The sequence below is a fragment of the Poecile atricapillus genome, chromosome 6 (assembly GCF_030490865.1).
Source record: "Poecile atricapillus isolate bPoeAtr1 chromosome 6, bPoeAtr1.hap1, whole genome shotgun sequence".
Lineage (NCBI taxonomy): Eukaryota > Metazoa > Chordata > Aves > Passeriformes > Paridae > Poecile > Poecile atricapillus.
The window spans coordinates 11,998,429-12,142,607 of NC_081254.1; the positions used below are offsets into that span (position 1 = coordinate 11,998,429).

The 144,179-nt window shown below is 42.1% G+C and overlaps 4 protein-coding genes and 1 long non-coding RNA gene across 5 annotated transcripts; 3 read left to right on the forward strand and 2 right to left on the reverse strand.

Annotated features, from left to right (window-relative positions):
- The first annotated feature begins 7,434 nt into the window (after positions 1 to 7,434).
- On the forward strand, positions 7,435 to 17,423 carry LRIT1 (leucine rich repeat, Ig-like and transmembrane domains 1). Its single transcript, XM_058841910.1, has 4 exons — positions 7,435 to 7,556; positions 10,066 to 10,532; positions 13,819 to 14,124; positions 16,438 to 17,423. Exons 1-4 carry the CDS (start codon positions 7,435 to 7,437, stop codon positions 17,421 to 17,423), a joined length of 1,881 nt encoding a protein of 626 aa, XP_058697893.1.
- Positions 17,424 to 23,815: 6,392 nt separating this feature from the next.
- On the forward strand, positions 23,816 to 27,265 carry LRIT2 (leucine rich repeat, Ig-like and transmembrane domains 2). The gene is made up of 3 exons (XM_058841911.1): positions 23,816 to 23,850; positions 24,238 to 25,019; positions 26,454 to 27,265. Exons 2-3 carry the CDS (start codon positions 24,251 to 24,253, stop codon positions 27,263 to 27,265), a joined length of 1,581 nt encoding a protein of 526 aa, XP_058697894.1. The 5' UTR covers positions 23,816 to 23,850; positions 24,238 to 24,250.
- Positions 27,266 to 29,335: 2,070 nt separating this feature from the next.
- Positions 29,336 to 74,207, reverse strand: CDHR1 (cadherin related family member 1). The gene is made up of 17 exons (XM_058842018.1): positions 74,101 to 74,207; positions 73,234 to 73,329; positions 64,959 to 65,104; positions 64,068 to 64,118; positions 63,185 to 63,274; positions 62,606 to 62,692; positions 60,799 to 60,915; positions 59,058 to 59,201; positions 56,594 to 56,672; positions 53,653 to 53,753; positions 51,703 to 51,906; positions 48,521 to 48,673; positions 44,272 to 44,436; positions 42,157 to 42,224; positions 39,441 to 39,669; positions 38,297 to 38,551; positions 29,336 to 32,056 (listed from the first exon to the last, which is right to left on the reverse strand). The coding sequence occupies exons 1-17, from the start codon at positions 74,159 to 74,161 to the stop codon at positions 31,505 to 31,507; spliced, it is 2,598 nt and encodes an 865-aa protein (XP_058698001.1). The 5' UTR covers positions 74,162 to 74,207; the 3' UTR covers positions 29,336 to 31,504.
- Positions 74,208 to 102,028: 27,821 nt separating this feature from the next.
- Positions 102,029 to 112,212, reverse strand: GHITM (growth hormone inducible transmembrane protein). Its single transcript, XM_058841180.1, has 9 exons — positions 112,076 to 112,212; positions 110,575 to 110,734; positions 108,949 to 109,048; positions 108,601 to 108,712; positions 107,251 to 107,392; positions 106,109 to 106,217; positions 104,824 to 105,012; positions 104,088 to 104,259; positions 102,029 to 103,269 (listed from the first exon to the last, which is right to left on the reverse strand). The coding sequence occupies exons 2-9, from the start codon at positions 110,701 to 110,703 to the stop codon at positions 103,182 to 103,184; spliced, it is 1,041 nt and encodes a 346-aa protein (XP_058697163.1). The 5' UTR covers positions 110,704 to 110,734; positions 112,076 to 112,212; the 3' UTR covers positions 102,029 to 103,181.
- Positions 112,213 to 112,735: 523 nt separating this feature from the next.
- LOC131580548 (uncharacterized) lies at positions 112,736 to 118,389 on the forward strand. The gene is made up of 3 exons (XR_009277888.1): positions 112,736 to 112,973; positions 114,123 to 114,238; positions 115,177 to 118,389. It is a non-coding gene; the product is annotated as an uncharacterized LOC131580548 (long non-coding RNA).
- Positions 118,390 to 144,179: the final 25,790 nt, after the last annotated feature.

A 144,179-nucleotide genomic window follows, 5' to 3' on the forward strand; every position in this document is an offset into this window, starting at 1 on the left:
AGCAGGATGGGAATGCAGTCACCCAGAACTGCAGTTTGGTATCACTGAAATGAGTGGTAATCTTGGCCCTCATGGGAAATGCTTCTTGCCAAGGAAAGGAAACAGAAAGTGTATTGTCTGGAGTCCTTCTAGTTGTGGTTGTGTAAATTTGTTTCAGTTTGGTAGAAGTGATAGGGAACATGATCCAGATTGTAAATAGGCACCTGGTTTTTGCCACAGGAGGGATGATGCAGGGAAAAAATCATCACACCAGTGTGTGGACAGGTGTCAGCCCTTTGGAAATGCCTGCAGCCACATAATAACCCTTGTCCTCAGCAGTCTGGCAATGTAACACCCTTCTCAATCTGATTTTCTCTGCACTTGTCTCAGAGCTGTTGGAGGAAGATGTAGTGCTGAAAACCAAGGAAGCTGGGGGCAGGCAGGAGCCAGTGGCTGTGCTTTGGGGAGTGAGCGTGGCAGCCCCAGGTGTGGTGGGGATGGTGTGAGGGACCCAGAGCAGGATGGGGGCCAGGGGAGGGAGGTGCTGTGTGTGCAGAGAAAGGTAGATAAAGGCTTCACTTGCAACTACAGAGAGAGCATCAAGGTCAGGGATAATATCTGGGGAAAGATGCTGAGCAAAAATGAAGGAGCTGTAAACTCGGTGGGAAGTAAGAAAGCCAGGAGGGGCAATTTCAGTCAGAGCCAGAGCAGTGCTGTATGAAAGTCTCTCCAAAAAAGCACACAGATCCATCACCTGCTCCCCAAATATCACACATTAGCCCTGTGATTGGCTCCATGAGGATGCAATGCCTGGGACCAGACAGAGCTGGGACTGGCTTTCCCTCCTGCTGCTGCACCTCAGTCTTTAGAGTCAGAATTTCCTGTAGAGCTGGGAATCATTGCCTCTACTGTTTGAGTTACCTCTCCAGAGGCAGGTAGCTTAATTCACTGAAAACTGGATATGTAATTCATAAATATATGGATATCCACCTAGGCTAGAAAATTAATAACGTTTCTAGAACATTTATTGCATCCTAGACTTAGTCTTTGCTGGATGTACCAATCATGATTTTTATAAAATATGTATAATTGTTGCCCTGATCTGTTACTTGTCCCTCAAAATGCATTTTAGGCACCTATAAATGTGTTTTTCTTTCAGTTAAACTATTAGTTTTAGAGTCATATACATATTCACAGTATAATGAAATATGCTGTCTCCCTCTGCTGAAGAGTGACATGTTTCAGGACTCTGAAGGACAAGGCAGTCCTGCAGAATACACAGTGTACCTGACACTGTTAGTGCATTTCCCCCTTGGCACTGAGACTTCCCACAGCAGGAGAGTAACTCCTCAAGGGATTATGGTTCAAAGACCAGTACCCAGTCATCAAAAAACCTTCTGCTTTCAAGAGGGGCTTTAGTTGTATTAAGAGAGGATTTGCACACCAGCTCTCCTATTATTGCTCTTGTAAAGAAGTGACGTGATCCTCCCTGAACCATTCCTCATGAGTCTATGCTACTGACCAAGAACTTCTAGACCACATACAACATAAACACATCTTTTTTCCTATCACTCTAGTATTACATATCTTGTTTGTCTCAACAGTCTTCTACCAGTGTCTGTGTGTTGGGAATTCCCCAAACTTCCTGCTGATATTTCCCTCACAGGCATTACTTTAGCCTGAATTCTGCATAGCTTTCCTCAGCTTCAATGTAAGACCTGTGTTTACTTTTAGAGGGATTAATCACATCTAAATTTTTTCTTATATAAAACCCAAAGGTGTTAATTACCTAAGCTAAGCTTTGTTTTTACTGTTACTGGATGGAATGGGCAGAGAATAATAACGTTAAAAAATAAAAAATACACAAGATAAAAGGTTTCCTTTTCTTATTCCTTGTACCTTTTTTATTTTTTTGTTTTGTTCTGTTTTGTTTTCCCCAAAATTTTCTTGGTCTCTAGTACTTGCAGCTTCCAAGAAGTTTACTCGAACTTCCACAAATGTGGAATGTATGTACTCAGCCTGCAAAACCTTGGGGCTGTATTCAGGTAAATCAGAATAGGAAAGCCGGTGATGTCAGACAGGCAAGAGGGCAGACGGCTGCTGTGTATAAACACTGTGCTCCATCTGCATTCAGGAGACAGATAAACAATGCTGGAAGTTCTTCTTGCATGCCTGAAGAAGCAAAATAAAACATCCACTGCTTCCTAAGCAGAGGTGACTCTGCAGGGCTTAGACTAATACTATTAAGGTCCAAATCAGAAAAGGTGGTTGCAGTCAGCAATATTACTGTATGACCCCCTCTGTCATGCAGCTGGGGATGCTAACCCCAAAGTTAACTGATTTTGTTGAAAGGAGGGAACTGTGCTGGATTTTAGGCAATAAAGGTACAATAGAGATATGGGGCCAGGAATATAAACCTAAGAAAGCTTCACTCATTTAAAATACATCAAATATGACCATGGTATGTCCAGTCATTAAATTGGATTATTGTGGACGTGTATGTGGCTGAGGCATTTCAGAGAATAGTACTATTTTCAATGAGAATGATGCTGCTGGACAGACATTTATGCTCCTCTAGGTGTACGTTTTAGTAACTCCCTGATAATCAGTTCCTCTGCTGCTTTCCCTCTGTAGAGTTCACAAAGGGTTTGTCCAGAGAATTTCACTCTGGGGCCCTGAATGTCCAATCCTTGGTAGAGTTTGCCTGTGGCTGTGGGGCCTTTGTAGAAGAAGAGTAGAAGAGTTATGGCCACGGTGGCTGGCCCACTCCTCCCCTAAGGTGAGGCAAGAGTTTGTGTCCAGTTTACCTTACTGGTTGCTGAGGGGCTCATTCTCCATCGGACCTGGAGGCCGTGTCATGGACGCCCAGCACTCCACATTTGCCTCAGTCAGGGTGAGGCCTCTCGGTGCCTGAGCCCAGAGGGAGCAGGCAGGGACTGGCTGGGTTGCTTTACACCTCCATCCTCTGCCAGGCTTTGCCTTGCTGGGCACTGCTGACCACAGCGGGGCCTTGTGGGGCGGCTTCTGCTGCATGGACAGAAATGGTTTGTGAGGGAGCTGTGAGGTGACCTCCGCCATGAGGTCTGCCCTCACCTCTGCTCTTCTGCACTGGCTGTAACAACCAAGGCAAATAAGCACAAAAAAATTGCCACTGACAGACTTGTAATGGCGCCATGCCAAAAGCCGTGTGCGTTTGTTTTATTTCTTCAGCATGTCCAGAGCTCTGTTAATGACTTTGGTCCCATAGGTCTGGAGGAGCTGCCTTCACCAGCATTAAGTGCAAGATCCAATTTAGAGTGACGTAATGCATTAACGTGCTCTCAGCTTGCATCAGTGGGAAGGATTTTTCACTTTACAAGTCCCTTGCCAGAAGCTTCTTGGAGGTGCATTTACCTAATGAAATTGATTTAGTGTCTGGCCTGTGTTGCCTGCTAATAAAATCTTTCATACAAAATCATGATAATAAGGTATTTTATGGCTTTCATTTATGCTAATATATGCTGTTTGATTTGCTTTATGCCATATTATTTTTAAGTATATAGGGAAAAGAAATATAAATAAATTCCGTCCAATTGCCTTAGTAAAAATGAGCAACTTAGTGGAATATGCTGCGTTTGTCACACAGGTTTAGCTTTAGAGTTTGTGAAGAGAATCTTCTAAAACATTTCTGTGTTTTTTGGGGAAAAAAGGAAACTATGATGTCAAATGATTAACTTAATCTTATTAAATACAAAGCAAAATTTTTTTCTCTGAATTATAACCCCGCCTAAGAAAGATAAGAAAGATTGCCATGTGCTGAAGTTTGCTGACAGTAGGCTTTGACCCCATTTTGCTTTGCATTTATTTACACCAAAAATATAAATGAGAGATTTTATTCTTCTCAGAGAATGCATAACAAATTCTTACACTTCAAATGAATGACACTTTCTGACTGCTTCTTTGTATGTTTTTTTCTACAACAGATATTTTTAGTTTGGTGCAGAGAAGAAACTGTTTACCTTCCTTCCTAAGTAAACAGCAAGGAGCACAATTTTTATGATCTGGAGTGCAGAACTGTAAGTGAAGAGCCTAACTCCCACAAGTTTCATTATGGAATGGAATTGTCTGTCATGAAAAAATATGTTTTTACTCTGCACTGCAAAATGTGGTATTGATTTTAAAGTCTCAAATAAATATCACCTGCACTTACAAGGAAATTATCTAATGAGCGTTCATGTTACATTAGATAGCATAATAAGTGAATAACAGTTCAGTAGCTGGGAGGAGGTAATACACTTAAGGCTTAAAAACACCATGAAAATCTAGAAAGATGATGTACTGCAAACAGTGCTTCAGGATAAACCAGAATTTTGTGTAGAAGTGAATTCATAGTCTGTTGAACAGAGCAATCAGATTTTGCTTCCAGTTTTATTTCTTCCATCTCCCTGAATTAGGGAGGGAGCTTGAATATAAGCAGCATCTTCTTGCAGCCCACTCATCAGTGCTGCCTCATACAGTCCTTGAAGTGCAGGTACTGGCATCTACTCTCACAGTTTTAAGGATCTCATTTCATTGTCTTTGTTTCACTGATTCTCTCTGTTCTCTTCTGCCTTCTCCATTCTGAGACTTTACCTTGAGTACTGCATCCAGTTCAGGGACTTCCACAAAAGAAGGACCTGGACCTGCTGGAACAAATCCAGAGGGGGGTCATGAAGATGATCAGAGGCTGGAGCATCTCTCCCATGAAGGAAAAAAATTGGTGTTGTTCAGCCTGGAGAACAGAAGGTTCTAGGGTGGCCTTGGAGCAGCTTTCCAGTACCTAAAGGGAGCCTACAAGAAAGCTGGAGAGACTTTTTGCAAAAGAGCATGCAGTGACAAGAGGGAATCACTTTAAATTGGCAGAGCACAGGTTTAGATTATATATTAGGAAGAAATTCTTTACTGCTTTTTAAGCAGTGAAGCACTGGAACAGAATGGCCACAGAAGGTGTGGATGCCCCATCACTGGAAGTGTTCAAGGCCAGGTTGGATGGGTCTTGAGCAACCAGTTCTAGTGGAAGTTGTCCCAGCAAGTTTGGAATTTGGTGACTTTAAGGTCCCTCCCAAACCAAATCAAACCACTGTGTGATTCCATGATCTATGAAGCTTGTGAACCAGGGGAATATATCTGCTCCCTGTGCACCAAGGCCCTCCTTCTCCAGTCCCTTATGTCTAAAGCCTAACTGAGCTGGTTTCCACACCTCCTGATGAACCTCTGGTTGAGTTTCTGCAAGCTGAGGGCAGACCCAAGGATGATGGCAAGACTCTCTTGACCATTCAAATCATGCCTAACATGGGTGTATCTCTCTCTTGATGATTAACCCATCATTTGCATCATTTGGTGGTGATGTATCGATGGAGGATTATAATATATTACAGTCAACAGGGAGGGAAAAGTCCAACAAGTAAGTGCTGATAAAACATAACTAGGTTATTAGCTGACTGGTCCTTTTCCCTCTCTTTTCCTCTTTCCAGGGACACATTTGTGAATACACTCCAAGATGGGAAACCTGTTGATGATGCATCTTTTATTTATCTGGTTTTAATAATCTCTCAGCCTACCTCCAGGTCTTTCTCTTGTTCAGAAGCGACTCTGTCATGTTAAGTAAATAGCAGCTTTCTTGACAAAATGCAGAGCATTAGCTGCTGCTAAGGCATGCTTTATTGATTGCTGTTGATTTTTACAAATTAAGTTTACTTCTACTGCTCCTGACATTTAGTGGTAACTTAAATGTTTCATTAGTGAGGCAAAATTTTGGTTCATGAAAGCAAACTTACAATACAGTTCTACAAGTTCATTATCCAAGAGCTCCAGTGGGGGGCAGCTACTTTATCAGATGTATTGAAGAAAAAACAAATGCAAGAGGTTAATTACATTGCATTGCCTTTTCAAGTAGAATTTAACTTCAGATGTTTCAGTCAATGTTGTGAGTATTGAGCTGAAGCAGAGTCTGGGCAGCAAGGCAAATTGACCAATGACTACACTAAAAAAAAACCAATAAGCTTGGTCTTAGCTTGGAGATCATTAAGGGAACTGAGAAATCATTAGATCTAGAAATGGGACCTAATGGAAGTCAATGAGAGAACAACTATGGATAGTTAACGAGCAGCACTGCATTATGTTTCATCTCTTCAGAAATAAATAATGGGATACTTGAATTTCTCTTGGAACAACAGTAAATGTAGAATGTGAAAATGGCAAGGGAAAAAGTAATCCTTTGGGCCATCCTCTCAATAAATGATTTCTGCAAGCCTTAATTAATTATCGGAGTAGCTTGTGAAACAAGTTCATAGGAAACAAGCTTATGTGAAACTATGGCACCATAAAACATCTTTATTAGTTAGCCCCAAACCCCATCTAGATTACTTTGAAAATTTGAAAGTTCATTACCCAGAATTATTGAAAATTATCAGCATAATTTCATTGTGAAACACGCACAATAAACTCTGCATGAGAAGAGCTCCACTCCAGAAATCCTGGTGAGCAATCTTTGTTAGGAACAACATTGATGTAAACATAGTCATTAAACTTCAGGTAGTTTGTACTGTTATTGCTGCACTTCTGAGTGGTAACTTCTCATTATGTATTTCAAAAGGAAAAGCAGTATCAACAGGTCCATAATAGGGAGGAATGCTGGAAAAGTGCGATGAGTCTTTGGCTGAACTTAAGACAGAGCTGAGCTTTTCTTAGCATTCCTGAATTCCTGCCACACAGCCTTACATCTGGTGGCACTCCCCAGAAAGGTCCCTTACCTGAGCTTAGCTGTGTCAGCAAGTCAGAGCACAGTGGCCAGTCCTGCAGGTGTGTGCTAGCTCTGGCAGAAACTGAAATATGTACCTATTTGCTGGGTTATTAACTGTTTATCAGTATCAGGCTTGTTGCCAACAGTTCAATAATTTCTTTATCAAACTAGGAGCCTTTGAAAGAAAATAAAGCCTTTTAATAGCATCACTATATATATATATGTATATGTGTATATATATATTAGTGTTCTGAGATAGAAAGCTTACATTTCATTAGCAGAAACAACTGTTTTAAATCTTCCCAGCACCTCTGCGAGGAAGTAAATTATTATGAACTCAAGGTCAGATAACAGTTATCTTGCCTGTGATGTAGGTCCCACAAAAATATATTTGTTTTTTTCTTGCATGAGAGCCCCAGACTGCCAGAGGAGGGTGTTTTGAAGGAGCTGCTGAAGGAAGAAACGCCGTTAGTATGGTTCCAGGAAGCAATAAGCACCTTCATGAAAATAACTCAAGTCCCCATCCTTAATCCCTGCCTATCCTTTTTTATCTGATGGACTCAGCGAGGGCTGGAAGATCACAGCGCGGCTGAAAACAAAAGGGAGTTAACAAGATGTGACCGGCCGATGGATAAAACAATAGGCGAAGCCCTCCACGCTGCCTAGAGCCAGGTGTGCTCCATGCCCAGGTGGCCATGTGGCTGGCGGTGACGGTGCTGTGCTGCTCGGCGCTGCTGGGGCTGCCCCGGGCGGGGGGCTCCTGCCCCTCGCAGTGCAGCTGTGCCTTCCACAGCCTCAGCGAGGGCACCAAGGCCAGGTACGCGGGGCGAGGCGCGGGGGGTCGGGGGGTTCTCCTGCTCCTGCTCCTCCGGAAGGATGCTCGCAGGAGAAAATATTGTGTCGGGACTTTGTGGCCATTATTTTTCCAGTTGCTCCGTGCTCTAGCTATATTTGTGGAGGATTAGCTTCTGAAAACACAGTAAGCTGATTTCAGAGAAAGCGTTTGGGCATCTCCTCTGTGAGAACAGAAGCGACATAATTATTGCTAGTGTAATGGCAAAAAGGGAATAAAATTTAAACAACATTTTATTTTTTTTTACCTTTATGTTGAAAATTTTGGTTCTGTAAGGCTTCATTCTGCTCTGCTGGTTTGTTGCTAAACTGTGACCAGATTTGATTCATGTTGTGGTACCAAACCCAGCAATTTACTTAAAAAATCCTTCAGCTGGAGATTTTAGGCATAGCAATGGACTTTAGACAAGAATAAACCAAAAAACCAGATAGTAACAAAAAAGAAAATAAATAAAAGAAGTTCATTCTCAGACTGGAAACTTTCTGTTAAAAAAGAAGACAAGACCAGAAGGACATCCATCTTTGAATGCAAAGCCATTGTACATACATTTCTCTGGAGGACTGTTACAAAAGAGTCCTTCTGAAGGGTAAGCACAAAGTATCTGACTTAAAGAGAATAGAGGCCATATTTTCACAAGGTGTGGTTCACAGCAGAGGAGGTTTTGTGACAGATACAGGATTTGCAAAATCTTTTGTAATAAACTTTTTCTAGACTGAAATATTTTTTCACTACTGAAATGAGATATTTTGGAACCCCATGAAATAGCTCTACTTTCTTATCTCTTTTATGGTACTATAGATTTAATACTAGAAACTTTCCCAGTAAGAAGCAGCATGGTAGAGACACGAGTAGCCTGCAATTGTTAAAAGGGGGTGCAACAGTGTGAGAGCCAATTATTGCTCCATAAATGCCACAGTTCCCAGGGGAATTTCCTCTCAGTGACTGGAAAAAGCTGTTGTGCATTTTAGTAAGACACATAATAAAGCAAATATCCATTAGTCCCTTAAGGAGCATAATGCCACATTTTTTCTGCATTATGATTCATATTTCCCACTAGAAGGAGATTATCCCATAGATTAAATGTTTAGTGCTCACTGACATAATTTAGGGACACTGTGAGAACCATTCTGCTTTACTGCCATGGTCTTTGTGAGTAAACATTTTGTGACATGACTACACAAAGAAAAAATGTTTTATTGTAAGTGGGTTTCTGGATTTTTCTTTTGTGATAGATTCTTATCTTCCTCAAAATCTCAACTTTCAGTAGGGGGTGGGCAGGATTTAATGCCACAATAAAAGTGTTGGGTGAGAGTAATGTACTGTGTTTTGATCATAAATTAACAATTTAACTATAGGCTCAAATAGCATTTAAATCTGTGAGGTCTGCCTGAGCAGTTCAGCAATGTTATATGTTTTTTGTTGATAGTAGAGAAATAATTGCTTTCAGCCAAAACCAGTCTGGTTTTGACAGCTTTGTAATATTCTGTTTATAGAGGTGGTGTGATAGGAAAACATTACTTGCCTGATCACATCACATTTCTTGTGGTGTCTTGTTCAGCAAGTGGAATGGAACACACCCATCTGACCTATTACCTTTTGCAGGTAGCTTGGTATTTTGTTAGGAACCGGCCTTCCCCTACTTGCTGATAGGCAAATTAAAATTCAGTTTGAGAGACCTGTTTTGTCTCCTTTCATTTCTCATGGCTCTCTACAATCCCAAGCCACAATTTTTTGTACGAAGGCTGCAAAAATGCAGCCCAAGCTTTTCATGCTTTGACCTTTAGAGATTAGAAATGGGGGAGGAATGTTTAAAACACATAAATCTGCCTTTCTTTCAGTATAACATTTTCCAAAGAGTTAATTTTCTGTGCGTTCACTCTCATGAGTATATGTACCTGCGGTGTAGTGACTGCTATCATCTTTACACACCCTCCATAGTAAAGCAGAGCTTACTCCAGAGCATTTCCAAGGAGCTGTTAGCTGGCTTTCTCATCCTCATTTCTCAAACCAGAGTTCCTGTGTCATATTTAATCTATAGAACTTCTTGCCCTCCCACATGTCAATAAGGCTTCTTTTTGTAGGGCTTTTATAGTTCAATTTATGGATCCTTTTGTTTTAACTTGCACTAGACTCCTCTGCTGTGCATGGATGTTGTCACTGCTGTCTATCATATATACTCTAAAAAAAATGATGGCAAAACCCAACAGGAACAATAAATGGGCCAGATTGAGACTCACACCACTCCAGGAGAGGCACAACACTGTGATCTCTGCAGTCAGAAGGCACATATGAATTACTGCAAGTTGATGTATTTTTGGTGATGGTGCAGAGATCAGCAGCAAGAAAGAAATGACAAGAAGAACGCTTGTGAAAAAAGAAAGGCAGACCAAAATCTTGCATTAAAATAAGGTTTCAAATATTTTCAAAATAAAAGAAAGTCACATCTTTTCTTGTCCTTGTTTTTCCCCACCAGGACAGTGCTGTGTAATGACCCAGAGATGACTCTCCCTCCTGTGAACATCCCTGTCGATACAACCAAGCTTCGGATAGAAAAGACAGCCATCCGCAGGGTGCCGGGAGAGGCTTTCCACCTGCTCCACAACCTGGAGTACCTCTGGATGCCCTACAACTCCCTGGCCAGCCTCAGTGGGATCACCTTCAAGGGTCTTCGTCGTCTGCAGGAGCTGAGGCTGGATGGGAACAACTTAATATCATTCCCCTGGGAAAGCCTGGCTGGCATGCCACAGCTGAGGCTTCTGGATTTACACAACAACGAACTCACTTCAATCCCTCCAGATGCTGCTCGTTATGTCAAGAATATCACATACCTGGATCTGTCTAGCAATAAGCTGATGACTCTTCCTCAGGCTCTCATTGCCACCTGGGCCAACCTCCAGGCTGTTCCCTACTTCCCCAATGATAACTCCAAGATCATCCTAGGTAAGACAAGTGCTTGCCATTTTGCAGGGGGCAAAAATGTCAAGAGTTTCTCATCTTCTTGCAGCACTTTCACCCACTGTGGTTACCATAGCAAGTACACTGCTACTATATGTATACAATTTAATACCCCAAATAATGTGTGTAAACTCATCTGCATATTAACAAACTCACCTCAGGCTCATCACACCCATCTATGATTACTTTGATTAGATCAAAAAATAAATTTGATTATGTGCTTGGACCTTTGTAGCACAAAATTGGTGACTCTTGCTCAAGGATTTTTTAGTTATTGCCACTGCCATGGATAGAAATACAAATATGTTCACAGCTCTTCGTCATTTGTGTGCTCTTTTCTAATAGCACTGTGTTTGGAATTGACCCATTTTAAGCAGAACTAAATAAAAGGATGGGTAATTTATTATGCCTAAATTATAGAGGAATAATGCCATGACCGAGCATAAAATCTGGGTCAGAGCTTCCAATTTGTCTCTTCCCAGAGCCTTGTTTATCTGTTCACACAGAATTAAACCCAAACACACACAGATAGTGCTGCCCTGAAGGGCAGCTATGAAGCTCCAAGAATACCCTCTTTGGTGGCAGCTCTAGGCCCCTCAAAGGTACAGCTTTGAGGCAATTGTCCATTTTTGTGTCAGGGTATCTCACAGCTGACTCTCAGTTGCAGGGTGCCCAGGTGAGGCTTTGAGCACATTTCCTAGCTCATGGGATTATTACATGATCTTTTAGCCGTTGTTCACTGTTCAAATCCACAGCAGGCTGATGATGGCTCAGAGCTGTTGCCATCTGCTGTCTTCACTTGCTGTATGCACACCAAGCCCCACTGACTGTGTTTGGTCACCGAGCTGTGGGCATCTGCATGCATGGGCTCTGCAGGCAGGGGTGTGAGTTCAGGCACTTGCTGATAATCTCAGCAGAGGCACTCACCAAGTTTCCTCTCACTCTGGCAAGTACCTGCTTCTCTTTGTTCCCTTGATAAATTTAGGAAGGTGAGGTTTTTAAAACTGGATTGGAGTGAAAAGAGATACAAGACTTTAAAAAGTACAACCTACACCTATAAAGCTTTTAGTGTCCTTAGCAGATGTTGCTGAAGGTTTCACTAGCGTCAGGAGAGGAGCAGGTGTTCCATTATCCTGCTTTGCCAGATGCAGTAACAAGATCTTTAAGCTAAAACTGGAAGTTTGGGGTTGCCCATTTCATTCTTAGCAAGACTCCCTAGATCGCAGTTCTCCCTTTTTATTTTTAGAGTCAATTTACATGTAAAAATGTTATTCCATTCAATATAGATTAGGAGAGTGAACAGACCATGCCTTGATGCACGTGGCCAAATTGAGTAGTATCCAGCTGTGCACACGTTGCTTGTGCCAGGATCCTAAAAAATTCATGTAACCATATGAGTATAATGCTAAAATTAATGCAGTTATGGGCAGACACTCCAGCTTCTAGGTCCTATCCTGTGGACACCCACAGGAACCAGGTAGATAAAATTCATGTCCCTCACCGGAGCAGGCTGGGAAAACACAGCTGCATGTTTCTGTTTTACTCTGCTCATGACTGTTTCTCATGGAGGCATAAAAAAATCATGAATAATAAAAAGAAACAGCCCAATCCGGTCCTTGCCTGCAGTGCATCACTGTGACTCCAGAGCCACCCCTTGCAGACTCCTTCAAGAAGAAGTAACTCCTCTGCTAAGTTGCTGGCTAATAGTCTGTGCCAAGGGTGCAAGCTTTCCCACGTGAGCCCATGGAACTGTGATGTGCAGGGCAGCAAAGGCCTCACTGGGCTTCGTGGTTGCTGCTGCTTCAGCTGGAGCTGGGGAACCTGCCAGGGAATCTGGGATCAATTGTTATCTAGTGCATGAACTAGAAACTGCTAGTAAAAACGCCATAGAACAACAAAGCCAAGCTGAATGTTCATTATTTACTTAGTCTCCTTTACTTTAACATATTAGTTTACAAGAACTGACTTCCTGCCAAAACCCATCACTTCCACATCCTCTGCTAAGCCCAGGAAAGAAAATATGGAAGAATCAGAAGAATTTTTTCAGCAGCATCTTTAAAATAGTTTGAGGGAATATCAGTACTCTTCCCTTTCAGGCAGGTGCCAGCCCCCAGGCATATCCTTGGGCTGGGCATGGAAAAGAGGAGGCACAGCCCCCTTGGAGGGAGCAGAGCTCACTGCTGCAGCAGGCAGGAGGCCTAGGAGCCATGATCCTGGCTAGACTTCAAATGCATGCCTGGGGTTAGATGGCATTAATATCCCAAGTGCCAATTCTGCTAGCTAAAATCATTAGAGACCACAACCTGTCCACAGAACAGCTGGATGTGAACATTTGTAAGTAGGATGGCACAGATTTAATCAGAATACAGCAACTTCTCTTCATGGATATGCATTGCTCTAGTTCCAAATTTGCTTTTTCAGAACTATCTTCACAGGTCTATTTTTAATAATGTATCGTTTTTTCAGCATTGGAATTCAACAGGTGCAAACTGGGAGAGCAGAATAAAGAAGAAGAGAAACATTCCAAGAGTCTGAAACAAGAGTGTGTTTTTCAACATATCTCCTTCTGTGTGTTTAGCCTTTATACAGTTATGGTCTATCTATGTTTCTTATATACCATAACAGGCATACCCTTCAATTTAATCCTTAAAAGAGTTCTTTCATCTCATTCAATATAAATTAGCATTTCAGGAAAAGTAACTGATTACCAAAATAATGAAAATAACTTAGAATAATAGGGCTGGAAGAGAACTATGACAGGCAAGTAGGATCAGCTACAGCTATTGCAGGTGTGAAAAGTGGCATGACAATCTGGCTAATATTTTAAGAATGTCCAGTGAGAAGAATTTTCTGGCCTGTCTGAGACCTCAGTCTCCTCATGCCAAAAGAATCCACAGTCCTCCTCCCATGAGTAGTTTTTTTTTTTCATCCTGGAATGAAATGTGGTTATAGTAAATTCTTGTTTTGCTTCTTTATGTGCATGAATCACAATGTTTCCGTGATATGAACAATCCTGCTTTGAATTTAAAGAATATGATTTCAGATCCAGATCTGGAGATACTTTAGCAAGATGTATTTATTCCATTCTGGAAACTGTGGGATCCATCAGGCTCAGCCAACAGCTGAGGGGGGACACATCCCCCACCCCACAGACTCCTGCACAGGCAGTTCTTGTAGAGCAGATTGGGAGCCTATCACATTTTCTCCTGCTGAAAAATAGAAACAAAAGGCGCTTTTGGAGTGACTTAGTGCCCTGATTTCTTTTTGACAGGCTTGCAAGACAATCCTTGGGTGTGTGACTGCAGTCTGTATGAAATGGTCCATTTCCTAAATTTCCAGTCTCCTAACATAGCCTTCATTGAGCCCAGGCTGAAATGCTTCACCCCCCGGAGCCTTGCAGGAGTCTTCTTCAGCCAGGTGGAGCTGAGGAAGTGTCAGAGCCCCGTGGTGCACACATCTGTAGCCAAGGTGAAGACTATCCTGGGCAGCACGGTGCTGCTGCGGTGTGGCACCACGGGCGTGCCCATCCCCGAGCTCAGCTGGAGGAGAGCTGATGGGGCTCAGCTGAATGGCACAGGTGGGTTTGGTTTAAACTTTTCTGCACACGTGGAATAAGTGAGGCAGACCTGTACTAGGTGCTATTCGCCCTTGCATTGTGATTTTCTATAGACTATAAAATTACTTACATCTTGATCTAAATATTATCAGATAAATGTGTGTTATCATGTGTAGGTAGTTGGTTTTGCTTTGTTTCATAGCAATTGTGGTGGTGAGACAAGTCGAGGGATTTTATGCAAATCTGTCAGAGCTAATGAAATGAAACTAGCAATAAGCTGTTTTCAGTTAGTTACTTAGTTATTCAGTCACTGAAAAGACTTCCCCCTGAATTATTCTATTATTCTATATTCTATTCACCTATTCTATTGCTAATCCATTAGCAAACATCTCTGGCAGAGAGATGTCTGATGTGAATTCAACTGGGATTCAGATCAGTTGTAGAAAAAGAAAATGTTGCAAACATATAGCATTACTGATATATTAAAAGACAAAAAAGCCACTAAATTCTGAAGAATACAATACTTCAGTGGGAATGTCTCCAAGGAATCATTTCCTCTGACAGATTGACAAGCTCTCCTGGAGAAAAAGGCCTCTGGAAGAAACCTGGTCTGAGCACCTCTTCTGTGCTCACCCCTCTCCTGGGGGAAGCCTTCAGACAGACACTGGTTCTGTGACTGATCATGATTTAATTTCCATTCGCAAGAAAGTCTGGAGCTGTAATTGTAACACTGGTCCTTTAATTTGTGAGGAATTTAGGGAAGAAACCTTTGCTCTGCTGAAGACAGTTGTCTTTAGCTTTTTGTCCTATAAGTTTTCAGTCAGAACCTGAACCTTCTTGCCTCCAATTTGCCCTGAATACTCCTGTATCAGTCCTGCCCTGATTTTCAAAGAGGATCTAAACTCAGCAGATAAATTGCTAAGTGTTGGGCCTGATCCTCAAAGGGTTATAGGGCTCCTTGGTGCATAGAACAGGGAAAAGAGCAATTTTCTTTCACAGCAGTAGAACCATTTGTAGCAAGTATCATTTTCTGGGATGTGCACAAGTCATTGCTCTGTTGTGCAGGATGTGCAGAATGTAGCAGAGCTGCTCCTCATAATGATAATGTGTACCCATCACACTGCAATCATCCCTCCTACACTTGAAAAAGAGCCACCACAAAAAAATAAAACGGGATGATTTCCTGAAAGCCTATGTTGAGTTTACTTTGAGCTACAACTGAGAATGATGTACTTTGTGCCCCATTAAATCAGATGCTAGCACCTTTCAATACAAAGGTGGGTGGAAAGATAGGTTATTCCTCAGCAATGGCAGCTTCTGTGCCAATGCTATAATGTGGCTATTTGAAATGCTGGTGTTCTGAGCAGAAAGGAATGAGAAACAATCCACAGTCTGTATTAAAATTGCCATAGGTAGATCCATAGCTTTATGTATTTTAATATACTCATTCAGCAAATAGTTAAACTGAAAAAGTAACTTCTGTTACCTTGTATTTTGCTGCCATTGCAAGGGGCCCCGGTTGCCAAGGCTGGATTCTGACCCCAAGAGGGCTTGGGAGAAGTTTGCATCCTCTTACCTTTGCCTTTCAGACACTTCCCTGGTTTACCTTTCAGCAGGAAAGGGCTGAGACAGCACATGCCCATCCTAAGTAGGCTGATTAAATAATCAAGAGGGTGCTTTACCCTTCCACAAGATCCCAACTATTTTTTTTTTCTGCACTGACAGAAAAAGAAAAAAAAATCTAGTTTTAGCCTGCAAATAAATCATGTGAGCAAATCAACACTCATCTATGTACATATAATCTGGTGGTGATTACACCTGTGTAAGGATAAACACCTGCAATAATTAAGCACTAGAAGGGATATTATCTTTCAACTATTTTTCCATACACTCCAGGCTAGTCAGCGTGAGTTCATTACAATAAATTCTCCACTGTTTGTATTTTCTTTGCCTCCATGGTCTGCATCTAATGGTTGAATAGATCAGTTGCTGTCTGCTCCTTCCACTCTTTTAAATACTGTATCTACATAAGAATTTTCAAGCTTTTATCTTTAATGGAAGAACATTTCCTGTTACATCATCAATTTGGAGGAAATAGCATCAAAATTTCCATGTATATTTATTTTGAAGTAGTTTAAATCCTGACATAATCTAATTATAGTCCTTTTCTTAGATTTACTGAGATTTTGTAATGTTCTTGGTAGCAAGCAGAAATGATGATTCCTTATCATATACTTTATTGAGCAGGTATTTGATGACAGTCAATATTTTACAAACATGAAATTAATTCCATTTATTATTGCCTGTTTATTTAACATTTTTCCTCCCCTGCAGTTCACCAAGAGATTTCCAGTGATGGGATGAGCTGGTCTATCCTGGGCCTGCCTGTAGTTTCTTACCTTGACTCTGGGGAGTACATCTGTAAAGCAAAGAATTTCCTGGGGGCAACAGAGGCGTTCATCTCGCTCATCATCACGGACTCAGAAAGCACGGACGACCCAAACTCCAGTGCCAAAGGCACATGGAATGGGAAGGCGAGCGGGATGGAGGCAGCTGCCTACAATGACAAACTGGTGGCAAGGTATGTTATCACCACCTCCACTGTGCCCACCCTGGGGGCTGGGGCGGGCACCGGAGACAGCCTCCTCCTCCCGGACGCGGCACAAGATGGCAACCCCCAGAACCTGCTGGTGAGCCCCACCACGGGCCAGCAGGAGCCAGAGAGGATGGTGAGGTCTGTCAGGGTCATAGGGGATACAGACCAGAGCATCACCCTGGCCTGGAAGGCGCCCATGGCAAAGAACACCACAGTGTTCAGTGTCCTTTATGCTGTCTTTGGGGAGAGGGACATGCGGCGGATCAACGTGGAGCCAGGGAAGACCAAGGTCACTCTCTACGGGCTGCTGCCAAAGACCAAGTACATCGTGTGTGTCTGTGTGAAAGGGCTGATCCCCAGGAAGGAGCAGTGCATCATATTTTCCACAGATGAAGTTGTCAGCGCAGGAGGGACGCAGAAGCTCATCAATGTGGTTGTCATCAGCGTGGCCTGTGTCATTGCTGTTCCTCTGACGCTGGTGGTCTGCTGCGGAGCACTGAAACGGCGCTGCAAAAAATGCTTTGTGCGAAAACCCAAGGACGTTCAGGAATCGTACGTCACCTTCGAAAGCCTGTCTCCTGGGGCCAAGGCCAAAGGTGTGGAAGGAGAATACCTGACTAGGCACACCCCTGACGAGTCCAACAGGCTGCTGTCTGCCCGCTCCAGCGTGGACTCGGAAGCCATACCAAAGATAGAGGGACAGCCTAACGAATACTTCTGCTGACAGCACCTGGGCTGACTGTCAGCTCGCACACTGGGAAGCGTGTGGCTTTATCTGAGACTCTGCTCCAGCACTGCAGGCCAGCCTGGCCACGCTTCTGTCTCTCACATGTTCTGGAAGAGCATGCAGGAGGGTAGACTGTGCCCAAGCTTTACAGGACATGTTGCTCACACCACTTGGGGTTGGCTGCTTTATACCCAGTCAAAAGCTTCTGTGATAATGGCCTCGTTTTCCTGGACCACTTTTTTTTTTCTCCTGTCAAATGAAGTGTGCACACTAAGTGTGAAGACATTAAGCAACATTTCTGAGTGTGTTCTGCTTGGTGTTGTTTAGGACCTGCTCTACAATATGCTATGTATTTTGTTCTCAGCTCTTTTAATGTTCTTTTGGTTGATAAGCCAGAGGAGTGTTTAGTAATTTTAATAAAAATACTTATGAAGGTGAAGATTTAGAGTCTCACCTTTGACATCCCCCATGTTTGCATGAAACGTGCAGCTTGATGCTTAATAGATCACTCAATACAGATGTACAGCAACCCTTTCTAATATGTTCAACATAATCACAACTCCATGCTCTGAATTCAGAGAAATGTGCAAAGGAGATAGAAATTAAGAGACAAAACCCATTCCTAAGAATGCGTAACAGAGAGCATTTGCTGACTGCATTTCAGCCCTAAACTCTGTTCTAAAGATATGGAACAACAGCAAAGGTCTTTCAGTATCAGTCCTAGCTGGCATTTTGTATCTGTATTGTAATTAGTAGAGTATGTTTTATACCAGCTGTGCTAGATAAAAATCATACAATAGGCTACTTTGCACATTGTGTGTGGTGGTGTAATGCTTTGTAATCATACTGGAAAACTTCCATTAGACAGTTTTGCAAAAATCTCTCAAACCAGCCCTGTCACTGCTGCCTGTGCTCCTGGAAAAACTGGTGAAGGCCCACATGATCAGCCAGGCACTTGTGACTTGGTCATGGTTGCTCTGTGCAGAGCAGGAGAAAGTGATGTGGTGTCAGACCACTGGCAACGCACACATCAGCCATTCCTGACTATGGTCTCAGTGGTGGCAGAGGCTCAGTGCAGTCTTTTGGGTTTCAAACATTTCACAGGTTCAAGGACCCTGAAAAATACCTGTTTAATATTAATCTAAATGTACTTTCATAGTCAGGGTGAACTGATCAGTCATTTAAGCTCTGCAGCTTCACTGGAATTTGAATCCGAGTGCTGATGACAAAGTAATTCCCAGATGTATTATTTTCTACTCAAGTCCCTCAGGTAGTAACACTGTATGTAACATTTTTCTCTTTGTAATAAATATTATTCATGAAGAAAATTATATATGTTCTGCCAAATGTTGAATGGGAAAGATCCAGCCAAGTTGAAATGCTAACGGATAAAGCCTGCTGAATTGTTCTGAAATGTGTTTGTAAATTTATTGGAAGGACTTCCAGTCACATTCTGGATATATATGTACAGTGTGGCTTAACAAAATTCACTGGTTGGAATGGAGCCCTGTATGGATTTTGCAAGACCCCCTTGTACAGAAGGGTTTCACTTATGTCAGATTACTTGGCCTGATGGAAAAAGCAAGTCATTTGATCTCAACATAAATACCAGCAACAGGGTACATCACAAGAGTTTCTGATGGGGCTCCCTGTATTCCTTGCATTAACGATAAGGAACTTCTCTTGTATTGGGAGAATTTGTCAATCCCTGTATGAAATAATTCATGCTACTTTTATCACTGGACTGTGTAGATTTTTAGGTTTACAAGTAAAGTTTAGTAAAATTACATATTTTAATGCAACAAATTAACTGATAAAACATGGTATGTACTAGATCTAATCCTTAAAGTTCATTTGTCCCAGCCTGATTATTAAGAGTCAGGAAAAAACTGTCTTTCCAGCAGCAGTTTTTGTGCTGAGTTGCAAGGATTGCTGTATATAAGCTTGGGTCCTGCCCCCATAGGCAGCAGGAGCACTGGGCTGTGCAGAACTCAGCTTACCATGGCCCTGGATGGGTAAGCTCCTGAAGAACCACAGCTGTCCCAAAGTTTTCCTGTGCTGAATGGAGTGCACCTACTGCCCACGGACTTTCCTGTAAGTCAGGTCTGCAGGAGCTGACTGGGAAGCAGAAGTATTCACTTCTCAGCTAACCGGAGGTGTGAGCTGGGCCATTTGCTGCACCCAGCCCTGGTGAGGAGCAGTCTCACCTGCTGTGAGCCTCAGTCTGTGAACTGGCTGAGGAGAAGGCACCAGCTGGGCCAGCACTGGCACTCTTTGCTTCTGCTCCATCCAGGGATCATCCTGGGACATTCACTGTGGATGTGTTCAATTTTACAGACTCTACTGGATATTTTTTGTACTTTGAATAAATAGTGATCCCAAACAGAATAAACATGACTTTTCTCATTCCTGTGCCCACTCTCACTGTCTCATAGCTGAGGCACTGCAGTTTATCATCTCAGCTGCTGCTGTTCAAGACAAGCCTTTCTCTATGCACTGGTGGTTCACACACAATAAGCAATAGGTATGAACTTGTACAAGTTCTGTCTTGTTTGGCATTCATCAGAGGAGAAACCCTGTACCTGCCGAATTATGAGTGAAATTTTGAACCATTAAGGATGTGATTTCAAGGCTCTGGGTCAGATTTTCAGTGTTATCAGACATGGAAAGATAAACACTTTTCTGGATTTTCTGTTTTGTTGTCATGGAAGAGCTGTTAGGCACCTAGTTTCAGCACGCTAAGGAGCAAACCATTTATTTCTTGATTAAAGTCAGCGCTCAAGATATGCTGTTAGAACCAAAGCGAACATCTGCTCTTGCACTCCCTTTTAACAAGCTTGGACTGGATATTATCATGCTCACTAAACCATATTACGTCAACTCATTTTTTAAACACTTTCACTGTCTGAAACGCCCAACTGCAGCCTTCAATTCTTATGTCCTGCCCAGCAGTGATTTCTAACACTGAAGGCCAAGGTAGAGGGACTAATTGAAAAGCATCAGCCCAGACTTGCTTTCTTACAAGAAGAAATGTCATTTCAAGATGGAGTTTGACTCCCTGGGCATAGCTGGCAGCACACAATGGGTAATCTCTTGGCATTTGCTTTGGCAATCAGCACAATCTCTTAAACTCCACTTCCCATAGACTAGCAGGAACCGTCTCTGTGGAGATTTATTTTGACAGCTTGAGTTTTAGACAGCTTGTTCTGCTTTTTGGCTTCAGCCAGGATGCCACATGATGTTAAAGAGCAGCTAAACTGAGTGGACATCTGCTGTCACAATTGTGACCATTAAATTTACAAGCAGGCATAAACTGGGCTGAACTAAAAAGGCACCAAAATCCCAGTTCAGTAGGGAACATAAGCACAATGACTGTGCCTAACACTGGAGGATTTATTTCCCTTACCTCCCCCTCCCCTCTTTCTCCTCCCCCTTTTCTCTACCCTAATTCATCCGACTGGGGTAAGTGATTCACCACTGGACTCTCAGGTTAATACTGAACCTTCTGAGTACACTCGGAGTTTGGATATATTTAGATAAGTAGCCTCTCAAGCAGCAAATAAATATCAGCCTGAAAACAGCCAGAGCATTGCCCATGGCACTGACTAACACCACTCTTTGAAAGGCCATTTGTCAGCCCTGTAGAAGATAGGTGGAACTAGCAGGAATTCTCATGTGGAAAAAGAACTGCTATTTTTTTTAATTGCTTTTTTCTGTTAAGAAAATTATTTATTTTAAATAAGGTATTTCTAACAGAGAACCCTGGATATAATTCTGCTTCCTTCATCCCAGGACATTGGGCATTGTGCACCTGTTCTGTGCCTGAAGATGTACATGGTGGGAAACTCCAGTAGTTTATAAACCTGTAAATAAATAACACTTTACTTTTCATGAAAGATTTTTTTGAAGATGTGACTTAGCTGCCACATACGTTAAGACCCTCCCCATGGGCCATGCAGGAGGGGTAGGAAGGTGGCAAAGAAGGGCCCTTCCTTTCAAGCAAAGGAGGTTTTGGGCCTTAAAAGCGGTGAATCCCTCTGGCTGTCCCTCCTGCTACCATTGGCACAGCCAAAGCATCCCAATCCAGACCCTCCCTGGTGCCATGTTGTGCTTTTTTTCTATCCCACCTGCCTTGAATCCCAGGCACTGATGGGTGTCTCCATCCCTCGTGGTTCCCACCTGTCCAGTATCACTGAACGTGCCAGAGACCTGGGGCCACTGATCCCATCACAGGGACGTGTCCCATCCTCTCTAGAGCTGAACATATCAAGGCATTGATTTTCCTCTGCCTCTGCTAAAAGCCTTCTGTTCCCAGGCCCTGCAGTTCATACATGGGCAAACTTCAGGAGCTGCCACTGACACACAGGGGTTTTCTAACTAACTGCACCATGAATAGTTTGTTTCTGTTATTGCCTGTTGTAAAGAGTAAAATAATATTATTTTATTATAGTAAAATTATATTATTATGGTATCATTATATATTATACTATTATATGGAAATATATTTATTATTATATATTATTTAATATTTTTCATTATTTTATTACTGCAAAATTATTATTTTAATTATTGTAAAGTGTAAAAATAGAAAATTACTATTATTAAAAAAGAATATAATTGTTTTATTAGGGAATATTTTCATGGCAGACCACAGAAAGAGAGCAAAGACACTGGTGACTGTGGCATTTGCTGGGTGGGAGTGGAGGTCCCCGAGTCACTCTGCTTCAGTGGCTGATGGATGTTGGGGAAGGACACACCCTCTGATGGCAGCTGCCACTGATGCTCCTACAACACCCTCAGTTTAGCCAGCCAGCCCTGCTGATGGGTGTTCCCTCTATTGCTTTGGTTACATGCAAGGGGCACAAGGAGTGTGTCTCTCAGGTGACAGGGGCTGCACCGGTGCCACTCCCACTGCAACAGCAGCAGCTTCACTGAGAAACTCCTCGGCAGCCACCACCCCCCCAGTGGAGCATTTATAGCTGCTGCATCTGCTGTGCTACAGACCAGCAGCCTTCCCCCTTCACTCCCGGCTCACTGATGTGTTTGACTACAGAGCAGTTGTTGAAAAATCAAATACTGCACCACGGACAAACAAGGAATGTTTCAGCTAAAAAAACCCAATCCATAAAAATCCCATGTGCCTGAGGCTAGATGTGAGGCACTGCCAGCAACAGCATCCCCACAGGCCCATTCCTTGTGGCCTGCTCCCTGTACATGGGGGAGAGAAATAGAGCACTCTACCAGTCCCCAGAAGTTTCCCCACCATTCCATTTTGCTGGTTTGCCATGAAAGAAAAGCTCCTGTTGATTTAAACACTGCAGAATCAAGCCTGTGTCTTCCGTAGGCGGAAAGCAGCACAACCCTGAGAGCCACATATAGCTCTAAGCTGCCACACTTAAAATACTTTTCTATCCTGGTCCCATAGGTTAGAGGTTAAGCAGGTTCAGGCTAATCTTGCTTTGTGACCCAGCATCACCCACACGGGCAGTGAGGTGCAGCCCTTTTCCCAGGCGTGCTCCTGTGCAGGCTGTAGTGAAACCCATCCACACTAGATGGCCCCAGGAGAACGCAGAACTCCTTGGGAAGCACAACTGAAACCTGCTATTTTGGATTAAAAGAGATCAATAAATTTGGTTACTCAAAATCCCTTCTCAGAATGGCTTAGTTTTTCAAGATGACTGAAAGAGAATAGTGCTGAGATTTTTGTATTTATACAAAAGAGATTGACTTCCAAGATACTCTTGTCAGAGAAACCCATGGACTGGCCACAGCCATGTTGCTATTTTCACTACCAACGTGTAAGAACGGAGCTACTGTGGGGAGAAGGAGTTGTTTCAGAGGAAAATGGTGCCAGGCAGGGTTTAGGGGAGGATGGACTGTGCAGTGGGGCACTATGGCAAATTACAGCTGTGAGGTCTGGCCCTTACCGTGGCTTTCTGCCTTGATAAAAGCCATTAAAATATAGAAGAGACAGACCCCATGGAATTAAAAAAAAAAAAAAAAAAAAAAAAAATTGGCCTGGTTAGTTTCTTGCAAGGGCAAAAGAAGTGGCTTTGGCTCCATCTTCATATTCCCAACCAAATATATGTCTGTCAGAATCCCCTCAGCTGGAGGAGAAATGCCAAGACTGGTCCTGGAGGTGGTTTTTAGTACTTGGACACAGACAGAACCACACTACATGTCTTCCTTAGGGTTGGGTCCCCAGCAGGATTTATTTCTGCGTCAAGGAAGATTACAGCTGATAGGATTTGCTTCTTGGAGGCTGTTGGCGTGTTTGGTGCAAAGCCCTGCACAGTGCTTTCTTAAAGGAGAATATGGACCCTGTCTGTCATATTTTTCTTCTTCTTCTGGCCTTCCACAAGATAAATCCCTCTGTTTCATCTTGCATCTCAGGATGCTCTTGTTCTCAGGACAGCTTTGGAAGGTAAGAACACTATTACCCCTGTTGTAGCACCAGTGAAGTGGCTCAGACAGCCCCAGTAGCAACTTTGCCGATGATGTGAGCACCAAAACCAAGCAGACTGATGCAAGGTGTGCCACATCTAATACTTGAATTGTGCTGTCTTGAGCGTAGAATGAGATTTCTCTTATTTCCCTGAGATACATAGTTACATACATAGCCATTCTTATGACTTAGTTGCATTGTTTATGGCAAAATTGATGTAAACCCTGGGGATGGATAGATGGCTTATGCATGCCCTATATACAATACTTTATAATTATTCAAGTGCTTGTAGACCTGCATAGGGAACTAGTTTATTGGCCTCAAACATGGTGTGTGACCTGGAAAATTTTCTGGTTTCCTCCCTAGGAGTTTGCTCTGTATGTCTGCACTGCTGAGGCAGATCCCTGCAAACATCCCTCAGGACATCCGGAAAATTAGAATAGAAAATTCTCACCTAACAGAATTGCCTCGTGGGTCTTTTGAGAACGTTAGTGCCTTGGAGTATCTGTGGCTCAATTTTAACAACATCACAGTGATGCACATCAAGAGTCTGGAGTATCTGCCAGCTCTGAAGGAGCTGCGCTTGCAAGGGAACAAATTAAGTTCGGTGCCATGGACAGCATTTCAAGACACCCCGACTCTGAAAATCCTGGATCTGAAGCACAACCGGCTGGATGTCCTTCCAGAACACGCACTCCGCTATCTGCCCAACCTGACCTATTTAGATCTATCCTCAAATCAGCTTACCATCATATCCAGGGATGTCTTCTACAACTGGCCTGTCTACCAGAGAAGCCAGAGGATGGAGGGACCGCTGGAAGCTATTTCCAATGCTGTCCTGGCCCTCCATGACAACCCCTGGATTTGCGACTGTCGCCTGCGGGGATTTGTCCAGTTTATAAAGTCCGTGGGCCCACCTATTATTCTGATGAATTCCTATTTAACTTGCTCAGGCCCAAAATTCAGGACAGGGAAGTTTTTTCATGAAGTGGAGCTTAACAGCTGCACGAAGCCCCTGACCTCAGCCCTTGACACCAACCTGACAGTCCCAGCAGGATTAAACATCACCCTGACCTGCTTTGTGCAAGCCAGCCCCTCCCCAGCTGTCTGGTGGACCTATGCACTCAAACTTTTAAGGGCATTTAATGGTAAGCAAAGCTTTTTTTTCCTTCTTTTTTTTTTTTTTTTTTTTTCCCATTAAAAATTGATGCTGTACTATCCTACTTACATAGGTCTGCAGCCCATCACAGTCACCACAGCAACCCAGCCCCTTTACAGAGCACCACAGTTATTGTGGTGGCAGTAATCCAAATGATCTTAATCATCCTGTGCATCTAAGCACATCTGACCAGCATAAGAAGAGCTGCTTCATGCAGGACATCAGTCAATGATGAAAGGAGCGTGGCCTCATTTTTATACAATTATCCTGTGGATTTTAAGAAGCAGCTCTTTCCTCATGATACATAATGTAGGAGTTACTAATCCTATATTAGTTGTATATATTTAATAAATAGTTATCTAAATATGCATGTATATTTACTATATATTATATACTACATACTTTTTTTGGTCATATACTACATATATATATGCACACACTGTATAATTATATGTGCATGTAGATGTGTTTGTAAGAGTGCACACACATATACAGACTTGTATGCTCCTATATTATCCCCACATATTCCCTCAAGAAATACTACACCAACCACAAAACTGTCTGTGTCCATTCACATTGTGAATGAACTGAAACAAAGATTGTGTTTTCCTGAACTCTTGCTTATTTACATTCTTTAGCAAAGGTGTTGTAATATGAGACCTTTTTCTTTTCATCCCAATCCATCCTCCCTCACATTTATTTTTACTAAGAGCCTTCAATAGGACAAGTTGCTATTTTCAACGGGTAAGGTAATAAGACATACAGGCAGCCAGCACACAGGTTCTGTGTGTCCTTAATAAGCCAGCTTACTAAATAGGATAGCATTAGCCCCTAATCCTGGGCTGATATTTGCTTCAACTGCAGCGCTGTAGCAGCACTTGTGTGTCTTTCCACAAGCACATGCTGATTAATTATATACAGTTTTTTCTCAAGCACAGTCACACACCTCTGTTTGGGTAGATGACAGGGTTTCACACCGTTCTTAACACTGCATTTCACTTCCAGCCCAATACTTACTGGCTTCATACACCTATTTTGGTCTGATCCTCCTGAGACTGACATTTTTAATCCTGACAGAGGATGGAGCATGTGTCCAAAATGTAGGTGTGCCTCCTCAGCGCCTCTCCTGGTCTGCGCTGAATGCTGATGGCAGACGGGCAGCTCGGCCTGTGCCCACAGCAGCTTCTCCAGCAGCTTGTCTTGGTTCAGGGGTCGGACACACTCCATGTTTCCCATGCCTGGGTGTCCCAACGCGTTAACGCCTTTCAGACAAACACTTTGCTCTCAGCTCTGCGCACATTCCCGCGCACCTCTTCCTTTCTCCCTGGGCAGGGCGGGTCCTGAGTGGGCCCCGTCCTACAGCGGCCTTGCGGCTGCCCGAGGCCACGGTGGCTCCCTGCTGACCCCTCACCTCTGCCCGCAGTGTCCACGGAGCCCATCAGCGACGACACCGTCCGCTCGGAGCTGCTGATCCCGGCGGCACGGCCAGCAGACGCCGGCAACTACACCTGCACGGCGGCAAACTTCCTGGGCAACACCTCGGTGGCCATCAACCTGCGCGTGGTGGCCCCGTGGGCGTCCACCACGCCCCGCGGCTGGGCGGCCGCGGCCCCCGCGGAGCCGGGCGCTCACGTGGAGGTGCGCATCGCCAAGCAGACGGTCTACGGCATCACCCTGGAGTGGTTCGCGGCGGCGGCGGCGGCGGCCGAGCCGGGGGAGACTTGGTACACTCTCCTGGTGGGCCGCTACGACGCCGCGCAGAAGGACACCATCTACATCGGGCCCGGGGTGAACACCTACTCGGTGACCGACCTGCTGCCCGCCACCAAGTACGAGGTGTGCGTGGCCGTGCGCAACCAGGCCCCCCGCAAGGGCCAGTGCGTCGTCTTCGTCACGGGCAGCGACGTCAGCCAGATGGAGCAGCGCGAGAAGCTCATCCACATCGTGGTCATCGTGTGCGCCATGGTGCTGGCCGTGCCGGCCGGCATGTACGCCTGCACGGCCGAGGCGCTGCCCGGCTGCCTGGCCCGCTGCCCCAGCGCCTGCCCGCGCCGCCGCCGCGGGGGCCCGGCGCAGGCCGCGGGCAGCAAGGAGAGCACGCTGGACAGCCTGCCCGCCGGCAGCGAGGACGGGCTCTGCCGCCCCGACGGCGGCCGCGGCGCACGGCGGTCCCCGGAGCGCCAGGAGCCCGGCAAGGCCCGGCCGCCCCACAGGAACAGCGCCGACCTCTACTAGCCCGGCCCTGCCCGCCCTGAGGGCGCGGCCCTGCGGCACCTTCCACACGCCACCTCGGGCCGGGGCTGGCGCTCCGGAGGACGGCGCCGGGGCGGCTCTGAGCTGCGAGGACTCGGGCACGGCGGGCGCACCGCCGGGGTTTGCGGCGGGCTTGGGGAGCCCTGGGAATGGAGGTGCCCGGGCTGTCCGGCCACTGGTGTGAGTGGAGCTGCGCCTCCGTAGCCCCGGGCTGTCTCTGCGGCACAGTCACGGAGCAAGGCACGCTGACACACCAAGAAAACCAACACTAACAAAAAATCAGCCCCCGAACCAATAGTAATGCTTGTGGCCAAAGGCCAGAAGTGTCCCCTCACTCACCCACACAGGTGCCAGCTCCTGGGAACGGACGGGGAGCTGGGCACGGCTGTGGTCACAGCCCAGCAACAACAAATGGTGGGGAGAATCGGGCCCACATGATGAAGAGATTTTATTTTAGTTGGTGAAAAAATTATTTTGACCGGAAATGTTGGTTTTGGGGGTGGTTTGTGTTTTGTTTTTGGTTTTTTTTCTTACTCCTCCTTAAGGTTTACGCAGCCCTAAGAGATTCACAGCTTTGGTTGTACCACAAACAGGAAAGGTCCAAGTGCTTGAAGCAGGCTGGGGGGACAAGTGGACAGGGGCAGAGAACATAGAGCAGGGGGCTGGGAGCTGAAGATGCAAGCCAGGCACATTCCCTATATGCAGACTGGTGCCTCCCCATCCTGCTACTTTGAAATCGAAGCTTGCCTCTTTGCTAGAGGCAAAAAAAGCCCAAAGATTCATGTAAAAGTGAGTGCCTCCTGCTTGTGGAGCAGCTCAGTGCTGTGATTTTCAGGGGTCTGAGGACATGTGACTTATTTTTCTTTTTTGACCTCATGCTTTCCAGCACAACCAAAGCATGCGGCCCATAGACCCACAGCCCTTGTTATATGTGTTATAGATCATCTCAAAAAGAAAAACGTATAGTAGACACCCCAGCTGTTGTGAGCTTCATGCTGTGGTAGCTTGCCTTTCTAATTGTATTTTGGTTTTTGGTGTGTGTTTTCCATGCTCTCTCCTCAAGCCCTATGATTCCTCCCCCAGCACCTCCTTCTGCTGTACTGTATTGCACAGCTTTTGAACAGAGCTCTGTTTTGTCACTGCTGACTCTTGCTGTTAATACTTCACAAGACTTCCTAGTCTTGTCAGTCTTTTAGTGTCAAAGCAATAAACACGGCAGGTTTTCAGAATACACAGAGGTCCTCTGCTTCATCTCTGGCCTTTCACAGTTAAAAATTGGAAAGAAACCTGGATTCCAAGGAGCTCCGGGGTTTGGCTGCAGGGATGGAGGAGGCCAGGCAGCTTCAGTACAAGTCACAGGGGTCTGGAGTGGTGAGAAAGGGGCAGAAGCAGCTGGCCAAGCAGGAAAACCTTGTCCTGGGCAAACCTTCTGCAGACATGGCTAATACAGAGTGAGGCATGAGCTGATGCTGGTTGAAGACCAGTGTGGGGCCGTGGGTGAGGGGGAGTAAATAACAAAGCACCGTCAGTAATGACTGGCCTTCTTCCACCCCAGTCAGCAGGGAGGGACAGCAGCACACTGTAGAGACTGGAGAGAGGTGCTGAATCACAGTGAGGAAACATCCAGGGAAAGACAAAACATCCCCTGAGCACGTGGAGGAAGTTCATAACAAATGGCAGACACTGGCCGCTGGCATCAGACTGAACCTGCTGCCTCCCTGCCCCGGGGCCATGCTGCAGAGGGCTGCACCGCGGGAGCTTGGCCAGGGGCTCTCTGTGACCCTGTGCCAATGGCATCCTGCTTCTCTCCTCCCCTCCTTCCAGCCCGGTGTTGTCCATAAACCTCACAGCCTCTCTCCGGACTTGCAGCCTGCAGAAGGGTCCATTTGGTCATCCTAAAAGGCAGCCTGGCTGCCTGTGGCTGGACACCTAACAGGTGATGACAAGGCATCGTTGCCAGCAGAAGCACACCAAGCACAGAAGCACCTTTTGCATATTTTTTTAAAATTTATTTATTAAAAAAAACTCCTTGAAGTTGAAATACAGAGTAACTGGGAAAGAGTATCACAACATAGTAATAAAACATCTTTATTGCCTCTTAAATATAATCTCTAAGACTATAAGCCTGTAATTCCTGTTAAATCTGACTTAATTGAATGGTCTTTATAGGCTTTCTTCATTAGAGAATGAATACAGAATAGTGGCAATAACACAACACTTGGGAAGACAGTGGTATGGGGAATAAATGAGGAGCTTTGGGGAAGATTGCAGAACCTGCAGACACTCAGCCAGCAGAAGGCAGGTGCTTGCATAGGGCAGCAGGAGTGGGGCCAGGGGCTGCACAGCTTATGGCCAGGGGACAAGGAGGAGGTGATTGGACAGGTGAGAACCTGGGCTTCACATCACAGTGCCCCAGGAGGAGGGATAAGCAAGAAAACAGTAGAGAAAAGGAGAGATGTGACAGGAGAGGCTCTGGGAGCAGTGCTCCTGCTGTGGCCCCCAGCTGGGACTCTGCTGCACCTCTTGGCTACAGCTGCTGGCTCAGCTCATGGGTGACATGAGCCATGAACACTATGGCTTCTAGACAGATTGAACTGAAGTTAAAAAATACAAGATTTTCCTTGCAAGTGGGTCATTTCATATTCAACCAGCCATACCCTAAAATAATGAAGTCCTGCTGCAAAAAGGGGAATTTTTTCAGCTACTGGAGTGAGAGATCATGAGGGCCAGGTCTTCTGGTTTGACTGAAATGACAGCTGGAGAAGTCTCACGAACCCCTTGAATTAACATGGTGTGTCCTGTCAGGTTTGCTCCCCTCCTTGATGTTCCTGGTACCATGACAGCACAGCTTCTCTGCAGGGCTGGGTCTCAGAGAGGGTGCAGGGTGCTGCTCCCCAGCCAGCTCTATTGGTTGCTGACTTCTCTCAAGAGGATGTGAAACAGCCAGGCCCAGCTGAAAAACCTCTCTTCAGAAACAAACCTGAGGGGGAGACCCTGGGGTAGATCCAGTGAAAAAAGTGCTCTGCTCTCAGTGCCTTTTTAGTGTCATGTAACAGGAAAAAAACCTGTCAGCTCTGCCAGTCCCCTCCCATTAACTGTTGGTTAATTCACTCAAAAATACTGATAAGAAAAACCTGAATATTTTATGGAAACCTCCTTTTTCACACACCAGTCCCTGCAACGAGCCAGGAGAGGTGATTAAATATATTCCTTGACACTTTCTGCTAGAGTGTACACCACCACATGATCTTTCCAGACACTTCCCTGACCAACATATGCAACTTTCCAGCACTTGTCTCTGTCTTCCACTTATCATTTGCCTCTCAGTTTTACCTAGTGTTCCCTGTGTTTTTATTCATGCCCTTCTCCTGCCAGGCTCCCGCTCTTTTGGGGCGCAGTGTCAGAAGGAGGCAGTGCTGACTGAGAGCTGCTATTGAACTTCTGTGCTCGAATCTTGGCCCTGATGGTCCAGGGACGGCTGAGGTGCCCCTCCCATCCCTCCTCAGAGCAGGCAAGTCCAGGGCAGAAGCAAAGCACAGCATCATGTCAATGTGCTCTGGCAAAACCCAGCATAAGCTGCAGGAAAATGAAGAGATTCTCCGAGCCTGCCTGCTTACCTTTCGGGAATGAAGGTACTCAGGCCACGAGCACATCACTCTGCCAGCTGTTGCAAAGCACACTGTGCTCTGGGGACAGGGCAGTGTCACTGCTGTAGGAGACCTGCACCTCGACTCAGTGCTGCTGCCACAGCCGTGCCAACATCTTCAAAAATGGGTCTGGGATTTGAAGTGATGGATTTTCTGACACCTCAGACCCACCTGCCAGACCGGGTCAGAAAGAACCATCCACCAGGGTCTTGGCTGCAGAACATCTTGTTTGAGAACCCAAACTCTGGGTAGAGACCTCCAAACCAGGGGCAACCTGAGTCCCTGTTCACCTGGGGAGGCTGTGGCTGGCGCGCTCAGCACCGTGGTCACACACAGCTGCAGGGAGGGCCCACGGGACATGGCCGAAGAGCCACAGTTGCGACTGCACATGGAGGCAGCGCTTCTGCGGGTGGGGTGACTCTGTAGCACATGGTACTTGCAGAAGGTGAGGGGTGGCTATCACAGTGAGAAGCTGCTCTGGTTCACAGGGTGCTGACAGACACGGGGAAGAGACAGCACATAAAAACATCCAGCCCAGCCACAGTCTGTAGTCTCTGGGAGCTGCTGAGAGCACCTAGATGTGGGGCTCCCCGAAAGCTGCGTTCCTCTTCTCAAACCTCATTTTGAGCTCTGACACGAGGGCGTTGTGGGTGCTGCTGTGACCTTTCTTCTTTGGGGGCTTGATTACATGCTTGGGAGTGAGGGAGCCAGACACAGTTGGCACCCGCCACCCTGGGGCATCACCCCTTGGAGCCAGGGCAGGGGGTGGCGGCGGCAGGGGAGCTGCTGGCGGCACGGGGACAACCTGGACGTTGTTGTTGCTGTTCTCATTGTGTAGGCTCTTGGTGTCCTCCTCAACGACAAACTTCTCTGCAGCGTTGCTGGGCCTCTTGAACTTCAGCCACTCCATCCTGACTGTCCGGGATGGCGGCATCTGTCTCTTTTTTATGATCCTTCTCACCGGCATGACTTTGTTGGACCGCTTGTTGCGCCAGAACATGGCAGTAGAGATCATGATAGTTATCAGCACCATTATGCCCATGACACCAGCTAGCACTCCTAAGGCTTTCATGGGGTTATCTTTAGTTTGCATCAAAAAGGCGGCCATAGGCCCTTTGTGAAGAGTCTGTAAAGGAGTACAAAGAAAACACATGACTTACTCTAGGGGACAGACAGTGACCCAGAAATTTCATTTGTCCAAAATATGTTACAAGTAGAGCTGATTGATGGATGTCATCTCCAAAAAAAACCATACGAGATTCACACAGCCAGTCCAGTCCAGGGCTGGAGAATTTAGATGGGGCCAGAGACTGGGTAAACATTATAGCACTGTGAGGTAGATGACTTGAACACAAAAGCTTACAGAAGTATTGCCACCAAACTAGGGCAGATTCCTGCATGCCACCATAGTGTTTAACTTGCAAGAATGGAGCAAGAAAATCATTGGCTCAATTACTGAGCATGGCATTGAAAAGGATTAGGAGAAAACTTCTGCTTATAAAATGTCAATATACAAATGAGTATTTAGCAGATATGTGCTGCATTCTGTTTTCAAGTACTCTTTTACAGACATAACAAAACTCTTTGAGGTAGGGGAGATAAGTGGAGCTAAAGAGCTTTGTTTATAGAAAGAAAAGAAATCAGCAATGACATAAGCTACATTGGCATATTAAGGACAAATGAATGGCCAGTTCGCTTTCCAACTTAGCACACTGTGCGTCTCGGAGGTCCCCGTATAATTTTGCGGATTTTGCCCTGCGGGTGGAGCTTGGATCTTTTCACACTTTTCCAGTACATGATGGTGGAGATCACCATTGTAACAGAAATGGTGGAAAGGACGCCACTCATGCATATTCCATATATTGTCCATGGACGCTTCTTGAGGCCTAAAATATAGGATTTTACCCTGGACTTGATCTGGAAATATCAAAAATAAGAGAAATGGTCAACCCTCACATGGTTATATTTGAAAGAGGCCAGTATCTATTTTAAATACAGCTGGGGAACTAGGCTGCAATGTGTACAGGATAGAGAGCCTATAAAATAAAGGAAGCTAAGTGTTGAACTAGGCACAGGAGGGGAGGCAGTTGCAATGATGTTGAACTGAATCCAGAAACAGTAAAAGAAGTTAGGGAGCACATATAAACACTGGGCTGATTGGAGAATAAAGGCTAGAGGCATGGCACATAGATCACCCTTATTCAGGGCATGGCAGCCCATCCTTGGACTGCATTTCCAAGAGAAGTTAATTGTGAATATAGGTGGTATTTGAACAGACAGTAATGCTATGCAAGGCCAGGAGATCCTTCAGAAATGGCACATTCACATGCAGGTTTGGTTACTGAGAGTTGGTCATAAAGTGATGTGTGGCTGCAGAAAGACAGGGCTTCCCACTGTGCCCCAGTCCCCTGTCTTTGACTCCATGGGGGAATCCTCACCCAAACTTTGCATGAGTAGTAACAGGTGATCTGTGTTTTAGTTAGAGGTTTAAGCTCCCAGCTTTCGGTCAATGGGAGGAAAAGGACACCCCTGGAGCAGTAGTCACCATATGCTAAAATGGGTATCAAAAACAGTGTGTATAAGGAGAACCTTGTGCATAGATTGGACTTTAACCTCTGACTCGTAGATCGGATGGATTTCCCTGTGACTCTAATCTAGGATGCCCATCTCTTTTCCCTCCCCAGTATTGGGGGGAAGATGTCTAAGAGTATCCCAGAGTGTGCTTCAGAGTACTTCTTGTCATTAATGTCACATCCCTAAACTTGGGGCATGTAAATTAACTAATAAACACCTCCTGGTCTTAATTCCTGTGTTTTCACAACCTATCTCAAACACATTATCAAGCTCTTCTCCTGTTCTGAATGTGTCCCATTGCTAACAAGAAAGGGGAAAAGAAATGCTAGTGAAACTCAACAGACCACGTCACTGGGGAGGTAGGGACAAATTTTCATCATTTTGCTGTGCAGAGAGTTCTTCCAGTATTTAATTAGGAGTGGAACTAGAAACCAGAAGCAAAGCAGCCCACAACTTTGGTGGAGCTTAGATTCACATCAGCTTTGCTGTTCTGCATTACATGTATTTTTTTTTTACTTAAATCTCATCAGATGATAGAAATTTTACACTGTCTTACTTAACTTCATGTGAAAGTCAGGTGAATTAAGTGTCAGATAAGCCCTGCTAAGTAGCATATGACCTAAGTCCATCCAGTTACGAGTTCTGTCAAGATCTATTTTGTAGGAAGGCACTGATGGCTAAAGAATATTTGACTAGGTATTTGAAAACATTGAATAAATGAGATTAGACATTAGTACATGTTGCCCAGGTAGTACAGCTGCAGAGGTAAAAATGGATGAAAGTTGTATGGAGAATTTTTGCATGTGGCTTCATTCAATCTCCTGGTCTCAGCAAGCCTGGCATCTGTTCAGGACTTCCAATGATGAAGAGATGATTAATACCAAAAACTAAACCCATTAACAGCTAGCTGGTTCAGCCTCTATTCTAGTTACTTGACCTCTACTATACAAAGCTTTGCCTGGAATTAGCCTTGGATGACAACTGTTCTGCATAAAGACATCAGGCATTTTGTAAGCACACAGTGGGAGAGTTTATGTTTGTCGTGGCCATTGCACTGGCAGGATAAATACGAGGAATAACTTGCAATACAAGCCAGGGATGTCATAATCTTAGCCAGGCTTCAGAGAGACTTATGGGAAGTACACATTTAAACCATTTTCAAGTCCTTGTGTTGATTACCAGCAGTGCCACGTAGCCAGCTCAACGAATAGTACCACTTTGTAATTGCTGAAGCTGTAGTTTTTTTCCTAAAAGGCACACTGCATTTTGAAGAGTACTGGTTTTTCTGGTATACATAAAATAAAACCAGATACATGATGAAATGGAAGCTGTCGTATCTCTGTGGGCCAGGACCTGGAAGAAACACTCTTTCTTAACAGCCATCAAAGGAGTTAAAATACCACTGCTCACAGAAGATAATGCTTTGCTGTTTTTGTTAATGTGACAGTTTCTCAAGAGCCTTTCCTAATGTATGGGTTGCAGTGAGCAGAGCACATGGGCCAAGTATCCAAAAGCTGGACCCAAAAGGAATGTGGTTGATCTGTTCAACCACATGAGCAGCCAAGGCTCACCAGCTATATTTAGGAGTCTAAGTAAGTAGGCAAACCTGTTAAGAGCCCATGCTATTGCAGATTATTTGTAGATGTGGGACTTAAGGGACATAGTTTTTGATGGACTTGGAAGTGCTGAATTAACAGTTGGACTCGATCTTAAATGCTTGGTTCAATGATTGTGTTACAGACAACTTGGGCTATGTTGACTTAAGCAAGTGGATGTGTACTATCTGAACAATGAACCAGCTGGTTCTGAGTAGCCTACTTCCATGCATTCAGTGTTCCTGGGGTTTTGTTCTAGCCTGGTTGCGGGGAGGGACTGCCTGTTGGTGCCCAGGCACACTAGGTGTGCTCCCCAAACACATTTTCCTCTGAAAGGAGTCTACCTTGTGTGCTTGGAGCTATGTGAGGCACAGGCACAGTATGTGGGGATGATCAGGAGATTTGCTTCAGAAGTGACTCCTGATCCGAGGTAGAGCACCAGCTGCCCCTGCAATGCTTATCCCAAAGCTCAGTCCTATCCCTGTATATGAAGGCTGTGTTTGCATCACTGCAATACAAACACCAGCATGAGGCAAGATTTCTCAAATCAAACCAACATTTTTTTCAAGTCCATGAAACTGAGGAAAGAAGTTGCTAACTGCTCTGCAAATGTGGCAAGGGCTGTGCAGTGCCATCAACCACAGTTCCCATGGTTGCAGTTAGTACGAGAGAGGAGAAGATCTCCATGTTACTTCAAAGATTTTTGTTGAGCCTTTCAGTTAGGAGAACCTAAAACTGAGACTCACCTGCTATATTTAGAAGTTTAAATGATTGGCCAAAGCTATTAAGAACTACAGATTATGCTGTCTAAATAAGGACTTAATCCTCAGTCCAAGAAGAGGTGTAAATAAACGCCCCCTCTACATTTGCAGAACCTCAGTGGAGTCATCAAGAGGCCAAGGGATGCCCCCATCAGGCCAGCCTTCAGGAACAGGAGTGGGAATCAGCCTCTGAAAATATCAGGCAGCAGGAATAGATTTCTGAGTGAGACATACGGATGGAAAAAGACTGGCTTTTCCAGCATTTGTTTTTTATTCTGTGAAAGGATATTTTTTATTTACTGTGAAAGGACAGTATATTAACAGATTCCCCTCAATACCAATTTCCATAAAATCAGACTCAGTTAAATGAAAAGGCTTTTGGATTCTTTTAGCACTGTATTATTCCAAGAGAAGAAGGTCCTTTTGATGTGCAATACTGCTGAACTTAGCCACAAGGCATCCATCTCGAAGGGCACAGACTTGTGCTAATTGCAATGGTGAACGTTAATCAGAAAATATGCCTGTTTAATTACTTACTGTGATTAACACTGCAGGAAACCTCTAGGGGATGCATTCAAAATATCCTCCCTATCCAAAATCAGTAATACATAAATGCACACCAAACAGTGAAATAAGAGCCTTTGTGCAGCTGGGGCACAGAGGGATGAAATGCACATTTGTAACAGCCTCAGAGAAAGAGAGAGAGTGTGTGTATGCAATATGCCTACACCAAGAGATTGTTTTCTTCACAAAGTGTTAGCAGTGACTGTGCTGTTCCTGGGACACAGGGAGAGACCAAGAGTTTTGGACACTGGCACTGCATCTCTCATGCATGCAAACGGAAATCTGTTCCTGCAAAAAAGATGGGATGCTATGGGATAAAAAACCTCCAATCTAACCAATCAACCAAATAATTTCAAGCAATGGAATAAGTAATAGATAGATATACAAAAGGTTATGGAGGATGTGACACTAGATCAGTAGCTCAGATCCTGCTGAAGAAACCTACTCAAAGAATGAAGATGGTGTTGCTATCTCAGACTCTCTGTTGGGACTTGGCATCAAGAAGAGCACAGGAAGATGGAAAAAAAACTGTGTGTGCAAGGAAATCCATGTCATTACATGCTCTCTGCTTTCTCTTTAGGCTTCATGAGGAGGGCTCTCCCTCACTTTGTGCCAAATATGTACCTGGGGAGGGGCAGAAAAAGAAGCAGACAGGGGACTTCATACAAGACACCATCTTTCATCAGGTAATGCTATTGCTTCAAGCACAAGAAGGAAATTCAGGAAATTCAGGAAATTCAGGAAATTCAGGAAAACCCAAGTGTTAAGCAGTGCATTTCCTTTGTATGTGTAAGAACAGCTACATCTCTAGACTTACCACAGACACCGCTCATGCAGAGTCCCCCAGCCCCACACGGCAGAGCCCTGCAGCAGCAAGCGCAGCCCATGCCCCAAGAAACTTGGCCCCATGGCCAAGGCACTGCCAAGTCCCCTGGCAGTTCAGCAGGCTCTGAACTGTGCACAAAAACTATCATATGAATGTGCCTCACAAGGAGTATCAGTGGAATAAGAGCAGATGGAGAAAACAGAAAGATTATATGAGACCTAAGAGCAGTGGGAGCATTGTGACCAAGCAAAGAGAAGGCCAGCTGCAGCCTGTAGGATGAGCTTTGCATCTTTTCCCAGTTTATGTGTGTGGTCCAGAGACTGTCAGGCTAATGATGTGTTTCTCATCTACTTTAAAGCCTATTTCCTCCCTGCTGGTACCTAGTTAAAGGCATGGCAAGGCAGTTACAATAAATAAGAATTGTGCAAGCATGCGCTGCACACCATAAATTGCTGCTTGTTCTTCAGCTGACGTAAAAGCTGGACTAAGGAAAATCTCAACCTCCACGTGCAAGACTCTTTTAGAGTCTTCTTGTTTCATCTGCTAATAATACTGCAATTATTAAATTCCCATCCAAAGTTCTATGTACTTTAAAGCATTTCTGTAAAGCTTTTTCTCACTTTTCCTATGTCACTCAGGTTGATTTATCTGATTTATTTCACTCTCACCCCAGCTGCTTTCCACTCACTTTTTATAAGGGAAAAAGATTTTTTTTTCTTCTCTTGGATGAAAATAAAAAGGCAGAAATTTAGCAGTTGGGATTTACCTTTACTCTGAGAAGTCTATAGACCTTTAATCATATCTAACAATCTCTAACAAAAAACTCATCTCCCAGTTACATTATGCTCCTACCTTTGTACCTTTGCAATATTTCTGATCAAAATAACTTTCACATTTGTGGCTATAGAATCCAGATTTACCACAAGGCTATAAAAACACTCTACAAAACAGAGCTGGCAAGTCTCAGAAAAGGAGCAAACAATGTCTACCCTTTGGTGCCTTTCAGGGATCGTCTCCCACAGGGATTTTCTAAAACATTTGCTTACCTCTTCTGTGATATCGATCTTCAGAACTGCTGTGGTACTGAAGGACGGGGAGCCTCGGTCTTTGGCCTGGACCACCAATGACCATATGCAGTCTTTATTGTTTGTGATGTTGTGGATGATGTCCAGAGATCGGATATAGGATTTCAGCTTGATTTCCCCAGTGCTTTGGTCTATGTCAAACACATTGGCTGGATCTGCTTGCATGATGGAATAATCCACAATGTTGTTGGGTTCTTCTGCATCTTGGTCTATAGCCTGGTAGGGGAAGTGTAAAAAACAAAGGTGTTATTGTTTGTATCTTTGCCTGAGGACAAAAAGCTTCTGAGCATTCAGTTCTGAACAACACTGGGCTGCTTTCATTTCATCTTGGAAGCTAGGCTACATTTTCTAGTGAAAAATAGCAGGACTAGGCTCCTTTCTTTATAAGTGATTTCTATTTGAGATGAAATAAAATCAGAGGAAAAACTGAACTCTAACCTATCTGTAGAATGCAAATGGTCCTCAGCTGGGAGCTTCTTACACAGTGTGGGGGACAAATGTGAAGTGATAAAGAGCAACGGGATTAGCTCCATGCCATAAACTGTAGCTTGCCTTAATTTTTGTGCTGTGGTATTTATTCTACTAACATAAGGTGTCGTGTGATCAGGCTTCATGATATGCATTTAAATGTGTCTAACATAGGATGTTCTGTGCCTTTGCCTGGGAATTGTTACTGCATTTTTTCACCTTCCGTTCCACACTGGATTATTGAATACAGTTCTTCAGAATGAAGGGAACTAAGTTGTGTGGTTGAACACAAAGGGGTGTCAGGAAGGTTAAGTGTTTAAAATCCTGTGCTTTCATTCACGTATCTTATTTGGACTTCTTGTGATCACTGTATAATCCAGGATTGTCCACCAGCTGATCGTTCAAATACTGTAAAAGGACTTTATATTCTGCCCATAGAATTTATTTCTCCTTCTCAGCAGTCAGTAAATACTATAATTCACACTTTAATCCATTTGTTACATCCAAATGGATGTGCAAAATAAAGCTGCAGGAAAAGGCAACTTTCAGACATTCATCATGACCCCTGAGAATAAACAGCAGAGCCAGGTGGTTTTCCAAAGCACTCTGCTTTGTGACACACGGTGCCATCCCTCACCTCTATCTTCACTGGTGACCCAATGATCATCGTCTTTTCCTGGATGTTTTCATTGAACTCTGGAGAGTGGTCATTGACATCCAGCACGGTGATAAACACTTCAGCCAAGCTGTATTTCCCATCTGTGTCCTCTGCTTTCACATAGAAATTATACTTGGAGTTCACTTCAGCATCTAGTACAGCCCAGGGCTGGGTGTAAATTATACCTGTTGATGGGTGGATTAGGAACCTGGAAAAGAGGGAAGAGAAAACTTTTGGTCACTTAATGTGTGTTTAGAGCCTGCCTTTGCTGCAGGCTGTGAACACTGAAATGCTGTGCCCAGACACGGGTACTCTTCACCTAGTTCCTCTCTGGGTGATGTTTCCAAATCCTTCACTCTACCTAGTTTTTGTCTAGTTCCTTAAGGCTTGAAAACTAGAGAACTATCAGTGTCTCATAGTTTTGTCTCTCTTGTGCCATTTTAGCTGTATTTTCCATTAAAAGTATTTGTCCTCAGTAAATGCTCAGTGTGATGGCCTTCTCCCAGAGTGATTTCCTTGCATTAAAAGGAAAAACATTATTTTTACTTTTTTTTTTCAGTTTAAAAGTACAGTGTAATAGATTGTCCTGCATAAATTAAGATTGATTTATATCTCCTAAATGGCTAAAAGAAGCATAACATATTAAGCTCTTCACTTCTCAGAATGGGTAGGAAAAAAATCTGCTCTTAAATCTCCCAAACTACAGGGCAAATTATCTTCTCCAAAAAAAATCGTTTTTCCATAGACTGACACTGGGATGGGAGTGGGTGTTCAGATTTATCTGTTGCAACTTCAATTTTACACATTTGTAATTACAGAGACACTGTCAAAAGTGTCAGCCCAAAGTTTGGATTTATAGAGAAGATACCAACACAGTGTCTTTTTAAAATGGTCTGCCAGTGTAGGCTTCAAGCAGTGGAGCTTGTAACAGATGAAGGTTGTTATATATCCTTTGATCAATGTACAGGGTAGCAAAATACTTTCTGTATTCCAACTGTGAATGCAATTGAGAGTGATTATAAAAGGGGCATTTAGTAATCCAAAATCTTCAATTGTTCTCATAACTCTGTTAAATACAAATGCAAGTTTTGATGAAATCCAAGATGTGAAGGTGGGAATAGCTGTGTAGGAGACAGTGCCTGTGCAGTCTCCTCAGCACCCAGCCCAGCCTAACCATGCAGACAGCACTCTCATCATTCCCATTTTAGTGGAAGAATAGAAGTGCTCCCACTGGTAGCTTGGATTACCAAAGTAGGATTACCATCAGATTGGTTTCATCTTCAACAGTTAACACGATTTCTCTTACCCCACTACAACTCATCTTTCTGCCCACGCAACTGCACACCCACTGATGTAATATCCAAAACAGAAACATTGTGCCTCTAGTTGGAATTCTCCTATCTGCATCAAACTGTGTGTTCAGCAGATCTAGAGTTGCCAGGGCTAGAAAATCAATCCAGCCTTGCAGAGCTATGCCATTCTGGCACGAGGAAAACAAACAAAAATACTAAAGAAGGAAAAGAAAAGCTCACATCATAATTTCTTCATTCAACTGCACAAGAACAATGAATCTGAGCATCCCCATAATGTCAATCAGAATAAAGTTGTGCTTACATTTTTTTCCCCCCTAAATCCTTTGTCAACAACCTTCTCAAGCTTCTTTCCACCAGCTGCTACATTCTAAACCTAAGAGGTCTGCCGGCATGACATGACCTTTTCTTGCTTCTCTCTGTGCGGTTAGCAGCTAGCTTAAAGACTTAGTGAAGAGCTCAAAATAATCCATTGTGGAAATGCTCCCATATGTGTATCTTTCTGGCTACAGAAGAGGTTCATCCTTAACATCTTGGATTTTGGACTTTGATTGTGCCTCCTAAACGGCTTTCACCTGAACAAGAGGAGTTCAGCTTTAGCTCCAGGTGGAAAATGTACAGAGGAAAAAATTCTTGAGATGAGTGCCTGAAAATCTCATTCATTTCCAGCGTTCTGCCCTGCAGCCCTGCCCTGCAGCTGCAGGCTCCAGCAGGAATCACTGTGACAGCCATGTCACTGATCCCAGACATGCTTGGGAGCTGGGATGGATATGGTGTGAAGGAACCACTGTTTCAAGATGTTCTACCCCCAGCACTGTCCCCAAAGACAGGGAGAGGGAGGAAGCCATTATTACCAAATCAAGTAAGCATAAGGTTCTCTTTTTCCTGACTATTACGTTTAAATATATGAAAGGCTTTTAACACCCAATGCAGCTGACCTCCAAAGCTGAAGTTTATATCCTTGAATATCTTGTCTTCCTTGATTTATTTTGACAAGAGCTATTTGTAAAGCCATATGGAAAGGGAAGGGGAAAGAACCAAGAGATTCTTTTTCTGTAGAACTGACTTTTCCCTTGGCTAGATCAAAACCTCTCTTTCTCTTAAAAGTGTTTTTCAAATGGTGATTGAACAAGTCCTGTGTATTGATACTTCAGCTGCCTTATATCTCTTTGGGGGTTTGTGGGTAGAATTCCTTGGGTTCATGAAGCAGATGTTTAATGATCACAGTAGCTTTACTGCTGTTGTGTTCACAGAACTCACAAAGAACATGGTAAAAATGTCCTTGGAAATGAGCAGATCAAGAATGAGTCGGCTAGCTTATTTTAAAATTCTTTTAGAACTCTGCTTATAGGTTATGTACTTTTATTTATTTACTTGTTACTTACAGATCTGCTCCTGTTCCATAGATAGAGTACTTGATTTCTCCCCAAAGCCCTGAATCTGGATCTGTAGCCTTAAGAAAAGAAAGAAAAGAAAGTTTTATTTTACTAAAATGCAAAAAGAAATGTTTAACTTTTTTTTAACAACAGGCCCAAATGCTTTTCACTCTCTTTGCCACTACATTTTTAGTGGGAAACCGCATGAGAAAATATGCACCTAGAAAGTGCACAACTTATCCACCAGGAAATGTCCCTGCCAGTCCCAGGAATGCTGTCCCTGGTGCCCGGGGGCTCTGGCAGGGAGACTGACACTAGATGGCCCCATCCATCCACAGTTACCTCATCCTCCTTTGATAGAGATGGAGATAGTCTCAATGACATGAACACACAGCCAGCTCTCAAACCTTCCTAATTGTCAGTTAAACATTAATGAATATTCCCTAGAAAAATGATTTACTTTATATAGAGTATTTTAAGCTTCTGCTTGTTTAATTGATTCGATTTAAAGTAATGAATAACAAATGTTTCAATCTATACATTGTATTTCAGCTTTGTTTATATTTTAATCACTCCTGTGCTCGTGTGACTTTTAATAATGCAAATAGTAGGCCAGATGATATCTTTGTTTCATACTCTTGTTGGCTTCCTTTCTTAGCTCAGGCTTAGGAGAGCTATTGATCTGGTAGCAGCTATTTCTATAAGCTCATTCTTCTCTGGTAGCTCTGAGGAGGTGTTATACCGTTGTATCTGGCCATCAAAATTCATGGTGGTGCTGGTTGATTAATTCATCTTCCTGTTTAAATATTTGAGAACTGGAACAATGTCTTGACTCCTGCATGATTAACACAACACACCTGCAGCCCTACTGATAGGGGTTGTTTTGTTCTTTGGCATTGACTTGTCAGATTCTCTCACCCCATAATTTTGACCAAAGCCTAGTTTAGTACTGTCTAACTTTATTTAAAACATTTGCATACCTGGGACTTCCTCCAGAATTGCCATTCTGAGTACCTGAAACATCTTAGTTTTTCACATATAGTTGTGAATCTGGGTCAAGTACTGAGTTGACAGCACATGACTAAATTTTACATGGGCTCCTCAGCTACACATTCCTGTGCACTTTGGCTCAGAATTTTTGTTGCTTCTGCAAACATTTTTTATTTTTTTTTTCTGTCCATGTCCTAGATATTTTTTTATTCCTATTACCTCAAGGATAGTAATGCTTAACACTCTCTAATATCTTTCCTATTAGTTTCATGTAATAACCTTTTTCTCTATTATGTTTTACTTTGATTCCCCCATCACTAAAACTTGCCTTCATCACTTTATTATTCTGAGTATTTAATTGTCTTTCTTACTTGTTGCCAGCTTGTGCTGGAGATCTCTGGCAACCTGCCTCCACCATCCTTACCTGAGTGGCCTCTTCAAGGTGACCTGCATCCCCCACTGAGGCCCAGGTGGCCAGGAGCTTTCTTGGCTTTGTGACATGATGGCTGTTTCCAGTCTCAGCAGTTGCATTAGAGAGAGGCAGCTGAAAATGCTCCTCCAGCACTCAGGGTCCGTGTAATACCCTGACTTTCTTTGTATTAAAATGCAAGGCACTGGAGAATCTATAGGCATATTTTTCCCACTGTGGGAAGGTACATACATAGGGAGCTTTTTTCCCCAGTCCTAAACACTTGAATTTTATATTCGTGCCCTCATTAACAGTTTAATTATGCCTTTAGCAGCCATGTTCCTCCCAGGAGGAGGAGACTAAAACCTACTAAGCAGCCATCTTGTTTTCTTTTTACTCATACTTAAGCAAGCAAAATCCAGTAAATCCAATTCCACTTAGCCATGACTGAATCTTCCCACTGGACACTGATTTGGCTGAGGCTTTTTTAATACTTAAACACCATGTGATTTGTCTTAAAAGCAGATGGCCCTTGTTGTTCTAAATAATATTTGTCTAAAACTTTTTTTCCGAACTCTTTTTTCCCTGGTTGATTCTGGAAAGGAATTGGAGTTTGGTCCAGAAATCAAATGGTGAGTAAGACTTGCTACTTGCCCTGTCCAGTGTTTTTAAGGAACTGTCTCCACAGAAAAGGGAACATTTCTTAAGAGGTGACTGAAACTTACTGTAACAGCGACTACATTTGAGCCCCCCGGGGAGTTCTCGGGGATCCTGGCAATGTAGTAGTCAGAGGAGAACTTCGGGACATTGTCATTGGTATCCAGCAGGCGAATCACTACGTCAGCCGTCGAGCTGAATTTCTCAGGTGTGTTCACCTCAATTGCAAGAAGCTAAGAAGAAGAAATCCAGAAATCACTACAAAGCAGCTAGTAGTTCTCTTAAAGGAGCTTCCTCCCCCACCCACAGCACACCGGTGCGTTTCAGCCTGGTTGGACCAGACAGCTCAGAACCAGGGAGACGATGAGCCAGGTCACCATGTAGCCTTGGCTTGTTTGTGTGTGCTTGATTGCAATGGGTAATCAAGCTGTGAGAGAGGCCTTCAAACTGTGTATTCATATTAGACTTCATGTGACAGATGTGACCAGTCATAACTAACCAACACACATCCAAAAGCCATAACAGAAGCCTACGAACAGTCATTGCTGGGCAGCTCCTAGAACTCTGGGAAACATAAGCACTGAATTGTTTTGAATAACCTCATACATTTAATCCTGATCTTAATTGTAGAGGATGTTCTTTATCAGGAAAATGTCAGGAACAATAAACTGCACCAAACAGGGTATAAAGATGAGGGAACCTGTTGTTTTGAAGTAGCATTACTCCCACCCCAAATGTTGGATGGTCAGGCATGTACAGCACCATTCTCAAAGATTGTGAGGGCTTCTACTACTGACTTCATGGGACTTCTACCCTCATTGCCTCATGCTGATCAGGACTTTGTCAGATAACGTGGGAGCTTTTGAATTGCCTTACTGTCTCTGAGGAGAACAGAGCTCTCTGACACCACACATTCTTATAACTGCTCATCTGAAAGGACAGGCAATCACACAGAGCAAACTGAGTCTCTCTACTGTATCTTTCTATTCCTTATCCTTTTATTGAGTAAAATCTACTGGATTTGGGGAGCATTCAGTAGGATGCCTGAGCTGGTAGAGCAGCAAGCTCAGGTGGTGTGTGGCTGAACAAGAAGCAGTTTCAACAATGGGTACTGAGAGGCACTAGAGACACTGGGATCTTCACAGTGTCTGTCCCAGGCATCTGTCCCATGGGTGGCTGCACCACACAGGATCAGCACTAGGCCATCAGTCCTGGGCTCTGTGGGGGCTGAGCCCAAATGGCTAACACCAAAAACAATGGTCTCATGTTTAGTTTTCATGCTTGGGCAGAGACATAGTTAACACAAAGAAGGAGGGCTCTAAGAAGACAGCCTACCACTAATAGAATAGTGAGCAGGACATGAACTGCGATGTAAGAGGCTCAGCTGAAAAATCTGGCTGCAGGCATTTTAATTCCTAGGAGAAGTGTCCCAGGAGCTCCCACAAAGAGAGTGAGTGCCTAAGTGAGCTTTGGAAGGAGCAGCAGGGCTGCCACAGCATGCCCTGCTGCACTGGTGCTGTGGCTGCGGGAGCTCATCGCTCGGGTGCCGCAGGTCCCGGCGAGGCGGGTGAGTGATGCTCACAGCAGTGGCACTGCCACCTGCCTGGGGGACACACACTGTGCTCAAGCCTCTGCTCTGCCAGATTTGGACACGTTTGTATCACCTCGAGGTGAAAGCAGAAAGTGGGGAGCTGCTGTTCAAGCAGACAGGGAAAAGGCTATCTCAGTGTCATCTCCTAGAGCTGTGCCTGCTGTGTGAACATTTATAATGTTTGGAAATAAAGAGAAGAAATGAATCTTGAAGGATTGCTTGCAATTGCTGCAGGACACATCTGCTCTAAAAGGGAAACTGGTGACTACATCGCTGTGTTAACTTCTGTGTTTGGGAGTCTCAGGTGGTGCTACAGAAAAAGAAATTTTTGAAGGGACAGCCATACAGACATCAGCAAAAACCTCCTCATGAGAAATCTCAGCTCCTGAAGCAGTACAGAGGTAAAATCTTAGTGCTGATTGTGCACATGGAGCTATAAGTAAATGATAACATCTGCAGTTAAATCATCTTTGCTGCTGCAATCAGCCTATCTCAGTGTACCTTATGAAAGCTCAGTATTTTTACTTTGTTTCCTATGCTTATTTTTTATTCCCTCTTCTTTAAGCATCCACAGTCCTGCTATGTCAACATGCTGACATCTTCCTTCAGGGAGGGAGTTTTGTCAGCTTACTTGCCTGCAGTGCCTTATGCAGACCTGTATTGTTTGTTTCATGCAGAAAGAAAAAAAAATGGCATAAAGCTATTACTTCTCAGGACTACATACAACAATTAATATTTAAATGCCAGAAGAGCAAACTGACATGCAATCTTAAAAGTGGTAGGTAAATTTTTAAAATAGAGTTTGATTTTGGCAACTAAAGATAATTGCAGCCTTAGCCAGTCTGTAGAAGTGAGTGTCTGCAGCATGTCCAGGCTCCTGCCAAGGCACAGTGTGCTCTAAGCTGAAGGAGATGCAGGCAGGAGGATTGTCCCCAAAGCATGGCAGCCCATAACAAGGTGGGACAGCAGTATCTGGCCCCTGTGGCAGAGGGACTGGGAGAGATGTGTGAATTACTGTAGCTGCCATACTTTGTGAAACCCATTTGAGCTCTTGTACAGATGAAAATGAAGGAAGTCCTGATTACCACATACATTTAAGAGCCAGCACTAAATGGAAGATAGGCTTCTCTAGTAGTCTTTGCTTCAGAAAGCTTTTCAGTGCATCTCCCAGACAAATTAATATCTGGAATTTTACTCTTCAAAAACAAACTAGAGGAGAGGGATCATTGCTTACAGAAAAAAACCCAAAACCCCCTTGAAGATATCCTCTCAAAGCTGTTGTGAGATACACATTAAATATATTTCATCCAAATTTCTAACCAGAATGACTACACTGACAACTAAAACTGGGTAGGAAGTGATCTGAACTTTGCAGAAAAATGAAGCCAGCAATGAGATCTTTATAAAGTATTTGCTGCCATATATTGCTACCATATCATCCATCTGCACCTTCTTCATTTGGAATCCAGACAAAGGCTGCACTTTTTATGCCAAGTCTTAAAGTCTCCAGTAGAAATAATTTTGGGAAGTCTTTCTCCAGTAGAAATAATTAAAAAAAACCCCAACTGCTTAAGCTATAAAAATATGTATCCTTTTTTCCTGGTAATTAATTCTTTGGTGCTCATGGCAATCACATTAACTACTTTGATTTCTATTGGCATTCATGAGGAGGCCATGTGTAACTCCTTTACTGGTCTTTTGGTAGTTTAACCTGAATAAATGTGCACTTGTTATAATTAGTTTCAGTAGCACTTTATGGCCCTTGCAGAATCTTCCACTTTAATACAGTAATGATGCCTCATATTTTTGTAGCATCTATAATCTATAAAGCTCAAAATGCCTTAGGAATATTACAAGAAAAGGCCTGAAACATACTGAAGTGAAACTTGCTAAGGACACAAAGCAAACCATATAACAAGGGGGAGAACAAAATTGTGGAATTTTGGCTTTTGGACTGTGCAAAAAATGCCCGTCTCTGTACATTGCAAAACTAGCATATGTTAGTACTCAGCTAGATCATTTTGTCAATTTCTAAAAATGATTACAGGGATTGTCTGTGCAATTCTTTGTAGTCAGAACTGAAACATCTACACTCATGTTCAGGGGCAGCTGACAGAAAACCTGACAACTTAATTATCTTGTTGGTGAGCCAAAGAATCCATCAGGGAAGGTGATAATGCACGATTCCAGGCTGGCTTAGAGCATGGGTGAGCCTCAGGTCAGCCTGCAAATGGCCATGGAGATAGATAGACTCTGACAAAGGCAGTGAGCAATTTTGGGAATTATCTTCCAGTCAGCTGGGGTCTTCAGGCTGCCAACATTCAAAAGCATGATCATGAATCAAATTACTTAGCACTAAGCAGGTAAAGTTCTAGCTGCAGAGAAATTAGGATTTCATCCTGTGAATGTATCATTGTGAGTGCAGAAATAACACCCTCAAGGTTCAGTCTAGAATGATTCAGAGCCACCAACATGTACAGTTTCCAGAGGCAGATAAAAATCAACATTTTGTACTGACTGGATTAAATCAGTCCACAGATGTATCCATTAAACTTTGTGAAGGTGGGGAACTAGAGGCAGAGATGAGTTTCCCTCACATGGAATATCATGTCACTGATATGCATCAGACAGCTTCAGTGGATTAAGAAGCTAAATCACATCAAATACAAAAGCCATCATACACATAGTATATACACAGAAAAAGAGGACCTGGAAAGCAGAAGTACCTTGAAGGTTAACACCTTGAAGCTTTCATAGTCAATAGCAGCAGAATTTTCCACTATTATTGTAACCTGAGCCTCATTGAGGACAGTCTGAGGAACCACTCGGAATATGCCACCAGGTCCAATAAGACGGAGGTTGAATTTAGCATTGGCTCCCTGTGAATAAAAGCAGATATGACATTGATTGTTTTCAGTGAATGGCACATATCTTCCAGCCTAGATTGCTCTCTTTCTTCAAACTATGTAAAATGAGAACGAATCTTACTGCTTAGAGACCTCTGCTCTCCATCCCCTGGGCAGGAGACCACTAAGAGGCTTATTAGTTGTATAATCCCTCCAGCCCTAGTCACAAGACAGACACAGCTTTTCTTAAAATAGATTGACAAGCTTGGTTATTCTTTCAGTCATAATGGAAAAACCCCACAGCAGGCCTGGCTAAAAGAGGAATCTTGTGGCAAGCAGCCTTGGGTTTCGTGCCACACACTGGGAGCTAGACAGAGATAACACCACATGCATATTGGCAGGGAAGTCCTGCCTCTTCCAGCTTCCTACCAAGGAAAGACAACTGAAATTCTCTAGTAAGGAAAACACAACCCTCACAAACCCAATCTCATAGAATGGTTTGTGTTGGAAGGGACATTTGAGATCACCACATTTCAGGCCCCCTACCACAGGCAGGGACACCTTCTACTAGACCAGGTTGCTCAGAGCCCCATCCAGCCTGCCTTGAACACTTCCAGTGTCCATCCTGTGTCCTGGTAATGCACATGCTGTGTGAGTTGTTCTTCGTGCATTCTGCATGATATAGATGCAGAATCACAAAATAGGCAATCTCCAAACAGAGGTGGTACTCCACATTTTGCACTGACTGGATTAAGGTAGCCCAGAGATGCAAATACCAAACCTTTTGGAAGTTGGTGTACTTGTGGGGAGAGACGGGCTCCACTTGTGCAGAACAAAATCTGACACACTTGACAGCTTCAGGTGAAGTGAGAAGGCAAATCCCATTACATAGATAATTCTCTCTAGCCATAGAGAACATGAGAAGCAGCAGTATCTAAAAGGTTATCACCACTTGTGTGCAAGTTGGGAAGAGTGAGCCAGAGCTAGCTGGCCAGGCCGGTTCTTTTAAATCAAACTGGAGCATGTGAGAGAAAATATGAAGGGGAGATTTTCATATTTCTGCCTTACAGGGAAGATGTGAAAATGAGCTGAGCCTACCTCACCAAACTCTCTGGGTTCACCAATTTCTCAGTGTCATGTTTACACTGTGACAAACAGTCAGAAACACTGCCTGCCTGGTGCCACGTTTTCCCTGTAGCATGAATCTTGAGATGATGAATTTCTAATAATAACTTTCAAACAGGACAACTTTACTTTCAGCTGTATCCCTGGAGAGCTTGTTATGAGTAGTTCTTGAGCAGCCCTAGCTCATGTCAAGAGAAAAAGTATTCAGCAGTAGTTTCTTAAGGGAAACAGAATGACCTTGGATCCAAACTCAGTGGTCTGAGTTGTTTGGTTACACAAACCCATCCCTCAACTACAGAGGTGATAACAGGCTCTCTTTTGCTGGATGGTAAAGCCAAACACACAAAGCCAGAGCTGCTGGACTATGGATAATAGTGCTGATGGGAAGAGTTTTGGCAATACAAAGTCAGACAAAATCATACCAAGTCTGTGGCACATGGGACTAGCAGGGTGGTATGGGATAGGGACAGAACTGCCTCTGCAACAGCTGAGTGATTTCTGACACAGATGTCCACTGAACCCAGATCTGGTCTGAGCCAGCCAGGCTGCAGCATGTCTTCAAGCAGACAGCCATGGGACACAGCAATGACTGGAGGAACAGCAGCACTGAGCCCTAAGCCCTGTTGAACAGGTCTGGGAGAGAAATTTCTGTATTATTTTCTTACAAGTAAGCATGGCATTTCCATCAAACTGTAGGCCTAAACTAGACCTTAACCACAGCTTCCTCCTCGCTTGTATCATTCACTCCCCAAAAAGAAAAGTCTCTAGTAGCTGTGACAGACAGACACATGTTTAATTTTCTTCTCTACTGATCATCTTGGATGGAAGGGAAAATATTGCATTCTCTGCCTTAGAAGAAAAGCAACCCATCCCCCCTAGAGTGATGCCTTACACTGCACTAGGAAGCTTCTTGAGAAATCTATATAGTGTATTTATCAGTGTTTTCTGCTTATTTTATAGCCTAACTTGCAGCCTGAATATTTTGTCAGCCTAGATATATATTTTGTCTCTAAAGAGAAGAGATGGGTTTTGTTTCTCCCCTTCTGCAGCACCATCCCCCGTGACAATAGCAGGGTAGATGTAGCACTGCTTTGAAAGCAGTCATTTATCTGCTCGCTGCAGAGCAGCAGGAGGGAGGGGGAAGAAGCCAGTGGGTTTGATAAAGTACAATACCATCAAACCAGCACAATACTAAGCACAGTTACAGAAGAGAGCTTTTTCCAATAGTAATACAATTCTCAGATGCATTAAGCTTTTTTCTTGTCACTACCTAACCAGAGGCTAACTCAGATGGATGTCATTCATACAGTATTTAGCTTAGGGGTCCCTATAGCAACCATTGCCATGGCACCTACAGGCATCACAGGTCAGTTAGACAGCAGGCTGAGATGGATGGAGTCTTCTTTCCTTTGCCTTTATCTGTTAGGAGTTAGTTTGGCTCAGGCATAATTTTTAAGACTACCTAAAAATATCACTCCAGTGGGAATGACTTATCAGACCATGCACTGCAAACCCTGGCTGTAACAGAAGGACCAGAAGAAGATGAAGACTCTAATTACACCTGAAGTTAAAGGGCTTGGAACCTCCAAGAAAAGTCTTCAAAGGGAATATGTTCTCAGACAATACACAGGCAACAAAAGAACACAACCAGTAGTTAGGGAAGTTCATAAGGATAGTTCAGCTTCAGTTGCCACAAGACCTGCAGGTGCAGGACCACCCTTCCCATTGGCCTAACTCTGTGTGACAGACTAACAGAACTCCTGGGTCCAGGCTTTCTGTGGCACTGGACCCTAAAACTGCTTTGTCTGTCCTAGGCTTTTAGGGAATGCAGGTGAAACAGGTGAGTTTCTAAAATGACATTTCCCCATCTGACAGCTCTTTCTAGTCTTTACAAAAGCAGGACAGGAAAACTGAAAGTCTGCATAGTTTCCATTTACCTGATCTGAGTCATTGACTGTGATCTTCAATCCCCTTAAGATCTCACCCTCTGGGGGATGCTCATACATGGTCAGTTCAAACCTGTTCTGGGGACCATTTTCTCCATAAAACGTTGGTGGATGGTTGTTGAGGTCGACCACCCGTATGGTCACCATGGCAAACGTGTGCTCGGAGATGTCACCTTCCTGACTGACTTCTGATGCCTGCAGCAGGCAAGAGGAAGAAAAGAATGAAACTGTTTTCTCCTTCTTCAGGTTCACGTTCAGATATTATTCCACATGTACAAAGCACTCTAACTTGTAGGAAGATTCACAGACTTATATTTCTCTAAAACCTCAGTCCATTTCACACTAAAGTTTATGATGATTAGAAGATTATGGTAATAAACCAGTCCCAGTAGAGCCCCAGTTGATTCTTCTTCTAATTTTGTGATCTTAGTAACTCACTCTAAGTGAAAACAGTTCTCTAAAAACAATCCAATAGAGGTAAGGTAATTGCTTGCCTAAAGTGTTGATAGAATAGAAAAGGAAGACAATGTTTAAAATTGCTGTGGTACCACAGGCAGTTCATTGTCTCATTGCTGCAAGGACTGCAGCCTTTAATACTTTGAGAAAAACTGTACTTGAGGCATTTAGGTAAATATTTGAAAAGGTGCTTTTTTTTTTTTTTTTTTTGAGATTTAGTCTCTGATTCAGAATTCTGCTGTGCTCTTTAGATGAGCCTAATTTAAAGTGGATATAGTTTAGACAGACAGGCAAACCTAGCTGGTATTTTTCTGAACCACAAAATCAAATCTGTCTGGGTTTCAACAACTGCAACTTGCAGCCTGATTCACTGGATTGAACCTGAGGCACTTCTTCTGCCAGGACAGAAACTGGCTGGTATTTTTGTCACAACAGCTATATCTAACATGCCTTTTTGCTCAAAGGGCTCAAAACCAAAGGCACTTTCTCTGAAGACACTAGTCTGGCAATTGAGGTGCCTGCCACTATGTCCGCTGGGTAATGTAACACCCTCTTGGTTCCTCTAGCAGCTTTTGCAGCCTGCAGGAACTCTGGGTCACCACACACATAATTAGGAGATCAGAAAAGCTTGCAAGGCTTTAACCCATTCTGCATGGGGAGTGGTAGCAGACTGCAGTGAAGCAGAGCAGATAGAGGAAGAAATGGTGCCTGAGGTTAACTCAGCCCATGAGGACTCCACGTTCTCCCAGGTACAGCTCACTGCTGGAGCACAGGAGCAAGTAAGGGCCTGTGGGGATGCTACACACTTGTTCTGGCAGTGTGCAAGTCCTCAAAGCTGCCTATAAGCCAATATTGTCCTTACCACAACAATAATCAGCAGTTTCAACATCCTGAAGAAAACTGATAGTCTTCACAACTTAATTCTACATTTTTAAACACTTTTTCTTTAGAAACTGCTTAAAATAATGCAGCCTGTCACATGAGTACTGGCTCATCGAGATCTTAGCTCATCAAGGTGTGAGCACGTATTTGTGTGTGGCTGATGAGTGCCTCAGCAGTGGATGCTGACATGACCCTGCATGATCTGTTCCAGTCCTATTACCAATCACAGATTTGACTGTTACCTATCTCATAATGTGGAGGTTTCAAGATATTAATTCCCAGTTTAGCAATAAAATCTGGAAACACAGACAACAGGTATCTATAGACTGTAAAGAACATTGATTCTCTAGCCTCAGAGACAAAAATTTGGACAAGATGATTTCATTTGAAAGAAGTAATTTGAGATACTAAATATCCCAAAAATAATATCCCAACATCCCCACAAAAGCAGTTAATTCTGCTTTATACTATCTGGCACTCTGCTCAAATATAGGAGGTAGTTTCTGGAGCAGGTAAAGTCAGATATAAATTGAACAATTTTATATAATCATGCCAACTCATGGCATTTGAGACCAATAGTCTTAAAGTGGCCACAGTACCTACCTTAACTTTTAGTTCATAAACTTCTTTCTTGAGCTGATTTGGGCTTTTTATCACAGAAATGGCTCCAGTTGTGTTGCTGATTTCAAATGAACCTTCACTTCCTGCAATGAAACCAAGATGCTCTGGTTATATGCCACACTTTCCTCCTTTGAGCAAGCATGGGCAAATCAACTATACACTTCATTGAGCACATCTTTGTCCATTTGTGTATCCACGTCTGTCCACAGATCTGAAGCCACTCTTCAAAGAGGAAGCATTTCTGCCACTGGGCACAGTGAGATGAAAACACAAATGAGGGTCAAGAAGGGTTTTGTCTCCAAAGAAAAGGCTCAGTGGAGTTCTTCCCTTATGGGCAACTGTCAGCATTTTCCTCTTCCCATCCTGCTTGGGCTCCCCTCAAGCCTCAGCATCCAGGCATGCTAATTTGGTATTAGTTTTTATTATGCTGTCTTCTTTATATGCTGGTTTAGACAAAAATAGACATTTGTCATTGTAATTAGCAAATGCTTAATTAAGTCTCTGAGAAACAAGAACATTTCTCTCACTAATATCAGCTAAGGTGAGAAGTCTGACAATCTGCCTCAAGGAAACACTTTGTCACTTCCCTCAGACAGCAATTCTGGAGAAATGTCTTCTGGTCTTAAACACTGAGTTGTCAAAAAAAGCTTTCAGCCTGTTGCAAGGCTGTCTAGAACAAACAGGGCTTTTTTGGAGTATCTGAGGTAAACACCAAGGTTTCTGAACTGAGGCAGGACAGGGCTGCAGGCTGACTTTGCTGCTGCTGCCCAGCTTCCATTGACCTGGAGAGAATAGCAGTTCCAGGCAGTAGTTTATTGAGATTGGTATATTCGTGCTGAAGCAAATGCCAGCTTGCAGAGAGGCAGAAGTGTCTCACCAGGATGTCAGGAACCATCTCATATCACAGCCAAGGGCAGGCTGGTGCCCAGGAAGGGCAGCCCTGATGCTGCCTCGTGTACAGTATTGGCCACATCCTCTGCTTTGTGGCAGTCTACCATTGAAAGGAAGAGAGGAAATCCCTTTAAATGTAGGAGATCAAGCCTTCAGAAATAAAGGATGATGACCTGAAAGCACAGTAATTTTTCTTCTTCTCAAACTCATTTCCAATGCTGATTTTTAAACCATCTGACAGTATCCTCTTTTGCTAATACCTACAATAACTGCAACTTCATTAAAGCACTTGAGACACAACATTGAACAGATATTGACTCACAATACCCAATTATTAAGATACATTGGCCTGCAAAATATATTCGGGCTGAGAAGAAGCTTAAGTCAATAGTGGTTTCAAGCCACCATACTTCATGTTATTGTCTAGTTATCCTGGGGAGATTGGTAACCTGGAGTACATGTAGCAGTATGTGTGTTCCTCCCTACAGCACGTTCAGAAGATTGGAGCATTTCCCATTATTATCCCACACTCCTGGAATAAGAAATGCTTATTAAGAACAAGCAATTTCCTATTTGCTGTTAGTGTTTTCTTGTCCTTTGACATCCCAGCCTGCAGTTACTGGAATAACGGCTTGTCAAAATAATGCCAGTGTCTGAGTTGCAGGGGCAGAAACCTGTTGCAATCTCTTGTTCTCTGTTTTTCAACTTTTTATGCACTAAAAGCATATTCCCTTCCCCTCTTTTCCATTTCACACAAACAAAACCCTTTGTTAATGGGCACAAGAAATGGGCTCCACATTAAGTCATATTTTGTTCTAGTTATCTGTCATCCACTTCCATCTTCCTTTCCCACTCTTTCCTAAACACTTACCTTTTTTTATCCCAGAGAATCCTTTTGGTCCTTCTCCATTTTCTTTGGAAATCCAGTATTTTTCCTCATTAATCTTATTTTCCTTTGACACTTTCCATGGTTCTGCCTTTACTTGTTCTCTTTACTTAATTTCTCCACTGTTTAGCATATTTTCATCCCACTTGTTCTTGCTCCTCATTTTACACCTTTCTTTTTACCTTTTCTCATTTTCTATCTATTGTCTTTTGCAACCTTTTTTCCCTCAATGTTTCTACCTTTCTTTTACCTATTTATTCCCTCACATTAAGAAGAAACCTCAGCATTGGTCTCATCCCATACCAACACAAAATCTCGTCTGTGAGTATCTCTCTGTCCTGGCTGTTTAGATCACTTAAGACAATGAAGCACTTACTCCATAGCTCTTCAACTACACCTCAGATTTCTCTTAGGAAGTTTTGGGATCTTTCACACCTGTGAGTTGGGGTGCCCTGTTGCTACAGAAGCCTTGTTTTGGAAGGGAGAGAGTATAAAACCCAAAACCCCCAAAGCCGTAGCCCGGAGTTTAGTTGCTCTAAGCTGTTTTCTTCACCACCTAATGAATCATCAATTCAGCTAAGTTTCACATTCATGCTATTAAAAGACATGCGACAGACACTCCCAGAATAGCTGATGGAAAGCATTAATCTTCTGATAACATCTGTTTTCTTCCACTTCAGTGTACAGCCAGTGTCTCTTCACTGGTAAATACAATTTCCTCCAAGAAATCAGAGGTTTGACTGTTTAGCCACTTTTGTCACTGTATTAATAAAAATATCCCTCCAAATGCCACGTCTGGGTCTCCTAATGAATTATCTCACCTCCCAGATTAAGGGATAGAGATGCTCAGAAGAGGGAATGCATCTCCCTTTACACTTTCTGAAATGACAAGCAGGCACTGATGCCTAACAAATCAGCAACATTAACAGCTCCAAGAGGAGTTCTGTGAAGAAGATACTAAGACTCACTGAATTGAATCTTGGTTATTCTCTGCTAGACAGGGCCCTGAAGTTGTTTGAGGTACCTGACATTATTTCCTGAGATTTTTGTCTCAGGTTTATTAAACTCTAGCATATTCTGTTCTAATTTAATGCCAGATGTAGTTTTGAGTGCCCTTCAAATTTCAGATAAGACAAGCCTACTCACCATTCACGATGCAGTAATGAATACTGTTAGGCTTTCCTCTGTCTCCATCGAGAGCAACCACAGTAAGGACCTCAGAGCCCTGGGGAGAAATGGGAAATCACAGTCTGTGTTCTAAGATCAGAGCAGTGAAATTGCAACAGCACATTAATAAACTGAACTCCTGCAGGTTTTTCTTCAGTGAAGTGCTGGGGCAGAGTGGGTGCTTGTGCCATATGGGGAACACATAAAGGGCCAGTGTCCACTGCTCTGGGTGTGAAATGGCTGCAGACTCTGCATGGCCATGGGTGCCTCAGCCCTGGGGGCTGGCTGGTCACAGGAATGGTTGGAAGTTGTGGCCAAGGACACCTGCCTGGAGCCACAGATGTGGACAGCACAGGGGACAGGATTTGGAGCAGCTAATCTGAAACCCAAAGTTTAGTTTGGGGCACTACCAAGATTCCATCTGGCCGCTTCTGTGTAGGCTCCTGTGCCCCATGGCCACACAGTGTGTGCTGAGACACAGGCAGCTGCCAGGGAGTCATTGGATCACTTTGGTCCTTCCTAATTAAGTTCAGACAGGCAGTAGAAGCAAACAGATGACAGAGCAACTTTGCCCACAGAATATCTAGGGCATAAAATTGTGATGAAAATGATGGTGATTTAACTGCTCTTAAACCTTCACTGTCTGTCTTTCTGCACAAGTAACGTGGCCGTGGGCCATACATACAGAATTTGTGTACTGGGGTCCATTTGCTCATGTGGCTGCTCCTATCAGCTCAGAGGGATGATAAGTGTCACATTAAAATGCTCACCCAAGTGGCAGTGAGCTGTGCAAGTCAGGCCTCTGAGCTCAAGTGCTACTGTTTGACGCTGAAGAACCAGGGAACACTGAAGTAACTGCCAGTGAATCAGAAATGGCAACAAGGAACATTTTCATGACAACCCTTGAGTGAATTTTTCAAACAAGAGCAAGGCTCTGTTAGAGCAACTGGAAATACAGAACTGTATTTATTATCGTTTATGCTGGAAGCAGCAATAAAATCTGCCTACTGGGCAAAATGCAGTGCAGTCCCTTTGAAGGTGACAGAGTACTTGTAAATCCTGACAATTCCACCAAGGAAAAAAGAAGCAAGTTTACAAAATTAACACCAAATGCGCAAACACCACTAAAATCAGCTATTGCCTCTTCCTCTGTGGAGTTCATTCTAATGGCAAAACTCATACTGGGAAGCACTGATTCGTGCTTCCATCATTATATCATAATGGTGTAAGTTATGAGCTCAAGCTGGATGTAATTAACATTTATTGATTCTCATTTCCATAGTAAACACTAACTCCCGTGTGCACCTGATTGTTATTTCAAGATCTATATGTAACTATGCAGAATAAATCAATATACATAATATCATTCATTCTAAACACCTGCAAAGTACACGAGTATTACTTCTCTGCCCTGCTGAAATGTAACAACCTCTGCAGTGAACTGCAATATATAGTCATGCATGGGCTGCAGTGTACATTTCTGGACAGAAAAGACACAAACTTTCACAGAACTCTAGGGAAGGTCAGATGAACAGAGTGCAATCACACTGCTAAATTTATCAATAGTCTAATTTTGGGTAATTTCATAGGCAGATACCATTTTTTGTCCAATATATGAAGAACATTTTAATTAAATCTTATGTATCAGGGTGAAAGCTGATCCACACAATCATGTCAGTGCTTAGAGAGAGCTCATTAGTTTGCAGCTTCAAGAATATGTGGCTGGAAATGACTGGTTCTCCTAATTATGTCCCTGTTTGGCTGATAATCTGATTGAGTTTAGGCCTAGGAGGCCTTCCTGGCCCATTCTGCCTAACCAGCCATCACTGAGCAGAAAGCATCCTGCATTTTGGGGATGTCAGGGTTGCTTCTCCCCAGGTGATGCCCATGGGATGACACAGAGGGAGGGCATACTCAGGCATAAATTCTGTCTGCACCTTGAACAACCAGCTGTCAGTAGCAGACTGATCTGAGCTAGAAAATAAAAGCACTGTGAGCCCACAGAGCAGACACACAAAGGCTTTTAAGGATGATGTGTTCAGGTGAGGTGAGTGGCAGCCTGCTTAAGCCTTCAGCCAAGTGTCTCTGGAGGGCTGAGCTGCAGAAGAGCTCTTAGTCACTCTCTGGGCTTAGACCAATATAAATGGGCAGAATCTTTTTTGACTTCAGTGAAAACAACAGGAAGCCTTGAATAGAAAATTTGCAGTAGACATAAGTAAGAAATAGTCTGAGATTTGTTCAGCTCATTTCACCTAGGAGTCAAATCAGAGTTCAGGTCCTATTTCCAGTAAAGCCTGTGCTAGAAACCTTAGGGCTTTCTTGATTGAGATGGGAAAGTCTGCACTTGTTCTCCTTGTTCTCCTAGAGATGAAACCATAGGGCCATCTTGACTGAGATGGGAAAGGCTGCACTTGTTCTCCCAGAGATGGAAACGAGAACTTACTGCCAGCGTGTCCTCATAGACATATCCATAGTACGGAGTCCCGATGAACATAGGAGGAGTGTCCTGAACATCCTCCACATTGATAGTAACTGTTGTTGTGGCTGAAAATACTTTGTTGTCTCCCCTGAGCTTCCCACCTCCATCCTAGAAAAGAAGGAATTGTCAGATGCCTCTGCTGAAGCATGCCTGAAAATCAGCTTAGGCATTGCATGGACCTCATGAGCCTTCAGAAGCACAGTTCCAGGAATCCCTTCTCTCTCTGAGCATACTGATTAATCTGTGCTGCCCTATTCCTTTCCCTTTTCCATTTTTCCTGCACTCTGTCTGATTAGGAAGACAGCTTGCAGTGCCTCGTAAGTCATTTCTTATATTAAAAGTGATTGAACCAATATATGCAGTCATAAATGATCTTTAGAGAGGGGACAGGGATTTCAAGGGTTTTTTAGGAAAAAAGGCTAGAAAATTATACAAAAAGTTAGTGATCAAGGTCCACAGCTTTTCATCCCACACAGAGTCTTGTCATGAACACAAGACAGTGCACAGTAGCAAGGTAGCGCATTTCTAGAGGGAAATAAACACTGTATATGCTCAAAGTCTCCTAGGAACACCTATGTGATAAAGTGCAAGCACAGAAGGAGCTGTGCAGCCAAAACCTGCAAGACAGCCACACTGTATAAACAGTCTCTGGGGACTTGGCTACAACCAGCTCTCCACAACTGATGCAGCAGAGGCAATTAGGAATACAACTCACTATTTCAGAAGGTTTTAACACCCTCAGTCTCAGAGCACCAGCTGTAGGTCAGTAGTCATGCTGGTGTCTAAGAGTGCGAATTGTTCTACATGTCTGCAGTACCAATTTTAAAAATGCCAATTTTTTGGAAAAGATACACAGATTTTTTTTTTTTTTTCTTCCTTACTGTCCCAAGGGCAGAATTTAAGCCAAATTCTGTTACTTCTCTTTAAATGAACCTTGGGCAAAAAATACATTAAAAGGTCCATACATTTTTCAAAAAATTTGAGCAACTCGAAGTCCTCATAAACTACAGCAAAATTGCCCTCTTTCCACCCATGTGAGTCTGTCTGTGTGATAGGATTGTGAGACACTTCAAAATCTTGGACTTTTAATGCCTGTTATGAATCCTCAGCCAAGTCACAGGCACAGTACTGCTGGGAAAGACAGTGGCAAGAAGGGATGTACAGCAATATTTGCATGAATTAAATAAGCTCCTGCCATGAGACAGCGGAGAAGTGGAGAAAAGGAATGTCCACAGGTATTTCCAGAAAAGAAATCCATCTCTTGTGCTGTGCTGGGTTTAGCTGTGCCCTGTGTCTTTCTGTGGGTAATGACTGTGGCCCGTCTGCCTGCCAGGGGTTTGTCCTTGTGGCGATAGGGCTGTGCCCTGGGCAGCATGAGGAGCCCTGAGCTCACAGGCTGATGCTTCTTGAAGCCAGGGCTAGAAACACCAACCCTTCACTTCTAGGTGAGTCTCATTACACAGATGACATGAGCAAAATATGGGAAATGCCCTCCCAAATGCTCCAGATGTTGTTCAGCAGCAGACACCTGCCACCTTTCCTCCCTTACCTTTCCATGTTACCCCCCATGCCTCCAGAGCTTACAGCAGGAGTAACTCTGCTGCCTTCCCTTCTGCTGCCTGTAGCAGCACTTGTATTCAAACTAATTGGTCCCACTCAAACACAACACCCCACCTCCTCTAGTCTCACATAAAAGCCTTTTTACCTTGGCTACGACGACAACAAAATGTGTTCTTGATTTCTCGTAGTCCAGGGTGACCCCTGGTTTGATGCGCAGGACACCACTGTGACGGTCTATTGTAAACTTATTAGCATGGATGTTCTAAAAGAAAAGAAAAGAAGAAACAGACAGAGATTACATCTGGGGAGATAGGACTGCCATAGGGATTCATCTTTTATTTCATCTGCTCGGGGAGAAGACTGGAATAATGATACGGTTTGGGTGAATAATGTATTTGATGAATTTCACCTCTGTGTGTTTATGAACAATTCATGAAGCAACCACAAGTCTCTCATTATTCAGAATAAATCAGTTACTTGTAATGTAGGTATTTTTAATCTTTTAGTATATCATTGTGAAAACTTAAACTTTGGCTAACTCAGTTAATTGCATGGAAAGAGGTAGGGAGACTTGACAGAAAAAAAGATGAAAGGAAAAGGAAGAAAAAAAGAAATGGTGTTACCCCTTAGTGTTTCAAAGTTCTACTGGTTTAAAAAAAATGCAGGAAGCTTGCATGTATAGATTATTATCAAACACAGTGGTGGTCTGGTGATTTTTGTGATGTACAAACAAAATCTAAAGAACATCTGATTTTAAAAGAGGCCTAAAAATACCTCCCTCCATTCTTCTGACCTGGAGTTATCTGTACAAACACCTCTGTTCCTGTACCCAGACACAATGGCCACCGTCAGATAATCCTGGCCATTTCAGCAGATGTCAACCACCTGCCTATACCATACTTGTGGAGAGGTTTTTTTCTGTGCAACTTGAGAATTCTCAGAGACTGTGCCTGAAGACATGGCAAGATTTTTTCAACAATACACATATTTATCATTCTTTTTGCCACACAAATATATTATAAACTAGACATAGAATTTTGAAATTGCTGTCCCTTGGTTCATAGACTATCAGCTAAAGCCCTGTGCAAAATTGAATCTTGCACATGGATCATAATTTGTGAAATCAAAACTAAATTTCAACAAGGCACTCAAGGTGTTTTTCATGGTATGCCCAAGCTCTTAACAGGATTAGCTTTAGTGTTATGTAAATATCTTCAAACTTGTCTCCATATTCGTGTCCAAAATTAAATATTGCAACAAATTTGCTTTGTTTTTTTGTTTGCTTTTTTCATGTTCCCTCTTGAATAAGGGGAACTGCAGATAACCTGGATGAAACTGCCTGTAGGAAGAAGGAATTTGAAGGACATAATGAAAAAAATTGTGGCATAAAGAAGACCTGTCATACAGAAGTTCAGCTTTAATTCTGGAGCACTTTCAGTTCTTCACCAGTGGCAGCAACTGAAAGGGTGGTTTCAGGCAGTCACTGCTTTGTCGTGGAGAAGATTTAGTACCTCTCACACTCTGATCCAGATATCAATTATGCACCAGCCTGCTACACTAAAGGGCACATTTATGTTTCCAGTGTGTTTTGCTCCCTAAAGAAAGCTATTTCATGCTTTAGAAATCCCATAAACATACAAGATTACCGGTTAATCTCCTTCTCCCTGTCACCCCAAAGGAAGGGCCAGTAAGAGCCCTGCCAGGAGGGGTCCTGCTGGCAAGCACCAGAGTGCCAGTGGCAACTCCAGCTCCCCTTGCTGCCTGCTGGACCACCCTTGGCTTCTTGCAGTCACACAACATCCCTTCTGCCAATGATTATTTTCTCATGCATGGTGCAAAACTGGTCCTATAGGCATTATCAGCGCACTCAACCCCCACAATATTTTTAAAATCTGCTGTCTGAAATCTCAGTAAATGAGGGATGATTTGTGAAGGTACAGACAATACTTTACCTGCAAGAAGTAGGTGATACTTCCTCCAGAACCCGTGTCTTTGTCTATTGCCTCAATCTTAAAGATGCTGCTGCTGGAGGGAGTGTTCTGTGACCAGAAAGAGTTAGCAGAGTCACACAGAAACAGAAAACCAGGTGAGTTAAAAGAAATGAAAAATGAGAATGCAGGTAGGCAGAAAAAGATAAATGGTAGAAAGAATGTAAAAGCACTGAGGGAGCCAAAGAGCAGAAGGGAAAGAGGGAAGAGGTTAAAACTGGAAAACAAGAAGAAAGAAACACTTTGTGAAATAAAAATAACAGAACATTTTAGCTGAGACTGGGCGTATCCTATTCCCACTGTAGTCAATTCTAAAAACTCACACTGACACATGTTGGAACTTACATACACCAAAAATAGCATACCTTATGTACCTACAGACTTATTCCCCAAATTTGCAGTGAACATTAAATATCTACCCAAGCCCTAAACCAAAAGTATGCAAGTCTGTCCTGCACAACTTGTTATTTTATTGAAAACATATTAGCCCCTGTTTACATCCTATAGAAGTATATTTCCAGTATGCAAAGGAACTTCACCAACCTCTGGGACTTCGACTATGTAAGGTGTATTGATGAACTCTGGGCTCTCATCATTGGCATCCATTACAAGGATCCTGACTTTTTCAGAAACCTGAAGTAGAATATGAAGAGCATATTATGACTCCCATTATTTATGAATCCCATTATTTCCTATTTACAGAGCTTTCCTGGGCAGTGGTACCTGTAAGATGCTGAAACCTCCCAAACACTTCTTGTAATAATCTCAATTTCTTGGAGATGAGGAAGAGCTCTAAATTTATCCAGTCTTTTGGATAAGAGGAGGGTCCCACTTTTGTGGTACCTCTAGTGATGAAGCCCACATCCTCCTGCTGCCAGACTGCTATCCTGGCTGTGACAGCATCCATAAATTGAAAATACCAAGAAAATCTGTGGAAGTAGGACTGGATGCCCAGTGCCTCAGATTAGTCTTTAATGATTAGACATGAACAAAGCTTTATCTAGCAGCAGACAAGAAAACCCCCACCACCTTAGCCTAAGCAAATCTTCTTAACATCATGCTGGAGAAACACTGTGGGGGTGAGGACAGGCAGCTATTGGGTGCCCAACACTAGTTCCTATAATGTCACACATTTCTCCAAAAAGCCTCCAGATCTTAGGCACAAATCCGACTGTGCTGGCAGTGAAACTTCATGGGAGGCTGCTAAGTCAGTATTTCAGCTCACACTACACTGTAATTATCCTCAAATAGCTGAGCAAGGAGATGAAGTGAGACTTGAGTGAGTTCAGTGGCTTTTGGAACAGGAGGTAAGACTAATGAGATTATGTTTTCTGATCAAATGAGATAGTCCCTTTAAGGTAATTTAATAGGAGTAGGTATGTGAGAACAGACATTTTGACAAGCTACAACATAATTAAATACTTACTGTACTCAGGCCATCTGAAATACTGACAATAACTTCAATCTCATCTTCCTTCTGTAAATGAAGAAAGTTCTTTTGTTAGAGAGATGGTGTTTGTCCTGATTGTAAAAGGGACTGCAGATTTAAACCTGTCTAGGCAGGCAGATGAAAGTAACAACTAATACCACAAAGCAATCCCAGCAGAGGCCAGGAAGACCCCTCGGAAGCTCCAGCTCCTTGAACCTTCTGTAGCTACTCTCAGGAGATGGTTGCTCTGGTAATCCCTGTTGCTTCTTAAAGTGCTCATAAAAAATCAGTCTCCTTTTTCAAAAAATGTTCTCTAAAATTTGGTTCAAAATTCTTCTGTCTTAGAAGTTCTATATGGAACTTTAAAGGGTTTACCAAATATTGCATAAGATTCTCAGTGAGGAGATATGAAGGGTTATTGAACCTGTGCTCCAAGCATGTGTTCCAAGAATAAGGCTGCCTTTAGGCATCTTTAACCAGCACAGTTACATTGGCTAAAGGGCTATGACATACTAGAGAAGTGTCCTGAAACATTGCTTACAAATCTTTACTTCTTCCTAATGACGGGAGAGTCCCCTGTCTGAGGATTTGATGATTCTAGCTGCCCCTAAGCTCTGGATGGGGTGTTGGTGGGGGAAGATAGAAATAAAGAACATACTACTTTTTTGAAAAAAAGTTGGACAGACAGCAGCTAAAAAATTTGACAGCAACGTTAGTGGTACAAGTCAACTGGAATGCAACATGAAGGGTGAAGTATAATGTCTTAGAATTGCAAAGTATATTAAATGCTTCAGGGGCTAATAAACTGGCCTTGTCCCTCAAAGCCTCAGATCAAATTACACAGAAAGAAATTCCACAAACACCTGGAGTGGTGCCATTTTATTTTACCTCTCTGTCAAGCTCCTCGATCAAAGTAACATTTCCAAGATTCTTGTCAACAGAAAAGTAACGTCTTGATCCAGCTTCATAGGTCAGATCATATGTCACAGGATCTCCTTCTGGATCAGTTCCATTCAGAGTGTACACATGGGCTCCTGAAAAATTGGTATACAACAGCATTTCCCTGTGGTTATTTCAGTAACTGAGTATTTCACTCGTCTGTTCCTAAGGAACTTGGCTGCCCTGCAGCAGGAGAAGGTTTTGTCAATCAAATCCACTTACTGGGAAATAGGGATAAGCAGACAGTTCAATAGTCCTGATGGGAGCGTTTTAGCCAGCTGGTTAAACTGAGTTCATTAGTTCTGGTTTCTGTCACTTGAGGCCCTTTCCTGTGGAGCTGTATCCAGGTCAATACTGTTCATATCCAAGGGTTTATCCAGGTGACAAGCTCTTCACCAGCTCTCAGCCCAGGTGAGCCACAAGTGATGCAGTTGTACAACTGGGTGACAATCTCAGCAGTACCAAAAGGCCCTCACAGACCTCTTCTTTGTAGGAACAAAAGAATTTCAAACTAGCATTCAGAGAATCTGGCAATCTCCCTTCAGGGGAGAGCTCCCACAGGACTGGATCTGAGCTCTGAATCATGGGAGGTGCAAGGACATTTTCATACTTTCCCACTTTCAGAGTTAATCAATGCAAAAGTCTTCTTTCCTACTTCACTCCCACTCATTAGCTCTCTCTCATTAAATTCTTTACTTGACACACCCACTCATGCTCATACCAATTATTAAACTTTTCAAACTCATCAATGTATTTCCTTCAGAAGCTGGAGAAAGATTATTATTTCTATTTTTAAACATTGAGAAGTTGGTGCCAGTTTTTCTACTAAACTGACTTTGTGTATTTTAAATTATAATTCCTGGGGGAGTTATAACACTCATATTTTCAAAGCATGGTGAGAGTGTTTATTAGCATTATATTTTAAACTTACATGTCTGTCATTCGACTGTGCTTTAACACCTTCATCCAAACAACTTCAAGCAGTTTACAAACACCAGTTAATTGAGCTTGAAATACAAATCACTGCTGTTGTTTCCTTCCAATCCACTCTGCCTTGGGTAAGTTACCTGAGATATCCAGGTTGCAGAGGTTAAGCACAGAAACTGTGCTTTACATCTGACAAAACCCTCTGCACTTGTAGCCAAGTGGCTCACTGGTTACTAGTGAGTTTTGCTCAGCATGCAACCCAAGGATCCCTGCTAAGAAAGTCAGAATAAAGTTAAGGAAGAACACCAAGACTCTCAGTTTTGAACTACTCTGGTCCTGAGCTTGGCAGGTTTTTAATTCAGTACTCAAAAGTGATAAATTTTCCTCATCTCCTCTCTTCAGTAGCATAGATCACTGACCAGATCTGTAAGCTTGTGTTTAATTCTAGAGCTTTGCCCACACCACTGACAAGTCAGCTTCTTGAAGGTTTCCTCACTTTTGTGAGGCAACCTTTTGGACCTCATTTGCCTCTTCCTTGGCATGCAAACTGTGAAGTTCCTCAGAGGCCTTAATGGACGTGGGGCATCCAGCCATCAGTGGTGATATTTCCAAAGCATGGCTGGCTTCTTGTTATAGCAAGAGATTATACCAAACCATGTGGAATCTGTGCTCACTTAGGAGTAAACTCTCATATGATAATTACCAGGGCAATATTTGGGCAACTTCATACAGAAAAATGTTACATTGCAAAAACCAATGCACCCACAAGAGCACTAACAAGAGACCCTGTTACAAGCTGGTTCAGCCAGCCAACAAATAATCAAGACTTTCAAAACAGTTCACAAAACTACAAAACATTTTTCCACATTTTTCTTGTACTTTTCCCACAAAACAGAATGGAAAACAACAACACGTCTGTAACTGTGATCCCTGAAAATTATTAAGGAAAGACAATGGTATGACGAGACACTTCTGACTGTAACAACTCTCTAAACACAAGAAAATGAAAGGAGAGGAATTAACTGGGACTGATAAAATAGTATCCTGAAAGGACACCTGTTTCCTGATACAACTGTCTGTGTAAGAGACAGAAATTTGAAAATTGTGGAGGGTTCTGCAGCACCAGCACTGACTCATTTATTCTTGTTTTTCAAAAGCTTTGTCTTAATATCATGGCTGGCTCCAATTGGAGATTTAATGTGTCAATTGTCATAATCTCCCTGATATCCCTATAAATATAGTGCTTTTCGGCAGTCTTTTTTTGGTCATTAGTTGTCTCTGCTTCTCAGTTATTTTCTGCCCTTCCTCCTGCCTTTTCCCATCCCTTGCACTTGCCACAGTGCTGGCTGTGCTGCCTGTTTCCAGCTTGTGTGGATGTCTGCTGAGCAGTGCTCTCTGTGCTATGGACAAACAGGATGGACACCACATCTGGGCTCTCCCCGAGCCTGAGAGCAACCATCAGGCACAAGACCTCTGCTGTGGCTATGCCTGCCCTGGAACACCCATATCAGCAGTACACAAATGCAAACTACTCCTCAGGAGGTACAGGGCTGGAGAACAACACACTGAAAGCTTATGTGAACCCATTTGAACCTGGGCTAGTTCTTTAAATCTCACAGCTTCCTTTCCTACATTTCTTAGAATTTTCTTATAAGGAAGACAGGAACTTTCTTGCTGCTAAGTGTGAGAAGAAACATTGATATTGGTACAGACTGAGATTACTGAGCTTTCTGAGCAAGTAATGATGGACTTCATTGATCTTTACACTGGCCTGTTTGCTTTTTAGCTAAAGCTGATGCTTCATTTTTCATAATACAAAATACTCGCATGCCTTTTAAATTAGATTGTGGATCAAAATATTTTTTCTAACTCATTGCAATTCCTTATTTTTTACAAATTGTAATTTCACTGCACAGTACTCTCCATATCATTAACACCCCCAGGAACACTTCTCAATGCAGTGTTAATGCCAATTAAAAATCTGTTCTCAGTGCGCTGCCTCTACTTGCTGAAAAGGAAATAAATTAAAAAGATGGCTAAAATCTTACCAGAGGATACCAAATAAACAGCCTCCCCCTGTCATAAAAATATGGGAATAGAAAAATCTTTACTTGAGGATATGGCAAATGCCACAGTTAGAAGAGCTGGATACTCTGAGTACCCAGGGGATGATGCAGCAGGCTGGGACAGGGGAGTCCTGGGGATATACTTGCTGCTCCCTGCTGTGGCTTCCTCCCAGGAGCCATGCCAGGCTTTTCCACTCTGTTTCTCTATTCCATCTTAAAAGTCATTTGCTCTGTGCTCTGCCACTTGGGCTGTCTCATGATGCCATTGCTCTATTTTACTTCACTTTTGACTCAAATTGAATCACCGTCTCTGCCCTGAGCTCTGGGGCTGGTTTTGCTCTCTCATTGAAGACACGGTCTCCCTCTCTGCTGTGCAAAACCAGCAATCAGATCCCTTCCCTGTGAGTTTAACAAGCCAAGCACATTTTGGATTCATGCTCAGTCCTGCCACTGTCCTTTGCCACCACAGCTGACATCTGTTAACAAGATGCTGAGAGGGACGTGCATGGCCGTGCTCCCAGCACAAGACACCTCTGTTCCTAATGTCACAGCAAATATCACCTTGCCCGGGGCCACGTGCCTGCTCTCCACATGTCTCAGCCAAGGAAGGGCCCATTTCCCCAGCAGAAAAGGAGATGGACAGTTGACATGAAGCTATAGACTGCTGCTTTCACACCAAACTCACCCCAAGCACAGGGGAGCTCAGGCTCCTGGAGGTCATGACACACACCATGACTACCCCAAAGCTGGCTCCTTTCCCATTCACAGACTGCTCCTTCTGGACCATGCCCAGTGACTCCTGCTCCCTCCCTGCAGCCTGGAGCAGCAGCTGGCTGGCAAGGCAGACATGGCAGGATCAGCAGCCCAAAAGGCATGGCTGCTGCAGCAGCAGCTGAAACACGCCCTGCAGCTGCCAGGGCCTGTCATGGAGAGATGGGACATGGCAGCATGGGCTCAGCCTGGGGCCCAGACCATCACCCCATGGACAGCAGCAATATGTCCCTGCAGCACCCAGAGCTACCAGCTCCGAGGAGAATCCGTCTGAGTGCCATTTTCTGATGTATCTACAGTTTCTGTCAGAAGAATCAAAACAAAATTGAAGGCTGTAACACCTGTGAGTCCTTAGAGCATCTCTGTGCAGTGCTCAGCTTTGCAGGAGACTTTGCTCTGTGCACTGCTGGCACTGCTGCAGGGGTGCAGAAGGCAGGCTGTGTTTCACACTTCTGTCCTGGTAGCTCCTAGCTTTCCTAGAGGTGGACCAGGGTGACAGAAACAAGGAAAGAATAATAAGTACCACAGGGGACAAGAAGGCTCTCCACAGTCAGCTGTGAATGATGGGAAGAAAGGAGACCTGGAGCAGGTAGCAACAGGTCAGGCTTGAAGGATGAAGGGGTCTGAGGGGATCAGTCACTCAGTGGTGGGTGGTGGCAGCTGTAGCTTTGATCAAAGAACTGCCACTGCAAACTGGCTTTTAATGGGAGGAGTGCCTTCTTGGGGGCAAGGGAATAAACATTAAGGGGAATGCAAGGAGATCATGCAGAGACCTACAGAGCACTGATGATGTTTGGGCTTTGAGAGAGTAATGAACTTAGGCCTTCTGGGTATACTTCAATCCCCTGCTCCACAGCTGTTCCCAGCCCCACTCTGTCCCCACTATGAGGCTTACAGGGATTATGAGGTAAGATGAAACAAACAACCTGAAATAGCATCCCACTCCTGCCTTAAGACCTTGATTAGGAGCACATGCACATTTTGTATGTACACATGCAAAGAGCTAATTACCCACCTGCCCTGCCAAACCACAAGCACCAATTGCTATTTCAGTTTATATCTTCTCCCATTCTTCTTAAATCTGACACTGAAAGGGGCTGCTGTTCTGGCCCCTCTTACCCTGAGGGGTCTCACGTCCTGCAACAATAAATAGGATCTGGGAATTTGCAGGAACTTTCAAGTATTCATGCAGAAATTGTACTGTCTGGTTTTATGATAACTTGGTACACAAGTTACAACTATCTGTAAATAAGTAAAACTGGACAAGGGAAAAGAAGGTCAACTTAAGGATGATATGAGAATGATAATGAATTTGGTGTGTTCACACTGCTGCAGAACTGCATTTTCTCTTTCTACAGCCACACAGAGAATCCACCACGTCCTTTCAGTGTTCCCAAATGTTGAGTGTCCCTTGCCTACAGATGTCTGGGAATATAACTAACACATACTACTTTGCCAACCACTTGCAATCTCAGCAGGGCCAAAGACTGTAAAATTTCTGGAGGTTTATTAAAGCTGCTGTCTGTGGCATTGTACAGATCAGACACCAGCTACAGCCAAGAAAAGCATCCTGCCCATGACTCCAAACTTTATGTAAGGACAGGGAAGATCTAATAGCAGCCTGCCCATTTTTGCAGTGCAGAAACTTGAAGCCATCCAGAATCAAATATATGGAAGTTTTTGTTCCCCTTTTTTGTCACTGATCATCTTGCTCAACCTGAGAGACGACTGCAGGAGTGTGGATGCTTGGGACTGCACATGGACATGGGAGACCAGATTCCTTCTCCTGCTTCTGGAGATCAGAGCAAGTGATGAAGAGCAATAGTCTCCTCTGCAGTGCCACAGAAAGGGCCAGCCTGGTAGCCATTTAGCACTGAGCTCTGGCACAAAGATGTGGCTGTGGCCTGATGTGAATTCTGGTCCTCTTGCCCTGTACAAGGCTGAAAGCACACCCAGCACTGCAGCACTGAAGTGTCAGTGCTGTTTGTGCCCTTCTCTGTGATTGTCTCTGCCAAAGCCTCCCCGAGGAGTGGCTGTGCTGACAGGGGCAGCAGCAGCATGTGTTAAGCAAATCCCAAACAACCATGTTCCAATGGAACTTCTGAAAGTGCTTGCAGAAGAGAGGACCTTGCAGTACTTACTGCTGTTTGTTAAGGTATTCTGGGAATTAGCCCAAAGAAGCACTGGAAGCTGTGTGACAAAGCAACCACATTTGTTCTTCTCAGAAGTAAGGTCTTATCTCTCCTTCCCAAGGGTTTCTACAGGTGGTTTGGAGCTTTCAGAGAGAAGCTGCTTCCCTCTTGTCTTTTAAAGCACATTTATACATCAAATTAGAAGTACAAGCCATCCAATTTAAACACCTGTAAGCACATTCTGGATGAAGCTAGTAGGCAGGAGGCACAGCAGCTCTCAAGACAGAGCAGCCTGAGCTTTATCACTGCTGCAAGCAAAGCACAAACTCTCCAGAGACCTGTATGTCCCTAGTCTGGTTGCTAATGCTACAAAAGCACATACAGAAGCCCATCACATACATCTCATTATTCTTACCCAGGCTAATTAGGAGAGCACTAACACAAGGGCTCTGATCCCTCCCACTGCTGTTTTGCTGTGGAGGCACACTGTCCTTTTCCTGGCTGCTGGAGCACCAGATCAGATGCAGTGGAAATTACTGCTGTACTTCACTACAGCAGGGAGTGCTGTCATCTGAGAGACCATGTGGCACTGCAGTCCTGACAGGGGGGACATTTTTGCCCATGTTGTGGCTCTGTGCCATCCTTAGCTCCTTATCCCCACATAGGTGCCTGGAGGCTCCCAGTGGTGGCAGGGAGAGGCTGGTGCTCTGTAAATATCTGCAGGCTGGCACCACACCAGGGAGTGGGAGTGGGATGGCAAGCGAACTGCACTGCCTGAGGTTTCAGTGGTGGAGTTGGCAAGCACCACCCCAAACAAACTGAGTTGGGGTCCCATTTTGTGGCTGTCTGGCATTACAAGCCTTATCTACACTTGGACAAGTGATTCCACTGGCTAATCTAACTCCAGCAATCAGCAGAACCGTAGGGATTGCCAAGGCTGAACTGAGTGTGGTTTCCATGAGAATCCAGGCAGAAGTACAGCAAAAATAGCAGCTCCTTAGTCTGCCTCTGGCTTTTGCAAGTGCCTCTACATTACTACATTACTGCTGGCCTTCAAGCTGAGGTTTCAGCTTAAGCTTGCCCAAGCTTATAGCAAATTCCTGCTGCATCATAAGCAAGCTCCTTTTAAGTTCATCATCAGGATGTGTCACTTCTACACAATGTGCTGCCTTCTCCCCCTCCTCTTTTAAAGCTGAGCAGATAAAGGAGAATTTGCTGCTTCCAAATTCCCCTCTGCCCACCCTCTAGCAGGCCCAGTGTGGATCCTGGATGACATTAACACCACTGGGTCAGAAATGGAGACTTTGAGCAAACTCAGCAGCTGCTCCCCAGCGCAGAGAGTGACCTTGGTCTGGTTTAAGAAGGCGTGGGTGGCAATGTCAGACTTTGAGAGCAGGCTGTGCCCTCTGATCCCTCCCTCATCCTGCCCTTCCCCAGCTGCCAAAGCCCTGGGAGGGGGTGTTTGGGTGCACCCCCTGTGCAGCCATAGCTCTCTGCATGAGGCACAGGTAAAGGGGTGCTTTGGTACCCAGTCTGCATTAGCTAAATATTTTTCTGGTTTAGCCTGTGAAAGCTACAGATGAACAGAAGAAAATCCTAAATAAAATATCAGTGCAAAGTTTGAACTAAAGGTGATGTTCATCACTTAATATATTTTTTATGTAATTGTTCAGGTGTTAGGAGATTATTTTTCCCCCACAGAAAATATTGATTATAAATCATCTTTTGTTCTTATTTAACTTTTCTTAGTGCAACTAAAGTTAAAAGAAGCATAAATAGACCTGCCTCAGAGTGCTGCAATCTGAAAACTGTATAAATTTTTGAATTTTCCATAAAACAAAACTAAACCTTTTTAAAAAACATCAGTTATTTAGACAAAGTAATTTTCACTGCAAGTGGAAAAAAATTCCTACCATTTGTATGAAAAAATTAAAAATGTGTTTAGAAAAAAAATATGTCCCTTCCTTTTCAATGTACAGCTTGCTTTTATCAAGGCTGATAAAATTACTAGAAATTAGGCTTTCTTCTTATAAGCATTTACAGAATTGGTAAGAAGCCTCTCACCACGAATTTATTTCTGACCCCAAAGGTTTGTGCTCTGAAGCTGTGAATAGATTGGTAGAACTAATAAGAGGGAGCTAGAATTCACGTTTTAAATTGCAGCTACAATTCAAACATGTCATTTTAAATTGAGGCCAGTTAAAAGCTTGAGAGAAAAACATGTAAGATCACAGCATATAACAACAACCTACAAGAAAATATATATGTTAATCATAAAAGCAAGCAACTTCAGTTTCACAGTTTAAACATAGAAATTTTAATACTGACCAACAGGCGTGTCCTCCGAAAGGCTGAGAAGTGCCATGTTCCCATTTGTGCTTCTGGCTCCATTATCAAAGAAATAGGGGGCATAATTTGCCTGAACTGTAATTAAAACAGAACAGAAACCAAACAAAAGCATTTTGTAGGCGACAGTTATTTGGCTGGCTCTGTTGCCTGACTTTCAGTAAACAGGAGCTGTTTTGGGAATACTAGGAGTGCATAATACACCCAGTTGCTGCAACGGACTTTCAGAACTGTATCTGTACAGATATTTTTAATAAAATTACTTCTATATGCCACTGTGCCAGAATTTACACAGCAGGAAATAGAGAGTACATAAAAAAACCTCCAAACCAACAGAAACAAAACAAATGGCAGGATCTCCCTAAAAAATCTCAACCAGTTCCAGACAGTTTCAATGAAAAATTAACTTCTTCAGCTTGCAATGATGGAACACCTCTCCTCTACTCTACACATACAAGCCTGAAACTTTTTCCATTGCCTTGGCACCTTACCCAGTATTCTTACTGGGTCTCTAAGCACATCCTGCCCTAAAATTATGCCTACTACATGAGCAATTAACCATAATTAAATACTTACTTGCTGCCAGACAACAGCAAAGTTAAAAAAGAACAAAACAAAAAACAACAAATTAGTTGTCATTCTACTGACTGACTGTTAGAGATTAAAAATAGCCCATTTGAAACAAAACTGCAAGTATATAAACACGGAGGGTAACATTTGCACAAGGACCAGTAGCCAAGTAAAATATTTCAGAAAAACATGATCATATCAGTAAGGATAACTACAGGATATAAGGTTATGCTTGTATTCTCCTATATTTTTACTTAGCAAAGTGATTATTGTACTCACCCAGGCAAACATGCACCAAACTGAGAAATAAGGAGGGGGTGAAATGCCTTACATGCTTCATCCCACTGAAGAAAGAGCCAACTTCTTCTGTGTTATAAGGGTTTAGTTTTTTTGGTTTTATTTTTTTTTATTTTTTTTAATCTCTCTGAAAAGTCCAGGAAAATGTTCTTCGGACTGACGTAGCAGGGAAATGTGGAAGAGGCAGTAACAGATGCTAAGATGTTAAGCGGATGACACGTCTTAATTTCTGAGGAATTTAAAGAAGCTCCTTCCTACCACCTAATTAGACCAATTGCTTTGCAGGGAGCTGTGGGACTAATTTCTGAGACAAGATTTGGAGGACTCAGTGTAACTCTTATGTTTTTCTGTTGGTACTGTATTTGTGCTGTCCAAGTCAGGGAGAAGGTAAAGTAGAAATTTGTTTTCTTCCTGAGCTCTGTATTTTATTCTCTAAGCCAGTTGTCTGTTTTTAAGAGCTAAAAGAAGTTTATTTTTATTTTAATCTTGAGAAACTACAAAAGAAGAAAATCTAATATTAGCAAAAACAGTAGAAATGATTGTTACCATTTGAAAGAAAGCACTTATGATAACAACAAAATACACAACATTGCATATTAAAAGTGCAGAAGTCAAAATGTTTTTTTTTGAGTTGGCCTGATAATTTAACTCTTACACTGCATGAATTGCTGAAAGCATCTTTTACTTTCAGAAGGAAATTTCCAACATACTAAGAAGTGTGTTTAACCATCAACACGTCAAAAAAGTGGCTTTTAAAAATTGTTTGTTTTGACATATAGAAGGTGTTTGCACTAAATAAAAAAATATATATATTTCAATATACTGTATGGTTAAAAATCAGCCACAGTGAGGATGTTCACAGATAAACCTGCTTGAAAGAAGCTCCATCAGTGAGCACAGGTGACTCAATGACCCACAGACGATTCTGTGACTGTGATTCTGCAGCACCTGGCTGCCAAGCACCGAGATGTTTACATTGGGGCTGAGCTGTTTAAACCTGACCTGCAGCAAAGCACTTGCCCTGTTAATGGAGTTTTCTGGGTTATTTAATTGTCAGAGTGAAAGAAATGTCTAAGAAATTAATCAAAAAAGTTCCCCATCACAGTGCTTTAAAAAGTGGCAGGATCTGCAGATGCTGCCTGGCAGTGACCCTTGCTGCAGTGGCACAGGTGAGGGGGGCACATGCAGTGGAAACACTGAAAGCAGGTGCAGAGCTTCACACAGAGCAATAATGAAGGTCTTTGGCTCCCTCAGTCAGCCACGTTTCATCACTGTTTGCTAGAGTTTCAGAAGGGAGCAGGTCATTGTTGCCTACTCAGAAAGAGAAAAGCAAAACTCTTGGGCCAATATTAACAAAACTCGTTACCCATAATGGAATTTGTCAGAGAATGGTACAGAGAGCAAAAGACTAAAGAGGGCTGCAGATGGATCAGACAAATTAATGAACACTGGGCTCACTATGACTAACAAATGTGATGACACAGATGCAAACCCTGGTTCAGTACAGCACTACATTATCACCTGCCAGAAGCTCAGAAGTTAAACCAGGGGAAGGTCCTTTGACATCTTGATCTCTTCCTGACCATCTTCTATGGGATCAGACCTTTGTTCTGACTCTGCATGATTATATTTGTAAAGCACTATTTACAAAAGCTCCATGTTGAACTGATCTGTGACTGCAGCAGGGGCCTGTAAAGCTCAAGGAAACCTGCAGCAGGCAGCTATGAAAAACAAACATATTTTTAGTACATTTAAATTCATCGTATGGGGATCCAAAGCTGAAAACTATGTGGCAGCAGATACAAATATAGAAGATGGATATAAATTTAGTCCCTGTTGCAGATTTAATCCTCCCACCTCTGTCAAAAATAGTATTAAACCACTGATAAAATCACAAAAATAGACCTGCTTGGTACTCCAAAAAACCCCATAAATAGCACCTAAATGTCTTCTCATCTGCCTCCTCAACCCAGAACTAACAACACGCTTTTTTCCTACAGAGTATTTTCCTAGAACAAGTGATGGAGAGCTCTGGTCACAGTTAATAGCTGTCTGTTCCCCTGGTTGCATTCCCTGGGGATCTGAATCTCTAGGGCCTGCATCTCCAAGGAAGTAAAATGCCTCCCTCCTGAATTTCAACGAGTTTGAGCTCTTAATCCCCTTACAGTTTGAAAACCTAGCTAATATGTGTCTATGCACAGTCAGATCCATACCTAACACAGCAACATTTGACAGAGTAGCTTTTTCTGTCAGAAAATATACTTTGATTAAAACCAATACAGCTCATGGATCCAGGCTTATTTTGCTGAATTTTCTCCTTTGGAAGAAAAGGGGCAGGAGGGAGTTTCAGGAAAGCAGTACATTCTGTTCCAAAATTTTTGGGAATGGAAGGATCCCTCTCTCTATGTAGAAGAAACTTTCTATTTCATACATTTTTAGCATATTGAGTAGTAAGAAACATAAAAGAAGAATGAAATATACTCATCTGATCTCAAATATACCCACCTGATCTGGACCAACTGGTTGCCCAGGGTTTTATTTATTATTCAGTATGAAAAACATCCAGAAAAGATTCAATATCTTCAGAAAAACAGTTCAGGTCGCTGTCTAGCAATATCTACTGGAGCTTGTTAGACAACCTGAATTTTTATTTAAAGTTTAATTTAAAGTTTTATTTAAAGAAATTTAAATGTTGAATGATGCTACAATAATGCAATGAATATTTTTCAGACTTCCTCATCTCTGACCACAGCTGGGGTGTATTGGGGCCAGTGCAGCATGGTTGTAAAGCTGCTGGATTGTGCATTGAGAAGCCTCCTGGGATGCCCTGAGCCATGGAGGCATTTCTTCCCCCAAGACAAAGCTACTTTCCAACATGAAACTAGATCATTGCTGGGCACAGAGGACAGACACAAAACCAGCTACACACAAGGCCAGCTCCTGCCCTGTTATCCCTCATCTCTTTGAGAATCTTGTAAAATCCTGGGCCCCACCATGTTCATTTTTTAGTCCTAAACTTTAAGCCTAAGGCTAGTAGTCCTCCTTAATCAAATATGGATGACAAGAAAGGGGCTTTTCACCCCTACTGAGAGCTGAGCCTTTTCTGTTTACACAATCCTGTATGGGGGAATCGTGGGTACCACAAGACAGATGCTCTTGAGCCCAGCCCCAAAGCACAGCCTAAAATGATGGCCAGACTAGAATTGGCAGGAGATGCCTGTTGCTGCTGAAGATGAATAGATCACATGGACACAGCTCGAGGTGTGGTTAAAGGAAGAGAGAGTTTATTTTTCCTCCCAGGATTTATAGGCTTCTGACCACAGCCAGGGATTGGATGGTCAGGATAACACTTTCTCACTGCACTGGCCATGAGAGATGCCCATCACAAGACGTGTAACAGAAAGAATGTACACATATCTATGTTTATAGTTACTGTCCTGGGAAAGTCTGTAGAAAACTATGTCAGCAAGCTCAGAAGCTGACTTTTCAGGGCGACAGATGCCCACATGAAATGGCACCTAAACTTCCCCAGGAGCACAGCAGTGCCACCAGGAGCTGGAGGTGGGGGCACTGGCAGAGGTTGGGAGGGAGGGAGTGCCCTGCTGTGCCACTGGAATGCCAGCTGGCACCTGCTGGCACCTGTGCTAGCAGGCTGAGCAGAGGGCACGGAGAGAAATTACCCTCTCCACATCGTGGGAGGCCCTTCCACCTCAGGGTGATCACATTAGAGCTGCCCACCTGGGGAATGCCTGCTTGGCACATAAATGGGAGGTCCGCATGAGTTGCATTTTGATCAGGTTTTGGATGCTTACATGCATTTGCAATTTAAAAATCATGAAAAAAATAAAATTAAAGAAATAACAGATATTATTTTTCCACTGTCCTGCTTTGCTTTTTTTGCTTCATACTGTCTTCAGATTTTACGTGTCCATTTTCTTCTTTTCTAGGCTCTGGACAAGTATTGATAAGTAATAAAGTTCACACTCATGTAACAACAGTTCAAGCTACTTTTTTTATATGCTTGTCCTTGAATTCAGGCTGTATATGACATTAGGTATTACCCTGGAGGGGAGTATTCAGCATTTTTTGTGTGCACATTTGTGCGTGTAAAAAAATTCAACATAAAAAGTGTTGCGCACTTTACATAAACCTCAGCATGTGCAGAAAGACACCAAATCACACTGTGGCCTTCTCTTTGTAAATCACATGTTAAAAGGGGCTGTGGGACTTACCATTGATACCTGGAGGCATTAGGAACAGCAGAGTTCACTCAGAATTCCTAATGCAATTCTGCAAAGGAGAGAAGTGGAGCTTCAATCAGATTTTCTCAAAACCCTCCCTATTCTTACATCTTTGAAAGTGATTGGGAGCTTGAAAACAAAGGAAGGGGCCTGACATAAACCATCACACCCTAACAACCCTGGCCCCAGCTGGGCTGTCCCTTGCACACTGAAGGGTCAGTTCTGTAGCAAGTCCCACAGCATGGTATGAGCAAGAATTGTCTCAGCTGATCTCCAAACACCTTAAGAGCAGCAGGACATGCTGAGATAAGGTAAATGAAATGATCACACCTACTGCCTGGGTGTTTGCTGCCTGGCTGGTACCAGGGAGGGGTTAGAGCGCTCTTGTTTCACCAGAGCTGAAACAGTTAAATCCACAGCTCCAACCACAAACCAAACAAAACAGCCTTGCCTGCCCAAACTACATCATTCCCCTTCCTTAAAATCTCCCTGTAAAGGACTGACAGATGACTTGTACTGGGGTATATCATCACTCCACCAATTTCCATTAATACAGAATACAGATGATGCTGGAAATCCAGAAAGCAGCTGTTGATGACATTTCAGATGGCTGGGTTTGGTGGTGAAGGATTTTACCAATTTGGTAAAATTTGGTGACCCAAATTTTACCTTTTCCTAGCACAGCACCATACCTTCTGTCTGATTGCTGGGAGAAACTATAGGAACTGGGGAATCTGCAAGAACCTGGGCCAGTTTGTTGGCAGCAGAGAGAAGACTGAAGTCCCTCAGAAGTCTTCAATGCTCATCTCTGTATTTTGAATTACCAGCTATGGGAATAAACCAGACTTGCAGTAGGTCAAACATTGCTCAGTAGTAACTACAAAAGAGAATCAGTCCTACTTTTTGGTGGTTAAATCTAATTAGAGATGTGTTCTTGGGTCCTTGGCCATTATCACCAAATTCTGATCCTCCCAGCTGCCAGAACAAATATGACACCTCCTAAATGAGAGTTTATGCATCTCTACACAGCCTACTCCCATCACTTAGGATATGCAAATTTGTTAAAATGACATGGAATTTTTGGTTGTCAAGACAGATTAAAATGCAAACAAATAAACACCTCTTTCTTCCTCTCACTATTATGCTCTTGCTAATAATTGAATGAATTTAACATACTAAAAGGAAAATGAGCTCATTGTTACCTTTCTCACACATGGGGGTCTAAATTCACTTTTTATATCTAGCACAGACAGTCTATATATAATTAGCCTAAGATTATTAAATTCACATAAAAGTAATCAAAAGATAGTGATGTGATCATTAGTGATCTTGGTTGAATTTATAAACCTCTCTCAGTAATTCCAGGCTGAAAGTGACACTGCACTGTTTGGTTTAAGGCATTTAAAGAACAACATGAGTTGTAACTCAGCTGTCTACACACCTTTTCCATATTGCAACTCCACTAAGCAGCTCCACTAAACCTCAGCAGTGTGCAGGAGAATGCTGAAACCTGGGTAGCATCACGGAATGGTTTGTGTTGGAAGGGATCGTTAAAGCTCATCTAGTTCAAGTCCCTGCAATGAGCAAGGACATCTTCAACTAGATCAGGTTGCTCCTGAATATTTCCAGGGACAGGGCATCCACAGCTTCTCAGGGCAGCCAGTGCTGGTATTTCACCACCCTCAGCAGAAAAAATTCAGTCTGATAAAACACACAGCATAAAAAAAGACTTTGTAAATCAACTGATTCAGGAAGGAAGTTACACCCACAGAGCAGAAGAAGGGAAACATTCCCCATTCATGGAAAGGAAAACCAAGATTCAGAGAGGTGACTACAAGCATTATATCAACTTGAGCCCCTTTGAACTCCCCTTATTTTGGATAACAAGAACAGAAACTCAGCTATGATGTTCTTATCTCCAAAGGAATTAAGAAATTACAATTTCAGAAAAACAGAGGAAAAGCAGACACCAAATATCTACCAGTTTTAGCATTTCTACGGTGGCTTTAAAACAGTCAAAAAAGTGCTTTCCCTACAAAATGTGGTGGGCATTTTTTCCACGCAGGTAAAGAGATGATGCTTTCATCCCATCAGAAAAAAAACCAAAATGCTAGCCTACTCACCAAAAATCTCAGAACATTTGCCTGCATGATTTATCATGAGTTATTGTCATTCACTGTGGGTGGCAGCAGAGGTTTGGGGAGTTCCTGGGAAAAAGAACTTCATCTCAGATACAGCTTCTCCTGGTTTTAATCTGCCAAAAAGTGTTTTATAGCATTTGCAAAAAAGGTGCTGCAGGTAACTGAGGAAAGGGGAACATTTTCTGCAGCTGCTAAGTAATTAAAGTTCCTGCTATCCATTTTAGTAGCTTAGAGGCTTTTAAAGACCACTGCAAAATCCATTTACAATTCAGTAACTTTTCTTCTTTGGAGATACGAATCACTCTCCTCATTTTCTTTTGACAGGGATACAAAATGAACAAATAGTCCCTAGAATATCCAGGTATATTTAGATAGCCTACATTCACTCCAGCAGCATGATTTGTGATGGATGTGGTGCTGCGGAGCATGACACAGATCTGTGTGAAGGATGCCATTTAGCAGCAGACAGGCAGTCCAAGTTATTTATGAAGGAACTAGTATTGTTCATTGTTTTGCCTGTAAAAATTATACATATAACTCAGAGTTGGGGTGTGAATAATGAATAAATCAAGATTTTATAGTTTACTCAGTGTGGCTGAGAAAAATAAGAAGACTTGTTTAGGCAGAGCAAAGAAACACTTGTGCTCTCCCCATAAATCTCTGGCCGGTGTGCATGCCATGGACATCCTTGTGTGGATGTCCTGCTTACAAGACTGTAACATGACTTCTTGAACCAGGGGATGGATGAAAATGAAACATGCTCCTTTCATGGCCATGTCTGACCAAACTCAGCTGTTCAGTACAGGAATGGCACGAATGCAAAGACTACAGGTGAACCAAGGCCCTCGCTAGAGATCAGCTCTGCACCACACCTGCACTTTGGCCACAGGGGCTGATGCAGCCCCTGGATTTTACTCAGGTGAAATACCCTTACCTTGTTAGGGTATGGAGATTCAACTGGCCAGGGCATACCCCAGCCTTTCCCTTGGACTGCTGTGTTCAGAGGAAACCTGAGTATCCAGGCAGCCTTGCTCCAAAGCAGTGCTTGTCCTTAGCCTAGAAAACAAGGTATGGGTCAACAGATTTTCTATTACAATATTAAATACTCAGCTTTCAAGTAATTTACCTCCAAAACACATGGGACTATTGCTCTGTTCCCACTTACATTTTCCATCAACTATCTACTCTTTGCCTGGAGAGATTTCTACAGTCAGTGTGTGTACGATGGTCTCAAATCAAGTAGTTCAACCTGGCGAGAGCCCAAAAATTGTCTCTTCATTCCTACAGCTCTACCTATGAGCACTGTGCTCTCACCATCTCCTCCCACACTTTCTAGTACTTTATCTCAAAATGTTGTACTTACTTGGCTTTTTTTTTTTTAACAATCTATCAATAAGATAAATCAAGAAAACTACATAGCAAGAATCACAACAATAGATGTTAACTTGAGGAATGAATAAAATACCTGAGAAAACAATTTCGCAACTGCTAACTAAGATCACACTGTCCAAAGTTATTGCAGTGAATGCTGAAATACAAATTAAATGACAGAAAAAAATCCCTTCTTATACTGTGACTTTAAGATGATTGTATAGGGCCTTGAAACAGAGATGTTCAAATCCTGTAAGCGTCCTTGGTACAAAATTAATGTCTGAAAACAAAAAAGGCAATGCAGCACTACTTTACAGCATATTTTTTTGATAATATACACTCCAGTCAGTCTCATGGACAGAAATTCATGGACACAAATTAATATAGTTCAGCACTTGAGGAAATTCAGACAGCAGAATTTCTTTGAGATCCCACACAGACAAAGATGGAGGACCATCATGCCAAGAGGCAAAATATTAATTTTCTGCTCAGTGAGAACTGACAAGGAGAAAGAGTTGACTTGTTTAGGAACAAAAGAAAGCATGGAAAGAGTGTTGAGGAAGGAAATAGAAAGTTCTGTTCAAAAGACAGGAAAAAGTGCAAAGCACATTTTATAATAAAATTATGAAGAGCAAGTTGACTTTACTGCTCAGACTCAAGGATCTGTTTTAAAAACTGCTGAGTCTTGACTTAAATGGAAGTTTAAGAGGAGTTCCTTTCAAAGGTGAAGCTTACAAGGTTAAAGTCAAGACACACACAGTGCTTTCTCTCTTTTCATCAACCACACTCCTGAAGATGTGTACAGAATAAAGCAGCAGTATTGGGATATATTTAACTAAGTAAAAGGAAAATGCTGAATTGTTTAACCTTGGTGCATTCAAATAATGTCAAGGTAAGAACTCAATGACGGTTGCCATCATTTATTGTTTCCCAAGTAATGGAAGTTAACAACTGGAAAGCTACTGAGTCAAAAAGAACACTTTAAAGGACTCGAAGATACTGCTGCATTATCTCAGCTCATACAGAATCTTGTTTTTAATCACCTCACTGTTTCTCTGATTGCATTCATAAACAGATGGACTTCACACTTTTTTTTTTTTTTTTCCTCTAATGAAAACATCTTCATATACAGGCATATTGATCCCTTGGGGAGAAATCTGTGATGCAAATAGGTTTTAGCATTGCTTGGTGAACAGGCCACACAAGTAGCACTGAATGGGACACAGGGTTCTGGGACAAAGCAAACAGGAAGTTTTGTGTGGAGGACCCACCTAGCAAAGATAGTGCACTTCAGTTTTGGGAGACAATTTGAAGCACATGCTACAGATATTTGATTTTCAGAGACCAGGCAAGCACCAAAGCGTGACTGGTGGAATATGTCTTTTTGCCCCCTGAAGTTGGCATCAGTGCTGAAGGCCAAACAATATGACAAAACCCAGCAGAAAAGCCTTTTCTTCACAGCCCTAAGCAGCGCCTTGATTGTCAGGTGCTTGAGAGAAACCCTGCTGCTGTTTGGCTTTTGCACTCAGAGTCAGGATGCATCCATTGCTGTGACTGCACCACACATCACAAATGGAGTGCACAGCAATGTGCAGTGATTGTACAGGTGCCCAGTGGGAAGTTAGCAGACAGGAAATTTTTGTGGTGGAACCTTTGAATGCTTGGGCCCCAACGCCTCCTAGACCGATGTGGGAGTTGGTCAGGCAGGGACTGACAGTGAGTTGGCCCTGGCTGACCATGCAGAAGGCATCAACTTCAGGCCTTGACAAGTGGAGTGCTCTGAAGGAGAACATCTAGACAGACATGTTATGGTGAGAAGCACGGGATTATGGGTTTAGTTATGTTAATATGGGTTACATCATTGCATCTAGATAAGGTTGTGTGTTAATGGTTAGTTGCTTTTCTGTACATGGCTACGTTGTTGTTCATAGGTTCTTTGTTCTGTTCCCTTTAACATTGGTCTTCTGTTGGTCGCCCACCCCAGAGTTTTACCCCCTGGGGCTACTGTGTATGGCTTCTGTTTTTGCTGGCTCCTCTACTGAATTGCTTTTTGGGGAACCACAGTTGTACCCGCTCCTTTTACTTCACCGGTAGCTGCGGTGGACCCTTGGTGATGGTGGTCTTGGTCAAGCTGCTGACCTAGCTTTATTTCCAGACTGTGATAAAGCTGCCAACCCTGAGTCAGGGTGAGCACCAGCAGGTGTAAATCATCAGCACAGAGTACTTGAGCTGTATGAGCGGCCAGGAGCAGTCGGCTCTTAAAGGAATGCCCCAGATGCAGCCTGAGTGTCTGTCAGGAACTGGGCCTGGTGTGAGAGCTTCTTGGGAGAACTGAGGCTGTTGTGGCTGTGAGGCTGCAGAAGCCAGACCAGTCACGTTCATTTGAGGATTGCTCACAGGCACACAGTGACCTGATTCCTCTGAGAACATGTTCAGAGCCTGACCAGATGGCATTGTGAGTGTAAGGTGCTTATCCTATAGGAAATCTGTCCTTAGCTCCCTTGGGGAGCATCAGCCTGAAGATGTGGAATTAAATCCCTCACACTTAAGATATTCACAGTCAGTATATCTGAAACACACAAACAGATGTTGGCACAAAGGCTGAATGACAATGTGAACAAATCCACATCCAGACAGTGAACTTTTCTAGCAGAGATCCCACCACTGAGACACTAAAAACAGAAGTAATTCCTGGGAATTCCTTCCGTGCTGATAGCCTTGCTCTAAGATCAGAAGATAAATCATGATGGAACAGTTATGTGTTCAAAAGCAAGCTAGATTATCCAATGACTGCTGTCAGTCTTGCAATACGGAAGGCTAGTGGAACAACAGGCATATGTGGATTGGAACCAACACCCTTGCTCCTGCCATTAGGGAGCTCTTTTCCCCCCCAACAGCAATTAACAAAATGAGTCCTGAAGAGCAATTAGCTATGATGAAGATAACTGCTTACATCTAGTGGCTGATCTGAGGTAAAAAAAGACTGTGTAACTGGGTTTTCCCCTCAGTCTACAAGAGGGACAAAAGAGACAAGCTTTGGATAAATTCTTCTCAGAAAAAAACTTCAGTAAAAAGTGAACATGCATCTGACCTGCCTCCACAATCTGACAATATTTTCCTAAAACAAGTTAGCAATAACTCTGGACAAAACAGGCAAGATGTCCTCAGATTTGATCCAACGAATACTGAAGCCACCCTGAGACTTCTACTCAGTTTTGGCAATAGTTAGCTATGTATCCACACAGGAAATATTTAGCCTTCTGTTTTTATATTTCAGCTGAGTTTATTGTTTGAGATGACATTGTTCACAGAGAAGTGTAGTTTTCCTTGGCAAATGGGATCACAAGAAGTTGCCCCTGTAGTCCACACTTTGGATAGAAAGAACCTCTCCAGAAACAAAATCCTGAATTCCTTGAGGATACATGGTCCTTTGCATCTGTTGTGAGCCAGTCTAGAGAGCTGAAGAGCCAACATCAAGAGCCCCCATTACATCTTTTGGGATATTTTCTATAAAGAATAGATACTTTTATTTCTGCAACTAGCCACTTAGGGGAAAAGAGATCCCCAAACTTGCCTCTAACCAACACTCCCTTGTCAGTAGAGGTTATTTCTCCTGTGCTGCTGACAATTCAGAGTCACAGCGGCAAATAAAACAGACTGATTTGGTGTTAGCTGGTGGTATTAAACTGTAAACAAAGTGAGAAGCCACCTGGCTCACTTAATTGACAGGGTCAGACCAGGACTCAACATCTGTTCTGTCAGGCATAGAGACATTTCAGAAACATCTTTATTGCAACTTAAGGGCTGTGCAATTTTCTTGCTTGACAGCCGAATGCACACAAACCTCAAGATACAAAAAAATGCATTTGTCAGCTTGGACAAGATAAATTTACTACTTTATATAAGCATACAGCTTGTGTATTTTGAAAAGCCACTGAGCAAATATGTTTCTCTTCCAGTAAAGCCAGACAAATACATGTAGAAGTGAAAGGAAAACAAAAGGAAGAACAGATGCCTGTAAGGAAAACCATGATCAGATGGTAGCTCTGTTCTACCACATGGGGAAGTGGCCTGGTATATAAGTCAAACTCTGCTGAGGAATTACTTGCAAGAGGACACACAACATTCTGATTCTTCTATATGAAGCAACAAAACATTTGGGCAGCAGTCACAATCCATGTTGAAATTATTTGGAGGTTCTTGCTGTAGTCTGCTCAGCCAAGCCTAGGACTTTAGACAAGTAGCATCTTTAACTGCCCAGGCAGGGATTGAGGCCAGTCTGGGAAACTTAGTGAGTAAAAATACTTAAGTGCATTAAATTATGTACCGGGATCTCTCCAGAGATACAGAGTATTTCTGTAATAATTGTGTTAATGGTCTCTGGGGCTTATGCTTTTGTTATCAGAGAGAACATTTTGCCTGAAGGAGAGTTGGAGAGTTTGGAGCATGCTGTTTGGAGGGTGTAAGGCAAAGAGGAAAATCACAGAGCTTTTTTCAGATATAAAAATAGGGCTTAAACTCACATTAGAGAACAGAATTTTCAAACCTGTTAGTGATGCTTTATACAGAGCTGTAAACACATGGCCATATTTTACAGAGAAAAACACTGCTGCAAAAAATACCAAAAATGCTTTTTACATTTACTTGTCATTTATATGTTACAGATTGTTTCTGTGAGCTCCACAAAACAATAGAAATAAAATATGTTGGCCCCCTGACCAGCAACTAAACAATGAAATGCAATTCCTTCACCAATCTCCTGATTCAGAGGTCTTGCAAGGAGGACTGGCAGTTCCTTTATCTTTGATATAAAAAATGCTATGCATGGTCAGGTCTTCAAAAATAGGAAGCCGAGTGTCAGATCTATCTAATTTCAAAACCAATATGAAAATAAAGTAATAGCAAGCACACAGAAGACCCAGAAATAGGTTAAATTGCTCAGCACGATAGAAACACTTCCAGTAAGAGCAGGACCCTGAGTAAGTGCCCATAAACTTGACCTTTTGGAATTGCATTTGCCTGTGTGTGTGTTACAGCAGACCTCTGACTGTTCCCATTCAACTCCCCCAAATTGTGAAGGGCACTGAAACCATTTCTATCACACTGACAATTATGTTAAGAGAAAGAGTAGTACTACGAGTACTGACAGAAAAATTACTGTTTGCAGTCTGCAATTTGCCCAGCAGCAGAAAAGGTTTCTATTCCTCCTCCTCATATTCACTAGAAGGAAAACTGAATTTATGAACAACCAAGTAAGTCAGTTTTAAGGACTCTCCCCCAGGCAGAGAAATAGCAGCAATGCAGAGGACAGTGAAGAAAGGACAGAAGATACATGACTAGAGTATCAGCAGGTGCTTCAGTTTCTCTGTTATTCAGCCCCTTGGTATTATTCTTAGCATTTATTTCATGCTCCAGTAAGCTTTGTTTATTGAGGTGATCACACAACTCCGTTGTCTTGAAAGAACAGCTGCCTTCTGGCTTCAGAGGAACAGATGAAATCTGATTAGGTTTAATATCTTTTCAGTATGCTCTTTAATAACCACCTGATGACACTCTTAAGGAAGTTAAAAAAACAGGTCACTGTGATTTTAAAGTCAGATTTAGCCCCCTTAGAAGACATATTGAAAAGTTTACTTGAACCTGGCCCATCACCACTATTTTAACAACCTGATTATCTAGTTTCTCAGCCCTTTCTAAATTATGAGATTTTTATAATTTGTAAAAATCTGCTTCCAAGTGCAAGCACTGAGCACAAGGGCTGCAGGAAAAATCATCAGTGATTGATGATCATACAAATAAACCCCTTTGTTAATATAAAATAAATGATTCAAAGAAAATGTTAAATATGCATGTATACTGAGACTAGAACAAAAGCTTCAGCCCTTCACCACCTTTTAGGCAATTTAGAAATGCAAACCAGTGCAATTCAGCTACCTCTTCAACCAGCTCCCCTCATTCTCTTACTTGAGAAGTCAAATCCCTGCTTGGTGCAGAGGAATATTCAACTGACACAAAGTCTGGTGGCAGCCAGACCATTTTGCCTGGCTCCTTCTGCCAGGTTAATACTAACAAAGATGCCTGACTGAAGGAATGAATAAACAGTACTGACAAAAAAAAGCAATGCACACTCATGCCCTATCTGTGAAAGGAGGGTCCTCAAGATAGTGAAGCACTGTCAGTTGTGTGTGTACAGGCAGATGTTTTTCACCTTCCTCTCAGTCTGCTCATTTTAGCTGTGGAAGTGGTCCAGGAATCACTGAAGAGACTTGCTGAGGACAAGGCCTGCAGTGTTTCCTTTTTTCCATTTGAGTCATTTGAAAACTTATACCTGTAAAATAAACATGAAAAAGAGAGACAATGGAAAGATTTTTTAATTGGAAGTGTGGAGAGCGGCACAAAACTTTAATATCTGAAGTCTGACCATGTTTGTATGGGCAGGCTTAGATTAGCAGTGATCTGAAAATAAACAGGGATGTGATGGCAATTTTTTTCTTCTCATTCAGTTGTTGGAGGTCACTGACTCCCAGCAGCCTATTTCCCCTTTAGTGAGGGTACCTAATCACTGAATGTTTGCTGCTGCTGGAAGATTCCATAGTCAGGTGAAGGTCCTCATAGACACAGGATGGTGCTACTGTGTCTCCAACTTGAATTCTGCAACTGACACATTTTAACAGAATCTTCCCCTTACTATCATCACATTCTCCCTATTTCCTGGTCAAAATCCATAGACTAACATTGGCCTGAAGCATTTACTTTCTGGGACAGCAATTATTTTCTGATGGAATGACAATATTCTAGGAAATCAGAGGTTTTGCTTCAAAAGAAGTAGCCAGTGTGGTTATATATGGTTATACATAACCCTCTCCTCAAGCCACACGGAGCAGATCTCCAAGTGGCTTTGCACCTTGCCCATGGCACGTGCCCAGCACAAAGAGCAGTGCAGAGCAATTCTGAGAAACAGTCCCTGTGCTTTGCCTGCAGACTATAAAACAAGTAATATCACCCCTAAAGAAGGCAGCAAAAGTCACCCAGAAATCTCATAGCAACAACACAAAACAAACCAAACATTGCACAATTCCGGGCAAGAACCTCACATTAAACAGAAGAATTCAGCTTTGGTCAGTTGCTGCATTAGGCCCAAGCTTTTACAATTGCCTCTCAGTAAGAGTAGAAACCAATTCAGATCAAGCATTTTGATACAAACAGAACTGAGGAAATCATTTGCAGCAGAAATATGCACCCTATACAGAAGCAAATCAACAACAATCCCTGACCTAATAAAGGTTTGGCTGCGAGTAAGGACAGAAGATGATTACAGTAAGCATACTGGAATGCTCAGAGAACCAGAGCAGAGTGTAATGGGACAAGCAAAGATTATAAAGTATTACTGTGTTTGCAGCAGAGGAAAGCATTTCAGATTCCCTCTGTAGATCTTTGTGGTGAATTCACAGATTTTAATGGAGTGTTTCCTTTGTACTCCAGTCTCCCTGAGCGCAGTACCTTCCATTGCTCCGTGAGACCAGCATCACTGGACTTCATCCCCAGGAAGTGGCAGTCTGCTTTCAAAGGAACATTCTCTTTGCAAGCAGTTTAATCAGAGAGTTTTCATGCCTGTTGCATGTAAAAAAGCCTGAAAACACACCCTACTTTGTCAGATAGCAGGAAGTGCTCAGATTGAATAGTGACAGCTGTGCTGATCACATGAAGTCTCAGTAAAGTGGAAAGGCTAAGGATCAGGCAGGCAGCAGCACGTGTGATCCAGCTCGGGCCAGGATTGACAGAAGCCACCTCTGTGCCTCTGGCATTGCACTCCCCAGGCCTTGTGGGCCAGCTGGGAACCTGCTGTTGCTCAAGTCCTCAGCTGCTACTACACCTGTTGATTAAATGAGGAGCCCCAGACAGCTATAAACCCCTGAGCCATAATAATTCTGCAATTTGTTCACTGGCTCTGGTACCAGTGGGACTCTGTCTATAAAATAGAGCCCATGATTCAGCACTGGGAGACTGGACAGGAAGGAAAGGCCCCAGTTCAAGAAAAACTGTAGAGTAACACAAAGATTTCCACCTAAGTTATCTAAATATAAAAAGTAATAAAGCATTTAAGATATTTTATCAGCAAGAATGAATTTTCTTGGAACTTCAAATTAGTCATTTTATGATTAAAAGATCAGAAATAGGAAATAAACTATTTTAGATCAAATTCTTTATCTTTAGAGTTTAACAAAACTTATCAGCTAGACACTTTATTGTATTTAGAAACGTAAAGATTTAAGATGTTAAGATTATAAAGAGCATACTAATCCTTTTATCCTAGACTTGTTCATGGTTTAGCTTTTTTCCTCTGGGGTCTCACTGAAACCAGGGATATTATGTACTTCTACTTGCAGTTTTTAGATGCACATATTTAGGAAAAATTCAATCTCAGTCAGTTCTTGTTCCTGGTAGAGCTGTGGGTTCAAAAATTGGAAATTTGGGAATTTACAGAATCAAGATTTGGTTGATCTTTCAAAGTATGAAGATGAAGGCAGCCGCAGATGAATGGTGATGGAATACAGCAGAGCAAAGCCAGGATAATATTTCACTTTTGCAACTGTTCTTATCAATGAGGAGCACTGATATTCCTTCAATCAGACTTGACTGTATTTCTCTTGAGTGTTTATAATACAGGCATTAATTGGAATCTAATATCTTCTAATCTTATTTCTTCCCAATCCAAATACTCAGTAAATTTCCTAAGAAAAAGAGAACACGTTCCCAGTGATACAATGAAGCTACTATATACCTGCATATAAAATTCTGTGAAGTTTGCAGATAGAAAATACCCAGAGTGCTGTGATTCGTCTCTAATGATCACCTAATTCATCTAATGAAATGAAACTTTTTTACCTCTATGTGTTTTTTTCTTGAGTTTGTGTACTTTTGAGCAGCAGAGTCTTCTAACCTTCTGACCTAAGGGTGAAAAATAATACATTATCAGTGGAGACAGGTAATGCAAATAATTGTACATATACAGTAAATGTGTCCACAGACATTTTGCTTACTGTATTTATCACTGACATCCTTGCATGGAGAGATCTGTAAAACAAAGGATTATCCTGACTGATTTTTAGATCTCTGCACAGCTTTGTCCCTAGAGTGAAACAGGAATTTATTTGCTCTTTTCCATTATTACTCATAGATACATCAGATACACATCATGAAGATTCCTTTATCCTTCGAAATGTTACACTGGCAGGCAATACAATTATAGTTACACTTCTTTAAGAAAATGTAAAAATTAACAGCAGGAAAAAAGAGCATCTCTGTGTCCAGATACACAGGAATGTATAATAAATTGCTTTGGATGGGCAAAGCCACTGAAATATTCCCTCCCCACCACACCTAAGTAAGTGAGCTGTTGAATGCAGTTGACATAGTATATGTTGGCCACAATAAATGGGGAAAAATGGTTTACTCTGGAGCTGAGGTGGAGCAGAAAGGACAGAAACAGGTGATTTCTCAGTGGTCAACATTTCTGGAAATAACTGAGGCCCAGTTTACAGCCAAGATTGATGGTATAGGCTGAGCTATCTTATCACCATAATTTAGTTCTGATGTAACAGGTTTAACATGCAAAGTACATTTATCTTGCACACCCAGACACTTTTACTTTCACATTGGCGCTTACAGATAAAGAACATCCTTTGCACGTTTTCTCCCCACCTTCTGACTCACTGAAGTATCATATACATCAACAAAGAGGGAACACTGTTACGGGAACTTGCAGGTATTCATCTGTGTTTTATTGATATGGCTGTCTCCTGTCCTTCCTGGACAGGCTTCCTTTATGCTCCTGAAGCCACATCTAGAAATTCTCCAACTCCCTTTGCACTGTTCCTCAAGCTGTCCTTAAGGATCATGGAAAAAACAGAATAAAAAGAAGTAGAAAAGGCAAAGGGGGCAAATCTACCATTCAGCACAGACTCCAGTAAATGAGAAAATTGGGAAGCTGACTTAACCAGCTAGAAAAACAGCTTCCACATGTTTCTCGATGCTCATATTTACACAGAAAGCAATTCTTAGAAGGTTTCTAGAAAATATCAAGCATGGTAAGTCTGCTGTTCCTGACCTTTGGGCACTTAGCTTATTTGTTTTTCCTTATCTCACATTTATTGTCTACATCTTGTATAAAGTACACATAGTGAAAAGTCATGGTGAGTCTCAGAGATTCACAATATCAAACCTCAGATCTGCTCAGGTAACTCTAGACTGCACCTCTCGCTTAAAAAACTCTACTGAACTGCCCTTTTGCAAATGCAATGACATCTGAAGAGATGAGGCTAAAGACAGATGGAAAATCCTCTGTTTTCAAGATTTTAACTGCTCTGTGAATTTGGAATACTGCATAATGGTAACTAAGTGCCTCAAGGCACTATAATTGAAGTGTGGAATATTAGTGGTAAAAAAACCCAACCAACAAAAAAACAAAGGAAAAAAACATTTAGACTGATGGACGGTCAGAAGAGTTACTCTCACTTGTTTCACTGTTCTATAAAGAACTTCTCAAATACTCTGTTAACCTGATTGATTCATGTTCCCATATTTCATAAGGGTAGAAACTTTTCCCATTACTGAGAAAATGATACTATTTTTACATTGGTGGATGGCTGGTTATCTACTGGGAAAATAAAACAGGAAGTATTTTCAGAACAGCAGATTTCAGAAAACAGATTAAGGTAAAAGTTAATCAATCATGCTATGCAAGAGGCAATAACAGAGGAAACGCTACTGTACAAACCAAAGCACTGATATGCTACCACATTGTGCAGTCTAAGTCCTTTTCTAAGTCCAATCCTCCTTCTCATTATCAAGCTCTGTTTGTTTCCTTTAACATAGTAAATACATATTTTATATCAAAAAGGGAAAGAACAGAAGAGAAAGCTGTTTTAAAGACCATATATACAGTACCTTCTGCAGCAAAGGCACTGAGGAACAGCAGACAGACAAACAAAAAGCCACAAAGTGCCAGGAGCTTCATCCTTCCAACTAGTCACGAGATGTTTCTGAGGAGGCTGAAGGAGTGTCTTGGTCTCTTCCAGCACAACCTCAGCTTTTATAAGACACAGCCAAAGGAATGTTACCTTCAGAATGGGTGGAGATTTGGCCTTTGTATTGCACCTCAACAGATGAAAAGAAACAGCACTTCCTATTTCAAGAAGCAATTTACTCATAATCAGGCATCCAGTTACACAGGAGCTTGGAGCGTTTAAGTACACAGGGATGCTCTGAGGCAGAATCCTTGTCCTGTGCTTCACAGCAGCCTTTCCAGGGGACCTGGTGTACTCTGCATGCTTAGAAAGGCAGAGAACACAACAGAACTGAATTTGCATGGACAGCGATCAGGGCTTGAAAAGGCAAACCAAACCCAGGGTGTTTTAATCAAAGCAATTGCCAGTGTGTTGTTATCATAATTAACAAGACAGCTGGTTAAGCAGCAGATTTCTGAGTTTATTATTAACTTCTCAGTTTCTATTATATCTGAATAATTAAGTTATGGAGATTCCAGCCAACAGTTCAGATTAAGAAGTCATAAAATTCAACATAGTATCAATGTTCACAGAGTGTACCTAAAAAAAAAAAAAAAAAGTCCTTCAAGCAGGGATCAACAATTAAACTGTGTCTTGTAAAAAAGGCAAAAAGTTCAAGTTTGGCAGCATCCAGTTCTCCCAGCTTAATCTGGTAAAATTTGGGTCTCTAGCAACAGAATATGTTATGAGCTATGTAGCCTTAAAAGGTGGTAGCAGTAACAGCAAGCAATCCAGACTTGGAATTACAGCAGGTTAGAAGGCTTCATTCTGGCGCACATATATTGCCCCCAGCCCCAGTTTCAAAAGGTTTCCTATTTCAGATTTGGGATTTGGCTTGTTTCTTGCATTTCATCAGCAGCCTTCCAAATTGGGCTACCCCTTTATCTACCAAATTTAGCCCCAAAAGCTTATTTCTGCAGTCCTACCTCGCAATAGCCATATATGGTGAATATTGCTAATGCCTGACAGCCTTTTTTTGTTTGCCATGGCCAGCAGTACCAACGTTCAAGAATCAAATTACTATCAAAACTTGCTACAAGATGGTATTATCTGCAGAGTGCTTTATGAAAGCTCTGCCTCACACTTGTAAAAGTGGCCAGTTCTTTTCCCCAGGATTGGGATTAATGAGCAGAGAGACGGCTTTCGTGTTCGGACTTAGGATGTTTATTTTTCTTATCTATATTACATTTTTACACACAGTAAGCACTTCTACACACTAACCTAACAAACTACAAATGGCAGCCCATGGCTCAGTCCACGAGGCCTTTTAAGCATAAATTATCCAATTGTCAAATGCCAACTCATTTATTTTTACTTTTAACCCAATAACCAAACACCCGTGTTTCGCACTGCGTGCTTCTCCATCCAATCACCCAATACCACCCAAAACCATGAAGAAGAAGGAAGAAAGGCAAAGACAAGCCAATGCCCAAGAACCTCCATCTTGTCCCTCATTCACTACTGTATCTCAAACTCTAAATTTTTCACCTGGTGACTTAACATAATTCTATCTAACTCACACATTCACATTCCCAGTTTCTCTACCTAGTTTTAGAAGCCTACTCCATGGTCTAAAATTAAACCCAGTGTTCTCTCGAGTGTCTGAACCTGTCAGCACAGATAAAGGGACATTTCCTGTGCCTGGGGCTCCAACAGCACTGGCACACCTTGTCCAGCCTGCAGTAAGGTCGTTAGCTCACATCCCTGCTGAGCACATCAGGAGGGACTTTCACAGTTCAGATGCAGAGAAAGATGAATGACAGCAGAGCAGCAATGTTTTGGTATGATCTCTGGCTTCTTCTGAATATTGAAACATATGGGTGTTAGTCCTCATTTGGTACTTTTAAATTCAACATTTTTGCTGGTTAAGACTGAATCAAATAACATAAATCCCAACTAAGCATGTAAAATGGAGCTGGTCAGCCTACTCACAAAAGTTTGCAGAAGATCTGAAATGCCAATAAGGCACATGAAAGGGTTGGTAGGAGAGTAATTTTTCTGCAACATTCAATCAGGCTGAGTAGTGGTAGCACTGAAGCAAGGATTTCACTTGGTGACTACAGTATTTTATCTCCATCACACTTTCTGAGAAAGTTCCAGGCAAGCTCATATAGTGGGGGACGTGAGTGAATGGCTGTGTGGGGCTTAGTTGCCAGTTGGGGGTTAAACCACAACAATACCCAAATAATTTTTCATGTCTTTTTAGCCTTAACTAGAGGCATCTTTCTGTGTGCATGATAAGAAATAAAAAATGAATACAGAAAAGCAACCAGGTAAGATGGGAGATGACTTGCAAAACACAACCTCATCACATGATGGCTACTGACATTTCCAACTATGCTCATTTAAACAAAAAGTGCTGCCAACACCTACCTACCAAAAGCCCCCATCTTTCTTCTGAAGTATTTACAACATAAGATTGGCAACAGAAGTATTTACAAAGACTTGTTTTTCCAAATATACATCACTGTAACTTTACCAATCACCCCAAGCAAGAAAACAGCATGTGCTACCTGAACGCCCCATTTGTTTTCTGCATGGAAGAGGCAGGCTGCTACTTGGTCTCCTCTGTTACAACAATCCAAGCATTCCAGCTACTATGATGGGAAATGAGGCAAACCTGTACAGTCATCATTGCACACCCAAAAACCCCACAGAGGGGTTTGATAGGAAAAAGAACAGGCACCCATTTTTTCAAGGACAGCATCTGTCTGAGGAGTTTGCACTGCCTTACTGTCAGGCTGCTCCTGGAATGCAACCAGAAAACCCAAAAACTTTCTAAAACTAAATACTATATAAATAAATATATAAAAATATATATAAATATATATACTAAATATATATATATATCTAATGTATCTCTCTCTATATATCTATATATATCTAAAACTAAATACTATATATATAAATATATATAAATAAATTAAAATACTGCATTAATTTATCAATATGACTTATTAGCGTGTGTATATTGTAAGTAATTTATTTGTTTATTTCCACCAATTGAGAGGTCTAGTTGCAGACCTTTAGAGATTCTTTTGAGTAAGTACTGGGGTCCATGCACTGTATCCTGCTTAGCAGTTTTGAGAACAAACATAGCTGAGGAAGATTTTTTTTCCTCCTAAACTGAATACTTTCAGAAGAAATTTCGGTGCTTTATATTTTAAATTTCAGGCTGTAAAAGCTGATCAATGCTGTGGTTAAACCCTGTAATTCTTAATGCCCTGTTTCATATGCTTCTATAAATGCTAATGTTATATAAATGTTAAGCAAACTGAAAATGGGAGACTAGAAGCAATGACCTAGCATAATCTTTTGACTTGTTCTGAGATAAAAGTCTTTACCAAATAAGGTTGCAGAACATACAAAATAATAAGACAGAGCTGTGTCAAGGGAGTGGCTGGAGATAGGAGATGAAATAAAACTACAGATTACTAAATAGCCTGCTAACCTGTGTCCTTAGAGTCTGTCAGCTGGAAGTTTGAGGCATCTGTATGATAGTCTTATGTAAAAAATTAATTTTATGAAATGAGCAGCAGCTGCTATACATCTGTCCAGTTGAAAAAAAAAAGGCTGTGAAGGAAATTGAGTGCAGGGGTATTTCTGAATCATCCAGGGAAATAAGGGATGCACCCTGAGATTTGCATTACATTTGCATGAATGCAACATAATGGTGCTCAAAAGCTACATTGTCTCTCAAAATCTTAAAGAAAGTAGTTTGATTTCTTAACATTAAATTAAGGCATGATCCAGAATCTCTTTTAGTGCTTGCCAAAACTCTTTAATTTGCAATCTTCATAGAGTCACTATTTCTGGAGTTGGTATGCTAATATAAGATTCATTAGTATTTCTAAAGGTCATGCCATTCTAAGAAGAATCTGCATTTTTTATATGAAAACTTCTAACCAGGTTGAAGCAGCTGTTTGTGACATAAGGAGAATAACATAGTTGGAGTAAACGGTCTTGTTAACTTTAGGGCTAAATGAAACTAACTTTTGAGCTGTGAGAAGGCAGGAAACATTAAAGACTTTCAGGATATAAAATTAATTTAACTCAAGGTAGACAAGTTATGGTGAACCAATGTAGTTGTCCAGGACCATGTGCTGACCTGTTTTTAAAGGAGGAAACATAGAGACTGAAGGCTGTAGTAGCATCAATGTATGAGAGGCAGAATGACAACATCTGGGATATAGTAACTAACAAAGATCAGAATGAAGAATGACTGAGGTTATAACTTCTCCTAGCAGTTTATGGTGAGCTGATAAACACTTTGAAGACTCTCCTGGAACAGGGTTTAAAGCATCTTTGACACAGCTTTTTTAATGAGTGCCCTGCCACTCCTCAGGTTGTGTCTGCAAGTAAAGCCTCTGCAGAGCTGCCAGCTGGTGTGTCTGTCTCATGTGTGCTGCTCAGGGCATCTAAGCTCCATTCACAGGTCCCTGTCCTGGACAGCTCTATTAAAGTGGAACTTGCAGTTCTTATTTTGCTTGGTTTTAACTTTCCTCCTGCTGGCAATGTGGTAAATGTTGAACAAAGTATGCTTCCCCTTTCCCCCTGTTTACTTAACGTGCTCTCTCTCTGGTTTTTCAAAGTCTAGATGTGATGAGGTTTATCTGGTTGCTGTAGGCTCCTAAATGGAATAATGAAATCAGGCAAGGGTTCAGGCCAGAGACATTTACATTGGGTGCCGTGTTCAGTGTGTGTGTGTGATGGAAACACTTCTTTCTTGTGGTAGCCCAGTCTTCTAGTTCAGGCAAGGTGCGATTTAAGAGACTGTTTTTGACAGTTAATCTGCCAGAGCTCGCACTTCCATGACGGGGTGATGAGAGGAGCTGTGTAACCTTCTCATTATGGAGTGTAACCCTCTCATTATGGAGGCAGATCTGCTCCCACTGCATGTTACTTACCACAGAGTAGGGAAAAACCAGGCATCCAAGAAGGGAAAGTTATCCCTCTTGCCACTTCCCTCTTGCTCTAAAGGATTTGTCCTTGTTTCAATCAATACTTTATTTGTTTTGTTTTTCAGAAAGATGATAGAAGAATATGAAGTCTATCTGGCCTTCTGTACAAAGTAACTAGTCTGGCTGCCCAATGCTTAAATTCAGAAAACTTGGTAAGAGGAAGTGAAATGGTACAATAACAGATGTCTTGGCAGGCATCTCAATCGTCTTTTTCCTGAATAGATAAGGTGTTTACTTCAGCTGGAAAGCCTCCAAAACAGAAAATACTGTGCAGATGTCAGCCCGTAGGCTTTTGGAAAGATTTTGAGATTGTTCTGCATATTCATCTCTTTCTTAAAAACATGAATAAGCCCTGTCTCTGCTATCTGATCAGAGGTGGTTGCAGAGATAACAGTGTTTTGTCCTGATGCTGTTACTTGGCCACTGTCACCTCATTCTGGTTATCCTGTACATTGTAGATATGCAGATCATGTCATAGAAGCAAAATTAGTTGGTAATGAAGTCCAGAACTTGAACTAAGGAATTTACAGGCTAAAGATCTTTCCACTTCTATAATGGTATGAATTTCAACTTTTCTTCCTGCCACCTCCTACAGAGAGACATTTGAGGAGAACGTTCCACTGCTGATTTACTGTCTGCTTGCTAAAATCCCATAATCCAGTTTATTGGGCACCATTTCAATGCATTGAAAACAGTCTGTCCACCAAAGAAGTTATGGTCACCTCAGTTGTACTTAATGTGACTAGGAAGGAGTAAAAGAAAAAAGACTTCAGCAGCATTGACTTTTCTTCTACATAAAAATTTGATGAGACAGGAGAACTCTGCCGAAGCTTTTAAGAGCCCAGGTTTTGTATGAATCCATCTGTGTATGAGATATAAATGACAAATGAATGAGATTTTTGCATTTCAGCTCAGCTGGTAGTTCTTATCCCCTTCAGACTTCTGCAAACACGTGTGGAATTTTGTTTTCTTATATTGTCTTGGGTGGGACGAGGAATCTGATCAGTGGCTCTTGCTCCTACAAGTTCTTCAGAAGTCCTGAAGGAATGTAGTGCTATAAGACATGCAAATCATGTTTGGTTTTGCAGTTTGTTGGGTTTTTTAACTCGTGGCATCATTTTTCTTAGAAAAGATGGTGATGGATAAGGATGTATTGCACTGCTTAGGAAGAAAAAAGTGATCTTCATCCCTGAATAGAGTATTGCTACAGTCAGGAATTGTAGGGTCAGTCGCTGTGCAACATCTTGTGTCCAGGTGGGATCATGCAGTGATTTTAGACTTGCACAAAGTAAACCTGTAACTCCAAGGATGTGATTGATACAAGTGGTGTTGAGTTCGTGTCTAGGATGAAGTCTGGTACTTCCACAGATACCCAGACCACCATGCAATTTATAAAAATGTAAAGTTAGCATTTTTTATCCAAGTTGTATTTAATCCTGGATTTTCCAGTTAAAATTTTAATTACATTTTTTCTCTGACAGTAGTTGGAAGCTTTTTGTTTTCTTCCCTCTCCCACTTTAATTTCTTTGTTGATCAACATTACAAGAATGTGTTGCCATGCTTTTTCTATAACAGAAACTGTAATAATAAAAAAACAGTTTCAGTAGTTCTTTTTGGTGTTCTTCACTAGCAAGAATACAAAATGTAATTATGTAATACATAATGCATTACAAGGTTGCTCATTCATACAAGGCAAAACAAACACCACTATATTTCAGTAAAGGTTTAGCTGTTCTGTACGAGCTCATAAAAGAAATGCCTTACAGCAGTACTAAAGATTTGTTCAGAAGCTTAATGATGTCTGTAGGAACACACCAAATGGTGTCAAAACTGAGTGAAGGAATTAGCAAAGATGGTATTTTCTGGATCTATTCCTATTCATCACTGGCAAAGGAGAGGTGGTTAGAGATGTCAAAGCCATCACTCTCAGACATGTCAGGTTTGTGCTTCAATGGTGTCAGTTGTGTGTGGTATTTGGTGGAACAGGGTGGGTGAATGCTGGGCTAGTGCCCGATGTCACGCCTTGTGCCACAAGGCCACGTGCCTCTGCAGCAGCTGCCCTCCAGCGCCAGGTGACAGGTCTGGACAGCCACCCTCACCACGGCTGCCACAGACTGATGGATGGATTGTTTCCTGTGTTGCAAGAGCCTGGCTCTGGCTTTCCCCATCTCGCTTTCTTACCGATGACTAAAGTAGGTAAAGGTCACTAAGATGGTTGAATATTGAAATAAAAATCCAGTTCTTACCTCAACACTCTGTTAAGGGATTATTTAAATGCACTCCCATTTTTTATTTCCAGATGGTCTGTTTCAAAATTTGAAGTGAACTTATGGAAACAACTTCCAAATTCTATGAACTGAAGTTCAAGGAAAATGATGCTGTATTCTTGCATTATTTCCACGTATTGAAGAGTTTAAAAAAAAAAAAGTTCTGCTCTTTAATAACAGCAGGAAGAGGAAGGAATTATCTTTGTCCTGAGACCAATTCAAGTTACATAAAGACCCCAGACATGCCCTGTTACTTTGTTATAGGTGAACTATTATAAAGGTTTTATGAATGTACGTGCGTATTATCTGACAGCTTTCAGCAGCATTAGAGGTGGAGCAAGCTGGATGAAAATTGCAAAGCTAATTACATCCAATAATTAGGTGAAATCTAAATTTCATGTTGCATTCTGCCATGCAAACTTAAAATATGTGTCAGTTACATCTGGCCATCTTAATTACACTAGCTGATGGTGAAGAACACTTTCTTAGGAAAATAACTGGTTTACATTCTTGATGGAATTGAAGTAAATGATTAAACATTATGTAGCCACTTATTTAGATAATGATTTAAAAGGAGAATTACTTGAAACATCATGAAAATCCATAGAAACCAGCTAAAATCAGTGGCAATGATCAGAATTTAATTAAACTGTATACTAAACACAGTGTTTATGTCTTTAATGTCTTTTGGAATGCATAATAAGAAATTACTGTAGAAGGTGGGGAATTTTTAGCCAAATTCAATTTACGTATTGATGAGTCATGCCTGGACCTGCAGAAAATCTCAGTTTTATGATCCTAAGTAGGTCTGCCAGGTGTCACTGACACTAGTGCTGGCTCCAGATTTTTCTCTCACATCAAATCAGAGCTGTCTTGATTAAGGTATATCCAATATATCCTAATTTTTGACTTAAAACTTCAAATGTGAAGGAGCAATTCCATTTTTTTTTCTTTTTTTGGAGACCAACACTAGGAAGTATTGCTAGCGCTGTAATCTCATCCACAGAAGCCAAATCACACCTTTCCTCATGTTTCTTCAGGTACTTTCTCAAAAGGTTATTAGATTTCCTGTTGGTCTCACTTTTCCATGCAAACACCTCCCGTAAACAGTGTGGGTTTCTACACCTCACTATTCCAAACAGTCCAAAATCCCTCCCTTGGTTCATAGTCAACCTCTAAAACTTCTAACTCAGAATCTAGACAAAAGGTGTTTTGCCTGAGTTTTCTTTTGTAACAAGCATGAATGTCAGAATTTTAAGACAGCTTCCCATACATTTCAGATTTTGAAGACAACGCTTCATACTTTGAGGACAAGCACACTGCTGTGTTCAGCTACAGTAAAAGTATAGAGAAATTCAGGGTATCAAATTGCTTAAAAAGATAAAACTCTCTGAACAGGCTACTTACAACTGATATGATCCAAAGATTTCTTCCTTCTGAGAACTACCGATGTCCCTCTAGCTGTAATAGTCCCAGGAACTAGATTGTGACTTATAATTTTTGGACACAAAGGAGCTGCAACAAGGTTCTTCACAATCAATTTTCTTCCCTCTGTTTGAAGAGTCAAAACATACTACAGTGTGTCACAGTCATAAAAGCAGCAGTGGCTGCAGTAAGTGGCCAACAGGTTACACCAACAGAACCACTTCAAGTGTCGCCAGTATGTTCCAACTGAGAAACACCCCCAAAAAGGTGCTAGCCAGTGAAACTGAGAATCATCTCTGCAGATTTTTTTAGAGGAATATGTACTCTCTTACAAAGGAAATTGTAATCATAGCCAAAAAAATATTTATAGTACTCTTCACCAAGCTGTTAGTGCCGGGGTACTAAAATATTTGTTAACATGGGGAAAAGTGAGAGTAGTCAACTTGTGAAGCTAGAACTTTATTGTTCATAGGTCAATACATAAACATATTTGCCAGAAACTGAAAATAAGAGCTGCTGACATTAAGTCAAAATTTTCATGGCCCAAGAACTCCCCTTTTATTCCAACATATAGCAAGAGTCTGGAAAGTATAAATTTCTTACTGTTAAATCAATTTCACAGTTAGGGAACATTTCTTTTAGACCAAGTTTAACGTTATCAGTTTAGAGAAGAGTTAAACAGACTAAAGCACACAACAGTATGGCAAATTTATGATCCTGGGGTTTACAACCTGACATCCTCTATTCCCAATTTTGTGCCAATTGTACAAACTTCCAAGAGATGATGACTAGGAGCTCTTCTGGACATACCCTCATTTGCAATACATGAATTTAGCCACCAGAAGAAAGACACAGCTATATTACCATTCACCAGTTTTATAAATCTAGTATCAAAATAAGCTAGCTATTATAGCCAGTCAACATTAAAGCAAAGAATTCTCATGGGTCCTCCAGAAGGAGACCAGAGTTCATATGAGACAAATGCTGCATAGTTCCCACTCTTGTCTCCTTAACACTTTTTGGTCAGCTAACCTGTCAAATCCTGCTTAAACAACTGCTTAAACTTTTCTGAAATTTCTGCCCAGGTCAAATTCATGATCACATTTAGGGCCATATGCAATTTATTCAGTTCTGCTGAATACATCACTAAAATAAAATTTATGAAACTTAATTGAAAATTAATGGATCTAAGCAGCATTTCATGAAGTAGCTTGTACCCCTAACTGCCTAAGGGGTATCAGTTCAAAAATTACTTCCTTTAATATGCAACAACAGTGAAAAAAAAAAAAAAAAAGAAAGTAAGAGTTGAACTGTCATCAAGCCCCTTAAAAAGCAGGTAGGACTATTTTATTCATATATTAAAAATAATTTACTTTCCCAAAATAATGTACAATTAGAAGCAGTTCAGACTATTTTAAACACAGAGCTGGAAAGTGTTTGAAGAGAAACTAAGACTGAATCACATTGCACTGAACCAATATGCTGAAATGCTTTAAAATTCTCACTTGGAGCATTACTGCTTTAACCATGAATGTTTATTTAGTATGTGCACTAGGTAGGCTGTCAGACAGCTGCAAAGGTGAGTCTCTGTTTACTTTTTCCTGCCACCTCCACCACTTGCAAGCATGGTGGCCACTCGAATGAAGATGTTCAGTGTATCAGTGTAGATACCCAGGCATCTAGGAGACAAGAAATCACAGTTACTAATGTTAAACAGACACAGAATTATTTGTTGTTTCACACCATTATACTTCATTTTAAGAGCCTGCATGAACTATCTTTACAAAACCCAGCTAAGACTGTCCTCAGTGCTTTGTATGTCAAAGAACACCTGTATTTTGTTCTATGACCTCTGCCAGCAAGAACTCCTTGCAGAAATCCTAACAGACAGTATACTGCTTTCATACAGGAGCCACTGCTTTTATATTGAACTTTGATCTGTTTATCTCCAAGAATTTTCAAGATCAGTATTACTCTACTCTAATTAGAATAAAACAGAACCGAGGAGGTAAGAATTCACCTAGGATCAGGCAGACATTTACAAGAAAATTACTTGTTAGTCAGACTTGGTCTTTTACTGAGGAGTCAATCCTTCCTTCACTATCACACCATTGCAGCTCTTTTATTTAGTGACAAAGACTGATAAATATTAAATGACTATGGAAAGATTAACTTTTTTTGTCTCAACTGATACTGACAGTTATTTTCAGAAAGCAGCTATACATTCTGTCAGCAACGCTTTAGAAAACAAAAATACGTTTCAGAATGTATCGCTGGAGGCATCACACGTTCAATGCTATTTCTCACAATGATTTCAGTTTTTACTTCAGTATCTATTTTCTCACTGTTATTTTCAAACCCTGTGATTCTTCACATTTAACAGCAATACACTTTTGAACAATAAACAATAGGCTGTTTTTGAAGCATACTTCACCCTAACTTGAGGTAAATTCTTACCCAGGCAGTGAGATCAGCTGTGGCAACAGAGAACACTTACGCGTTGATGGGGTCGTATTTAGTCACTCCGTAGAGGGGCAGAGTTTCAGCCCGTTTGACCACCAGCTGTGTGTCATAGAGCAGGAACATGCTGAAGAGCACCAGGCCGCCATAGACCGCTACTGAATACAAGCCAGCACCAAGAGCAGAGGTGGGAGGCAAGAACATGGATCCTGGAGAGGAATGTACAAGTGTTAAAGGTAACTGAGGGTATCTGCTACCCTGAGCTAGGCCAAACTCCAGTCACTGGAGCATGCATTTTTCAGTAAGTGTTCAAGGCCCAATTTGTAGTGTGTGTTTGATATCAAGAGGTTCAGCATGCACACTGAAGATGTCACATATACAGCCTGATCCATTCATTTTGAATACCCCAGGGAACTGTGCATTTTTCTTCAGGTGAAAGTACCTATGACTACAATGACCACAACACATGAAGGAAAACAAGTGGATCAAGAACTAAGATCACATTTACTGCCTTCCCTACTCACTGGCAGTACCTTAAATACAAGGCATCCCAACTGGCTGTTTGTCAGACTAACATCTGCCAGAACCATAACTCCACATTTGTTTTCAAGAACAAACATGACAAGAGTATTTTCTGCTGTGCTGGAGTTGCAAAGGCTGTATTTAAGGCAAATCTTCACTGGGCAGACCACACTGCAACTGACTGTGAGCTGTACCTTAGCAGCTTAGGTTTATAGCCTACTTAATATGACAGTATTGAAACAGTATCTTACCGATTGAAGAAGCAATAACAAAGCCTAAGCCTACGCCAAGTGGTGCTCCCATGTTCAGGAATTTCTCACTCGGAGCACACATGGCCACAGTTGAGAGCCCCCCAACAATTCCAGCGGTGTACCAGGCAGCTCTGATCAGCAGAGGACCACCAAGGAAGGCCAGAGGAGCTACCACTGCACCCATGACACCTAGGCAAAGCAGAACAGAACACATGTAGGACTTGGAACACCACATGCCAAACCCACTTAATTTTTTCATCTCCAGTCAGATGGCACGGCTCAAACTAATCCATGCACAACAAAACACCAATGCACTTGGTTGTGCTCTTATGTAGAAGAGCACAATAAATTAGCAACCTTAAATTCCACAACATATTTTTATTTAGCACTAGAATACTTCAGTGAGCCCATCTTGGGGAAAAAAAAGATTAACAGAAGTCAACATACTGATAGGTTCATAACAGAGCTCATAAGAAGAGATATTTAACACAGACTAATCAACTACATAACAGCATTAGGAGCATGCAACACCGAGAAGCAGGACAGATTTCTGATACAACAATTAGTTAGGCAAGTAAATCAGATTTTTTTGCTAGAGGCTTGTAGGAAACATGTATCTAGCCCATTAATATCTCATTAGGTTGTTTCACTTAATAACAATCACTGCAATAAACACGATTTCTTCTTGGCAGACATGGTAGCTCTGGAGAGGTAAACATGATTCCAGTGCCCAATATCAACATGTCTTTTCTGAACAAGAAAGTATTTCTGGCAAAACAGTTTGGAAAAATGAGAGCCATTGTTATTTGAAGCAGGCATCATTAGTGAGAAATTGATCTGTACTCACAGCTTTAATACCTGATGGACACATATCTCAAAAGTAAACTACTATTAAAATCACTTTTTCTAGTCAGGTTTTCAAATGCCTCCTATCCTGCACAGCTGAAGAATGGTTAGTGTAGGCAAGAGCACTTACAGAAGTGGTGGTAGAAAGCAAAAAACCAAAGCAGCCATGAAACCATCTAGGTTCTATTCAATTAGAGTATACACACCTCAAGTTTAACTTGAGCATGACTTTTAAAAGATTATGAACACTAGGGTCCTGTTAAGGACACTTAAAAGACATCTTTCCCTGACATTCAGGAGTTCAGTTTCAGCTGATCTCTGAAAAATCCCAACTCTCCTACAGCAGTATGTAAAAGTTTAAAGCTGGAGTTTTGTTAAAGTAAGCATCTGGTCACACTGAAGCACAGACATCTCTACCATAAACACTGAAACCACATACCTGAATGCATCATCCATGCTGCATGTTTAGCTACTGGATTATTTTCATAGGGTATGCTCCTGACCAACATTCCAGCACCAATCATGGCTGCAAAAGTTGCACCAATTGCCTGAAGAAACAGCATTACAGAGCTGAAGTTAGAGTATAGAATTATGGTCTCTGTTCTAATCTCCTAGTCTGAAAGTCAACACCAATTCTGAAAACAGCAACCTAATTCACAACGGGAGTATTCATTGATTTTACTCCAGTAAAGTTATAGCCAAATCTTTGCAGATATTAGCTTGCGGTAATCTTATTTTTAATCAGTTTTCTTGAAATACAAATTTAACTGTTGACAGCTTTCCTGGCTGTGTAAAGTAAGAAAAGGAAAACCCATGGTTCTGCCCCTCACTCTCACTGAGGTACCTGAAATGTGTTAAGTCTTCCTTTTCTTGTACATTTCTCCACCCAAAACCAACACCTAGTTTACAGGCTTTTGCTACCAATGGCTTTTTTTAACCTCAATGCCTCTTCTTACTCATGGCTCCAAACAAAATCATTCATCTACCAAACTGGTCAGAAGTGTACAACTTTTATCACCAATGATACTTTATCAAATTAATCTCCCTATGTTATGCAGGTGTTGACATTTAACTGTTATTGTTTCACTCTGCTCAACACACTGAATATGTACTAATCCTACCAGTGTCATTTCATCCTTGGCCAACAGGAGACAGCTTTCAAAGTGCTACACAGGAGAGCACAGGGAAGAGTAAGAAGGTACAGGGGCCCCAGTTTCTATTTACAGACAGCAATGCAAACTGTGCCATTAGCTTTAGGTAGCTATTCTAAGAGGTTCTTCCTTGCATATATACAGCTGCTAAGGATAGCATAGTGTGTTTTTTGCTCATGTAGTTTGTCTTTGACAAATCAACAAAGCAGTATAGAAAAAACATGTTAGAATGTGACCAGAATCACCAAATCTTACACCACAAAGTAGCATCAGGATACCTGAATAGTCTTTATTGATAGGGACAGCAATGTAGGTTAAGTTTTGCCTTACTTTCCACCAAGTAGTTTACATTTCTCTTTTTTTTTACTATATTAACCATCATCTGGGGGCATTTCTCAGCAAATACTTTTATTTTTATAACAAAGCTTACCAGCCAGGAGCCCTTTGTCATGAGGTTCATGAGTGCAGGAGATCTGCTCACTGCTGCAGCAGACAGAGCTGTCATGCCAATGCTGCCCGCAAAGTACATGTATGTAGACTGAATTCTGTCCTTCACATACTGTGGCCAAATACTGAAAAAGAAGCAGTCATAGAGAGCTGTGCAGTTACCAGGTTCAGAATGGAGAGCAGCTAAAACCACAACCAAGCAGTTAAGTACATTCACAGCCATGGATATAAAGGAGGTTTCATAACAGTGATGTGGTCTAGCAACTTCTCAACTTCTGTCATGAGTTCACTTTACAATTGGGACTGAACTTGTCAATCTTGCTGATTTAATCTTATTAACTCAGTAACTCAGTAGAACCACTGAACACTGAACAGTTAACTCAGTAGAAACACTGAAAAGTACAAATAATGTTAAGTACAATTCAATTCTAAGCAGGAAGCACACATGGAAAAGAGAGTAATGAACGCTTTTAACTACAGAAAAAATAAGAGAATGGGGTGCATTCATAACAAACTGGTTTCAGGTAAAGATCTACAGAATGTGTACTGGCACTAAGCAGCCTGCTGAGCAGCTCGCCAATTGCTGAGTCACAGTGCACACGGTTATCTGACACCACAGGACACAAACGTCATTTTGAGAGCTCTAACAATAGCAACAAACCTACACATAAGTGAGTTCCTGCAGTATCATTTGCTCACACTACAGAGAACCTTCCCTGCTAACACTAAATTTAAACATAGTGCACGCATTCTTTCCCATTTCACTCTTTTGACCTGTTATTCAAGGCTTCTGCAGAAAAGAATTAGACATAGCTATGCCAAGCTTCTCACAGACACAAACAGCACACATTCAGCATAAATGCAGACTGCAACTTCCAAATACAAATGCAAAATAAAGCAAAATGTCCCCAGCATACATTTCTCCCAAACCCATGCTTATTACTACCCATCTTTTAAGTCTTACTATACAGTTTTGCCATCAGACAGGATTTTTTTTGACCAAGGAGCAATTCACCAAAGTTTTAAGAACACATTTTTTAGATCAAAGCTTATGCCAAGATACAGTGTTTAATGAAGACTTTTTTAACAGCTGTATTAAAGTCTAATAAGCAGTCTCATAAGAACACCAGGGAAACTGGTGTTAGCAATTCTTTCCAGAAGACCACACTTCCAAAGTTATCTGAAGCACACCTTGTAAGACACCTGCAGAGGCATAGGTGGGGGCTTACTCTTCAGAGCTTAGAAAAACATGAGTGCACACTGGGTGATAGCAGCTAAAGAAGAGACAGATAAAGAGATTTGCTTCATTAAAGGAGTAAACCATCTTACTTACGCAGCTCTTTCGATAGCTCCAATCTCACTGGACATGCCCATTCCATAGTAGCACAGGGCTCCCAGGCCTACAGCAGCCCCTCCAGCAACAATGAATTTCCCCAGGCGATCAGCTGTGTAAAGAAATAAAAACACACACTCTCATTAATGCTCTTCCTTGGATAGTTAACAACATCCTCGTCTGAATTTTGATGTGTCTGCAGTAGCTGCTCCATTTTACCCCTCCTTCTTTGCTTAAGTTCAAGTCAGTTCTCTACCAGTTTCAGTAGTAACAACCATGTTACTTCTTTTAAGGAAGTCTTAAGTTAAGTTTCAAAGATTCTCAGTATTTAAAGCAGAGCTCCTCTACCTTTAAGTGCAGTTTCTGCAGATGGTTCAAATGCTGCTTCTTTCACTTCCTGGCTAAGTTTTCCACGTCTTGTGCCCATTTTTACTCTGGATGCATAACTCTGTTAGATTCAGAAATAACATAAAAATATTTAATGAAATAAAATAGAAGATAACAATTTTATTACCAACTTACTCACTAAACTTAAAATTGTTAACTAATCTCTTATTAATCTGTGCTTACCTTCATACACACAAAGCAACTGTGCTCAAGGAAAACAAGTGAATATTAATGTTTAGGAACCTTTGTGAAAAACATTCACATATTCTAGAAGTACAGAACCAGTGCAGTGAATTCCAGAAGCTGGAATTTTCAGACTGCATTTCTTCTACTCTACTCCCACTGTACTAAACACTGCCACAAACCTCTTTGTTAAATATAAAAGCATAAGCATTACTTTTTTGTTTTGTAAAAAAGTGTTTTGCTTTCTACGCTAAAACACTCTTCATGAAAACACTTCAATGTAAAAAGAAAGTCTTGCACAATACTTACATTTTACAGACACTAAAGCTGAAAAAGCAGCATAATTTTTTTGCTTTTAAGTCTAACCTTGATTTATAGAGCAAACCTTGAACGAAGGCCTAGAAACTCAAGATTTGTAAGGTCAACAAGCTACAAGTAATTATAGTATGCTGATCACAGTCTTAGTAAGTTGCAAGAGCAACACAGAATACACTCATATTGAAATTCAAATCCAAAAGTTTTCTGACCACTTTTTACAGGAATTCTTAAATTAAATTGCATCTGAGCAGTCAAGGACATCAAGCTGTGAGTTTGTTTCAACACTAAAATACAAAGCCTACAAGCATTACTCTCATCAGCCATTAGAACACTACAATTCAAGGGTTTTACCAGAGCCCTTCAGTTTGGTTGTGTTTGGCAGCTAATGAAATCCAGCCCAACACTAGAACATTCACACACAGAAAAAACCCACCATGTACCGATAAACTTAGAATGCTTCAGAGGAAAATAAAAAGGAGGTGAAGAATTTGCCACTAGCATTTTCATCAAGATGTCAGAAGAGCAACAACAGCCCTTAACAGTTGTGAGCTGCAGGTCTGACATCCTCTCTCAATGAAGAATAAACAGTGTCTAAGGGACAGTCTGGTTTTTAAAAAAGTTGGTTAGATCTGTGATTGTCCTGCCATAGCTTAGAAATTTCTCTAACCTAGACAACAGCTCTAAACACATATTGGGACTAAAATAATTGAAAGGAAAGTGTTTATTTTAATGCTATATTTCAGACTCTAACTTGTGAGCAGGGAGACAGGACAATAATTTCTACTCCTCCCACCTTACCTAGTAAGGCCTGCCCATCTCTACCTACCTCTTTTGAGCTCTTTTGCCCATTAATTTCAATACACAACTCAGTCACTGAAACAGAAGATTTCACTTCAACTGCTCCAAAACCCCTGTGTTTTGACTGAACAACATTCTTCCTTCAGTAAATTAGAGTAGGCACCTCAAATAAGCAGAAGCCTCATGCTCATTCACATCAGGTACTCCATGGAAAGCGATTCTTTTGGCAATACACTCAACCCTTTAAAATAAATGCAGTCAGGGCCATCAGAAAGAGAATTACCTTACCTGGCTAGGCTGCCACAGCCTGTATGCTTTTATACTGGAGCTCCTCAAGGCTGGGGAAGCCTGACTGATGGTGGGGCGGATGGCCTGGCATGGCAGTGCCCTCAGGCACACCAGCCTGGCAGCCAGCATGGTTGCTTAGATGACTTAACACGCTGTGATCCTGCAAATGCACAACAAAATGTTTTTGCTGTTTTGTTACATGGTTTTCAAACAAGATACACTTACTACTTATTCTCAACTAGGACAGAAGTAATAAACCAAACAAATCAACCAAAGAAAATCTGCAGCAAAAACATTATTATTACTGAAGTACTGCAATAGCAGCTCTTGAATACAAAGTTTAACCTTGCTTTACCTGTTCCATCAGAGACTTCTCTCTCACAATTTACTCAAGAACAGGAGCACATACCACTTTTCATATGCATAAATTAAATCAAAACCCTTTATGTATTTATGTTTGAATTACTTAAGCAACTAACCACCGTTTTGAAACACTACACTGCATAACTACTCGGCTCTCCAAATTTACTAAAAACTCCATATAAGTATAAACCCAAATAAGCAACCAGCACAATATGTATGGTGGAAAATACTCAGTCAGAGATTTTAAGCCATCCTTTGAAGAACTGGTTACTTTATGGACACAGCATTTGGTCAAGGTCACAGCCCAGAACACAGGTTCAGGTGCAATTCTGACCAGAAAACAATGACCACTCACGGGTAAATTGACAGCACCAGCAGAGCCAGCCTGTGTGTCCCGCTGGTAGCATGAAAACTGCCAACTCACTGCCACAAATGGTGCATCTCATACAAAAACCCCAAGGCCTCTGAGTCACTTTAATGTACTTTAACTACAATTACACACGACCTCTGATATCAAGGGACACCGCAACTACCAGTGTCTTTTTCCAAATGACCAGTCATAACTTGTACGTGCAGTGATCAATATAAGCTAAGAGTATTCTAAAGAAAAGCAGGTTTAAACACCAGTGAGAAACAAGCACGCACAGCACTGGAAAGCTCACATTAATCACAGAGAGGTGACGGAGAATATAATAATCCTGGTGCTAGAAAGTCACTTTGCTCTGCAGCGCAGTTATGAAACGCTGCTTTTGCAGTACGGGAAGTACTTTACGAGGCGCATCCCGATTGTGCCATGAAACGCAGCTCTCCCAGGGGATGACACGGGCTGCAGGAACTGACAGGGCCTGCTCGCTGGATTTAACTTTCCTTTTTGGAAACTGGTATTTAGAGCAAGGTAACTAAGGTAGCTCTTTATCAAGAGCACGGACGGCAGAGAGCCGAGAGCTAAAAACAGAACAACATTCCCACATATTAACTGGCAGTGGCGTAACGAAGCGCTGGAGAAACAGTGCCGCCCCACAGCGCGGAGAAACCCCTCCCAGCACCGGCTAAGCGGCGGTTGCCGCCGCCCGACTCGGCCCGGGCAGGTCCCCTGCCGCTTTCGGCCCACAGCCCCGCCCCGGTACCGGCCCCGCACCTGTCCCGGGCCGGCCCCGCGCAGTCCCCGCCGCCTCCTGCGCCCTCGGCCCAGCTCCGCCGCCGCACCACACCCGGCCCCGGCAGCGGAAGTGACGCCAGCCGCCCCGCGCGCCCCCCGCGACTGGCTCGCTCCGGCCACGTGAGCGCCGGGCCCGCGGGCGCCATTGGCCGGCGGGGCGGTGACGTGCACGCGGCCGCCATCTTTGTCCGGGGCAGCGATGGTTCTGGAAGCGCGCGGGCGAGCGCGACGGCAGGGGGCGCGCGCGGGTGGCGCAGGGCCCGGGGGACGCAGGGCCCGGGGGACGCTGGGCGCGGCGGGAAACCGCGGGTAGTGAGGGGGAATGGGGCGGTCAGTGAGGGGGGGACGGGGCGGTCAGTGAGGGGGGAATGGCGGGGTCAGTGAGGGGGGAATGGCGGGGTCAGTGAGGGGGGGAACGGGGCGGTCAGTGAGGGGGGGAACGGGGCGGTCAGTGAGGGGGGGATGGCGGGGTCAGTGAGGGGGGAACGGGGCGGTCAGTGAGGGGGGAATGGCGCGGTCAGTGAGGGGGGAATGGCGCGGTCAGTGAGGGGGGAATGGCGCGGTCAGTGAGGGGGGAATGGCGCGGTCAGTGAGGGGGGAACGGCGGGGTCAGTGAGGGGGGAATGGCGCGGTCAGTGAGGGGGGAACGGGGCGGTCAGTGAGGGGGGAATGGCGCGGCCTGTGGGCACGGCAGGGCGGGGGAGCGCTCCACGGGCACGGCGGTACGCTCCCAGCCCGCCGACAGGGTCTGACCCAGCTCGCGGCCTCCGCCGCTGCTCGCTACGTGTGAATTGCAGACTTGTCCTGCCCAGCGTGCCAGAAAGCTCCGGACCTTTGCGTTTCCTTCCCTTACAGCACAGCACTCTGGAAGCGGGAGGTAGATCTCCGTAACCTCTTGGGAGTGACGTCTCTCTTCCTTGTGCATGTAGTACATGCTTTAAGGCTGGTGCTCAGGTGGCAGGGCTGTATACATAAATTACAGAAATGGATGCTGCCAGCTCTAATCCCAGCCTTGCAGGGGCGCTCCACAGCCCTTCCCGGGGCTAAACACTCCATTCTGGACTAAACTCTTTCTCTACTGGCAGCTTCCTTCCAGCCTCACTCCAAATGGAGCGCTGAGATTTTTTTCCAAGTTTAATCCTAAACTGAGCCTTAGGAAGGACAGAGCAGCACTTCCCCGGAGTATCAAACTCCCAAATTGAAACCAAATTTTGATTTGGGAGCCCCTTTCCAGCTCCTCTCCAGCCACAGCTCTGTCGTTTCTTTCAGCCTTAACACTACATATGGCCATAGTTCTTCACTGCCAAGTAAAACACTGAAGAGTCTTGAGCAGCATCAAAGACAAATATAATAAAAAAAAGTGTTGAATATAGAATTAAGTCCAGAAATAGAATGAGAGTTACAGATACAGAAAGGCTAATCTCACAATTCTCAAAAGTGTATCTCAGAGCCTCCTTGTTTAAACTGTAAGAAAGGAAATACTTGCCAGTTCACAAAATGAAAGCCAAAAGAGATCAGATATGGAAGAGGTCTGAAAGTGCACCAGCATGTAAGATCTTGGGGAAGAATCTGAATTTAGAAGCATGAAGCAGAAGAATACATGACAGAAGTGTGTAAATTCCATCAGAAGAGGCCAGACCTACCGGGGTTTGAGATCTAATTCTTTCTTACTCTGACACTTGTTTTCTTTCTGTTGGAGTAAGTGAATCCAGATCTTTGGTGTCTATTGTACTGAGGTCTCCTACAACTCAAGAAAAAAAGTCTGTTTCAGCCCATGAATATGTTGTTTATTTAGAGACTTGTAGTGCTTATTTCAGAGTTTGTAACACTCTATAATTGTTAGGTACTAAAGGATTCATTATAATAATTAATATTTAAATTTATAATTAAGTTATTAATAGTAATAATTTATGCAAGGAATCAAACTTATCTCTTTTACTACAGCATATAATCATGTAAAGAACTCTCCTGAGACTTTCAAATAAGATACTCATCCCAGTTTTTCCCGAAACTGTTTCTTAAATAGATAATTTTGTCAGAAGCAACCCAAATCTACACAGGGCCCATCCTGCAGCAAACTCAGCTGTTGGAGCCTTCCAACCGAAATTTGCCTGTTAAGAGATACTGCTTTCCTCCTCGATGGTGAGCGCCTGTAAATGCTCTCGCTGGCCAAATGTGTGAGCGGGTGTTGGGGGCAGCAGCGGCCTCTGAGGTCCTGAGGAGTTTCTCGGTTGGAAGCAGCAGGTTGGATCCTGTCTGGGGTGCCCCTGCAGCTCTCCCTGGGGCAGGAGTGCCATGGCTCCAGTCCCAGTGCCAGCCGGTGACGCTGCAGAGTGCCGAGCTGTGCAGCGCCTGGAGCTCCTGCCGACAAGAGCAGGGATAACAGCAGGACAGAGAGGCTTGGCGGCGAGACGGCAGCCAAATGCTCACATGAAAACTGGCTTTTTAACTCCGGAGCACTGCCCCTTCGTGGGACCGTGTTGAAATGCTCTGTGGTCTGGTGCTGTTCAGCGCCTTTGTTCACGGCGTGGATGATGGCACAGGGGTGCCCTCAGGTTTGCAGTGGTACAGACCTCGAAGGGCTTGTTGCTGCACCAGGTAGTTGTGCTGCCATCCAGGGGGAAGTCGACTGGCCGGAGAATTGGGCAAACAGGAACATCGTGCACTTGAGCAGAAGGAAGTGCAAAGCCCTGCACCTGGGGAGGAGCAGCCCCATGCACCAGCACGGGCTGGGGCTCTCCAGCTGGAGAGTAGAAAGATGCAGGCACACTAGAGAGAGTCCACAGGGGCGACTGGATGCCAGGGACAGGCTGAGAAAGGTGGGGCTTCCATCAGAAGACAGGACTCGGGGCACTTTATCAGTGTGTGTAAATAGCTGATGGCAGGGAGCAAAGGAGCCAGACTCGGTGATTTCTGGTGACAGGACAATAGGCAATAGACCTAAACTGAAATACAAGACTTTTTTTTTTTTTTTTTTTTAAGTAAGAATATTTTAGTGGGTTTTTTTTTGTTTTGTTTTGTTTTTTTTTTTGGGGGGGGTTTTTTTTTTGTTTTGTTTTGTTTTTCTTTTTTTTCTGTAGGGGTGGTTGAACAGTGGAACAGGTTGCTCAGAGCACTGTGGAATCCTATGGAGATTTTCAGAAGCTGACTGGACATAGGCCTGAGCAACCTGCTTGTGCAGGAGGGTTGGCCTAGAACATCTCCAGAGGTCCCTGCCAACCTCAGCTATTCTATGAGTCTACAAAGTAGTAATACAAAGTATTGTTGATTCCTGAAGGATCTGAAGTGCTTTTGGCTTTTTTAGGACTGATACGCACTAATAAGAGGTGTTTGTAAAACAGTAAATAGCTGTAAAAAAAAAAAAAGTTATTTTCAAAGCAACAAAAAGTAATAAAAAAGAAACTTTATGAAGATAATGTTTTTGAAAATAGGTGAACAATTCCTCAGTAGTTAATAAACAGGAAAACTTGCACTGAAAATTTTTACTTGTAGGTGAACATTTCTTACAATTTTTTTTAGGCCACATTTTCAACAACAGGTTTTGCATGTGTTTGAGATCTTACATTTCTCTAAAGAAGGTCAAACACAGTTTGATATCAGAGGGTTAACTTCTAATTAGAAATTCTGCAAGATCAAAAAGTGCCATTATGAGGGGACTTGAGTATCCTGAGGGAAGTGTGAAGTCAGGCTCCAAACCCTCCCTCTCCTCCAGGCAGGAACCAGGTGAGGAACAGCCCTTCTTCACCTGCTTCCCAGCCCTGCTAGTTCCCAGCAGTGACATTCCCATCAATGGCAGATGCCAGGGCTTAAGGGATGGTGGTTTCCAACTGCCATGCCCAAGGGGAAGGCTGATCTGACTCCAAAAGAGACTTGTCCAAGCTCTGTTCCCTATGTCCTGTAGGAGAAACATCATGTGTTTACAAAAAATGAAGTCAGCCTGTTCTTAGAGATAAATAATTTCTGAAGGGATTTTGTTGCCTTGCCCTGGAAGCAAGGATCACAAATAATACTGTGATCTTCCAGGAGACACCACAGGATGTATTTTCAACCATGCACCCTGCCTTGCCACCCACCTGCATTGGGACAGCAAAACCACACTCACGTATATCCCTCTGCAATCCTGGGAAGCCAGGGGAGCCACAACAAGCCCATTATTGTGCTAATAAATAGGGTCAATGTCAGTTTTGAAGCTTACGCTTTTAACTCAGCAGCTCTGGCACCCTCCTGCACAAAGGAAACATCTCAGTTGTTCACATGGCTGTGCTCATCAGCAGGAAATAAATAAATCTGTGCTTAGCATCATTTCTCCTTAGGGTAAACTTTGCCACTGAAGTTTTCAAATTAGAGCTGAAGAAAAATATTTTGAAGGTTTTCTGGCTGTGCTGACTCCAGCACTCCACATATCTCTCCCAGCAGATTACAGGGGACTTTTGGACTTAATCTCTTCTGGTATTCATGTGACAAATCAATATTCATTAAGCTCTATGTTCTTACTTTAGATTAGGTATCATTAAACACTGCAGTGTGGAGGGGATTTGGGGAGACAGTACTGATGACTTTCTTAAAGGCTGGCAAAAAGGAAAAAAAGCCATTAAATAGAGTATTACTTTATCATGGAAGAATAAGTGCTTCCATGAAGGAATTAGTGCAGCAAGAGCAGGCTGGGATGTGCCAGAAGTGAAGCAGTGTCTATATTTTTTACAGGTGTGATAATTATCAGAGTCTTGGATTATTTGGCCAGCTCTCAAAACAACTCAAAGAGACAGCAGCCTCATTTCAGTGGTACTGAACTGTGCTGGCTCTGAGGTGTCTTCCCTCCTTTCTGTTACGAAGATTTCACCTTGCTCATTTTAAAAAGCATTGCACTGAAATTTGTACTGCAGCTTGTATATTTTGAGGACTTCCATATATATTTACATAAAGCAAAAGTAATTCCAGTGTGGAATTGGAGAAAGGTTGTCTGCTATAAGGAATCTCACATGTTTTATCTGTTGCAAAAATAAAATGAATCCATGATGGCAGACACTCCTGGTGTCAAATCGTGTCTTCTAGGCTGTTTAAAGGATAGCTGGATCTTTTTGTGTGTAAAAATGCCGTTTTGAGCACTGGAAGAATATCCTTTAATTACCACAGAGATGTAAAAAATTAATTTGTATATACATTTGTATAAAAAATACTTTAGGATTGGAAAAGAGACAATATATCTGTTTGCAATCTCTGCAACAGACTGAAAAATCAAACAATACATCTCAAAGAATAAAAACAGCAACTGTTTTAAATGTGTATTTTCATACTTCTAGGGTGTTCTGCTGTTGTCAGTACTTTTCATGACAAACAGTGCTCTGAGCACACATACAAGTTTGCTTTGCAAGCACTCTGCGAACTTCAGACTTAAAACAGAAAAACTCTTTCAAGTAGAGTGTGTGGAAACCTGCGTGCCTGGTAGCTTTGTGGGAGAAACAGGTTCTGTTGGGGGTTTGTTCAGTCAATACAATGTTTTCCTTCTTGGGCATGCTAAAGAAAGGAGCATCATATCAGGCTATGTTGATAAAGAAGCTTATGTTCTTCAAAGCCCTAAGGGGGATAGAAAGTCTAAACATTTAGATCTGCTGAAAAATTCCTGCATTCAGCTTTTTGATCATTCATATTTAGACACTTTTTTTAGGAATTACTTTGTTTTCCTATTTTCTGAGAGGAAACGTCACCCAGATTGTATTGAACATTTTTTTGTTTCTCTTTGTTTGATTCTCTATGGCCTTATCAATAATCCTGATGAATATGTGACCCTGATCTGCATCTGCTCCCTCAGAGAAGAGGCACAGCTCCCTTTGCCTCTGTTAACAAGCAGTGCCCCTTGTTTGGCCTGGCACCCCCGTTTCCTCTTACTCGGTGTCTTTGCCCAGCAAGTGCCCCCCTGGAGTTTCCTCACCTCTTGTGACGTTCCCTTGGCCTCCCCTTGGTCACAATTCCAACACTCCTCTGCCCACTTCCAAACCTGCCATGTTTTATCCTTGCTTTCTCTCTGTCCTTCATCCGTCCCTTCCCCCTTCTGCGCTGTCCTCCCTTTCCCACACCAGCTGGGATTCATTCTGGCCCTGACCGTTTGTAGCCATTTAAACAAATGGGTTTTTTCCCCTGTCAAATGCTAATGCGGAACTTTATCACCTACTAAAATAAACTTCCAAAATCAGAAGCTTAATGTCAAGACCTGTCTTTACCATTAATTATATATTTTGTGTCTCATGTGAAAAATGAGGGCTAGAGCATGCATTTCTATTCCCAGATTTAACCAAGGCTACAATACATGAATGTAAATAAACTTGGATGTCAAGTTACCAGTTCAGTAAATTGCTTAAGCTTGTAAATAATTACGTAACACACTCATGTATTAAACTTAGAGCAGAGTCTCAGAACTTGTTTCTTTAGTTACTCAGGAGAAGATCTTTGGTTTCTCAAGTGCTCAGAGATAAATGAAGTTGAGTGCTTTGGTGAACAAGAACCTGACATTTTTTGGTTATAAATGAATACGTGAGATAGAACATTTTGTTCACTCAAGATTCTATTTGAATAAACAATACATAAAAGGACATTTCTTTTTCTTGAACCCTGTTTTAGAGGCTATACCATGAATTATTTATTTACATCAGACAATAAAAACGCTAAACCAGTTTAAAAATATTTTTCCATGAAAGGGTGAAATCTACATTTATAGCCTGAGACCTCTCAACCTCCGAGAAATTGCTATTCATTTTGTTTAAATACAACAAATACTCATTTTCCTAAGTGCCTGTGAACTCTATGCTGCAGCAAAAAAATGACCCAGGGCTTTGTCTGAAATTGCTGTTTGTGCTTTCTAATTACTTTTAACATGCAGAGCACTGTTCTTCTGCAACTTCTTGAAAAAAACCTATTTGAAATTCAGTAAGCTTTGATTTAAAGTGATTGGTTTCCACCTGGATGGAGTGAAATTTTCTACTTGCAAAGTTTATTAGTACATTAAAAGATGCAAATTAATTCATAATTCTTTCAGCTCTTTCTCTTGGGAACAATTATACAAGGAAATTATTAATGTACAAGAAAACAACAGTTAAAAATCTCGAAGGGCAACAGAGGTGTGGAATATATGAAAACATTTAGACCTAGCTAATAGTAGAAGTCAGTTATAATAATAACAGTTCATAAACCAATTTTAATCTTTCTTTATTTGTAAACTGATAGCAGCCACATGGTGCAGACAAGAAATCAAAGGCTGGCAAAAGGGGTTTGCAGTCAAAGGCCCTGTTCTCAGTGAAGGCCTGAGGAAACACAGTGTGAAGCTTTGAGCTTGTGCTAGCAGGGTTTCCAAGGATCCCAGCCAAAGGTGAGGCCTCAGTGAGCTCACCTCTGCCCATGACTCTGCCTGCGCCATCCCGTGGGGATTGCAGACCAGGCTGGCATTTCAGTGTAAGCCTCGGCATGATGAGAGACAAGCCCCGTACTTTCCATCTGGATAATGAAACCCCCGAGGATCCAAGTAACATCTGATGAAAAAAGAGCAAACAGACTTGCTTTTCAGGCTTCTTTGATCCACCTGTTTTTTCTTTTTTTATTTAAGATGTTTAACAACTCAGCTACTTTCCGTTTTTCTTTTCATAATTTATCCAGTTTGCTTTTAGTATTACATATCTGATTAAAATTTCCAATCTTTTTACAGGCAGTCATAGCACTTTCTGATCACCTGTAGTGACTGGGCTATCTGCTTGCTGTCAATGAGAAGAAAGAGGGAAACATGCTCCCAAAATACTGTAAATCAAGCACCATTAGTGAGAGAAGTTTACAAAAGAACTTGCCCTTTTGTAACTTTAAGCAGAGCCACATAAACATAACACACACAGATCAAGCCTCTGCTGACATAGTTTAATTCACTGGGACAAGACAAACGGAGGCATCACATGAGCTGAGAACAAGGTTACGTTGTGGAGATGCAGGAGTAAAATAACTTGGATTAGACTTGCTCACACATGTCTTTCCCTACAGACTCTTAAGGGGTACTGTTTACAAATGAAAAATGTTTACTGTTGAAAAAATACGATGCTCTACAAATATTTAGCTCAGTTTTCAGAGCAGCATAAGACCTGAAATAATAAAAATGTAAATAACATGGATTAGGGACAAAATCCTTAAGAATAGTACTTAAGGTCTTAAGTACTTAAGTCCACTTAAGAATAGTGGGCACAGTACTGTTGTACATAGAAATCGCCCAGGCAGAAATCCAGGTTCTAATTACAGTAATATTTATTGAATTTTCTAGTGATAGTGGGCTACTTCCAAAACACCCTCCCTCAAAAAAAACCCCAGATTCCAAAAGAAAGACTTTATTTTGATGATGCATATAAAGGAAAATAAAAGTTTCTACATGTTAAAAAATGGAAGTGTTGAAAATGCTGGCCAAATTCCTGTTCTGTCTTGCTTTTGCAGTTGCATGACTAGATGAATGTATTTCCATTTGCCAAGTGAAAATAAGCTTCCAGGGAACAATTCTATCTCACAATTCAGCTAAAACTACTGAGAGAAATCACTGATTATTACCCATCTAATGCCATCATTCTGTATATTTAGAAGAACATATGGACTCAGTGGAAAAATAATTAATGTAACCCATGAGCAACTCAAATTCCACTAGCCTCTTTAGCTATTTTGTTCTAAATCCCCATGAACTGAAAGAGAAAGAGGCGTCAAAGAATCAGAAGAACATTTCTGAGTGAGAATACTGACAAGAGGCCATTATGGTTAAACAGATTTCAAATGAAAATTCAATTATTTTAAAATGCAGACCCATTTTTTTTCCTGAGGTTGGAAGAATAACAGTTATTTTTAATGTCATGTTAATTTTTGCCCATTAAAAAAACCAAACCACCAAAACCAAAACCAAACCAAAGCCACAATATAGAAAACTCCAGAGAAAGGATAATGTCCTATGAAGAGGTCTGTGATATGCAGGGGGCAATGAGAGAATGAGGATAGAGCAGGATTTTTATAAGCAAAAGTTTCATCCTCTAAGACTTTGCTTCAGGCTGTGAAATGTGAAACAAGCTTATGGCATCAGTTGGATTCTGAAGGGTCATGTACCTGTATCAGAAAGCTGTGATTTAACTTAACTTGGAATGGCATTTCTGTAACTTTAAGGACAAAATGGACAGAGATATTCCGTGTCACCACTGAAGTGATTTCTTGTAAGGCTAGCACCAAGGCTCAGCGGCTGAGATCCCTCAGCTGGTTCCTCTGTGATATGCCTCTTTGGCAGCAAACCAACAATGTCAGCCTAGCATAAATGTAAGTGCCAGATCCACTTTTTCCCCTTTGAAGTGAACAATCCTAAAGGATCAGGGCAAAGCCCTAGAGAAAACAATATTCAAGTTAAATATCATCATTGTTCTCAAGAAATTACTTTAGTAGCTATTCTAATTAATCATGGTCATTTCCTATCTCTACAGGGACATAGAGAAGAAGTGTCACATAAGGACAGTCTTTCAGAAGGAGTTTTCTCTCTTTAGACACAAGCATTGAGCCTTGACTTAACATACAAACTCTGCAGATAAAAAAGGAGAGCTGCAAATGTCAGGCTCTGGTTTGGTTACTGTATTTTTGGCCCTTAGCATTGTAGTCATTCAAAAACTTGCTGCTGATTACTACCAAGGAAAAATCTGTGATATAAATGTGTGAAACTATGAGACACTGAAAGAAATCACTGTGGAAATGCAGCGATGCCTCATTGATCCAGTGAATTCACTTAGGCCACTGAAGTGTTCCCATCCCTGTTATCAAAGCACCGCTCATCTACCAGAGGTGGCCAAGTGAGACATACCTCAGGTAGTGCAATTTCCTTCCCAGTAACCAGAAAGCAAATGAAGTGAAATTTTGAACCTCAGCATGAAAAATAATCTTATCTTTGAAATGGATATTGTTTAAGCTGTGATGAGAAATAAGAACGAGTGGTGAGCTATAAAAATACCTTGGTTTAGTTTTAAATATATTTATGGGAAGATTTACTTATTGCTAAATGATGGAGAACAGTTACAATCTGTTATAGTTAATTTACTACTACTACATAAGTGAAAATGTGCTAAGAGCAGCACACTTGTTAAATTAAAGCTCACTTAATGATTACACAGCACTTGGGAATAACATCTAGTTAAAGAGTAAGCAGTAATGGATGTTTTCTATAGAATCATTTCTTTGGGGAAAATAAGACAACCAAAGCCCTTTACATTTTTGCTTGTAACTAAAAGATACAAAATACCAGAAAGAAGACAAGGAGGGATTTCTTCTTTTAGTGAATACTGGAGTACCTACTAAAGCTACCATGAGAAGGTTACTGGCTCTGACTCTCTCCTATTACAGTGGGTTGCACTAAAGTTAGTACTATTATCTTGCTGTATCACTCTACAACAGACTGAAAGAAATCAGATAAAATCCTGGACTGGAGAACCTATTATCTACCCCCTTTGTAATTTTTTTCTTGTCACCACAGTATCTGAAAAGGTGATTATTAAATCAATAGTCATAACAAAATGCCAAGACTCAGAGAAAAGCTGGTATTTTCCTCTTTATGGGAGTGACAATTTTAGCTGAATCAGGGCTATTCTTTGGCTAGGGAGTAACCTCGTGCTGGTTTAAGCCCAGCCAGCAGCCAAGCCCCACAGAGCCGCTCGGTCACTTCTGCAGTGGCAGGATTGGGGAAACAGTCAGATGGGTACAAGATGGAAAATTAATGGATCGAGAGATAGGCAATTTAATAGCGAAAGTAAAAGCGACACAGTCAAGGAAAAAGAACCCACAGAATCAGTTTAACACTTCCCATGGTCAAACAGGTAATCAGCTATCCCTGGGAAGCAGGACTCCATCACACCCAGCAGTGTGTGTGATCATCATCACACACACATCATCATTCCAAATATCCCTCTATTACTCTTCCTTCCCTCTACTTTAAATACTGAGCGTGATGCCAGAAGTGTGAATGTGGCTGTACCCTCATCTGTCTTCTTTTCCAAGGTGGTACCTCTTCAACAAAATGTGACCTTTTTGCATCAAGTACTTTTGCAAAAGAACTTTAAAAAAAAAAAAAAAAAGTCTTGAAGAAGTGTCTACAGCAATCCCAATATGTGAATGTTGGGTGTTACTTTTGTCACTATCTTCTTACATAGGAGCTTTATAAAAGCATTGCTTCTGAAGTTCAGGGGCCATGTTGTGGCCATCCCACGTAGCAGCAGGAGTGGCTGGCTGTGGTTCAAAGTCCCCTGTGGATGGCTTTGCTAGAACTTGCTGGAGGATAGTTTGGTGCTAAGATGAGGAAAAGTAGTTTTGGGACTATCAACCCTTCATGTGCTAACGGGATGAAATGTAGTGATAGCTGCTGGGGAGCTTGCTGCACACTATCTTTGCATGTGGCAGAACAGCTCCACAGCAGAGGCACTGGGGAGGAGTGGGGTGAGTCTCCACTGTGGATGAAATTCCAGGTAAGTTATCCCAATTCAGAGCTATGAACCAATGCTTCCTTTTTGTCTCTGGCTCTCAGAAACCCCTGCACATCCAAGCTCCAAATGGATCTTGACTGTGTACATCTGTATCTCTGGCTACAGCATCAGATCATTATTTTTCTTTTAATACACATGAAGTAATTGTGTGCTACTGGCCAAGAAGGTTACAACCATATACACTAATTTTTAAATGATGCTTCATCATAATGGGTAGAGCCTGGGATCTTGATGAAGACCACATACAGTATTGTCTCTGTCTCATAAGAAATTTAAAGTGATTATTTTTGTGGTTTGTAGTATGATCACTAAGAAGGCTGGAATTAGTGAAATTACTATATGATTAAGAGAAAAGCATTCTAGCCTTTTCTACTCATTAACAAAGGAAGACTGTATGTAAAGAAGATTGATTAAAAGTTTGTTTCTTTCATGCAGACACCACAGGTAAGGACTCTGAAAAGTGCTCATCGTTGATCAAAATAAGAGCTACCAAAAGTCAAGAAATTGTCTTGTGAAGAGAAAAACCTTTCATCCATGAAAAATCACAAATACTGAAAACATGCAGTAGTTTTTCAAACAAGAGTTCTTAATGGTATTAAGAACCTGCTTATGCAGGACCCGTGCAAATCTGTGTTTGCAAGAAACACTTCTAGTTGCAGAATTTTCTCCTCAGATATTGTAGGTATATTGTGGGTCTATTTGTTATATTCTGAAATTCTTTCAACTCAGTGTAGACTTCTGCATTTAAGATGAGGCCCAAGGAAGATGGAGCCTCTTATTTTCCTGTCCTGTGTCCTGTGACTTTTTACTTAAACATAACTTGAAGTGGATAGAGCTTTTCTGATTATATAAAGGGAGCTATGTTTTTTGTGTTTACAGTAGAAAGTTTTTCTCAGCTGTAACTGTGGAGCAAACACAACCTGTGCATAATAATGCTGCTATGTAATTTATTAATCTAAAATGTTCCAGCTTACTACAGATACCCACAAAATCATATTGGTAAATGCACAGGCTCTGAAGGGCATAATATACAGAAAAGCTATAGAGTAGAAGCTGCTGCCTGTGAAGACTTAACATAACTAGATAATGTGCTTAATAGTATTTATTCATAAAAGTCAGGCTCTGCTCTGCAGTTTCGATCTTACGAATAATTTAGCACGCACCCAGGAAAATTAAAATATCCTAGTAGCAAAAAACCCAAACCAAACCAAACCTGCAAGGAATTGAGATAAATAGTGCCCATATTTTTGAACGTGAAATAAATGACAATGTGCAACTTTACATAGGCTATCTATACCTTCTGTGTCTGTTTTCCTAAAACTAGATCTACCCATTCAGCAAAATGGCACAATGGCCTGGTGAAGGTCAAAGATATATTTGTAACAGGTTTTTTGAATTTTAGCCTGAAAAGAACCTCTGTACAACATTGTCCCTAAAGTCTCAAATGATTTCTCAATCAGCTATGAAACTTCTGATCAAGGTGAGATCTCTGGGTTTTCCTTTAATAAGACACCCATACTGTAATAGGTAAATGGCTACATCCAGGGTGAATTTGAGTCCATGACTGAAATCATAACTGTGGTAAACATATGGGTCACTTCCAGTCTGTGTGTCTCTAGTTTTCACAGAGAATACAAAACTGTGCTCCCACCACAGCACCTCTGCCTTCAACTCATTTTCTCCCTTTCCCTATTCCCATATGCCCACAGAACCTTGCAAGCATTTGATGATGTCTCTTCAGGACCTCACGGTATAATTGGAGTGATTCTCTGGAACACTGCTGGGCAGCAATAAGGATCCTGATTTCTGTTGCAATCTCCTAGAATAGCACAGAGAAAATCACTGCAAGGTGGGAGTTACTAAAGGAACCCAAAGGAACTGGAAGCTGCTGAACATCAAGGACAACTGGTTATATCTGCTTCCTTTGGCTGCCTCTGTCTCACTGTCTACCACAATAAAAATGGGATTTAGTGATAACTACTTTTAACATGAACAGAAATAGTTGATTTTAAAAACAAACCAAATTAAATATTCAGTAATAAAATGGTCAAGTCACTAAATAATGCATCCAGCTGTCTCTAGTGCTTGACCTTTGCAAAATTCCTTGGAGGTGAAGTGCAAACTATTTTTTTTCCCTGATGGTGTATTCCTGGGGAAACATTGCTATGAGAACTCTCTATTTCACAGAGAAAGAAGCTCATTTTTTAGCTTTAATTATTCATGCTCTTCAGTGGGTGGCCTTCTTTCTTAGTAGGTACTGAATCAATACCCTGGCATAGTGCTAACAGGCACTGTGCTACTTGAGGTGCCATCTTTCAAAAAGAGACTGAAAACAAAGACTTACCTCTTTTTTATTTTCTTGGGTCTCATTGCATTTTTTCCTTTTTTTAATAATAAAGGTGTTAGCATCAGTATCTTGGCCAGGGTCCAAGTTGGGTAATTACATTCTGTCTCCCTAAATTTTGCTTTGTGCAGTTTTAATTTAATATGGTGCCTTCTCTTCTTGCCCTAAGTTGTTTTGTGTCATTGCTGGGCACTATTAAATAACCTCCATATTTCCCCTGAGACAGCTGCATTTAAGCTGTGGGTAAGACAAAGCCTGTACATGAATTTCGTGAACTGTTCCCAGAGAAGCAAACACAAGCTCACTTGCAATTATTACATGCCAATATTTACCTGGACAAACTCCAGCTTCTCTGCTCCCCTCCAGTAGTTTACATTCATTTGGAATTTAACTACCCAAATGAAAACCACAGCTGTAGGGAACACTGTGCATTCTCATGAGGTCACAAGGCTCATGCTTGGGAGGACATTTTCAGCAGGCAAAGTAGTTTCATCCTCTGTATGAGAACATAAGCTGCTACAAGCACCCCTCCTCTACAACATGTGGTATTTAGCCCTGAGCTGCAGAGGGATGCTGGGCTGGGTTATCCTGCCTCAGCTGTGTGGCTGCTTTCCCATTTGTCCCTCTTGGAGGATAAGTTTGTCATTCAAGGGCAACCGAACGGGTCCGTAAGCTCCAGGGCAAATGCTCCATGTGCTATTGCCCATGCTGCTCTTAAATACTGCATGCTGAATATTTCTACAAAACACTGCATCAGTATCTAGATGTAAAAGCATCTAGGAGACATCCACACTAGACACAATTAATCCAGAAAAGCAAAAACATCGTTATAACATGGTTCGTCATTGGTATTAAAGCTCTTTGTATGTAGACACTGCTGCTCAAGACTGAAGTCAATCAGGTAGGCAACACTGTCATGAGTTTTTCCATTTGTGTGTGTGCTTTTAGGAGCTGTAAGAGCTGGGGCAGGATCATGTTACAACAGCAGGCAGGAGTGGTCTTATGGCACAAATCCTGAGGGCTTAAATCAAGGCAGTCAGGCTTCCATCATCTTGATTGGAAAGTAGGTTAAAAACAAATATTACTTATAGAAAACTTTAGATGCAAGCTGTGTAACCAGAACCATCCAAAACAGGCTTATGGCTAGAACATTCATTTTTAAATGAATGTATTTGAAGTCTTAATTTGAAAATAAAATCATAAGAGCATAACAGCAAAACTCTATTGCTATAAATCAGCAAGACTGCACTCATTTTTCAATTTACTGTTTTTGAGTAATCTTAACTATGTATTATCTCACTTAGCTTTAAAACATTGACAGAACTGCAGGCTTTGAGCTTTTCATACTGATAATATTGTTGCTCCTGCTTCCATCTTTTTTTTTTTCTTTTTTTAAATAAAGTATGCTGTTATTGTTTAATTTAAAGCTATTCAACCTTCTCCCTGCTATCCAAAGACATTTTGTATGTAAATCCAACAGTTTGGACCCAAAATCACCACCATCTGCTTATTTATAGCATGATCCAGCAGTAAAGGGAACCTCTATTAAGCCCTTAATGGGAGTCATGTGACTGTGCAATGAACTTGGTTTTCATTTTCCTGATGGAAGTGATACTGTTTTTTTTACCGGTCTCTATTATTATTCTGTGATGTTCTGCAACAACAAGAGCATTAAAAGAACCTTCATTTCGAGACACATCCCTTACACTCGATTGTGACTGTTTCTCTATCAAGTATGTAGTGTGTGTCTGGTCCTGGCATGCCATTAGGTGTCAGAATTAAATGTCTTTCTAGATTTGTTTTTATTCTTTCAGTGTCTGAGGGGGAAGGTAAGGTGCTAAGTATGTTGCTTTTCAATATTCTGAGCTATCCTTGATGTGACCCTCAGAAAAAAATCCCCAAACAACGAACCTCAAACCAAACCCCTGCAATACCAGGGTTTCAGTGGTGCCACAAAACCAAACAGCTGAAGAAAAAATGAAGCCAGCCATTGCTGTTAGAAAGTAGAAATTAAATAATTGAAGAAACCTTCCTTGTTTAAGTACCAGCACCAAGAAAAGACTCAAGTAGGTTTTGAACTTGCATGAAGTTTCTCATAAACTGTGATCCTGAGGGACCTTGACAATAAAAAAACCACTTAGTTCAAAGAAAGTGTGTGGGAAAGAGCAAAGTTGTCGACATCCTACTTTGGGTGAATCACTTTCCCTCTAATGAGAATACCTATCAATGGCAGTGCAGTACAAAGGCAGAATTCTGCAGCCCTCAGAGTTCACTCCTGGTCCTTAACATGCAGTGTGTGGCAGTAAGGAGTTTTCACTTCAGAATGTTTTTTATAATCTCATTGTTGCAGTCAAAAGTATGCCAACATTCTTTTGCTGGCAGAGCTCACTGCACTGCAGAGATATATACTTTTTTCCTGCCTTAGATACAAAAGATACTTTATTGGTTTGCATTGAGATGTATGGCAAGTGCTCCAAGTTCATAGCACAAAACCGATATATGCCACATTAAACCCACAGGTAAAGTTCCTAGTTTACTGTTTCAGGTTTATACACACAGTTATACTAGAGGGTAAATAGAGAAAAACTAAGTCATTAACATGTGTAGTGGTGACTTTTTAATATAGTTATGTGCTGATGTGCCTCACAGACAGGTGGTGTCCGCAAAATTGTTTGAGTCTGTAGGGTTATGGGACTTTGCACTGTTTATCCCACTTGCCACCAGGGCTTTATTCCTGCTCAGCACACATGGGCAGGGATTTGTGTATGCAAATTACACATCTACAAAACAAGTGTCTGTACCTGCACTCTCTGGCTACGTTCTCATTTCAGCCACAGAGAGAAATTGCCATTTCCAGATTTATCTGCTCCTAAGGTAGAAATTGAACCAGCACAGATGGGTTACGCTGTAGCAACAGCCACTTTTGTCCCTTGACTATGGGAGCATGTAGACACTGGCTCTGAGACGCATCCAACCCTCAGCCTCTGGCTGAGTTCTGCATTATTTCAGAAAGGGTGGAACCCATTGGTGGTGCTCTTTGTAGGGCATGTTAAATACAGCTTCTCCTAGCTCTATATAGAATGATTGGGTGTGACAGCAAATAGCAGTATCTCAGTAGGAATGAGGAGGAGACCAGGCAAATCTGTACGGAATTTGTCACATGCTCCTGAAAGAACACACACCTATCATCACTCAGGCAGTGGGCACTTTAGGAAGAGACCACATGTGGACCAGTTTGGGTGAAATCCTGATTCAACTGAATTTTAATGCAAAACATGCCATCCTGAATAAGCTCAAGACTTCAGCCTTTTTCTGAAGAAATGGCATATTTCTAATAAAAGTACCACAAAGGAGACGCTGGGGTGCTCTTTCAAGGAACCTCAAGAACCTTAAGCCCATCTTGATAGCTCACTGATTGTGATGTTCAGCCCACAGAATATAACAGGGATCACAGACTGAGGCAAATGAGAGCCTCAGTCATGGGCTCTCAGGGGGCTGATGAGTTTGAATCCTCCAGTGAAAAAAGAGCTGCAAGCAGCTCTGTGTTCCATCTCTGTAATGCATGGAGAGAAAATAAATCTTTAATTTAATTTTAATAAATTTTTGCACTACCTCCCAAGGAAACAGCAGATACTTTTTTATTCAGATGACATTTTTCAAGCCTATCCATAGTGTTCCTGCTCTGGCCACAAATCAGTGGCTGCTTATGAGCATTTTGACAATTCTGCCACATCTAATAATCGCCAGTGGTGGTGGGCAGCACAAAAGAAAAATCAGGTTGTGTGAATTTAGCCAGCCAGCTAATTCCGAGCTCTGTAAGGGTCAGCAGGAAGAACTTTTATGTGGCGTGTATGAACACAAATGTCAAAGATACCTGATCTGTGTGCAAACTGTAGCCTGACACACAAAAAAAGTATGACCTTTAACTCCATGAAAAATGTATGACCTTTAACTCCTGTCAGCCAGCTGTGCCAGGGAGGAATCTACATGCAGTGCCTGTGATATGTTGATTCTCTTTTCAGGTCATCCAGGGTTTGTATCTTTTATTTTAAATGTTAGAAAATGAATTGATTACAACCACAGCGCTCATGTAAAAGCAACATATCTGATCTGAGTGATACAGATAACAACACCTTTCATCAAAAGATCCCGGGGGTAATATGCATCTTATTCACAATAGTTCCAGCCCTGCAACAAATTCTTGTTTAAATTTATACACAAGCTGCTCCACAATCTAATCATATGCGTAAACCCTCTCAGAATCAGGGAATAGCACTGAACAAGAATTATGTTTGTCTCTGCTGATAGCAAGGTTCTGTAGGGGGAAATACAAAAAGAAACCCTGTTAACTCCTTGAATTCTATGAAAAATTTTGGAAGTCAGACCCACTTTTTGTCCAAACCAAAAGGATCATTGTCCTACTCTGTCTGAAAATACTCCAACATATTTAATGACACAAGATATGCAGGATTTTCTGCATCTGAGAAGGTGAACATTCTGGGAAAGCCTGAGCTTTTAAGTGAACTCAACTGGATTACTAATGCTTTAGCAAAGCCAGAAAAACCCCCGTTACACAAATGAGGCATAAGAATGGGAGAAAGGGTGCCTGATGTCCTGAGAGACCCCAGGGACAGAAAACTATGTAACATGCCATGATAAAACTCAATAACCCCACCTTCCTCCAGAATGCTTTTGCTAAACTGCTGGGTTTCAATGTCTGTACAGGTGAATAAAGAAGCAATAGAAAACATTTTATTTTATTAAAGAAGAGTAACTGCTCTCGTAAACATATACAATTGTACATATACAAAATGAAAAAACTTTCAATCTCATTTTTAGATATCCTGTCAGATAGTAGTTGTTGCGAAGTCATGATTCCATCAAAAATATGTGTCTAAATCATGCCACAAATGTGAGAGCAATCTAAACCTGACCACATGGCCTGTCTCATTACACAACTGAGATGTGGAGAATTTCACCAGTCTAGAATTTTGGTTTTGGTCAACGTCTCCTATCATCAGGAGAGGACAATTTCAAGAGTTGATTTTAAATGTTGATGCTCTTTATGCTCAGATCTAGCAAATGCCACATGGAGTCAGACACACGGTCCATCCTTCCTCTCTGCTAGCAATTGTCTCTTGGTAGTGTCGCTCCAACAGAAATAGTGAGGAATGATGAAAAGCAAATTTCAGATCTAATTTTCCCTGAAGTTTAGGGAAATTCCAAACCTATATCTGGATTCAGATGTGACCCTATGCCAACATTACACCAAAGTAAAACTTGAAGTGGGATTTATATGTTGATTGCTTTGAAAAATTATCAACATGGAGGTCTGCTTGCAATTTCTTTGGCAGCAACTACTTTTATTAAGCTTCTAAAAACCCATATTTCTAAATACACAAAATAATAAACACATGATAAAAGCATTACTAGTGGGCATCCTTTTCCCCTTCTCAAGTGTACCCTTTCCAACAGTTTGCAACCAGCTCAGAAATATTTGTGTGATTGCTCTAACCTGCTATAATGAAGCAGCATAAATCCCATACAGCAAACCTGAGATGCAGTGTGCCCTTCTGTTCCCCTCACACAGAAGGAGGGGCGTTCTTACCCACCTTATAATTCAGTTGAGGTAATGCCCCTTAAACACACTCCCTGCAAGGCAGTCATTTATCAGTATTACCAGATAACTGCTTATTTTGAGCTGTTAATGACAATACAGTTGTCTGCCAAGAGTACTAAAGCTCCTTCCTTCTGTACAAGTGGAATTCAGCAAATTAAATCTAGAGGAAGAGATCTAACCTCTAATGGTCTTCAGGGGAAACTTTTTCCTGTCTTTCCTAAACCAGCAAAAGAGCCCAAGCTGTGCTATTTGGCAGCTTAACCTCAGAGGAGGTACAAAGTAAAGAAATCTCTGAAAAACAAGAAAGTTCAAACACATACTACTGCCAAATCCTCTTCACTTGGAATAAGTCTTAGGTAACAAATCCAACATCTACTTCAGGCTGCATACGCTATAAAAAACCAACCCAACCTGATGTGAAAATCTTGAAACATCATGAAATGAAAAACTGTATCAATATTTTACTGGAAGTCTAGACCTATTTTATTGTCACTTAAGTGATATTTTTAAAATAGTGGGATTTAGATAGTGAGAGAATAAGTGGACCAAAATTTGATCTCCCCACCTACCTGGTTGCATTTCAGAAAATTAAACTGTACTATTTTACACTGATGGCTTTATAATCATGTGTTTCCATGAACACAAAAGTCTCACGTGTCCTTGGAAGAGATGAGACTTGCTCTTCATTCAGCCAGTGATGTGAATACACTCAGCAAGCACTCAAACCTGTTTGTGTGGCCCTGCCAGGCTGCTGCTCTCTCCATGCAGGCACAGTGCAGACACCCACCAATCTCTCAGGACAGAGCTGCTGCTCAGCTCAGCTCCAGCTTGGCAAACAGGAGAAGCCAGAGCTGTCCCCACACCTCTGGCTCATTCAGGCAGTCCCTGCAGCAGTCAGGAACCAGGCATATGAAGGCCCAACCCTCTTTCCCAGCGTGATACCTGCCCTACAAAGTGTGCCAAATGTTCCAGTTACTGAGGGAAACCGTTTTCTAGATGGGTCCCAAACATCTTAGCCCAGAAGTCCCAAGGTTGATGGCAAGCATGTTGGCTCCATCTTAAACAGCTCTCATCTCTGCCAGCATAATGCAGAACTATGGAATCTCTGTTCTCCCAGCGCCTCTACTCTCAGGATTATCAGGTTCCCTCCCTTTCATATTGCTAGGGAAGATGGGAGAAGCCAAAATGACTTCTTCAAAATGGATGCTGCTGGGGCAGCATCCCACCAGAAAGACCCCAGTGTTCATGGAGGCAGTACTGAACAAATTTTATAGGTCCTTGGAAGCAGAAGTAGATCCTTCCTCATCCACCTCAACGCTGGAAGATCCATTCCTCCCTCTGCTTTACCCTTGGAAGCATTTACCCCAGTCCGCTTTGCCCAGCAGAGCCTGGTCCTCCCACTACACTGTTGTGTCAGTTCCCAAACAGCCACGAGTGCCTTCAGAAGCCTGAGTGCCACAGAGGATCGGGACTGTCACATTTTGGTTTTCCATCCTGCAAAGTCTTCTAATTTTTTCTGCATTTGATAACCCACATACCATGCCCCACTTTCAGACTTAAATCCTTCTTATTCCTTCCATCCAATTGACAAGATGATATTTTCTTAAATACATAATTTAACAAAACCTATTTGGAGTATGCTCACTTGTTCCAGTGATCTGGAAAATATGCTTTGTCCTTTTTCCAGAGAACATGTACATTTCAGATTTCCCTTAAGCTTTTGTAATTATTTCTGATCTTGATGGTTTTACTTTGTCAGCCCAGCTGATACCAACCAGATGAGAGAAACAATTTTTTGAGGGTGGTTTTTGTCCAGGAGTTAGCAGAGAAGAAAACCAGCTATAAAATTCTGGTAATTTCTCATTTCACTGTAAAGACATGTAGTGGAGATTTGCATATTCTGTCTTTGAAGCAAACAGAGCTATAATCAGATGATAAGGCAAGAAAGGCTTGGAATGTCGTTCAAGACTGAAGATGTAATGATTATTAAACAAACCTTTTGTATGAAGAATGCTCAAAGGTAAAGCATCATGTCAGGCATCCTGATCAGTAACCTGAGCAAGTCTCAGAAATACCATAAAGACTGACATACTGAGGAGAAGTCTGTGTGTGAGGTGTGTGTACACCACAGAGAACGTGGCCTATCCTGGTAGATAAAGGCTAGCTCCTGTAGGGCTCATGGCATGCTGAGAGCTGCTTTCGGCATTTCACCCAACCCCATCTCTGCATCCATCAGCTGGCCTCAGAGTGAAAGGGAAGATGAGAAATGAATTAGAAAGATATAGCTTGCAATGGCTGAGTCATAACACTAAATGCCTCTAACTCAAGCTAACAGGGTCATTTAGAAGGGATGACTTGCTGTGCATCAGCTGAAGAAGAGAGGAAATTCTGGGTACTTAACATTTTAGAATAATACTCAGACTTTCCCTTCAGCTGCGTTTAGTGTCTGAATAAACTCCAGGGCACAAACTCCAGTGCCAGTTTAATACAGGCTTCTATTTGCAGAGACTCATTAACGTTGTGCGCAACTGCTTTAAAAAAAGGTTAAAGTCTTGGCAGAAAGCAGCCATAGCAGCTATTGATTCAACTCTAGAAACTCTCCGGCACTTACACTGAGTCTTACCAGCTGGGGAAACATTGAGGCACTGAGCAGAGTTTTAAGCAGACGCCAAAGCACAGAGACACAGCCAGTGGCACAGAGGGGCTGCAGACACGGGCAGGTCAACATCATGTCCCTGCGGTCACCACAGTGTCCCTTGCTGTGCCAGCTGATACAGCCTGCAGGGGCAAAGCTGCTGGCATCCCAGCTAACTGCTCTCCAGCAAATTCAATCTGCTTATATACTTTCCTTAACTGCACGCTTTAGCTCTTTATGAAAAACAGAGCTTTAAAAATGAGACACCACCATTCTGTACTAGAATAGGCTTATACTAGGCCTTATTCTGTACTAGAATACTGTGGATTTCTTCTCTTGTAATTCCTTTGGATGTAGGGTTTTGACTGTTTCTCCTTTTGTAGATACTTGGGCTCATTTAAAAAATAAAGCATAAAATATATAGAAAAGTAAGTACTGAAAGCCTGTTCTGTTCATTTGTAACATCAGTGACTTTAGAAATAGGTTGGAAAAAAATCTCAGGAAAAGCCTTCAATTCAATTAGAAATTACCCAGAAACAACAAAAAAGCAAAATTGTGGACCTGGAGAAGCACTGGCATTATGCAAGTTTTGGTCAGTTGCTGGGCTTGATGGTCCAGGGCCACCTTTTATCACCTGCATCTTGTCTTGCTTCAGATCTATAGTGTGTATTGGAGACCTCCATGTTATTCCACCACGATTAAGAGCAGACATTATTTTGTAAGAAGTTAATGAAATATTTTTGGGGATGAGATTTGGTATGAAATGCTTTTTACCTCCCAGAGTTCTCAAAGCACTTTACCATTCAAATGTGGTGATACAGATGGCTCACACTCTCACTGCTCAGCTGTAACCAGATGAGGGATGGACAGCAAGAGACATTTAATTTTTTCCCCTTAACCCTACATAAATATTTAGAAAAAGAATTGAAGTATACCTCTTTCCATTGAAATGGGAAGGGGAATGTAGGTGGAAAGAATTTAATTACCAGAGTTGAAATTTGACAGGAGGAGTACATCACACTTTCTGGTGATATGATAACATTCATCTGCTCTAAGTGGTGCTCTGCGTACAGCACATAGAGCAAGCAGTCTGAAGTGCTGCAGTCTGAAATCACTGCCTCTCCTGAAGAGATTCCTGCAGCAGGAAGACTGTTTGGTAATTAACACAACTTAGCATGCTTGAATTCCTTAATTATCTAAGGGGCATGGGAGGAACACTAGGGCCTCAATCCTTTACCTGCAGGGCAATGAGGTGGCACAAGAGCTCTGTGCCCTGTCTGCTTCTTGGCACTGCCATTGCAAAGCCCCAGTGAAACAGCTCCATAACAGGAGCCAGGAAAGCTCAGATGTGGAATACCCTGGTGACTGAAAGGCTCTCAGAGATGCAGAACTATGTTCTCGAGCTAAGGTACAGCTTAGTACCCCGTCTCATGCCTGGAGGTACATAAAAGTGTCAATCAAATTTCTCCAGCTTTATTAATTACTCTTATATGTATCTCCCCCAACCCCAAAAAACTTTTAATGGGAAACAGTGACAGGCAGTGAGTTGAACCTGCAGAATTCATTGTGCTAGAATAATTGAAGAATAATGATGATGCAAGGGATCTTGAATGATTACCTTGTTTAAGTTCCTGTCCCTAAACAGGGGACTCAACTGCACCTTACAGCACTTTTGGTGACAAATAATCTGAACTGTTCTTAAAGCCTTTTAGTCCTACTGAGACCACCTACCTAAAAAAGTCAATTTCATCATCCTCACTGTCAGAAAGCATTTCTGCCTCTCAAATACAAATCTTGTCCTCCTGTCCACTGTAAACATGCAAATGCATGTACTAAGTGCATTAGTTTGGAGTATTGCTTTCTTTAGAAGAGTGGAATAAATAGGTGTTGTCTGGCATTACATTTATGGAGAGGGGCAAGAAAAGATGGCATTGGGAAGAGAAAGGCAGGCAGATGAAGCATCAGGCAAAAATAAAAGTTATTCATGAACAATGTTTTGTTGAGTGAATGAATGCAGATTTGATGAGGTTCATAAGTAACATCCTGCAGGGTCAGCAGGAAAACCCTAATTAGGCAGGATGGCCTTCCTCATTATTAATTAGAGTTATGTGCTTGATTAAAGAGGTACAATTCTTCCTAGTACTGCAGGAGGCTAACAGGAAGCCTGCAGCATTCATTCAACCTGTTTCTGCCTCTCTTGCACACACAGGCACACACCAAGTGTTGCTGTGCAGCCTCCCTTACCCCTGTGTGTCCCCATGAACACAGACACGTGGTGCAGGACACCTCCACCTCCCTCCTCTCCCTTCCCAACAGGTGCTGCTTATTGTGTGCCTGGCTTCAGAAGGAAGCAGGGATAATGTCCTCCAATAGATGAGGAAGAGGCTGTTGAGCATGCTGGGGTCAGTTGGCAAATGGGGAAAAACCAGAGTAATAGTTGTATGCAAATTAACATCTCCCACCGTTTCGTAACACACGTCTCCCAGCAGATGCCACAGGTAATTATGCAACTGAGGGTAGTGCTTCTGGGAGCACTCATAAAACACAGCTTTTATCTTGCTGCTTCCAGCCCATGTCTGGTAATGTATAAATAATGTTAACAGCATGCACACAGACGGTCAGAGATTGGATGTGCACTGGGTATATGCATGCCTGGTGAAATACAGATTTTGCTGCAAACTTGAGATAAGTTAGAAGAACGGGGGGAGAAAAAAGGCCCTTAAATACACACCTACCAAGATGATACCTTTACGTTACAAGAACTCCTTTTTAGATAAGAAAAGCCGGGTGTTTAAGGACTTTGTGAGTGTCCCTTTAGGCAATCAGCCTTCAGATTGATTCAGGATAGGTTATGAATATGGGGTGGCAGCTGCTTGTCATGGGTCTGGCTCCACACACAGAAAGCTGCCAGCTTCATATCCCAGGCCACTTCAGCAGTGTGACAGCTGGGGTAAGCAGGAAGCTCATTGTACAGCAGTATCTTGAACAGGAGAATCCTCTGTTAGTGGGGCCAACATTATTGTTAACATGGATGCCAGTGTGTTTAGGAAAATAAGCAAGAGATCAAAATTAATTTTTGCTGCATTTGGTTTCCCATACACTCATCCCATTCTTCCACGTGTGCTTTGCACGTGTTCCAGTCACACCAGGTTGCTCCACAAATGTGCATAAGCATAAGCTTATCCTGTTTTATTGCTCACAGATCACAGACACAGTCTTGCGGCTGAGAATGCACCAAGTGTATTGTAAATGCCATCCAAAAAATATGGTGACAAAATGGAGAAATTAAGGAGTTTTGAGGAAGGCAGGCAACAAGAGCATGTCTGTGGAGGAGCTAAAACAGAACTCTAAAAACATGAACCACTGGTTTTTCCCAGGGATAGTCACAATCCTGCTGACAGTCACAAGGCTGCTACAGATACTTTGTTAGCTTTGGTTTTGTTGTTCAGGCTTGTCAAACCGAGAACAGTACCTGAGAGGAACAATTCTGCAAAGCAGGTGAACATCTTTTTGTAAGTGAATTCCATTTGTGAAGATGGCTTTAGGTGAATCGAAATAAATCACATTGTAGTTTATCGACAAATGTATGCAATATAGCAGGCTCACAGTGGCTACAAAACTGAGAGAGATTCGATTATCTATAAATAATTCCTCATTATGTGTCAACGTGAGGAAGTACAGACAGAAACGTGAGCTGAATAAAGGAAGGGGATCAAAGGAGCTGAGCTAAATATTCAAATGCAACAATTTGATAGAGTAAGGGAACAGAAAATCAAAAAACTACCTACAGTGATTGCTGATCCTGAGAATTGATGGTGGTCATACATTTTTACTGTTACTTTCCTAATGATAAAAATGCTGTGTTTTAATCTGAAGTTGAAACATCCTTTGATGCCTTTTTTTGAAACAGCTTTTCACTTTTTCTAAATTTTCTGTGGAAAGCTGTTTTGTGATGCAGCTTGTATCACTTTCTGTAAAAATACTGAAAATTTTTTGCAATTCTATCTTGTGAAAAATAAAACTGTTTTGCCAAAAAACAAAGAAAAAAATGATCTTAAAATGGGGAGTATTTTACCAATGCTTTGTAAATACAAATGTGCCATTTGGCATATCATCTGTTTGTGTTAGTACACAATCAGTGTCACAAAGGAGAAAAAACAATCTAACTGGGAATCAACCCTTCTCAAACCTCAAAATAGGGAAGAATATTCATTCTGAAGTAAGATCTACTAAAACAACCCTCATCCTTTTGAAGTTTCTATTTCACATGTATTTCCCTATAATAGAAGAAAAATATACATTTTTACTGCCAGCATTTCATGCCTCAGCAATTCTTAACCTTGCTTGGCTTTCAGAAACAAAGACATGAGAATTGTAGAAAGAACAGGCTTTAATTATTTTACTTTTAAAAAAATGTTGTCTATTGTATCTCTTAGCATCATATTCCTGAAAAGCACTCACTGTATCACATAGCTTTCTAAAAAATTATTCATAGAATTACATAGGAACAATTTTCAATGTACTGAGGAGCTTAATTTTATGTTGTGGCACAAACACTCTCTAAAATAACTTTCTAAAATAGGTTTTGACAGTTTCATACCCATGACCAATACCCAGGCCCTTCTATGGTTCTGTATTTAGCATAAGTGATCCAGTAATTGAATATCCTAAAGCACATTGTGAATGGTAAGCTTTTAAGAGTGGACTAAATCCAGAGACAGTTTGTATTCATTCCAGTAAGAACTAGTAAATGCATCATAATTTCAGATTATGAAAACCCAAGAAAACCCAAGGAAACCCAAGAAAAACCAAGAAAACCCAAGAAAACGGTGTTATGTCCATCTTCTGTCATTCAGCAGAGAAAATATTAAGAACGTCCCCCCAGGACTGTGGATATGCTCCTTGTAGAAGTGAAGTGAAGATGCCCTAGTTACTAATTTCTCACTACCAATAATTTTGACCCACAGTCTGGTAGAAATCAGTAGGAAGCTGTTGTTTCTTGAAAAACCCTCCTCATGGAGTGTTGGAAATTGGAAGGTCCTTGATGTAGGTCCAAGCAGCCCTCAGAGTCCAGCCCTGCCCTTAGGAGTGATCAGCAGCAGCAGCAGAGCCCTTTAGCACCGAGCTTCTCTGGGATGTAGCAAGTTTGTGAATCCCCACAAGTCCCCGAGGAGCAACAGCTCTGAACCTCACTGGGAGCACAGGCAAGTGAGGAGCTTTGCTCTTTGCATGCAGGATTTGAATACCCAGGGCTGCTCCTTGCGCTCCTCGATAGCCCCTAAATTCTCGCAGGAAGCAGTTGCCTGTGTAACACTGCTCTCCAGGACCTTGGATAGCAGCCTCGCCCAGACTGTGCTGGAATTAAATAGTAAAGGAATCTCTGAAAGTGGGTACCAGTTCGAGTCAGAAAATCCCTAGCCAAAATATGCTTTCAGAGCAGGCACAGCACATATATTATTGAAAAGCTTTGTTTCTATATAGCATGCCAAGTTGGCAGAAATGCAAATTTGAGATTTAGAAGTGATTGCTAGGGAGCTAGTCAAGAAGAAGGAACCACAGAGGAAGGAATTAATAGTATTTGTTTCCTTTAAAGAATAAATCTTGAGCTAGTTTTCTTTTTTTATGACAATCTTACATTATTCATCTGTCTTTCTAGGTCAGAAAATAGGAATAAATTTAATGTGACACTCTCTCGTAACCCAGTGGTACAAAATGGACTCACAGAAAGCTGCTGTACTTTGTTCTGCTGTCCTGGCACGTAGGGAGATGCATTTTAGGGCCCTTTGTAGTTGTGTGCTGATATTGTACCTGGCAAGATGCCTGTGTCTTTTTGAGAAGGGGAAAAATAAGACAGCACAAAAAATGATACAGGAGTAAAACTAAGTAACACAGACTCTACATCAAGGATATTATTTCTCTAGGGAAAACTGGGATGATTTTTCATCCTCTTTGGAGTCTGTCATCTTTTTCAAAGTATCTGTTTAACCACAGAACTGACTTAAAGGACAAGCACTAAGGCTATCAGAATGCACTGCAGCAAATGCTCATCCACTGCTGAGGGAATGAGGGGGTGGAAGTAGGGCTGACACAGCTGTGATTTGAAAAAAAAAAAACAACCCACCAAACCAACACTTTTATAATAATAAAAAAGAAAAAAGCAAATGAGCAGCATCTGATTGCTACAGAGAAGTCATTGATTTAGGTGAAAAAAAACTCCAAGAAACTTCACCTGCTACTCTTAAAAGCTTTGTTCTTATTTTTCCTCCTTTCTGTACAAGGAGAAATAAAATTAGACATCCTTTTCCACCTCATGGAAATAATTTGTAGCTCAGACTTCAAGAGCTGGTAATGTTTTTATACTTAAGATGACCACAGCCAGATATAGTTCCCATGCTTTATTGCCATGTATAAGAGCAAATTCTGCAAGACTAAATCTGGGTTACTGGCTCTGGAGAATTAGTGACAGTTGTCTACATGTTCACACTGTAAGCAGAATGTAGGAGAGCATTAATAACATCCTAGGTTAGGTCATGAATACTAATATATTTCTGAAATGTCACAGAAAAAGCCTACACTGTCACCAGAACCTCAATGCAGGGATGCAAGTCTGTGTCAAAAAAAAAAAAGAAGTCCAAGCACACTTAACTCTTTTCACCATTGTCTAAGGGAAATTCATTTCAGTTGATATAGCTTCAGAAGGTCAGGCACATTCTGAGCTAATTAGAGAGTAAGTTATTGCACAGGACTCAGATGTAAAAAAGTAGTTAGGGATATGTTTTCAGCATAATTCTCAGTACATGCCAGCAAGACATACTGTCAGTACCCTCTCTTTTCATTCTGTGGATCCACAGAAGTGAGATAAATAAATTCCTGGCTCAGGCATGAAATATCTCTTGAATTCATTACTGGCTATGTCTGAAGAGTCTGCCAAGAGGTAAGCATTAGACTAAAAGTTATAGGAGATACTAAATCCAACAAAGGATTCAGCTTGGGAGACAAGTACTGTAGTGGCATTGTAGTGATTTGACTTTAGATGAGGTTTTTAAGCAGAAATTTAACACAAAAAGAAATTTGTCCATGAAAGAAAGAGTTGCTATTTGCAAAATTGCTTAAAGAAAGCTCTGTCACTGAGATCATTGTGCACTGTTGCAGGTGTTTATGTTACAACAGCAGTATCAGGACTTCTTTTTGTTTCAACAAATCCAAGTCCATGTAGCTTGTGGTAGTGAGTATCCAGAACTGTATACAAAGCTTCTTCACATGTCAGTTTGCTTTACATACTTGTAAAATTCTGATTTTATAAGGAGGGTAATAGGTCACCATAGCACTTAGATGAGGTAATAAATAAAATAACAACGGTAAAAAACACTGCCTGCTTCCACACCTCCAGAACTGCATAAATTACGTGATTCCCATGTCAAATGGAAGGAAGAATTAAAACTGGACCTACAAAACCCCCACTAAAGAGCTGGCTGAAACCCAAACACTTATGAATTTTATGGCCTAAGGATTATTCACCCAGTTACACTTTCAATTTTTGACATACAAACAGCAGAGCTCAAGAACACGAGCCAGAAGTTTTGGCACTGCTGTGGCAGCTCATCCTCTCTCCCCAGCCAATCAAGTTCTGCTTGTCTTGATACAGACTGGAGAGAGCAGCTCCCTCTCCCCTGTGCACCTGAAGAGACAGACAAGCAAAATATTAAACAGCTACAGATGCTGAAAGAAAAGCAACTGTTCAGTCAGCTCTTCAGGGTTTTTTTTAAGCTTTGCTTGTAGGACAAAACTGATGAGAATATCTGACGATTATTAAAAAAAAAAAAAAGGCAAAGAAAATTTGTCTGATAGGAGGACAGCTAAAGCTTAATCTATTTATATAACACAACAGGGGCAAACTGCTCTTAATATGCTAGAGAGGCACAGAAATTTCTGCTAATCTATTAGCAGGGGACAAGCTGCTCTTCTGGCACAGTGAGGGCTGACATCAAACTACCAGTCTGGCAACCCCTTTTGCTCAAATCCCTCACACCCCCCGTTCTGCTTAAGACAGGCACTCGTCACTTAGTGCTCCCAAATGGCAGACACACCACAGCAGACCACATCCTATTTCAGGATTTCTTTTTTTTTTCTTTTCAAGCTACAGCACAAACACACTCACAGCCAGTGCAGTCAGTGCAAGGGACATGGTTTTATCACAGCAGGAAAAGCTTTTCCCTCCCAGGCTGGTTGAAGGGTTATGTGGCTGGTAGGAGCTGGTGCCTGGATGGGGCTCCCTGTCCAGCCTCCCCCTGCCTGTGACAGCTCAGTAGCTGCCTTGTTTGGTCCTATTCAAGCAGGCAATGCCAGCTAAGGCTCCCAGCACAGATTCAGCATTCAGCAGGGGAAAAGGCAAAGCCCTAAAAGTTTCTACCAATAGAGTAATACCACAGCAGTGCTCTGCACTGGAACAGCATCCTTTCCATGAGGAAACCAAACCAAACTAAAGAAATCTCCTCTTTTTGAACACATCACACTCAAAGTCTGGGCTTAAAGTTCTTAAGATGCTGAGGTTCCAGGTCACAATGTTCCCTTTTCCTATGAGCAAAGTACCTTGGGAGAACACAGTTTTATTGCAATTTCCATATCTCCACTCATGATCAAAAGAATAAAAAGAGAAAGAAGAAGGGTTTCCATACTATTATCCTTAGACTGCCTCATACTGCAGGCACTGACTGTTCCTTCCAACAACAGTGTACTTCCCTGATGCTCTTCTAAGGGTGCTGGAAAAACAGAATTGCAGAAGGGCTCTCTCCTAGCCAGGTTTACCAGGTCCAGGGAAACCCATCAAGATGTCTGTCAATTCCCAGCATGCTCCCTGCACTGCAGCTTCTCCAGAGTGGAAGATAACAGCTATCAGGAAGATCTAAATGTTTTCAGTGTAATTTTTTAGGCCTACAAGATGCAAAAAATCTTGGTGAGAATCTGTCCATGCGTTTTTGACAAAGACATAAGCAAGAACACTTTCCTGTTCTGTCAACACACCAGAGGGCATGCTGAGAGATGGAGAAGTGGAAAATCCACAGAAGAACCAGCTGTCACACAGACTGCAGTAGCCTTAGTGTGGGGAATAAAGCAGAGGCCCTTGTACACAAGTTGTCCCCTTTGCTACTTTCATAAGCATACTTAATAGGTGTGCTCCCTAACTGTGTCTTAATCAGCAACCCTGCAAAGTACACATTAAGGGATCTGACTGCCAGGTCTTCTGCTGTGACTCCATGGCTGTTGAATACAGAACAACCAGGGAACACAGACAGAGCCACGTTCTCCTACAGAAATTAAAGCATGTCAGTCGTTTTTTTCCAGCCTTTTTTGCAGCTGCCATCCCCAGTCTGAGTGGTGCCATCTGTTAACCGTGTTGTATACATGTTTTCATGAAGGACACTAAGAGAACTAAACTGAATTCTACTCAAAGTAGCATAATACTGATACTAAAAGGAGATTGCTGCAGTGCACTGGCGTCTTTTCAGATGTGATCTTCATTTTCAGAGTGATGTCAATGAGCAAGGGGCTGCTATGCAACAGTTCAGCTTGGCAAACCCTTGAAGCGTTTCCAGTCTCATGCTCTGCATTGCTCCAGTAAGACATTTACCTGTGTTGCCCCTGCTGAACTACAGTCTTACATTTGATCTGCTGCTCCACTTTTACAACATGTGCCATGGGAGTACTTGAAAAGAGTGAATGGCCACCAAATTCAAAGCAAGGTCTGCTCTGCAATTCTCCTGGGAAAAAGTGAATGGTTATCTCCCCCATCTGCTCTCCCCTCTCTCCCACCAAGATTTCTACTTAACACAATTACATGCAGCATTTGACAACAGAGCTGATAAATTATGTGCTGCTTGAATTGAAAATGTGAAGGACAATAGGGATAAATATCAATGCATTCACAGATGACACAAACACATTTCATCACTTTTGAGGCTTTTTGGTTGTGC

Excerpts from the sequence above, each read along its gene's own strand:
- LRIT1 (XM_058841910.1), top strand. The coding sequence starts at position 7,435 with ATGTGGCTGGCGGTGACGGTGCTGTGCTGCTCGGCGCTGCTGGGGCTG. Across the intron at positions 7,557-10,065 it reads AGCGAGGGCACCAAGGCCAG|GACAGTGCTGTGTAATGACC; the intron begins GTACGCGGGGCG and ends TTTCCCCACCAG. Across the intron at positions 10,533-13,818 it reads TAACTCCAAGATCATCCTAG|GCTTGCAAGACAATCCTTGG; the intron begins GTAAGACAAGTG and ends TCTTTTTGACAG.
- LRIT2 (XM_058841911.1), top strand. The coding sequence starts at position 24,251 with ATGTCTGCACTGCTGAGGCAGATCCCTGCAAACATCCCTCAGGACATC. Across the intron at positions 25,020-26,453 it reads ACTTTTAAGGGCATTTAATG|TGTCCACGGAGCCCATCAGC; the intron begins GTAAGCAAAGCT and ends CTCTGCCCGCAG.
- CDHR1 (XM_058842018.1), bottom strand. The coding sequence starts at position 74,161 with ATGAAGCATGTAAGGCATTTCACCCCCTCCTTATTTCTCAGTTTGGTG. Across the intron at positions 62,693-63,184 it reads ACATAGTCGAAGTCCCAGAG|AACACTCCCTCCAGCAGCAG; the intron begins GTTGGTGAAGTT and ends TTCTGGTCACAG. Across the intron at positions 53,754-56,593 it reads TCATTACTGCATCGTGAATG|GAAGTGAAGGTTCATTTGAA; the intron begins GTGAGTAGGCTT and ends GTTTCATTGCAG.
- GHITM (XM_058841180.1), bottom strand. The coding sequence starts at position 110,703 with ATGCTGGCTGCCAGGCTGGTGTGCCTGAGGGCACTGCCATGCCAGGCC. Across the intron at positions 107,393-108,600 it reads GGAGCTATCGAAAGAGCTGC|TATTTGGCCACAGTATGTGA; the intron begins GTAAGTAAGATG and ends CTTCTTTTTCAG. Across the intron at positions 106,218-107,250 it reads TGACAAAGGGCTCCTGGCTG|GCAATTGGTGCAACTTTTGC; the intron begins GTAAGCTTTGTT and ends CTGTTTCTTCAG.